The sequence below is a fragment of the Manis pentadactyla genome, chromosome 14, assembly GCF_030020395.1.
Source record: "Manis pentadactyla isolate mManPen7 chromosome 14, mManPen7.hap1, whole genome shotgun sequence".
Taxonomy (NCBI): Eukaryota; Metazoa; Chordata; class Mammalia; order Pholidota; family Manidae; genus Manis; species Manis pentadactyla.
In genome coordinates this window covers 31,267,269-31,408,291 of record NC_080032.1, presented here as the reverse complement: position 1 = coordinate 31,408,291, position 141,023 = coordinate 31,267,269, and the positions used below count along the sequence as shown (strand labels likewise).

The 141,023-nt window shown below is 51.5% G+C and overlaps 1 protein-coding gene across 1 annotated transcript; it reads right to left on the bottom strand.

The window, feature by feature from the left end:
* Positions 1-51,783: 51,783 nt before the first annotated feature.
* Positions 51,784-140,411, bottom strand: SCN5A (sodium voltage-gated channel alpha subunit 5). The gene is made up of 28 exons (XM_057491458.1): positions 140,268-140,411; positions 125,490-125,814; positions 123,211-123,329; positions 116,030-116,119; positions 114,602-114,730; positions 108,048-108,139; positions 104,712-104,942; positions 103,152-103,215; positions 102,095-102,236; positions 101,425-101,622; positions 100,417-100,596; positions 99,432-99,785; positions 94,659-94,791; positions 93,636-93,874; positions 83,112-83,285; positions 81,586-81,942; positions 77,875-78,306; positions 76,550-76,711; positions 73,898-74,018; positions 72,872-73,026; positions 66,587-66,760; positions 63,196-63,318; positions 61,287-61,568; positions 59,121-59,174; positions 58,311-58,452; positions 57,652-57,752; positions 56,488-56,758; positions 51,784-53,351 (listed from the first exon to the last, which is right to left on the bottom strand). The coding sequence occupies exons 2-28, from the start codon at positions 125,760-125,762 to the stop codon at positions 52,111-52,113; spliced, it is 6,033 nt and encodes a 2,010-aa protein (XP_057347441.1). The 5' UTR covers positions 125,763-125,814; positions 140,268-140,411; the 3' UTR covers positions 51,784-52,110.
* Between the last annotated feature and the right edge of the window lie 612 nt (positions 140,412-141,023).

The following is a 141,023-nucleotide window of genomic DNA, read 5'->3' as shown; positions in this document are numbered from 1 at the left end:
CTCTCTTAATCACATGGTAGAGGATTGAGGTTTCTTTTCATGGGAATCAGAGTAAGTAAATGCTGTCTCACTTACTGGGCTGACTCCTAACACCCCTCCGCGTTCCTGCCTGGTACATGTGCAGCTGTTCATGGTTGTGTGCCTCATCTACTCCTGTCCTGTGGGGTGGAGCTAAACACAGGTCTTAGTTTCTGCCCTTCAGAAGCTCAGGACAGAGCTGAAGACACTGTGAGCTTCTCCCAAATAGACTGTTGCTGGCCTTTGGGTAGTTCTGCAGGACAGGGGTATATTTTTCAAGTCTCCAAGATGCCCGCACACAAACCCTGCCTACCCCCAGTTGTTTCTGGATAGCCCTGAGTGATATTTTCATAAGTGGGCAGAGAAGCCTAGAAAATAAGTTAAAATCAGGACTGCTGCAGGATATGAGCCCTGCTGTTTCCATACCTGAGTACCAGGGTCAACTGCTGAGCTACTGAAAAGTATATAGTTAAGGGCATCACCCCAGATCTGAGTTAGCAAGCCAGGTCTCATGTTTTGGAGGTCCTGACTTATCTCACCAAATGAAAACGGTAAGTAATAATAAAAAATGAAAACATGCTTCTCTAATAAAACAATAAAGTACTTACGAAATAATAAACTACCTTACAAAGAAAACAGGAAAGCCTCAGAAATCACCTCAGTGCTTTCTGCACCCACGAAGTATTTTTTTGGCCTGTGATTAATATTTCCTAGGTGGAGAAACCGTGGTTTTGAATCCTGGTGGGGTTAATGCCTTTTCATCCTTTATTAAACAACTGCAGGTTTCAAAGACTTGGAACTCTTAGGGAACAATTTTTGAGGAAGGAGTCCTTTGTTTAGGGACCACTTGTCTAGTTTTTGGTCCATTTTCCTCTTTCAGATTTATGAAGTTCACCTTTACTGGTGAGAGCCCCTAATGAGCGCAGAGGAGAGGAAGACAAACGGCTAATGTATTTGGATGAGGACCTGGGAGGGAGGCACTGGAAGGTTGGACTGAGGAGTCATCTTGTCAAACCTGCCCTTCAGGCAAAGGGAATTCTTTCACTAAAAGGAACTGAACACAAGCTGGCTTGTCCAGGTGGGCAAGGAGAGGTCTTGAGCCACTCAGCCTGCCGCCACCCCCACTCCTCCCCTGAGGCTCCAGGACCCCTATGAACAGTAGGGTTCCCTGATTGCAGTTTAAAACTACTGGCTCAATTCCTTCATTTTAAAAATGGGCAAACTGGCCCAGAGGGAAGTATGGTACCCAAAGTCAGGCAGCCCTTCCAAGTTTTGGCCTCTTGGGGTCAAGTGTGGGGTTCATTGTTGTTGACAAGTACAGGATCGGGACAAGGAAGCATTTCCAGTTAGCTCTCTCTGGTGCTCAGCACAGTGCACTGCACTGGGAAGGGCCCTGAGAAACTCGAGCTAATGTGTATTCAGTAAATTGTGGTAGAAGCTGCCCAAATAGTTTTGAAACCTGCAGATCCCAGGGTTATGTGATTTTACTTGTAGGTACGCAGATGGAAACGACAGAAACCATGAAACGGGGGTTTAAAGGAAGGCTCCTGGGACAAGCAGCCAGTGTGAGCATAGGGTAAAGGCAGGATGTGTCTGGGCTCCTGGGGCCACAGCACTGCAGTCCTTTGCAGACAGGAAATGTCTGAGCTTCTCCATTGTTGATTTGAGCAAGCCTGTTCCTTTGTCTCCTTCACAGGAAACAAGGATGTAGACAATCAGAATCCTGTATGTCACAGCTCTGCTACCTGGAGAGAGTCCCAGATCCAAAATCCCTGGAAAGACTGACTGACGTAGGTCAACCAGTTAGGGTTAGAGGCCCAGGGATTTATACCAAATGGCTTCTAGGGAGGTACTCCTGGGGAAGGGTCATGGAGCCACAAAAGCCGCAAAACGACGTCTACGCTTTTTCAGTTTATTGGGAACGACCTCCTGCTTGGAGAACCAAATCCCAGTGGGATGCTGAAGATCGAGCTACAAAAGCACACACACATACTCCCCAGGCACGGGGTCTGATAAAGGATTCCCAACTCCGCCCTCTGTCGGCAGTTCCTGGTTCGAGTAACGACACCCAGACTGGCCCCATGTGCATCTGGCTCCCTCCCCTCCACCGCACACCATCTTCCCTGTCCCAGCCCATGTCAACTACAAGTTACCTGGCGGCACCGCTACCCATAAAGAGAAGGACGACCACCTCCAGAACCTTCCTCCTCGGAGGTCAGGAACCACACTGTTCCGACCTGATCAGAGCTCACAAAATACCTCCTCACCTTCACTCACACTTAATATCCTGGGAAAACTGATCTGAAAACCTACCGATTCAGTCTCAGACAGAAAGAAAGAATCCAGGTCTCAAGATGGCACAGCTCAGCACCCACGACACTTTGCAGGAGTCCCACACTAATGACAGACTGATGGGCGTCCCGCACTGGGCATGCGCGCTACATCCCTAGTGGGCCCCAGGAGGGCTTCCCCACCCGCTCACAGGCCCCTCCAGGGATTCCCGAATCTGCCCACTGCCCTCCGTGGGCATTTCTGCTGCCTCCACGATCCGGTTACCTCAAAAACAACATTGAGAATTGCCCCATGTTATTCACCTCCTCCCCTCCACGGCCCACCATCCACCCTTCTCCCAGTACCAACTGACTTCACTCATTTTTGGAGTATAAAAACAAAGCAAAACTGGAGGAATAAAAGAGCAGCAGACTCACAAGACTCCGAGAAGGGGCTAGCAGTTACCAAAGAGGAGGGGTTGGGGAGGGAGAAGGGAATTAAGGGGCACTATAATTCCCAATCACAATGTAGGTAGGTCATGGGGAACGCAGTGCAACACAGAGAAGACAAGTAATTATCCAAAAAATAATGCAAGGAATGCTCCTAAAAAAGGAAGGTCATGAGTATTCAGTGCAAATGAACTACTACAAAATGTCAGAATACCAAAAAGAAAATAGTTAAAATCCTAAAGCAAGAAAAAAGAAAAGAAAAGGTGGCAGGTAAACTCAAAAGAACATGTACAGGAAATCTGGACAGACAAGAAACACGTATGGATCACAAAATAACGTTCAACATATTGCTTTGCAAATTAAAACTGCAAGGAAACGCTGTTACACACCTTTTATAATAGCTAAATTAAAAAGACAATCCCAAGTGTTCGTGAGGTTGTGGAATACTGGAACCTTCATACACTGCTGGTGGCAACGCATTTTGGTTGTTTGGCACTACAGCTATAAAAAACAAAACCTCCAATAAATTAAAAAGCATTCATTGGACAAGCAGAGCAGGATAAAGTATCTATGGTGAGCGTGAGTTAAGACAGAAGACAATATTAAAAGCACAAAGACGGTTCTGATGAGGGCACAAGAGCTCTGTGTGTGGGTTGAAACCTAGCTGCACCAGGAACTAGAGGTTTGACCTTGAATAAAATACTTCTTATCCTCAGTTACCTCATCAATAAAATTTGGATAATTCAGCAGATAGCCGTAGGGGCTTCTGAGTGAGATCTGTGACTGTCAGGCCAATGGGGGGTTTTGTAGATGAAAAGACTTGCGATGGCTCCCTCTCCACCTCTGAGTGACTTTGAAGAACAGCATGTTTGCAGGGGAATGTAGCGTTTTACCATGGGGCTTGTGGTTTGAGTTCTTTGCTCTCCGTCAACTGTCCCAAGTGGCCTCAGTACTCATATTTTTCTGTAGCATGACAAGCATGTTACTAGTTTGAAATGTTTCTTATCAATGATTCCAGTGGGAAAACCATGGGAGGTCTGTGTGGCACATACTGGGAAATCCTTCCTTCAAGGAAAGAACAAAACCTTTTAAGCCAAACAGTGTCATATGTGTAATTTTTATAAGAACATCAGATTACAGCTAAAGTCATCACGTACACCACCAGTTCTCCTGTATTCAACACTTTCAGAAGCTTTCACTCTGACACGACTTTTCTTTGGGGCGTTGAACTTCGAACCTGAGGATGTTCTGCTTCTTAATGGAGTAAGATGTTGTCAATTTTGTGAAAACTCTTGACTTACCTTTCATGTGAGGATTAAATGAGACCATAAACGTATGGAACCTAACACAAAGTAGCGGCTCACAGATGGTACACACCCTGTAAGCGTGAGTTTTTATAATTTCTGTTACTATTAAACAATTGATACCTGGAGTTCTTGTCCTAAGCATAGACAGCTCTGGGTTGGTCAGCCATGCAGGATCACACAGCACAGGTCAACATTATCTAGGCAATTAACAGAGCTGTGAATTCTCACTTCCTGCTTCGAGAAGAATATCAGCATAGCATCATCGGGGCAAGGCGGGCACGGCGAGCTCGGCGTTATTGTCCTTTTGAAGAGGACACGGAGGCCCGGAAAGCGCAGCACAGTCCGTGGCCGGTGCGGAGGGAGATGCGCACCCGCTCGCGGCGCAGGCTCCTGAGCCCCCCGGGACCGCCCGCCCTCAGGAGCGCCGCCCTGGGTTAGGGACTCCGGTGTCCCCTGCGGTTTCAAAGCCAGCTGTCACGAAGGCACCCAGCGTGGCACAAGAGTTGGAATCTCGGCCCTGAGGGCTTGTGTCACCGCCGTGGGTGCAACGACGGGCAGGGTCTCTTCTGGGACCACCGCGCCCCGGACCCTCAGGTGGCCGCGCCCCAACGGCTGAGGGCGGGGACAATAGGGACCCGTCGCGGCGCCCCGGGCTCGGGACCCGGGGATTCCAGGCAGGTCGCCTGGGGACGCGCGCGAGCCGCGCTCACACTCCCGCGCCTGCGGGTTGCGCATGCGTGCCGGGTCCCGCAGCAGGGTTGACTTCTGCGCGGTGGGCCCGGCGTGCGCCTGCGCCGTGTCCAAGACGGGTGGTCCGCGGAGATGGCGGCCCGCGACCCTGGCCCCCTACTTCTGGGGTACGCGGCGCGCGGCGGGCGTGTTTGTGGCGGGGGCTGCGGCGGGCGCCGCGGGGGCCGGGCTCGCGGCCGCTCTGCTCCTCTGGGTCCTGGACGCCGAGGGAGCCCGACAGAGAGCCCGCCCCAGCCTGGCTAGGACCCCGTCTCTACCCCTTCCCCAAAGCTCTCGTCGCGGTGTGCGAGGAGCGCTGCCCCCTCGGCAGGTCCCAGTTCCGGGCCGGCTGCTTCCCGGCCCCCGCGGGGAGCGCTCGCGTGGGCGGGGTAGCGCGCAGGTTCCAGTCCTGCTGCTGTCGCTGCGCTGACCGGATTCCTGCGGCCCTTCCCCGAAGGGCGCGAACCCGGTTACCGGCCCCCCTGTGCTCCGCAGAGGGGCCGGTGCCGTGTCTGCGCTTGCCCCCCGATAGCGGGTCAGCAGAGAACCGTGCAGGCGCAGACCCGGTGCGCTGCCTCAGGGGATGCTGACACCTGCTCCTGCGTGCTGGGCCGCCCCAAGGGGGAACAGGGCCAGGGCCCAGCCGGTGCCGCACACCCCTCTGCCTCAGTGCTAGCAGGTCAGGAGTCCAGGGAACGATGGGCAGCCTTTTTGAAACACCTAGAAGGCTGTGCTTTGGTCGCACACTAACCCTTAAAACGTAGTGAGAAGGTAGGTCCTTTCCCTTCAGTCGTATCAGTCTGTAGTAATGACATGTACGCACTTTGTGGAGCAGAGATTTGGACATTTGAGATGAAAGTCCAATAAGACCAGGTCCGTAATTTAATAGTAAGATAGGTGCAGTTTATCTCGACATAACGATACAACTGATAGGCAAAACCAGTATCTTGCCTGCCGTCTTTTCTCTGCCTTATAAGTAACTGCAAAAACGAAACTTCCCTTGTTGATTAGACTTTTGAGCCCGACCTTTGTGTATCTCGCTCCTGTCCCTTACAACTTTTTGTTCCTAATAAAAGTCACTTAACTATTTGTTATTTTTGTTTTTGCCCCCTTTTTTCATTTTTAGGTTCTGCAAAAAAGGCTCTCGAGACAGTTTGAATTCCCTTTAACTGGAACAGAGACTAGATGTTATACTCATCATTCCTTGTCTTATGATCCATCAGTCAAAGTGGGTGCCCAGATGGGTTCTTGAACATATATCTAAAAGCAAGATAGTGGGTAAGTGGTTAGAAATAATGGCATTGATGAAAGATATTTCCAAATTTAGAACAAGGAGGATTATTGATTATCTCAACGTTTTTCACATTCACCACACTTAGAAAATGTTTGAGTGGCTCACTTGATGAATGGACCTTGTCTGGCAGCCAGAGAACCTAACCCCTCCCAGCTGTCTGAGGCCAAGAGGATGTGTCTTGACAGGAGTTGGAGGCTCTGTCACAAATATTGCTTCTAACAAGCACCATTCATTCATTACCTCCACAAATATTTTTTAAGTGCCTACTATTTGTCTGGCGCTGTGCTAAGCTTTGGGGATATATCATTGACCAGAGTAGATCGTCCCTACCTCCAGGGCATTTTGAGCTGGAGAGGGGGTGGATTGACATAACAAATAAGTGAGAATGTATGATTACCAAATGATAAGTGTTCTGAAGGAAAAGTGATTGCAAATTGGGTCAGCATAATTAAGGAACAGTAAAGAAGATCATGAGAGATTATAACTGGAGAACTTGAATTTGATTGGTGGGGCTTCTCTGAGAAAGCGGCCTGAAACGTGGATGGTTGTTACCGAAGCAGGGAGTTGGATGGCTTGGGATATAGAGAACAGCAGTCCAGACAGAGAGTAAACATAATTGCATCTTTGAGGCCCCAATGTGAAAAGTTTTGTCCCTGTAGGGAACTAAAAGAAGGCCAGAGTGGCAGGAGCAAGGGAGAACGTGATACGACGTGAGGCTGGTGAGGCAGGTGTGTAAGTCTGTTCGTGTGTTCTTGTGTCTTTATGGTAGCCTCCTGCAATTAAGATGACCATCTCTTGATATTGAATGTCAGATTGGTTTCGCGGTAGATTATCCTAGTTTACACTCCTACCATCACTACCTGTCCTTTCTCTCTTCCTCACCCATAATGAGAATTACTGAGCAATTTAACAGATTTTTCTTATTAAAGTATCATTGATATACAATCTTATGATGGTATCAAATACACAACACAGTGGTTCAACATTCACTCCTATTATCAAGTTCTCACCCCACCATTGTGGTCACCGACTATCAATATAGTAAGATGTTATAGAGTCATTAATTGTATTCTCTGTGCTGTACTACTGTCCCCATGACCTACCTGCATTATGATTTCAAATTATTGTGTCTCTTAATCCCCTTCTCCCTATCATTCCTCCTGCCACCACTCCCCTTTTGTAGCCACTAGTCCCTTCTTGGTGTCTATGAGTCTGTTGCTATTTTGTTCCTTCTATTTTGTTTGTTGTTTTTTATTATGGTATCATTAATATGCAATCACATGAGCAACATTGTGGTTACTAGAGTCCCCCCAATCAAGTTCCCACCACATATACCCCATTACAGTCACTGTCCATCAGCATAGTAAGATGCTATAGAGTTACTGTCTTCTCTGTGCTTTACTGTCTTCCCCATGTGCCCCCTACATTATGTGTGCTAATGATAATGCCCCTTAATCCCCTTATCCTTCCCTTCCCACCCATCCTCCCCAGTCCCTTTCGCTTTGGTAATTGTTAGTCCATTCTTGGGTTCTGTGAGTCTGCTGCTGTTTTCCTTCTGTTTTTGCTTTGTTGTTATACTCCGCAGATGAGTGAAATCATTTGATACTTGTCTTTCTCTGCCTGGCTTATTTCACTGAGCATAATACCCTCTAGCTCCATCCATGTTGTTGCAAATGGTAGGATTTGTTTTTTTCCTATGGCTGAATAATATTCCATTGTGTATATGTACCACATCTTTATTCATTCATCTACGGATAGACACTTAGGTTGCTTCCATTTCTTGGCTATTGTAAATAGTGCTGCAAGAAACATAGTCATGCATATGTCTTTTTGAATCTGGGCTTCTGCATTTTTAGGGTAAATTCCTAGAAGTGGAATTCCTGGGTCAAATGGTATTTATATTTTTAGTTTTTTGAGGAACCTCCATACTGCTTTCCACAATGGTTGAACTAATTTACAATCCCACCAGCAGTGTAGGAGGGTTTCCCTTTCTCCACATCCTCGCCAGCATTTGTTGTTGTTTGTCTTTTGGATGTTGGCCATCCTAACTGCTGTGAGGTGATATCTCATTGTGGTTTTAATTTGCATTTATCCGATGTGGAGCATCTTTTCACGTGCTTGTTAGCCATCTGAATTTCTTCTTTGGAGAAGTGTTTGTTCAGATCCTCTGCCCATTTTTAAATCAGATTATTTGCTTTTTGGTTGTTGAGGCATGCGAGCTCTTTATATATTTTGGATGTTAACACCTTATCAGATATGTCATTTATGAATATATTCTCCCATACTGAAGGATGCCTTTTTTTTCTGATGGTGTCCTTTGCTGTACTGAAGCTTTTCAGTTTGATATAGTCCCACTTGTTCATTTTTGCTTTTGTTTCCCTTGCCAGGGGAGATATGCTCATGACTCATATGGAGTGAGTCATGTTTATATTCAAGAGAGTTTTGCCCATGTTTTCTTCTAAGAGATTAATGGTTTCATGAATTAGAGTCAGGTCTTTGATCCATTTTGAGTTTACTTTTGTGCATGGAGTTAAGACAGTAATCCAGTTTCATTCTCTTTCATATAGTTGTCCAGTTTTCCCAACACCAGTTGTTGAAGAGGCTGTCTTTTCCCTATTGTATATTCATGGCTCCTTTACCATATATTAATTGACCATATGTGTATGGATTTATATCTGGGCTCTCTGTTTTGTTCCATTGATCTGTGGGTCTGTGCCTGTGCCAGTACCATACCATTTTGATTACTGTGGCTTTATAGTAGACCTTGAAGTCAGGGAGCATAATCCCCCCAGCTTTGTTTTTTTTTCCTCAGGATTCCTTTGGCTATTTGGGGTCTTTTGTGTTTCCATATGAATTTTAGAACTATTTGTTCTAATTCATTGAAGAATGCTGTTGGTATTTTGATAGGGATTGCATTGAATCTGTAAATTGCTTTGGGCAAGATGGCCATTTTGACAATATTAATTCCTCCTATCCTTGACCATGGGATAGATTTCCATTTATTGGTGTCTTCTTTAATTTCTCTGAGTGTCTTGTAGTTTTCAGAGTAAAGGTCTTTCACCTTCTGAATTAGGTTTATTCCTAGGTACTCTATTCTTTATGATGCAATTATAAATGGAGTTTTCCAGATTTCCTGCTAATTCGTTGTTAGTATATAGGAATGCAACAGATTTCTGTGTGTTTTGTATTCTGCAACTTTGCTGAATTCAGTTATTAGTTCTAATAGTTTTTTGGTGGAGTTTTAAGGTTTTTTATGTATAATATCATGTCATATGCAAATAGAGTTAACTTGTTCCTTACCAATTTGGAAGCCTTTTTTCTCTTTATGTTGTCTAATTACCATGGGTAGGACCTCCAATACTATGTATAATAAAAGAGGTGAGAGTGGGCCTCCTTGTCTCATTCCCAATCTTTGATGAAAAGCTTTTAGCTTTTTGCTATTATGATGTTGGCTGTGAGTTTTTCATATATGGTCTTTATTGTGTTGAGGTAGGTATGCTCTCTACCCATTTTGTTGAGAGTTTTATCATGGATGGGTGTTGAATTTTGTCAAATGCTTTTCCAGTATCTATTCAGATGATCATGTGATTTTTGTCCTTTTTGTTAATGTGGTGTATGATATTGATAGATTTACTAATCATACCATCCTTGCATCACTGGAATATGTCCCACTTGGTCATGATGGATGATTTTTTTAATGTATTTTTGGATTCAGTTTGCTAATATTTTGTTGAAAATTTTTGCATCTATGTGTCAGGGATGTTTGTCTGTAATTTTATTTTTTGTGGTGTCTTTTTCCGGTTTTGGTGTAGGGTAATTAGTTTGGAAGTATTCCCTCCTCTTCTACTTTTTGGAATACTTTAAGAAGGATGTGTATTAGCTCTTCTTTAAATGTTTTGTAAAATTCAGCTGTTGAAGCCATCTGGGCCAAGTGTTTGGTTTTTAGGTAGTTTTTTATTACCAATTCAATTTCATTGCTGGTAATTGGCCTACTCAGATTTTCTATTTCCTCCTGGGTCAGCCTTGGAAGGTTATATTTTTCTAGAAAGTTGTCCATTTCTTCTAGATTATCCAATTTGTTAGCATATAATTTTTTATAGTATTCTCTCATAATTCTTTGTATTTCTGTGGTGTCCATAGTGATTTTCCCATTCTAATTTCTGATTCTGTTTAAGTGTGTAAACTCTCTTTTTTTCTTGATAAGTCTGGTTAGGGGTTTATTTTTTTTATTTATTTATTTTTTTATTGAAGGGTAGTTGACAACAGTATTGCATTACATTAGTTTCAGGTGTACAACACAGTGATTCAACATTTATATACGTGATAATTCTAGGTACCAGCTATCACCATACCAAGTTGTTACAATATTTTGACTATATTCCTTATGCTATACATTACATCCCAGTTACTTATTTATTTTACAATTGGAAGTGTGTTTATATATATATATATATATATATATATATATTTTGTGAGGGCATCTCTCATATTTATTGATCAAATAGTTGTTAACCACAATAAGTTTCTGTATAGGGGGGTCAATACTCAATGCACAATCATTAATCCACCCCAAGCCTAATTTTCGTCAGTCTCCAATCTTCTGATGCATAACGAACAAATTCTTACATGGAGTACAAATTCTTACATAGTGAATAAGTTACATGGTGAACAGTGCAAGGGCAGTCATCACAGAAGCTTTCGGTTTTGCTCATGCATTATGAACTATACACAGTCAGTTCAAATATGAATATTCATTTGATTTTTAAACTTGATTTATATGTGGTTGCCACATTTCTCTATTATTATTATTTTTAATAAAATGCTGAAGTGGTAGGTAGATACGAGATAAAGGTAGAAAACAGAGTTTAGTGTTGTAAGAGAGCAAATGTAGATGATCAGGTGTGTGCCTGTAGACTATGTGTTAATCCGCGCTAGACGAGGGCAATAAACATCCATGTATGCAGAAGATTTCTCTCAGAACATGAGGGGGGAGGTTCTAAGCCTCACCTCTGCTGCTCCCCATTTTCTCACCAGATGGCCCCCTGTGACTGTGCCTGTCTTAGGTTGTTCCTCCCTTGAGGAATCTTACCCGTCTCTGGCTAACCAGTCATCTTCCGGGGCCATACAGGGAAATGTTAAGTTGGTAAGTGAGAGAGAAGCCTTATTGTTTGAAAAGGTTAGCTTTTTACTTCTTTGCATATTTATGCCCTGTGGCTTCTATGCCCAGCATTTGTCTTGAGGTGTCTTTACCACTTGGAAGAATTATGATACTCAGTAAATTCGACATGTGGCACGAGTTCTATTTAAAGGTTGTGATTAGGTAGGAAGAAGAAAAGCTACAGAAGTAGCAGGCAGAAGAAAACCTGGGAAGATTGATTATTTCTTTGACATATCTTCTTGTAGAGTAACTTCAGCATGGATAGGTTTTAAACTACTAATTAAATTGTGCACACACATTAACATAATAGGAATATAGTTACCTAGCCAAAGCATACCTGTAATTACCAGCCATCTCCAGTGAAACCAAGAAAACCAGTTAGGCACCTTAGGCATTTGTGAAAACTTATCTATGATATGGTGGATATTGTCCGACTGAACTTAAACAGTCTGAGAGAATTCAGATAAACTAGAACAACCCATTCCTGGGGACTGTTCATATCCCATATGTTCTTTTAACGATAAATAGTCTGTGGTTGTAAGATTTTGGAGTGCTACAATTTGCACTTCTCCTAATTCTTGGTTGAGTTCCAACAGTATAGATCCAGTCCAATTTTTGTTTTACTGTATGCACAGGCCAGCTTAGATATCTCCTTCATCATTCCCATGGCAAGTCCAGGAACTGGTGGGATGAGTGCATCTACACCTGTGACAGTGCATGGATCTTTGTTGGAGTTTTTTTTTTTGCTGATCATCTTCTGTCATGAGTCTTCCCGAAAGTGCTGATGTTGGAAGTTCTTTTTCATATCGTATCTTAGTTCATTTTCGGGGTAGCCAAATTAGGCTTTGATCCTCTGTATAAACACAAACAGACCCTTTGCCTACACTTTTATATGCCCTTTATATCATTGTGTAGAACTCATTAGAGGTCACCACATAGGAACTGCTTTTTTTTTTTTTTTAAATCATTAATCTACACTTACATGACGAATACTTTGTTTACTAGGCTCTCCCCTATACCAGGTCCCCCCTATATACTCCTTTACAGTCACTGTCCATCAGCGTAGCAAACTGTTGTAGAATCACTACTTGTCTTCTCTGTGTTGTACAGCCCTCCCCTTTCTCCCACCCCGCTATGGATGCTAATCTTAATACCCCTCTTTTTCTGCCCCCCCTTATCCCTCCCTACCCACCCATCCTCCCCAGTCCCTTTCCCTTTGGTACCTGTTAGTCCATTCTTGAGTTTTGTGATTCTGTTGCTGGTTTGTTCCTTCAGTTTTTCCTTTGTTCTTATATTCCACAGATGAGTGAAATCATTTGGTATTTCTCTTTCTCTGCTTGGCTTATTTCACTGATCATAATACCCTCCAGCTCCATCCATGTTGCTGCAAATGATTGGATTTGCCCTTTTCTTATGGCTGAGTAGTATTCCATTGTGTATATGTACCACATCTTCTTCATCCATTCATCTATCGATGGACATTTAGGTTGCTTCCAATTCTTGGCTATTGTAAATAGTGCTGCGATAAACATAGGGGTACATTGGTCTTTCTCATACTTGATTGCTGCATTCTTAGGGTAAATTCCTAGGAGTGCAATTCCTGGGTCAAATGGTATGTCTGTTTTGAGCATTTTGATGTACCTCCATACTGCTTTCCACAATGGTTGAACAAGTTTACATTCCCACCAGCAGTGTAGGAGGGTTCCCCTTTCTCCGCAGCCTCGCCAACATTTGTTGTTGTTTGTCTTTTGGATGGCAGCCATCCTTACTGGTGTGAGGTGCTACCTCATTGTAGTTTTAATTTGCATTTCCCTGATAATTAGCGATGTGGAGCATCTTTTCATGTGTCTGTTGGCCATCTGTATTTCTTTTTTGGAGGACCATCTGTTCAGTTCCTTTGCCCATTTTTTAATTGGGTTATTTGTTTTTTGTTTGTTGAGACGTGTGAGCTCTTTATATATTCTGGACGTCAAGCCTTTATCGGATGTGTCATTTTCAAATATATTCTCCCATACTGTAGGGTTCCTTTTTGTTCTATTGATGGTGTCTTTTGCTGTACAGAAGCTTTTCAGCTTAATATAGTCCCACTTACTCATTTTTGCTGTTGTTTTCCTTGCCCGGGGAGATATGTTCAAGAAGAGGTCACTCATGTTTATGTCTAAGAGGTTTGTGCCTGTGTTTTCTTTCAAGAGTTTAATGGTTTCGTGACTTACATTCAGGTCTTTGATCCATTTTGAGTTTACTTTTGTATATGGGGTTAGACAATGGTCCAGTTTCATTCTCCTACATGTAGCTGTCCAGTTTTGCCAGCACCATCTGTTGAAGAGACTGTCATTTCGCCATTGTATGTCCATGGCTCCTTTATCAAATATTAATTGACCATATATGTCTGGGTTAATGTCTGGATTCTCTAGTCTGTTCCATTGGTCTGTGGCTCTGTTCTTGTGCCAGTACCAAATTGTCTTGATTACTATGGCTTTATAATAGAGCTTGAAGTTGGGGAGTGAGATCCCCCCTACTTTATTCTTCTTTCTCAGGATTGCTTTGGCTATTCGGGGTCTTTGGAGGTTCCATATGAATTTTTGAATTATTTGTTCTAGTTCATTGAAGAATGTTGCTGGTAGTTTCATAGGGATTGCATCAAATCTGTATATTGCTTTGGGCAGGATGGCCATTTTGACTATATTAATTCTTCCTAGCCACGAGCATGGGATGCGTTTCCATCTGTTAGTATCCCCTTTAATTTCTCTTAAGAGTGACTTGTAGTTTTCAGAGTATAAGTCTTTCACTTCTTTGGTTAGGTTTATTCCTAGGTATTTTATTCTTTTTGATGCAATTGTGAATGGAGTTGTTTTCCTGATTTCTCTTTCTGTTGGTTCATTGTGGGTATATAGGAAAGCCACAGATTTCTGTGTGTTGATTTTGTATCCTGCAACTTTGCTGTATTCCGATATCAGTTCTAGCAGTTCTGGGGTGGAGTCTTTAGGGTTTTTTATGTACAGTATCATGTCATCTGCAAATAGTGACAGTTTGACTTCTTCTTTGCCAATCTGGATTCCTTGTATTTTTTTGTTTTGTCTGATTGCCGTGGCTAGGACCTTCAGTACTATGTTAAATAACAGTGGGGAGAGTGGGCATCCCTGTCTAGTTCCCGATCTCAGAGGAAATGCTTTCAGCTTCTCGCTATTCAATATAATGTTGGCTGTGGGTTTTTCATAGATGGCCTTTATTATGTTGAGGTACTTGCCCTCTATTCCCATTTTGCTGAGAGTTTTTATCATGAATGGATGTTGAACTTTGTCAAATGCTTTTTCAGCATCTATGGAGATGATCATGTGGTCTTTGTCTTTCTTTTTGTTGATGTGGTGGATGATATTGATGGACTTTTGAATGTTGTGCCATCCTTGCATTCCTGGGATGAATCCCACTTGGTCATGGTGTACGATGGTTTTGATGTATTTTTGAATTCGGTTTGCTAAAATTTTGTTGAGTATTTTTGCGTCTACGTTCATCAGGGATATTGGTCTGTAGTTTTCTTTTTTGGTGGTGTCTTTGCCTGGTATTGGTATTTGGGTGATGTTAGCTTCATAGAATGAGTTTGGGAGTATCCCCTCCTCTTCTATTTCTTGGAAAACTTTAAGGAGAACGGGTATTATGTCTTCCCTGTATGTCTGATAAAATTCCGAGGTAAATCCATCTGGCCCGGGGGTTTTGTTCTTTGGTAGTTTTTTGATTACCGCTTCAATTTCGTTGCTGGTAATTGGTCTGTTTAGATTTTCTGTTTCTTTTTGGGTCAGTCTTGGAAGGTTGTATTTTTCTAGGAAGTTGTCCATTTCTCCTAGGTTTCCCAGCTTGTTAGCATATAGGTTTTCATAGTAGTCTCTAATAATTCTTTGTATTTCTGCGGGGTCCGTCGTGATTTTTCCTTTCTCATTTCTGATACTGTTGATTTGTGTTGACTCTCTTTTCCTCTTAATAAGTCTGGCTAGAGGCTTATCTATTTTGTTTATTTTCTCGAAGAACCAGCTCTTGGTTTCATTGATTTTTGCTATTGTTTTATTCTTCTCAATTTTATTTATTTCTTCTCTGATCTTTATTATGTCCCTCCTTCTGCTGACCTTAGGCCTCTTTTGTTCTTCTTTTTCCAATTTCGATAGTTGTGACATTAGACCGTTCATTTGGGATTGCTCTTCCTTTTTTAAATATGCTTGGATTGCTATATACTTTCCTCTTAAGACTGCTTTTGCTGTGTCCCACAGAAGTTGGGGCTTAGTGTTGTTGTTGTCATTTGTTTCCATATATTGCTGGATCTCCATTTTGATTTGGTCATTGATCCATTGATTATTTAGGAGCATGTTGTTAAGCCTCCGTGTGTTTGTGAGCCTTTTTGCTTTCTTTGAACAGTTTATTTCTAGTTTAATGCCTTTGTGGTCTGAAAAGTTGGTTGGTAGGGTTTCAATCTTTTGGAATTTACTGAGGCTCTTTTTGTGTCCTAGTATGTGGTCTATTCTGGAGAATGTTGCATGTGCACTTGAGAAGAATGTGTATCCTGTTGCTTTTAGATGTAGAGTTCTGTAGATGTCTATTAGGTCCATCTGTTCTAGTGTGTTTTTCAGTGCCTCTGTGTCCTTACTTATTTTCTGTCTGGTGGATCTGTCCTTTGGAGTGAGTGGTGTGTTGAAGTCTCCTAGAATGAATGCATTGCATTCTATTTCCTCCTTTAGTTCTATTAATATTTGTTTCAGGTATGTTTGTGCTCCTGTATTGGGTGCATATATATTTATATTGGTTATATCCTCTTGATGGACTGAGCCCTTTATCATTATGTAATGTCCTTCTTTGTCTTTTGTTGCTTTCTTTATTTTGAAGTCTGTTTTGTCTGATACCAGAATTGCAACACCTGCTTTCTTCTCTCTGTTGTTTGCTTGAAATATCTTTTTCCATCCCTTGACTTTAAGTCTGTGCGCGTCTTTGGGTTTGAGGTGAGTCTCTTGTAAGCAGCATATGGATGGATCTTGCTTTTTTATCCATTCTATTACTCTGTGTCTTTTGATTGGTGCATTCAGTCCATTTACATTTAGGGTGATTATTGAAAGGTATGAATTTATTGCCATTGCAGGCTTTAAGTTTGTGGTTACCAAAGGTTTAGGGTTAGCTTCTTTTCTATCTTACTGTCTAACTTAACTCGCTTGTTGAGCTATTATAAACACAGTCTGATGATTCTTTATTTCTCTCCCTTCTTATTCCTCCTCCTCCCTTCTTCATATGTTGGGTGTTTTGTTGTGTGCTCTTTTTAGGAGTGCTCCCATCTAGAGCAGTCCCTGTAGGATGCCCTGTAGAGGTGGTTTGTGGTAGGCAAATTCCCTCAACTTTTGCTTGTCTGGGAATTGTTTAATCCCTCCTTCATATTTAAATGATATTCGTGCTGGATACAGTAGTCTTGGTTCGAGGCCCTTCTGTTTCATTGCATTAAGTATATCATGCCATTCTCTTCTGGCCTGTAGGGTTTCTGTTGAGAAGTCTGATGATAGCCTGATGGGCTTTCCTTTGTAGGTAACCTTTTTTTTCTCTCTGGCTGCCTGTAATACTTTGTCCTTGTCTTTGATCTTTGCCATTTTAATTATTATGTGTCTTGGTGTTGCCCTCTTTGGATCCCTTGTCATGGGAGTTCTGTGTACCTCTGTGGTCTGAGAGGCCATTTCTTCCCCTAGTTTGGGGAAATTTTCAGCAATTATTTCTTCAAAGACATTTTCTATCCCCTTTTCTCTCTCTACTTCTTCTGGAATACCTATGATTCTTATATTGTTCCTTTTCGATTGGTCACTCAGCTCTCTTAAAATTCTTTCATTCCTGGAGATCCTTTTATCTCTCTCTGCATCAGCTTCTCTGTGTTCCTGTTCTCTGTTTTCTAGTCCATTAATGGTCTCTTGCATCTCGTCCATTCTGTTTTGAAGTCCTTCCAGAGCTTGTTTTATTTCTGAATTCTCCTTCCTTAGTTCTTGCATATTTCTCTGCAAGTCCATCAGCATGGTTATGACTTTTGTTTTGAATTCTTTTTCAGGAAGACTGGCTAAATCTATCTCCCCAGATTCCTTCTCAGGGGAAGATGTAGCAGATGCCGAAGCTGTCTGGGTTAGTCTTGTCTGGATCATATTTTTTTGCCTTTTCACGTTGACAGGTGCTATTGACTGTCAGCTGGGAGGGCCAAAATTTTCACTTGCTACTGGCCTTTCTTTACTGGGACAACTGCGACCCCTAGTGGCTTGTGTTGGGTAATTGCGTGTAGAGTGGGTCTTTGTGTCTTGCCTGGCCGGGAGGGAGAAATTTCCCTTTCTGTGGGCGGAATTTGTCTCAGGCTGCTTCTCTGCTTTCGCAGCGCCCGGTGGGGTGATGGATGCAGGGGCTGCTTGACTGTTTGCCTCCGTGAGGGGTCTCAGAGCTGTTGCCCAGGGGGTTAGTGCACCCGGTTTTCCCTGTAATTTCCAGCTGCTGTACTGTGACCTGGGTTGTTTCCGTCAAGCTGTTAAGTCCTTGTCCCTTTAAGACTTTCAAAAAGCCCCCGCTTTTCTTTGTCACAGGGGCATCAGCTTCAGCACCCGCTCAGAGGTCTTACTCCCTGTTCCCCCAGTATCCAGGGCCCCCTGGGCACGTACTGTGTCTGCGCTCTGGCCCGGATGGCTGGGGCTGGGTGTTCGGCAGTCCTGGGCTCCGTCTCCCTCCCGCTCTGCCTGCTCTTCTCCCACCAGGAGCTGGGGGGAGGGGCGCTCGGGTCCCTCCGCCCGGGGCTTGTATCTTACCCCTTTCACCAGTCGCTGGGTTCTCGCTGGTGTAGCTGCAGTCTGGCCACTGTCCTGCGTCTTCTGGTCTCTCTTTTAGGGCTAGTTGTGTTTGTTGTATTTTCAAAAGTATATATGTTTTTGGGAGGAGATTCCCACTGTCCTACTCACGCCGCCATGTTGGCTCCGCTAGGGGTTTATTTATTCTGTTTATTTTCTCGAAGAACCAGCTCTTTCTTTCATTGATTATTTCTATTGTTTTATTCTTCTCGATTTTATTTCTGCTCTAATCTTTATTATGTCCCTCCTTCTCCTGACTTTGGGCCTCATTTTTTCTTTTTCTAGTTTTGTTAATTGTGAGTTTAGACTGTTCATATGGAATTGTTCTTCTTTCTTGAGGTAGGCCTGTATTGCAATATACTTCCCTCTTAGCATGGCCTTCGCTGCATCCCACAGATTTGGCAGTGTTGAATTATTGTCATTTGTCTCCATATATTGCTTAACCTTTGTTTTTATTTGGTTATTGATCCATTGATTATTTAGGAGCATGTTGTTAAGTCTCCATGTGTTTGTGGGCTTTTTCATTTTCTTTGTGCAATTTATTTCTAGTTTCATACCTTTGTGATCTGAGAAGCTGGTTGATACAATTTCAATCTTTTTGAATTTACTGAGGCTCTTTTTATGGCCTAGTATATGATCTATTCTTGAAAATGTTCTATGTGCACTTGAAAAGAATGTGTACCCTGCTGCTTTTCGATGGAGTGTTCTGTAGATGTCCATGAGGTCCATCTGTTCTAATGTGTTATTTAGTGCCTCTCTCTGTCTCCTTACTTATTTTCTGTCTGGTTGATCTGTCCTTTGGAGTGAGTAATGTGTTGAAGTCTCCTAAAATGAATGTATTGCATTCTATTTCCCCCTTTAATTCTGTTAGTATTTGTTTCACATGTGTAGGTGATCCTGTGTTGGGTGCATAGATATTTATAATGGTTATATCCTCTTGTTGGACTGAGCCCTTTATCATTATGTAATGTCCTTCTTTGTCTCTTGTTACTGTCTTTGTTTTGAAGTCTATTTTGTCTGATACAAGTGCTGCAACTCCAGCCTTTTTCTCACTTTTAGTTACATGAAATATCTTTATTCATCCCTTCACTTTTAGTCTGTGTATGTCTTTGGGTTTGAAATGTGTCTCTTGTAGGCAGCATATAGATGGGTCTTGTTTTTTTATCTATACAGTGACTCTGTGTCTTTTGATTGGCACATTCAGACCATTTACATTTAGGGTGAGTATCAATAGGTATGTACTTATTGCCATTGCAGGCTTTAGATTTGTGGTTACCAAAGGTTCAAGGGTAGTTCCCTTACTAACAGTCTAATTTAACTCACTCAGTATGCTATTGCAAACACAATCTAAAGGTTCTTTTTTTTTTCCTCCTCCATTCTTTATATATTAGGTATCATATTCTGTACTCTTTGTCTATCCCTTGACTGACTTTGGGGGTAGTTGCTTTGATTTTGCATCTGCTTAGTAATTAATTGTTTTACTTTCTTTACTGTGGTTTTATTTCCTTTGGTGACACCTATTTAGCCTTAGGTACACTTCCATCTATAGCAGTCCCTCCAAAGTACACTGTAGAGACAGTTTGTGGGAGGTAAATTCTCTCAGCTTTTGTTTTTCTAAAAATTGTTTAATCTGGCCTTCAAAATTAAATGATAATCTTGCCGGGTAGAGTATTCTAGGTTTGAGGCCCTTCTGTTTCATTGCATTAAATATATCTTGCCACTCCCTTCTGGCCTGTAAAGTTTCTGTTGAGAAGTCTGATGATAGCCTGATGGGTTTTCCTTTGTATGTGATCTTTTTTCTCTCCCAAGCTACTTTTAAATGTCTGTCCTCATCCTTGATCTTTACCATTTTAATTATTATATGTCTTGGTGTTGTCTTCCTTGGGTCCCTTGTGTTGGGAGATCTGTGCACCTCCATGGCCTGAGAGACTATCTCCTTCCACAGATTGGGGAAGTTTTCAGCAATTACCTCCTCAAGGACACTTTCTATCCCTTTTCCTCTCTCTTCTTCTTCTGGTTCCCCTATAATGCTAATATTGTTCAGTTTGGATTGGTCACACAGTTCTCTCAATGTTCTTTCATTCCTAGAGATCCTATTTCCTCTGTGCCTCAGCTTCTTTGTATTCCTCTTCTCTAATTTCTGTTCCATTTACTGTCTCTTCTGCTACATCTCATCTGCTCTTAAATCCCTCCATTGTATGTTTAATTTCAGATACTGTATTTCTTAATGTTTGAATTTCCATCCTAAATTCATCCCTGAGTTCTTGAATGTTTTTCTGTACCTCCATGAGCATGTTTCTGATTTTAATTTTGAAATCTCTTTCAGGAAGATTGATGAGTTCAGTTTCACTTGGCCCTTTTTCTGGTATTTGTGGGATTTTGGTTTGAACCTGTTTCCTTTGATGTTTCATATTTGTATGTGGTGCTCTGTAGTGCCCAGGAGCTCTACTCTCTAGGAGCTGCTCAGCCCCTGGAGCACTGTCAGGGGTCGCAGAGGAGCGGTGCTGGTGCCTGTGGGGAGGAAAGAACTGTTTCCATCTTCCTGGCTGCTGTGCCTGTCCCAACTGCCAGAACCAGTGGGCTGAGCACACAGGCGTAAGCCTCTGTGCTTTGCATTTGTAGCTGCCATAGGCAGGGCCTCCCTCTGGCTGGCCTGATGCCAGGGCCGGGACTGCTGGTTTGCAAACTGGTGCCGGCAGGCCAGGAGGAAGGTGCAGCAGGCTGTGTATCACAGTGGGGGGCCATGGGATTGCCTAGCCAGTGAGGGGGATGGAGTGCCTGAAGCTCCTGAAAGTTCCCAACCTGTTGGGCAGAGTCCGCCTGGACAATTTTGTCCACCTATCCTTTCTCCTGAGCAGCAAGCTCCATGCAATCCTTGCCCCTTTAGCAGCCCTCTCACTGTTAGGAAGTCTCTTAGACTGCCGCCTTTCTTTTGTCCTAGAGCAGCCATATGTGGATCACTGTTTTCCACAAATGGCTAGAATCTCAGTCTCTTCAAGTATTCCACCTGTCTTAGCTTTCCAACCCCACTAATCTCCAGAGCACCATGCAATGTCAGTTTGTGATCCCAGAGCAGATCTCCAGGGCTGGGTGTTCAGCAGTCCTAGGCTTCTACTCACTCCCTGCTCCATTTCTCTTCCTCCCGCCAGTGAGATAGGGTTGGGGAAGGGCTTGGATCCTGCTGGATCTTGGCTTTGGTGTGCTACCCTGTTTTGTGAGGTCTGTTCTTTTCTCCAGGTGTATGCAGTCTGGCACAGTCCTCTTTCCTGTTACCCTTTTAGGATTAGTTGTATTAACTATATTTTTGTATTATATGTGGTTTTGGGAGGAGGTCTCTGTCTCACTTCTCATGCCACCATCTTTAATCTTCACAGTCTACATTCATTTCTTAAACATTGATGAATTTTTAATTCTTTCTTTGAAATAGGGGAATTTAATCAGTTGAACAGAAATATACTAAAAGTATGAGAAAGACTGACTCTCTAAACAACATATTTGGACCAAAACTCCTATGACTTTAGTAACTTGTCATAATCTAAAGTTTCTAACATTTATGTACATAGTGGACCCTCTTGTGCATTTTGCTTGGTCTGGTCCAGCAGTGAGAAAGCCCATCCTGCACTGCTTTACACATCTGCATACCTATATACGTGAATCAAATTCTCAGAGTATGGAATAAAAAGATCCACAAAATAAAACTCTTTATTAAAAATTTACAGAGGGGCACCTAGGAATACACTAAACGAATCAGGGAACAAAAAGTCTATGGTCTATATTCAAGATATCCATATCCCGGAGTACAAGTACCTCAAGAAGAGAGCAAATAGGAAGAAGGACACCAATAGGAAATTCTTGGCAACATGCCGATGATAAGACTGTCCTGCAGGACAATGAACCAAATTAAAGAACACTCTTATTTCTTGACTTTTTTGTAATTATTTAGGTAGAAATAAGACAAACATTAATAGCGATCATTTCTAAGTGGCAATAACAGTAAGTTTTTTTAGAAAACAAGTGAAGGAAGCCAGACACAAAAGGCCAGGACAAGAGGGAGATGGCTCAGGGTGCCAGAGCTTCAGAAATAGCCCCACCTATGGATCCTTCCTGAAGAAGTTACTTCAGGTGTGATTCAGTTAAGGGAAAGACAATTCTAACAATAAAGAGTCACAAAGTGGGAAAGCTGTGAGCAGTGGATCCATTTGGACAGAGTTGAGTCTGATAATTACTTTTACAGAACAGATTGTAATAGGTACTATTCTTGAAATAAAGCTACCCATTGTATAAAATGTAATGATTTTATAATAGACAAAGTGAAAAATGAAAGAATGTGCCAACAACCACCGGGGACTAACGGGGTCAGTGGGGAAGAGTGTAAGCCCCCTGATTCTTCATCTTTCCCAGGGACTGACAGAAGCTGGTAACAATAGCAAAGGTTTGTGTACACAAAAATTTTAAAGTGAACACTAATAGGACCAACGCTCTCCCCTAACAAAACAAAACAAACAAAAATACCATACAGCAAAAGGAAAAGCTAAGGAAACATTAAAATAAGATGACAGACCAGTTATGTGTTGTACCAATAAGTGCAAATGTAATTTACTCCACTATTGAACATAAAAATCTCAGACTGGATCAGAAAACAAAATGCAACTAATTAATTATTAGTAAACTCAGACCAAAAGTTTCAAAAAAGGGTAAAGATAAAGTAAGCAGAGCTAAAGTAAGCAGGGATCATGCTACTATCTGGCAGCAATGCATTCTAACTCCTATAGTTGCATGCATCCGGTTGCATAGTATCAACATTTATAAAAGCAAACACTGCTGTAAATAGAGAAACCAGTAGGATTATAGTAATATTGGGAGATTCAAACAATCATCTTTATGTTATTGACAGATACTAGGTAAAAGTACTCATTTACACAAATTGACCTTTATTAGGCCCCAAAGAGGCCTCAATTTCAAGAAGTACAATAGCATAGGATTTCCTGCTTTAGGAGACTTTCACAGGTGAGATTACCTAGGCTCGTTCCTGATTTATTGTGAGGGTTTTGTTTCATCAATACCTCTTAAAATATCTGCATAGATGTCAAATCTTGATAGATTCTATGTTTTTACTTTAATCTTTATTGTAGTGAAAATAGTCCTTCTGTGGTATAAAATATACATAACAATTCACCATTTTAGTCAATTTTGGGTATGCAGTTTTGTGGTGTTAGGCACATTCACATTGTTATACTACTATCCCCACTATCCATCTCCAGAATTTTGTCATCTTCCCAAGCTGAAACTGTGCCCATTAACCAGGAACTCCCCATTCTTCCTCTTCCCAGCCCTTGGCAAATAAAATTCTGCTTACTATCTGTGTGAATTTAACTATTCCCGATCCCTCAGGTAAGTGGAATCATAGTGTTTGCCCTTTTGTACCTGGCTTATCTTGCTAGCATAATGCCTTGAGGGTTCATCCATCTTGGAGCCTATGTCAGAAGTTCATTCCTTTTTAAAGCTGAGCAATATTCCACTGTAGGTATGTGCCAAATTTTGTTTCCTGGCGATGAATGTTTCCACCTTTGGTTATTGTAAACAACGCTGCTAGGGACACTGACCTGCAAATAAACGTTTGAGTCCCTGCTATACACCCAGAGGTGGAATTGCTCCATCATATGGTAGTCCCGTGTTGTAATTTTTTGAGTAACTGACACACTTACTGTTTTCTGCAGTGGCTGCACCATTCAACATTCCCACCACTGACAAACAGAATCTTCACGTTAGGCCACCCGTGAGTTGTAAAATATCTTACTTCATTTTGCTTTTTTGCCAGTTGTTCAGAAAATGCTGTGTATCACTGCCTGTGGTTAGAGCCAGGGCCTCTGAGTTGCATTATTCCTGGTGGCTCCATTCACTGTGAGGTTGTCATAGCCTACAGCCCCAGCTGGGGCACAGCTTTTTGTAGCCAGAGCAAGAGCATTAATGAATAGGAGATAGAGTGGAAAAGGTAGGCAGAAGCCTATCTTTGAATAAACTTACTAAATCTGGACCTTCTTAGTAGGCCTGGGGCTAGTTCAGGGCAACACCTGTGTCTGTTTCCCATGTATATTAATGTGATATGTCACCGTGCTCTATGGACTGGGATCCAACCTGTGATATTACCTTTACGACACTGTTCCGTGGAATGGCAAGGCTGGTCTGGCAGACAGCACTTTTGTTTTTTTTTGTGGCCCTCAGGCGCAAAGGGCTGCTGAACCATCACAGGGTATGGCACTTTGTTCTTGTGGATCCCTGTTAGGTTCCTCTCCAGCTTTTTGTATTCTTTATTCAGTTTCATTTCATTTCTCATTCCCCAGTCATTTCACTTGTGTTTTTATGTGTGCTTTGCTTTAAAATCTTGAGAGATGTAAAGACTCCCTAATCATAATCCTGCTAGTAAGGAGAGTCTTCTGGTTGAACAGTCCTTTAGAGAAGCCACATGTCTGGATTTAGGAGAAGCTTGTCTCTTCGCTGTCACAGGCATATATGAGTGACTGTTCAGGCTACATACAGACTTCAGCCACTGGCCTGGCTGCTATTGAGGCAGGCTGTGTGAGGACCAGATCCATTCTTTGAATACTAACTGGTGGTGGTATTAAATGCTGGCCCAGATGCCAATCTTTTTACCTCTATTCTGAGCCTGTGGCTTTAAAAATCATGAATTTGCTAATGTGGAGTGAGAGAAATGAAGATCAGGGTGCTTCGTGTGTTCTTTGTTACATGCACCCAGTAAACTTGTGACGTCTAAAATTCTTTTTTCCTTTCTCATCTGCAGAACCTCAGAGATGAGGTGCCTTCCTATTCATTTTAAAGCTTTTGAATCTATTTTTCATGAATTGTGTATTATGTTAAAGTTGTGAAATAGATACTTGTATTCAACAGTTTAATTGTCATGCTTTTTCTGTCTGATGGCATGAAAGCCATAGCTGCCAAACAATCTTTTGATGAGACTTGAATTTAAACTTTAAAATTTATTGTGATGGAACTACATGTGCATGGTAATGAAAACATTAAACCTCACAACATTCGGGGACATGACATCATAATGAGATTCAAAGAGCGTAGGAGGACATAAGATGAAAAGTTAACTCTCCCAGTAATGTTCCTAATCCCACTGTCCAGTTTTCCAGCTCTCTTGGTTATTTCTGTATCTCAGAATAAGCGGTGCTGAACTTTATTTCTTAACTTTGGTTAATTTTTAACTGTCTCTATTGATGCTTTCTCTGTGAAATAAATGAAATTTGTTTAGTTCAGTTCACATACTGTTCTAGTCTCTCCCGTCAGGTTAATTTAGTTCTATGGGTAAACTTTACATCACATACCTAAACCTTTACTTCTGATCTATCACTTATATACTGTCAAGGTTTATAGCATTTGCATTTGGGTTTGCTAGCTGTAATTTAGTCTGAGCTTTGCATATAGTAGATAGAGGTTGTAAACAGAGGCCTCTTCGGGCACATTAAGCCTGTGCCACTGGAGAGATAAGTATTACCACAGACAATAAAAATTTGACAAGTGGCAGAATATTATAATTGCTATTAAAAAAAACATAACAGCATGCTTTTATTTTCTAATTCAGATAATTTAACCTTACTATCATTATAGTTTTTAAAAAGGATGTCAGTTTTTTTCTTGAGGACATCATGCTTGGAGCCCTCTAGCTTCTACTCTGATTTGGACTACTTGCTCCCTCCCTTCTTCTCTCCCTCTCTCTATCCCTCTTTTCCTTCTCTTTATTCAACAATTATTTATTAAGCTTCCACCGTGTTCCTGGCCCTGGTCTAGATATTTCTGATACAGCAATAAAGAAGTCTGTATGGTACATGGAGCTTACATAACAGCAGAATAGACACACAATAAGCAAAATGCTGCATGGAGTAATAAAACATGGTAAAGAACCGTAGCGGGGGTGGAAAAGGATGGCAGAGTAGGCAGGCCACTGTGGGGAGTGGGATGAGGCAGAAACCGAAAGGAGTGAGGGCGTACCCCAGATGAGGAATTTCCCAGCCGGTGCAGACACGGGAGAGATGGGGTTTGACACATTCAGGGAACAGCAGGCGAGCCAGAGTGAGCAGAGCAGGGGGAGAGCTGGGGTGAGAGAGGTAGATGGGAGAGGCAGATGGTGGGGAGAACTCTGGGTCGTATGGAGATGGGACACTCTGGTAGGGTTTTGATCAGGCTGGTGGCATAATCCGGTTTACATTTTTAGAGCCCAAGCTGGCTGCTGTATGTGAAGAATAAAAGAACAGGTGGACTAGTTAAGAGGCTGAGGGAGTAGTCTACATGAGAAAGAATAATGGCTTGAACAGGGCAGTGGTGGTAGAAATGGTGGGAAAAGGTCTGATTTGGGATGTGCTTTGTGGATGGAACTGGTGGCACCTCCAGGAGGATCGGTTGTGGGCTAAGAGTCGTGGGGAACATTAATGCTCTCAGTCCGAGATCCTGAGGACCAGAGCGGGGCAGGCTTAGAGGCCAGCAAGCAGGTTGAGTTTTGGCTGCATAAGTCTGAGATGGCTTGGTGTCCAAGTGGACATGCTGAGCCACTAGGCCATGAGTTTGGGTCTCAGAGGAGAGGTTGGAAGTGGAAATTTGCCTGGGGGCGGTCAACACACAGATGGTTTAAAGCTGTGATGAGTCATGTAGGTGAGTATAGGTAGCAGAGAAGAGATCTGCAGTCTGACCCCAGGGTTGCTCAGACACTTAGAGGTTAAGAGGAGGGTCCAGCAAAGGAGACAGAAGGAGCGGCCTTTGAGGTGGCAAAAAGCAGGTGCAGAGGCGTCCCAGAGCCAAGTGAAGAAGGCATTTCCAGGAAGGAATCATGGCTGACAGCCGACCGTCGGCGACTCGGTAAGCTCTTTTAGGTCTAAGTCAGCCACAGGTCCGTCACTGTTTCTCTTCATCACACTCCTAGCTTGGGTCCACTTTATCCCAAAGCACTCCCCCACCCCCACCCCATTCTTGGTTTCCTGTTTTTGTGTTGTTGGAGTACACCCTCAAATTCTTTCTGGAAGAGTCATTGGGTGGTCAGCTTTCTGCATCCTTGCTTGTCTGGTGATGTCCTAACGCTCTGGCAATGGGACTCAGGACGGTGTGTATGGCAGACTCGCCAGGGTAGCATTATGTACACCGTAAGGTTTGAAAACAGTTCTTTTACACAATATTCTGGCTTTATGCTGGAGGCAGGACAAAGACCTACTTTTGTTGGCTGCATGATAATTAATTCTGTAGGTGGATTTTCTATACCTTGATCATGACATCCTTTACTGCCTGGAGTACAGCCTAAAGGCTGTGGAGTCTGAGCTTGGCTTCTTCCTCTCTGTCCTCTCTAATGATGTCAGCAGGTCCCTTCCAGAAGTTGGTGGCACTTGGGGCCCTAATATACCACACTGCATTTTCAGGACTTTCATGAATGTGTTCTGCCTTATACCTTTTTACTGCTGATTTGTATGTGTATGTTTTAAATTAGAGGGAGGGAGGGGCAAAAGCCCAGGCTCAGATTGCTGCCTTGAACTAGAAGCCCACTTTAATCTTTATTCATTAGGTTTTTGGCACATCCTTAGCAAAGCAAGTTGCTATTTATTAACATTTTATTTTGCAGTAATTTCAAATTTGTAGAAATGTTGTAAGAACGATAGAAGGAAATCCCCTGTGTCTTTTGCCCAGACTCTCTGGTGGGCATTTTGCAGTGTTTGCACCCCCTTCTCTTGTATGCAATACACCTACTATTATTTTCTGAACCTTGGGGAGTTCATTGCAGATATCTTGTCCCTTTCTCCCTAAAAAACTCCTCTCGCTTGCATAACCACAGTATAATTATCAAGTTCATGCAATTCAGCCCTTAAGAATATAGCCCAGTATGTAGTCCATATCCACATTTTGCCAATTGCTTTGAAAATGACCTTCACGGTCTTTCTCCCCTGATTTGCACTGCACTCAAGGATCACACATTGCATTTAGCCACCTGTCTCTTTAGTTTCCTTTAATCTGAAATGGTTCCTCAGCCTTTTGTCTTTAGTGGCATTGACATTTAGGAAGCATACAGGCTGGCTGTTCTGTAATATGTTCTTGGAATGGGGCTTGCCTGTTGTTCCTCATGGTTAAGGTCAATTATGTCTCTGGTAGGCCCCTTGGAGGTGGTCTCGTGTGCTCCTTGCTGCACCGTATCAGGACACTCATCGTGTCTGTCCCACTCCTGGCAACGCTAACTTAGACCTCTTTGTTATGGTGGCACCCTGCGTATTTCTCTACCAGGTTACCATTTTTTTCTTCAAAGTAACCAGCAATTGGTGGAATAGTTTGAGACCACGAAGCATTCTTGCCCTCTTCAGACTCCCACCTGTCTGTTTTAGCATCCACGGTGGCTGCCTGGATCAGCTCTTACTGTGGTAGCTGCCAAAGGATGGTTACCTCATTCTCACTCCTCTGCCATTTGTCACTTGCTGTTCTGCTGCACGGCAGAGCGTTTCCTTCTTATTCATCATCAGTGTGAATTTTATTCTACGATGTCAATTTACTGTGTATTCATGTTGATGCTCAAATCGTCCCCACATTTGTCCTCTCAAGCTGTCTCCTGTGTCCTCTGGACGCATCTTGATGTTTTTAGCATTTCCTACTTCCTGGCGTAACGTGATGTTCCAGGCTCATCTTGGCCACGTTCTGGGATCAGCCGTTTCTCCAAGGAGCCCTGGTTCCTTTTAATGGGGATTAGAAACCAAGATCTGGATGACAAGTCGATTCTTGGTCTGCTGTTGGCTTGTCATGTGTGTTTGCCACGTTTATTTTTAGCCTTTTATAGTGGGTGGAAAGAGCCCCAAAGAACATTGTACACGAATTCTGTTCTCTTCAGTGGCTCACTGTACGGAAGGCCTTTTTCCTCCATCTTCAATATTCCTTTGTTTTTTGAGAAGGAGATTTATAGATCCTGGTCCTAAAGAAAGCAATTAACTGTATTGTGTATTATGTGTGTACGTAAAGTTGGATGTTGACAGGAATCTATGTCACTGGAAAGGTGTATAGTTTTTCATCTTACTCAGAATCATATTGAACTGACATTTGCTTTTATATATTTGTGTGCTCACTACCCATTTCTCTATAATAATACAGCTTTTGTTAGATTTGGCATTATTTTTCAGATGAAACTCGATTTCAGGTGGAAAACCAAATTTAGAAGTCTTTAGTATACCTATTAGCATGAAAGCAAAACATGATCCTTTAGTAAATTAAATTGGAAAAATTATCTCAGAGCTTGCCACTTTAAGAGTTTAGTCATGCCAAGAATTTTGTACGTACGCATACACATCTATGCACAACTTGAGAGATTTGGTTAATGAAAACAGACATGGGAGGCAAAGAAAAGCAAGGGGAACGGATAGGAAAAGGTAAGATGTGTGCTTAGAAACAGTAAGTTCCTTAGCCAGCTGGGTTAGAGCATCATATAAGGAAGGAGACAAAAATGAGAGCAAAGGTAGATCCAGTGGCAGAAATCTTGAATGTCCAGCTAAAGCAGTCAGGCCATTTTCCAGCAATTTCTAATAAAACAATTGTAGATAAAATGTCCTTTAATGATGCTGAGAAAGAGGACACAGCATTACCCATCCCTAGAGATCAGGCTGTTCCTCTCAAGGAATAAATATTTGCATCATGAATTCCTGTTTCCAAGGGAATGTCTTGCAGTTACATATGGCAGTTCAGAGTGCCTGGGAAGTTCTGTGTTCTCAGATCCAGCCATTTAATATTTATTGCCTATTTACACCTATTTTTGGAACTTTATTTTAGGAGAGTGAAGCTAATAAAGATGAGGGTATTTATTTAGTTTTCTATCTAGGCAGTAAGGCATGTATATGGAGGGCTGTATGAACCGCACAGTATAAGCTTTATGCACACTGTCTCATCCAGTCGTCCATGCAGCCCTTTCAAAAAGGTAGTGGTTATCTGCTTTTATAGGCAGGGAAATCGGAGTTTTGAGGGGTCAAGTCCAAGTCACAAGGCTAGTAATTATTGAAGGGGGGATACAAACATGGGTCTGTCTACCTGTAGGAGAGCTGACAGTCATTCACAGCATTCAGAGGTCTGCGGTGGAGGGATGGCTGTGTTCTTCATATATAAGCTTTTGGCCAGGAGGAAAAGATGGTGTGGTTGGAGAACAGTTACAAGTGATGTTTGCTAGCATGCAAAAATAAGAACAGAAAATGGGCCACGAGAAGGATTCCTTGCAGGCAGGCAGAAATGTCTGTTAGAATGTGTAGGGAGGGATCACAGCGTCACCAGCTAGAGTGAGTGTGAGCCAGAGGGGAGACTGCTGGCAGCGATTTTTATCAGAAGTGAGTCATCTGACAGCTCTAATCAGAACCCCCTTTTCATGGTAGCTGAGGCGAGGCCATCTGTGTGCTTCCTCTGATTGCCTGTTTCAGGAAGAGTTTGGTTCCAGACAAGTGAGGCCTACCTGAAGATTGTGACCTGAGCATTGTAACTGACCTGACAAGAAAGCGAGCCTCAGATTTCCAGCTAGGTGGTGGCGTGGCCTTGCCACCCTGAGCAGGTTGTGTGTCCATTCTACCCCATGGTTGTCTGACCCCTGCTATGTCTGGACGGGAGGAGGCCGAGACATGCCCAGTCTCCAGGCATCATGTGAAGAGATCAGGGTGTGAGTTAAAAAAAATATCTTTTATCTTTAGGCAGCTCTTTTGTTAGCTTCTGTATCTGTTTTAATTCAAAAAATAAATTATTTTACTGGCTAAGTATCTCCTTACCCTGCTCTAAATCTCCAAGTAGAATAGACAGTTGGGAAGATAGTGCTTACCACACTGTGGCCTGGCCGTCGGTCCCCTGCCCCCTCGCCCGGAGCAGGCGCCCTAGCAAGCCCCCAGGCTTAGGTTCTCACCTGCAGAGGCTCTGCAGGGAACACGCGGGGTGGGCCATGTGCCCCCTGACTTCCCCACACCTGTGCCTCCCTTATACTCATTGTTCCTCTGCCCTCTCAGGTGTGACTGCCTCTGTGTAAGAAAACCATGATGTTTACAGTTTCTCTCTTCACTTGAGCATAACTTTTTAAGGGCTTGATCTCTTGATGTGCCCAACAGTTTTATTTTTGGAATTTCTTTTCTTGTCTTACCAGGGAAATGTAACCAAATATCTTATACCTATCTGATTTTACCAGGTACATATTATTTTCTGAGGATATTGCTTAAGATTTAATGTAAGGCACAGTTGCTATATATGTGACATGACAAACGGCAGACTGAGCTTGAATGTTGTTTGCTGCCTGTCTTCTCTGGCATCAAGGCCTGGTTCTCTGGGTGCAGCTGGGGGACGTGGGGGCCAAGAGTTAGCTTTGTCTCTTGGGTGGAAAGGAGCAAACTCAGGCCTGCGTGTATGAAAACTAACTTCACGTTGGGAGTGAGTGCCAGCTTTATGGCTGTTATATATGTTGTAATTTCTAGCCACTCCCAGTTGATTTCCAGTTTTTGTTAGAATCTTGACAGGAGTTCAGCATTACAGTAAGGATTTCCTTTGTATTTTTATACCTAAATCTTACATGAAAAAGGTTATTCCTGATTTATTGATACTGAGACTTGGTTGAGGGCAAGTCTTTGGTTGAGAGCATCATTTGTGTCCAACCTGCCTTCTCCTCCTGAAGCCCTCTGCCTGCCTTGAACTGGTCTAATCTTATTTGATCCCATTTCCTACTGTTCCTCAGCAGAACCATCTTTTGTACCAAATGTAATTTTATCCCTGTCTTCTGAATGACATGCACTATAAAAAATGGCTTTTTAAAACTTTTTTTTTTAGCTAACATGTCTTTACACCTTCATAGGCAGCATGTGGTTGTCATTATCTCTTTTGTGAATAAAAAGGGAAGGTCCTGGTGGATGTGACTTGTAGCCTGGTGGCAAAGTCAGGACTTGACTCGGTCTCTGGGGTTCCCATCTACTGAACCATTTGGCTTCTGTATCCTAGTAGTTTCTAGAAATATTTTCAGGAAGTCTTTGTTTTCCTAGACTCAGGAAAAAATTATTATGAAGGTTGTCTATAAAGGAGATAGATCTCAAATATTTTAGGATGTTTTTTGTTTTTTAGATGTTAAATTCAAGGAATAAAAAACATGGTTTTCTGAGTTTCCAAATAGGACTGGTTCCTATTTTAGAAGGTTAAAGAGTTTACTTCCTGAGCACAAAGCCAACTGAATGACAGACTGTTCTTGTGATTTCTAGTGATAGCATTTTACCCCCTCCTTGTTGAAATATTCTGAGAAGGCCAGGGGTGGACAAATCACATCTTTGTGGTTAATAGGAATTTCTGTGTTCATGAGGTTCCTCAGAAGCAGTAGTGGGGGTCCTCTAGCTATTGTGAGAGTTTTTGAAAACCCAATAGAATCGGCATCTTCCATAAATCTGAAAATGTCACACTTCCCTTATTTTTGGCTGGAATTGAATGAACCTGGCTGGCAGCAAAAGGCCATGTCAATTATTTTTGAAAACTTGGCCATTAAGTTGCAGACAATCCAGGAGAGAGCGGTCGGACAGTCTGGAAAGCCCTTAGCGGTTGTGCGCTATGCCGCAGCGGTGCGCGCGTCCACCAGGTGGCGCCACGGACCGCGGAACTGCTGGTCCCCAGTCCCCTGGGGCACCTGCCCCTAACGCCATTGTGCTCGGCCCGCGGGGCCCTTCACGGCTGCGTCTGCGCTCCGGGCATCCGGGCTCCGTGGGCGTCCGTGCTCCGTGGGCATCTAACTTCTGTGGGAGGCGCGGGCTGACCCCATCCCCGCGGAGAGTGCCCTCCGTGTCTGCAGCGCCCGCGTGGCCCATGGAGTTCTGTGTCCCTGTGCTTTGGCCTCCAGATGTGTGTGACTTCCCAGTGCGTGAGTGACTCTGTGGTGGGGGTTTTGTGTCTGTACATTGCGTCATTTCGTGGATCTATTCTACCCGAGCCTTGGGCACCCACTTCAGCCAACTGTGGGACCCATTCCTTGGGGGTCCCCCTACAGCCCTGCACTTGGTCTTGGCAGCAGGCCTGTGCACCTTGGGCTGGTGCCCGCAGGTAGAGCTTGGGCAAAGCAGAAGAGAATTGAGTGTGGTCTCCTCCCTCTGCCTCGTGGGGCCTGGCAGACAGTTTGATCAGGACGGAAGGTCTGCTGGCCAAAGAAGGGCCTGGGGGTGGTGAGGGGCAGGGGTTGGGGGCAGGTGCCACTAGTGTGTTGTCCTTGCATTGTGTCACTTTACTGGGGACCATGGAGGAGGCAGGTGTTCAGTTTTTCTTTTTCAGAAAACAGATAGGGCTTTTAAGCCAATGGGAAGGGAATTTGAAAATTTGAAATGTGTGTTACTCTATTATCACAGCTCACCCACACAGGACAGCCCTGGTGTTTCCAGGCCCCACCAGGCTCTGGCGTTTGTTGTGTGTATTCTTTACCAGTGTGTTCAATTTGATGATACCTTCATGAATTCTGTGTCTGATAGCAGGCCCTAGAGTGTGCCAAACTCTGAGCAAACAGTACTTACATTAATTTAATTTAATTTAGAAAATGAGCCATGCTCTAGGTGATATCAGAGATAGTAATGCCGATGTGGGATGTCTGGCTGCTTCTCTGAAGGCTGTTTAGCTCCCTAGTGAATTTCATAAACTAAGGCCATGTTTTTACTTCTAGAGCTGGGAGTTCCCCGGCTGATGGTTCTGACCTTTGAATGTTTAGAGCACCGGAAGTTCTGATTATGAGATGAAAAGGAAACGACAGCCTTTCTTTTCCATTAAAAACCCAGGACTCACTCATGGCATTCTTTTGTCCTTTGTCCTGCAAACCGAGCACAACATGTGACCCCTGTTCCTTGGGGAGGTGTCATCTAAAGTGTGTAATCAGAATCTACCTGTTCCGATGCTTGTCTTTGTCTTTTGGTTTATTGCCTTTGCAGTTGAATTTAAGTTCGTTTCGGATGGGATGGGGGTAGTTTGTAAGTGCATTTTCAGAAGTGCATCTAGAGTGTTTTCAGGGAAAGTCTAGGCACTACCAGCCCAAATTGGCATTGCTAACATGCCTGCTTTGCTTCCAGGTGATTGGCAAGGACAGCATGGCAGTCCCCTCCCACTTTATAAGGTGATCCTCCTAGCTTGCAGAAGCCCAGTGTCCACTGAACCGCTGACACTAGGGGTCTTCGTGGTGCCCAGTGAAGCCATCAGCTTCCAGCATCAGTCACATGAATCACAGGTGAGACTTCAGGGCTTGGAGAAGTTGCCGGAACTGGCATTTTTCCTCATTTGCATGGAGCCACTGGCATCAGGAATATCTGCTCTGTGGACACCTGTAAGCTCCTGGGCTTCCAGGAGTTCACGCTGTACCTCAGCACGAGACCAAGGGGGACTGATCAGTGCTCAGACTGGAAAAGGTCATGAAAAATTTGAAAAATGCAGGGATTGAACCAGATGACTACTTCATGAGTTGCTCTAGAAGAAACTAGAAGAACTCGAGGCTAGGGAGCAGTGAAGAATCCTAGAGAGAAAGCCAGCGTGAATTTACCCTGGGAGTTGTGCAATGTCATTGTGATGAAGCAGGCGTGCCCTCTTCAGGCTAATATATTTTAGTGGCTTTGCTTTAAAGAAATGATAGAATCCTAAATTTAAGACTAAATTTCTCTCCAAAAGGTGTAAGAGCTAACATATTTTGATCAGTATTTGATTTCATGTGGAAGCAAATTAGTAAGGAAACTGTAACACCGGTAGACTAGTGTCAGGTAGGCAGGAGGGCTGTGTCCACAAGGTGGCACTGTTTTTGTGTCCCTCAGGATGTGTGGTATGAGAAGGCCTTTTATTACCGTGTCTCCAAATGTGCAGTGTCTTTGGTGTATCTGCCCAGCCTTCTTGGAACCTGATATTGTACATTTCCCTGGGACCACTCTTCATTTTTACACATAGAAGTTTTGGTGGTGTACAACAGTGACGCTAAATTGTTGTCTCAACAATTCCATAAAAATCCTTCCAAAACAAACCTTAAAATGTAAATATTGGGTAGAGCTTAAAATTTTCCTCTGAGTCAAATCACTTCTACCTCTCTGGTGGGAATGTGGACTATTTGAAATGACTCCGATGAACCAGATCTGTGGACCTCTCCCCAGCATCAGGGGAGTCCCTCCAATCAAAGAGGCACCTGATGACCCACCCTGAGCAAGTCTCCACCCAGTCAGACCCTCCCTGGGTCTGGCTCCTGTCTGCCTCCACTCCCAGCCTCTCTGTCCAGCCTGCTTTCCTGGATGGCATGCTTGATGGAGGTTATTTATCAGGGATCAGGGATCCAGTGCTGCCTTTTCTAGTCCTGCCCCAGCTGTGGACCAGGAGGGCTGTTGGAAGTCCTCACAGAATGAACTGGACTTTGATGCAGGCCCTCTGTAACTGGGGGCAGTGGGTTTGTGGTGAGGGTGAGCTTCTCTCCTGAACCTGCTGGAATGGCTGAGGGGCTGTTCTTTCCCTGAGTGCACACTACCTCCAGAAGTAAGTTGTAGATATGACACTTCGCTTTTTAATACTTTAGCTTGTGGCACTAAGAATGAAGATGTTCTATATTTCCAAAATACTGTTATCACATTTAAGAAAATTATCAAGGTTCAATATCTAATAAACATCTGATCATCTAATAATAACCATCTAGTAAACAAATCTACTAAAATTTCCTAGGTATTCCCAAAATGTCTTTTATACTTCCAAATCCAGTTTCAGTCAAGCTTTATTCATTGTACTTTGTTATGTCTAGTCTCAATCTAGAGCAGTCTGCCTGGGAAGCTTAAAAAATATGGATTCTCCAACCTCACCCTTGGTGATTCTGATTCAAGTGATCCGATGAGAGGCTGGAATCCGTATTTTTTAAGAAGCAACCCTGGGGATTCTGATGAGCCAAGGATTTGGAACCAGACCAAACCCTACCTTGCCCTCAGCCTCCCCCAGTGCGCATTCCTAGACAGGAGTGTGCTGGCAAGTTGATGATGGTCTTTGAACTTGGGAATGTCTTGGGAGAACTTCTCCCTTCCCTTTGGGCCCCCAAGTACCCAATTTTATTGATGGTAGTTTCATGATCTGAAAGCTTTCCTGTAACTCTGAGCCATTGATCACATTGCTGATTACAGAACTGGCTGGCACTCTTCACCTGAGAGTCCTGTAGACATAGGACATCGGGTTTCTCAGGTCACACCCGGGCATTCACAGATTGCCGACTCTTTGCCCCCATGATTTTACATGTCCTTGTGGTGTGGCCGCCACAGGATGCAGTAATAGTGCTGAGCTGGGGGTGGGAGGGGGCACTGACCTCCTTGTTAGGGGGGGTCTGCTTTCCTCACCATTGGCTCACAAGGAGCTTGTCCCCGTGAACTCCAGGTCTGTCTCACGTGATATGCTGTCAAACCACTTTCCCATAATGTGCTTACATTATTTCCCATGATGTGTCTTTGGAGCATGAATGTGGGATTATGTGCAACAGCTCAGATTTCATTTTATTACAGTTTCTACCCATTCTCAGCTAGTTTGTATTCTCGATGATCCTAGTTTGGCCATCTGACGTGTTAGCTATGCCTCCCAGCTTTGAGAGTGCAGGCTAGATTAACAAGCCTTCAACGTGTCTGTTAAAATCGCTGGACGAGACAGCAAGGGAGATCCCTGGGGTAAAAAATTCATTTTACACAGCAATCTGTTTCACACAGTCCCTCAATGAGTTTCCTATGATACTAATATGCTTTGAAATTTTCTAAGTTCAATTCTCTTCTATTTCCTTTAAAAGAAAATGGCGTTAAATTAATGGCACAATGTGGAATAGGTCACCACACTGCACTGTGGGTAGTGAGGGCAGTGCTGGGTCTCTGGGTGCAGCACAGCTGGGCTGCGCCCCAGACAACTGTGGTTGGTAGGGAGGCACACTTGGGGCCCCGTCCCATCTTCCCACCTCCCAGCTGGGCAGCCTTTGGCAACCGACTTCATGCTCCCGAGTCCAGCTCCTCATCTGGGGATGGGTTGAAGACCAGCAGGATTGTTTGGAGGACTGAAGGACAAATGCAGCTTGGCAAACCCTTAATAAATGGCGGCCAGGTACGGTGAGTTCTGGGGAATGTTCAGTGACTAGTGTACAGTGTTTGTGTCCCCCCAACTCATGCTGAGATTCCCAATGAGAGGGTATTCGGAGGTGGGCTTTTGGGAGGCCTTAGCTCCACCTTCACGAATGGGATTATTGTCCTTGTAAAAGGCCCCCCAGGGAGCTCCTGGCCCCTTCTGTCACTGAGGACGCTGTGGAAAGGCAGCTGAGCCAGAATGGGCCCTCTCCAGACACCAGATCTGCCAGGACCTTGATCTTGGACTTCTCAGCCTCCAGAATTGGGAGAAATGTCTGCTGTTTGTAAGCCCCCGGTCTGTTGTAGCAGCTGGAACTGAGATTGGCTGATGAAAGCCGTCCCATCTTGAGATGACAGGCAGAACCCCACCTCTGAAAGTGGTCCACTTTCAACCGGGAAGCTTCTGTGTGTCCCCAGGCCTGAGACAGTTGTGTGATGCCATCAGCCTTTTGGCCACGTCGCTGTGGGGTCAGTAAAGTGTGTTCATATCAGAACACATTCACCCACCTTTCAGTAGCTGCGCTTCATCTCATTTCACCAACACAGAAACAAACTCCAGGACTTTATGATTTATGAGGGTGCTCTGGCCTCCAATCTGGTGTTCGCCCACCACTTTCCAAGGTTGTTACATCTATTTTAATTTGCTTTGCAATTCAGCCAGTCATGCAGTTACTCCTCTTAGTCCTGCAAGACCCTGCTCACCTCCTGGAGGCAGGCTAATGGAGGAGATGCCTCCTTTCTGGACCCTTTAGAGGGTTCTGTAAATAGCACAGCTCAAATAGTGTTTTGGAGTCAACAAGTCCAGAAGGTTGGGCTCCTCCTGCCCGAGTCCCATGTGCTCATTTTCACTGTGAGGGGCCAGGAAAGATGGGGCCCAGGGCCTGGCTGGTGGGCCATCCCCCTTGCAGGGACCTGTCAGATCAGTCGAAGACAGAGTGACAATGGCTGTGGGGAGGTATTTCAGAGGGTCGGCAGGCGCATGCTCTGTTTGTATTGTCTCCACCAGGGTTCTGGCTCTGTGCCTGCTGGCGGGCGTGCCTGAGCAGTGCGGACAGGGGCCTTGTCTTGGATGGCACCTGGGATGCTGAGCATTGTTTCCTGCAGGGTTGGGCCCCAGGCACCCTCCGGCAGCTCTGCAGGGGCTGTCCTTGGTCTGAGGCAGCAGTTAGACCATGCTGAGCAGGGGCTTTTGAGTGCTTGTTCCTGGGGGAAGCAGAGCTAAAATCAGGTTTTCCTGCTGTGTGCAGGTGTGGAATCCCACCTTCCCCCGCCCACTGGGATATTGGAATCATTTCTGTTCTCTCCCTCCCCCTCCCCCCCCACCGCCCCAGTTCCTCCAGGGTCACAAGACAACTACCCTCTGGTAATGTCAGGGTCCTTTCCACCAAACAACCCCCAAGACTGTGGGCCTGGGGATGGACAGTGGCAGGTAGTGGTTTCCTTAGCTCCTCCTTCTTGGGCCACCAGGCAGGACAGATGTTTCCATTTCCTTCCACCACCCACCATGGCCCTAATGCTCCTGTTGGCCCCCACCCCCCTGATTATGTGCTTTATGCTGCCTCCCACCTCTCACAGCTCTGTCCCTCCCCCAAAAGGGAACCTTTAGCCCCTCGCCATCCATGGCCACCCAGACGCAAGTGGCGACCTTGATCTCATACGAGGTCAGTGGGGCCCAGGACAGTAAGGTGAGTTTGTGCCCCACCTCACCCTCCAGGCCGATGAAGCTTGAACAGATTGTGCCCCTTGCTCCCCTCACCGTGGCCCTTGGCCCTTGCCTGTGGCCTGTGGGCTGAGGCTAGGACCCTGCATGCTCAGGCCCTCCTGTGTGCTTACAGGGTGGTTTTGGGGAGGGGGCACCTCCCTGCCTTGGGCTGACTGTGGGTGAAGGGAGAGTTGGGCTGGGCAGTGGGGGGCTCCCCTGTTCGGTGGCAGGGCTCCTGGCCAGGGCACTGCCTGGTGGCCCGCGGGGGCTGGCTGGGGCTGGCTGCGGCCTCTGCAGGGCGCCGTGTGGACAGCCCTGTCTCAGCCCTATCTCCCATCTGCAACACCCTCTCCACACCCGGCCTGATAAGCAGGTGTGAGCCACGCCGCCTTGTGACAGGCCCTCCAGCAGGGAAGGGACAGTGGGGTCCCTCCACCTCTGCATTTAGGCAGCAGCGTCTTGCCCCTCCACCGCACCCCCCGCCGGATGCCCGAGGTCCCCTGACACTCAGTAGCTTTGAGTCTCTGTCTCTGCCCATGAGACCTCCTGGGGTGGCAGGGCGGGCCCCCCTCCTTTGGGCACAGGGCAGGAGGGTGGCCACCCTGCCAGGCTGGGCACCCCCACTGCTTATCAGCAGACACCCCTTCCGTCCTCACAGCCACTCTGCTGGGAGCTGGTCCATGGGTTTGTGTGTGAACGAGTGCACCTCATTTCTGGTGTCCCTGGCCTTGGGCTCTGTTTTCAGTCTCTGTACAGCTGGGGAGGGGGCCGTGCACACTGGCTAAGGACGCAGACTCCGGAGTCAGGCACACTGACTGGTCAGATCCAAGCTCTGCCATCTTACCAGGTTGAAGGGCTTCGGCAAGTTGCTTAACTGCTCTGTGCGTCCATCTCTCCGTCTGTGAAGCGAGCATGACAAGGCCATATACTTTGTAGGACCGTGTAAGTATCACTTAGTATTTGAACAGCCCACACAGAGTGAGTGCCATGTAATTGTTGGCCATTGTTATTCATGTGAATTTTATTTTAATGTAATTTCAAACTTACAGGAAAGTTGAAAGCAATTCCCATGTGTATCCTTTATGCAGACTCACCAGCTATTCATATTTTGCCCATTTGTTTCATAATTCTCTCTCTCCTTATGTGTGTGTACTTTATATCGTTTTTTTTCTGAGTCACTTGAGAATAAGTTGAAGAATAAGTTGAGAATAAGTTGAAGACATCATGCCCCATTTTACCCCTAAGTATTTCCATATCTATTATAAAGACAAGGGTGTTCTTTCACAAAATCACAATACAGCTATCAAAATCAGAAAATGTGACATTGATGTAACCCTGTACCTAAGCCACAGGCCATATTCAAATTTCATCCACTGTCTCCATCAAGTCTTCATTATGAACATTTTCCCTCCTGTCCCAGGTCGCCCAGTGCATTTAGTTGCCATGTCCCTTTATCCCTCTTCAGTCTCGAAGAATTCCTCAGCCTTCCTTTGTGTTACATGAACTTGGCATTTTCGGAGGACAGGCCAGTTATTTTGTAGAATGTTGTTGCTAAAGTTCTGTTTTCTGTTTCCTCATTGTTAGTCTCAGGTTATGCACTGCTGGCAAGATTACCACAGAGGTGCTGTGTATCCCCCACAGAGCATCACGTCAGGGGCACGCACCACCCTTTGTGCATCCCTCAGAGCTGTTGTCTTTGGTGTCTTGGTTTGGGTGGTGTGGCCAAGCTCCGTCACCATGCAACTGCAATTTTTTTTTGCTGTTAAAAAGCCTTTGCAGGGATATACTCCATTCCTGTTGAACTTTTACTCTCCAGTTTTCATTCACCGGTAATGTTCTACCCCTTGTACCTTCTGAACTTAAGGGTCGGACTTGTTCCCACTGGCTCCTGAGTCCTTGAGTTGTCCTGTTGGGCTCTGAGCCCCGTCTTTCCTTCTGGCCCTAGTTGTTCCAGGCTCACTTCGTATTTGCTCTGCTCTAGCCATGAATCAGCCATGTCACCAGGAGTCTCATTTCCTTTTAATGGAGAATGGTATTTAGAAACCAAGATTTGGGTGCTGTGCATGCTTATCAAAACTGGTTAACCATTTTTATTATCTGTTATTGGATGTGATGGTGGGGGGAGCAGAAGAGGCTGCAGTTCAGAGTTGGAAGGGGAAATGGGAGCAGGATAACCATGGAGGAGACCTCCGAGCTCCCTGGGTCTCTCCTGCCTCTTCTCTTTTTCTGTTCCCTCTTCATCATGACCTCGTCTGCCCTTTCTTGGTCATAATTCCTCTGGAGATCCCAGCGGTGGGAATCTCTGAAGCCATTTCCCCAACTACGTGTGTGATATCAGAGGCAGGCAGCTATGTGACCTTTGTGTGTGAACAGCCAAAGGCAAAGATAATTTACGAGCAAGTTTTGCTTAGAACAATCTGGTGACAAGGTGATTGGGGAAGACACATTTGGAAGATTTCCACCTGGAAATGTTCCTCTTTCCCACATGGGAAGCCCTCAGACCAAAGCCTGAGCTGAGGCTGGGGACAGGGTGCCATTGGGGGTCCATGCCCCAAACAAGCCTCTCAAGGCTCCAGGGACCAACAGGAAGGTTAAATGCCCAGCACAGCCCACTCGCCACATACATAGGTAGTAAGTGAGAGTAGGGTTTAAAAAATAAAATGCCAGGAGTCTGGTGAAGGCCACTTAACTGGCTTTTTAAATTATGCAGCTGTAGGGGGGAGTATATAGCCAAGATCTTGGAGTTGGTTGACTGACTGAGACTAGATCCAAGGCTTCCTTTCCCTGAAACCCCTGGTACACAATGCTGGCCCCTGGGGGAAGTGCATCAATTTACAGAGGAAGCCCAGAGCCTCCAGGAGAGAAGAAAATAGCACCTGTGCCCCTTCCTGAGCTGTGAAGGGGACAGCTGTAGGGGAGGGGTGGGGCAGCCACTATGGAGCCCTGGGCTGGGCTTCTCACATGGAGCAACCCTGAGTTCAGCAGGCATGCGGGCGTTGGCAGAGGTCACAGTAAGGGCTTGCCACAACGTGAGACTGCCGTTGGGAGTTCTGGGGACCTTGGTGCACTGATGTCTGTGTGTGCTCGTGGCCAGGGACTGTGGTGCTTTATCCCAGGACTGTCACCTGGAGATAAGTCAAAGCGGCAACCCCTGCCCAGGCTCCCATTGACTTTGAGAAATGATGCTGTCTCCTGGAATCTTGGGCTGGACCCTCTGAGGTTGCCCAAGTGTCCTCAACTGTGAGATGGCAGTGCAGTCAGATCCTGACCCCCTATTTTAGTATTCAAATGGGTCAAGCAGAAGGTGAAGTTCTGTAAGGGAAGGGACTGGGAATGTCATGAAATTCCAGATGGGCAAGCAGAAAATGTTAAAAACAGACTGAGGCCTCTGTGGGACTCCTTACTCGGGAGTGGGTCATGCAGCTGCGTCTGGGGGAGCAAAGCTGCCTCTCTGTGTCCACCGTGTGCTAGTGCTGCCTCCAGCAGGTGTGGGACTTGCTGCCTCCTGGGGCTCAGCAGCCCTTGGTGGACGTGGGGGGTGGGGTCAGGGAGATGGACCCTAGACTTAATTCTCACAGAGGGATAAGCCCCCCAGCAGACCATCCATCCTGCTTGCCAAGGGCTTGTTGGGGCAGATATGGCAGCCTGAGGGCCAGACCTCATGCCTCCTTCCCCCATCCTGCCCAGAGACCAGGGAGGCCTCCTCACTCATTCTTCTGCCCTCTGTCTCCCAATTTTGCGTCTAAATAGTTCCCACGTTTCTCCCTTTGCACTGTCCCTGTCCTGATCTGAGCCACCACCATCTCTTCCTACAGAGGCCACCTGACCTGTTCCCCCTCCTTCATTCTGGGCCCCCACTGACCCTCCTGAGAGCAGGACGGGGCCTTGCTGAACTACAAACCCAGCTGGCCGCCGTGCAGGCACTGATGTCTCAGGAGCTGCAGGTGTGCAGAGCGCCAGCTCCTCCCCTGGGCTGGACTCCCCAGCACCTTGGCATCTCCTCTGCTCCTCCTTCGGCCTGTAGGTGCCCTGCTGGGTTGCCCAGGTTGCCTGCATGTCCCGGGCTGGACACGGCTTGCTGGACCCCCACCCCTGGGTGTCCTTACTGCTCTCCAGACTCTCCCCCAACAGTTTTGTAATTATAAGTGGCCCTCTTTCCGTTACTCTGTCTACCCGCCCTGACAGTGAGTTACTTGAGGGCAGGGGCCTTGTCTGATCTTACTCATTTTAATTTCAGAATGACAAGATGCTCCATGTGTGTTTGCTAAAGGAGGACAATTGCCTCAGTGTCCCCAGCTGGTCCCAGGTATGGGCTGGCATCTCTTGGAAGGAGGGAGTGCATGAGGAGGGGGACCCCTCGGCTCTGGGGCTGCTGCCCTCACCCCTGAGGTGGGCCGTGGCCTGGCTCAGCCTTCATCTCCTGCAGGCATCAGAGCATCCACAGGTCTGCAGGAGGCGAGTGGGGCTGGGTCGGGCAGGTGGGGCTGGTGGGGCAGACGCATGGCTTCGTAGGGCTTCCACCGTGGAGCTGGGTGGTCTGCTGCTGGGGCACAGGAGCAGAGAAGTGGGCTTAGGGCTCTGTGGCTGTGGCCTGGTGGCAGGGGGTGGTACCCCGGGAGAGAAGGACCCGGGTGGCCACGGTGTTGGCAAGGCCGGCGGGTCCGCCCGCAGTCTGGGAGGTGAGGGGAGTCCCTGCAAGTGTCCTAGCCCATGGGCCTGCTGTTCTCCTGCGCCAGGCCCCCAGCCCCCACCCAGCCCGTATGACCCCTTGACTCCCCGGTCTTTCTGGCATGTTGGGGGTGCCCACTGGCTGCTCTCGTTCGTCGTCTCCTCCTGCTCCCTGGCACCCTGGCATCAGTCCGGGACCTGGGTGGACAATGACCCGACCCGACCCCCTCCCCATCCACTCCCCTGGGGGGTCCCCCTTAGGGACCCAGCTTTCCTGTGGGGTCAGTGGGCTGAGGGGTGCTGCATGGGCCTGGAGTGCCCGCAGGGCTGTGCCCACCTCCAGGTCTGTGGTCCTTCTGTGCTGCCCTTCCTCGTTCCGCCTCGTCTCCCCTGCCTCCCCGGCCTAACCCATGTCACTGCCCTCTCCTTGGTGATGGAGTGGGCCCTGGGCCATTCTGCTGCGCTGTGCGTGTAGCTAGTGTTCCCCGTGTGGGTGGCCACTGGGGGAGCCCCTGGGTGGAGGAAGGACCTGAGACGTGTGTTGTCTGTGAACAGAGAGCAGTTCAGGGAACTGGTGGCTGTAGCTGAGGAAGGGACTTAGAGATTGTCCCCAACCATTTACAGGTGAACACAGAGCTCTAAAGAGGCAATGGTGTTGACATGAACAACTCCCATAGTAATACTCATCTCCATCATACAAGACATTTATTAAGTGCTTACTCTGTCTCAGGGATTAGTATAAATTCTTTACATGTCTTAATTTACACAATCCTCACTCTACACCAGGAGGTAAGTCTCGTTATGCCCATTTTACAGATGAGGGCACAGACACTGGGCCAGCTGGGACAGTTCTTCCACACTGTCCAGCAAGCCGTGTCCAGCCCGGGACAGCTGCCATCTTGCACAGCTCCTCAGATAATGATGTATAGGAAGCCTGAGTTTGGGGTGCCTCAGAAACAACGCAGACATTTCACCAAAGAAAATACAACAATGGCCACCCGACATGAAAGACACCCGACATTATTGTCATCAGGAAACACAAATTAAAATTATAGATACACCCACTCACAGGGCTAAAATGGAAGGAAAAATACAAGGACTGATGATACCAGGTGTCGGCATTGATATGAAGCAACTGGAAGTCCCACTGTGGGTGTAAATGACAGCAAACACCAGTTGGAAGAAAATGGACAATGTCTTAGGAAGTTAACCACCCACTAATCATGGGACCCTGAAATCCAATTTCTTGGTGTTTACTCAAGAGATAAAAATACATGACCACACAAACACCGGCACCAAATGTTTGTAGCCACTTTATCTACAAGAGCAAAAAACTAAACGACCCAAATGTCCAGCAATTGAATGCAGAGCAAACTGGTGCCTCCAAGCCAACATGCACAGTGACACGGATGCATGCATTATGCTGACAGCAGGCAGCCACTGAAGGCTCCCTACCGTGTGACTCCACTTACATGGAACTCTGCATAAGCATTAGATCTGTAGGAACAGACACACAGTGGTTGCCAGGAGTCTGGGGGGAGAAGGGAGGCTGCAACCGAGCAGAGGGAACTTCCCAGCGGGGTGGAGTTGTGGCCGGGGTGGAAGCGTCTGACGTATTGATTTTGGTGGTGGCAGTACTGCTTATAGAGTTATCACAACTCAACAGGCTGTGCATTTAAAAGGGTGAATTTTACTGTACATAAATTACCTCACCGAACCTGACTGAAATATAGAAATGGTGGGCTGGAAGGGAAGGAAATCGGATGGTCATGGTTGCCTCCTTGCCAAGGTGACATTTGAGGAAAGACTTGGGAGAGGTGGACAGGAGCCGCACTGCTCCCTGGGGGAAGAGTTGAAGATCTCAGGTGAGGAGCGCTCAGTGGGGGCAGGACCAGCAAGGGGTGGGTGTTGATGCAGAGTGAGAGGGTTGGCAGGGCGGCTTCCATGGGCACTGGGGAGAGGTGGGCAGTGTGGAGGGCTGCACGGGGCCAGGACTGTCCTCTGAGCCCCTGGCAGCTTGGGGGTTCTGTGCTGACCAGCCGCATGACCTGACTTGTCTTTTACCAGCCGCCTGGCTTCTAGGATGAGAATGGTCTGGGGCAAGACCAGCTAGGAGGACTCTGCAAGAATCTAGGCAAGAGACTGTGGTGGCCCAGACCAGAGTGGTGGGAGCAGAGGCGCTGAGAAGTGGTTGGACTTTGGCTGTGTTTCAAAGGCAGAGCCAACAGGATTTCCTGCTGTTGGTGGGCTGGGAGAGGCAGGGGAGGCAGGGGTGACTCCAAAGTTCTTGGCCTGAGCAGCTGGAAATCCAGCAGGACACCTGGTGGAGGCTGATGGCGGTTTTAACTGTCCCCTGGGGTCAGTGGCTGAAGTCAAGACCCAGACAGAAGGGAGGGGCTCAGCCCTACCCAGCTCTGGGGCCCAGGGATGGGTGCATATACGGGTTATTCCTTACCCTTTATGTATTGGCCTTATTGGCTTTTGTCATTTCCTGGTTGTCTCCTGTCTACAGAGAAGACCATAAATGTGATGGGTTTGATCCAGGATGCAGGAGGCCCAGTTACCTTGGGAGAGCTGGCCTGTCCTCTTGGTCAAGCCCTCCAAGCCTCCACAGGCCTTGCAGCCCCTCCCACACAGCCCTGTAGCAGAAGCAGTCTGGCAGGGTGAGCCCCGGGCCAATGGCCCCTGGAGACTTGGCTCCAGGAACAAATACTGGAGGCAAGCTCAGGCCGCTGGCTGGCAGCTCCTAAAATCCCAGCACCTGCACCCTGAGGCTCTGCCCATGGAAGCTGGGCACGGAGTGGCAGAGGACAGGCCATCAGCCCATGTCCGGGAAGGGGGCGCTGCTGTGACCTGCATGCCTCTCTGGAATCTGAGCCGGTCTGCCTCTCCTCAAAGGTTGGGTGACGGGGCTTTTCTCTCTGGCAGCAGGTGCCTGGCAGCTGCTGGGGATGCCAGCCCTGTGAGCTGGCATCGGAGGAAGTGCCTGTCCGCATGGTCATTATACATGCTGAGCTCGGGCTGGCCCAGTCCCGACCCCTGCTGTTCAGACTGACGTTGGACACCCGCAGCAGAGCGGATCCCCCCGGACGGAGCTTGGCAGCTGCCAGCCTTCGAGTGTCATTTTTGAATGAAGTCCCTCAGCCACCCATTCTGGCCTGCCTGCCTGCCTCTGTCCCTGGGAACATCCTGAGCCTCTGGTCCAAAGGGGATTGGGACAGGAAGGGTGAGGCCCATTTCTGGGATTTCAGACATCTCTGTGGTCACTTCCCTCCTCCTCCCCACAAGCACTCTGATTACTGTGCCTTGAGTGTGCACAGGTGTGAGTCTGCACATGTCTCTCCGTGTAGGCCAGGATCTCATGTGGCCTTGTGTCTGCCCTCCTTCCAGAACAATGAAGAGTGGACAGAGAGACAAGATAAGGGTCAGGGGGCTTTGAGGACAGGAAAGATTCAAATGGAGGAGAGGGTCCTGGTGAATTCACAGGGAGCCACTTGGCTGATGGGGGCATCTCCGGCAGGTGTCCCCCAGCTTCTGATCTGCCAGGGCTGGGGGGCATGGTGTGCCAGGCCTGACCCGGAGCCCTGGAGGTTGTGGAGAAGCAGTGGGGGGCAGGGACCCCAGCCCCCTTCCTGAGCCGACCTCGGCCGCCCTGGTGCCTGCCTGCCGTGTTTCTGCCAGGCTGTATTGCCTCTGGCAGTGCCATGCAGCACCTCCTCACCCTCCAGCTTGAGTCCCAGTCCCTCAGCTCAGGGCTGATGGGCCAAAGCCATGCCCCAGGGTGGGCGCTGATGTCTCTCCAGGGGCCCCTCCTTTCGGGCCAAAGGGAGATCCTCTGGGAACATGCCTTCCCTCTGACACAGCCGCCTGCTGCTGGGACCCCAGCCTCATCCAGCACTGCATGGAGACAGCCGCAGCTGCTGCCAGCTCAGGGCCCACTCATGCCCCACAGGCGGTGGCAAGACCCCACACAAGGGGTCTGGGAACCCCTGGCCCCCAGCCCCGGCATTGAGGGAGGTGGGGAAGCCTTCGCCCAGACGCAGCGCATCCTGGAGCCTGAGAGGCCTGAGCCTTTGCCGCTTCTGGAGGTGCGGCTCCCCTGTTCCCCATAAACCCACCCGGTGACTGCCACATGCCTGCTGGGTCCCCCTCCATGTGCTTCACTGGGGTGTCTAGTAAGTATTTCCATCACTTCCCAGCAGACACGCAGGCACCCTGTTTACATGTATTTAAATAATAGTTTCACAAAACAACACTTGTTGCATGTGGGGGACACTGCTGTTTTAAATCCTGTTATCCTAAAAAAAACTGGTTGTAGCCTCTGCACTGGGATGTGGCCTGCCTTTTGGAAAGCCCTGGTCTGACTGGGGAAAGAATCAAACAGGTGTCATGGGGTCAGAGGCGACTCTCTCTGCTGGGTTTTGACCATCGACCAACACCAGGGGTTTCAGGATGCCAAACCACAGGCTCTCACAGGCAGATGGCTTACAAGGAAAATGGCCCCGGGACCCACAGTCACATCAAGGGTATCATAAGGGGTTCGAGGTGCAGAGGTCTAAGGGCGCGGCAGGTTGCGTGTTGCTCTGGGACCCGGAGGCCTTTCCTTGGGGAGGGCACTGGGGGGCCTGCCACCTTCTCACTGGGCCTGCCAAGGGGTCTCCCAAGCCTTCCTGCAGAGCTTGACCTGTGGGAGTCCAGAGGACTGGGCCTCACTGAGCCAGAGAAAGCTCACATGAATGGGGCACGTGGATGGGGCCTGACTCCAGTTTCAGGACCTGGAGGGACGCTTACGCTGGCTGCTGCCCCAGGGTGGGTGGGACAAGCGCCCAGAGGGGGTGGGTGGGAGAGGGCCTGTGTGAGCCACGTGACAGGCCACCTGGAGGGGAGAGGGGCTTGGCAGGATGAGGCTGGGGGGTGGACCCGCAGTGCCCACAGGCAAAGGTAGGGGTCGCAGGGGCACCTGGAGAAGACTGCATCTCGTGGGTGAGCAAACTGCAGAGAAGGCCAGCAGGGAGCCTCCAGAAAGCCCACGTGGGGGATACCACATGGGGGTCACCTCTGGCCGCCTGGCCGGGTGGGGAGGAGGAGCCACCAGCCACCCCGTCTCCTGCTGCTCAGGGCCGGACACTCTCAGGACGAGGCCGAGATTGTATATACAATGTAATGTGGCCACAGCAGCCTTTGGCCTAAGCCTGAGCTGGAGAGCTTTCACCCAGGGCCAGGGAGAGACAAAATGAGGTTTGGCTTTGATGACACTGGGAGACACTGCCAGCTTTGCAGGTGTTTGTGGTGAGGCATAGGAGCAGTGACAGGGAAATACCAAGTGTGGGGACAAGTGGTGGGGAATGGGGTTGGGTGGTGGTCAGGGAGGGCTCCCGGAGGCGGTAGCACTGAGATGAGGCTGAAGGCTGAGCAGAGAACGGTGTTCTGGTGGAGGAGCAGCAGCTGGTGAGGCTGAGAGGAGGGCTCCTTTGAGGGCTAGGTGAGGTGCACTACAGGCTCCCAGGGGGATTTGCCTTGATGCTGAGGTGGCTGGCAGCATGGAGGTTTCATTCGGAAGGTGGTGATCTGAGATTACAGTACCCTGGGGCCAGTGAGGGGCTGCCCAGTCTCCACGCCCTGGGAGCAGCAGCAGGATGGAGCCAGCCCATGGGCGAGTGAAGGTCCAGTACGGGCCATCATGGGCTCAGGCAGACAGGTGGGCTCAGGGTGAGTGGAGGTGAGTGCTTCGGCGATGCCAAGCAGCCGATGTGCTGGCCTGGGCTCAGTGGAGAGGCCTGAGCGCCAGATGAAGCTGGGACTCAGCTTTAGAGAACAAAAGGGTGACAGCTCTTTCCCACTCTTGCCACGGTCACTGAGGCAGCCATGGATGTGCCCCCAAAGGAGGCGGTCCTCGAGCCTGGAGGAGACTTCTGCAGAGGGTGGCGCCACAGAGCCCCTGGGAACAGAGGACTCCCAGAGAGGCTGAGACCCACTGAGCTCACTGCATGGAGGGGACTCTAGTGGACGCCGTTGAGGACCAGCTTCCAACAGCCTCTAGAGCACTTTTGGTGGGGTGGGGGGCGGTGGGGGGAGTGGCGAGCCACACTGCACTGAGGAGTTGGGAGGGAGGGGAAGGAAGTGCCACCACCTGGCTGTTCTCCATCGCAGCTGCCCTTTCCTGCCTCCACCTTTCCAACCCTTTCACTGATCGTGTGAGATCCTGTGAGCCCCAAACCATGTTCCTCCTTGTGTTGCCCCGGAATGGGAGGCAAGGCCTGTGTGTCCCCTCATGGGGGCACCACTTGCCCCGGATCAGCCCCCACCTCCGCTTTCCTGGAACACATGGTCCTGGGGCTCTGGCCCCACTGTCCCTGGGACACCACCATTACCCAGGTTTGCTCAGGGCGAGGCCTCCTCACGGGTGCCTTGGGCCTCAGTCACCGCCTTTGTCCAGTGTCAGCACAAGAAGAGAGCCCAGGCCAGGTCATGGAAGTCATTTATTGATTTGTTTTAAAAATATGTATCTTATTTATACACAAAGGTTGGTGAGAAGTGCTCGATTAGTTCAGACAACAGCTGGCACTCGATGCTCCCTTCCTACCCTCTTCTCCCTGCTGCTCATTGTGCAGTTCTGGGAAAACACAAGATAGAAGAGCCATGCTAGAAGCTAAGGAGCTAGGCCGAGCTCGCGCCTGCCCTCAGCCACACTGTCAGCAGCCACCGGCGTGTCAGCGGCCAGCCTGGCACCTGTCTCAGGGCTCTGGGCTGACCCCACACAACCACAGCCTCCTCCAGCCAGTGGGGCTGGTAGCCCACTGCCTCCCCACCCGTACTGCCCGGGGTGGGCCTGGTGCTGAGCGCACGCTTCTCCCTCTTTGGGAGCAAAGCTCAGAGATCTATAAAAATAAGACTCCCACTTGAGAAGTGTCTCGGGGACAGTAAGAACCACACCCCACACTGGACTCAAAGGGACACAGGAGAAATCACTGGAGTGGGGTTGGGTGGGGCGGGCTGGGCTGCCACTGAGGGAACTCGGGGCGACAGGAAACGTAATACTTCACTAGCCCGCAGGGCCCCTCAGCCCTCCCACAGGCAGGTCAGCAGCAGCCGGTCGGCGCCAGGGCTGCCCCAGAGGTGGACAGAGGGTGGCTCTGCTGGAGAGCTGGACCCAGGCGGACGAGCCCCGCCTGCTCAGCTCTGCCAGCCAGCACTGTCACTCCCGGGGTGACAGCTCTCCACACTACAGGCTTTGCATATGCTAAACAGGATTGTCAGCAGCTGAAGAGGCCCTGGGGGTAACTGAACTAGAAAGAGTATTTTTCCCTGAAAAGGCCTTTCACAAGACCTGTGAGCAGCCTGAACCCTCAGGATGTCCTGGGTGGTGCCACCGGGCCCCCAGCTGAGCTAGAGGGGCTGTGCCAGGGGCCACACTGTTCCCATTACCGAGGGGACCCACAGTTGGCCTTTCCCCTCTGGGGGTTGGGAGCAAGGCCTGACAATCCCCAGGCCCCTCCTGTCAGGGGCCCCAGGCAGCCCGCCTCACTTTCAGCCGCTGCCTCTGGACGGGCGCTGGGTGCCATGCCACAGACTCCGCCCCAGAGAAGGCGGCAGAGGGGTCCAGAGAGAGAACCTGGTGGTGAGACAGACCGGACCCCTTGGTGGGATGGGCTGCAGCTGTTGCGGTTGACGGCTGCTGAGCTTCTCAGCTAAGACCCCACGTGTCTCCAGCTCCTCCGGGCCTAGGGAAGGGCCGTGGGTTGACATTAATACTCGCAGAAGGCCAGGCTCAGCACCTGGGACCAGCCCTGGGACCCAGGCCACTCTTCTTATTTTGGTAGAACTGACCCCAGGATAACCTGCATAAAAGCAGGTGGAAATGGGGACCCTGGATGGCGTCTCTGCTGGCAAGAACCCCACCCCTGGGGAGTGGGGGACAAGGCCTGTCCCCTTAGGCTGGGGCAGAGGTGGTTGCCTGACATTGCCTGGGGCAGCCCGGGTCACATGTGACCTGTGTCTGGCGTGGTGTGTGGTGTGGGCACGTGTGTGAAAGAAGGGTTCAGCCCTCCTGGCACCTCGGCCCCAGTGGCAGAGCACCGCTGCTGCCCCCGCACAGTGAGGGCCTGGGGGAACCACACTGGATCTCTCTCCTGCTTTGAGAATAGTTCCAGCAGCTTGGGAGGCTCCCTTGTTCAGAGTTAGGAAGGGGCAGTGTGATCTGCTGCCGACATCCACAGAAAAATCGTTAGTTCTTTGCCCAAGTAAAAAAATATCAAATATAATAAATTTATGAAAGCCATTCACAACATACATGGTCTGTTTTCTATTTTGCCTCAGCAGCTGGGAGGGTTGCTTTTCAGATCCCCTGGGTGTTGCCTAGCCAGACCAGGCACTGGTACCTGTGGGCCTCCAGGGCAGGCCACTCGGCTGGCTGGCTCGGCCGGCTGCTTCCAGCCGTCCCCACGCCTGGGGCCGAGGCCAACCCTACTCCTGAACCCAAAGCCAGGAAGGCCCAGCAGATGCTGGTCTGTGGCTGCATTCTGGTTTGCCATGATGCCACAGCTGCCTTTTGGTGTGTCCTGGCCAGCAGAGGCGAGGCTCACACAATGGACTCGCGGTCTCTGTCTGGGGACTGGGGTATGTCCATGAGTTCTTCGCTGTGGCTGTAGTCAGACACCCGTGCCTGGAGGTTGTCGCTGGTGGCCCTGGTGATGCTGTCATAGGAGGGCGGAAAGGACGTGGAGGAGATGGAGGAGCTGGAGGGCGGGCCAAGGGGCCGGGGGAAGTTCTCATTCATCATGTAAGCGATGAGGCCCTCCTGCTCAGGGGCGTCCTCTTCGGAGAGGCCACTGCTGCCTGTCCGCTGGCGGAAGAGGAAGGAGGCATGCTTCACGGAGCGCTGCAGCAGGTGCCTCCGGAAGGCCCGCTGGATGATCGTGGCTGATACCTCCTCGTGCTTGCGCCGCAGTGTGGTGGTGATGGGCTCATAGGAGATCTTGGATGGGTTAGCCGCCATAAACTTCTCCTCCATCTGGATCTTCAGGGCATCCATCTCCCCAGACTCCCCAAGGACTCTCTTGGTAAAGGCAAAGAGGATGTCCATGCAGTGGATGCGGTCCCCGCTCACCATGGGCAGGTCCATATTGATGAGGCTTATCTGGTTGGGTTTGGCGATGCGCAGCGGCTCAGACAGGGCATCAGCGAAGTCAGACAGGGCCGAATACTCAATGAACTGGGTGGCCTCCGGGTCGAACTTCTCCCAGATCTCGTAGAACATGTCGAAGTCGTCCTCACTCAGGGGCTCAGTGCTCTCCTCCGTGGCCACACTGAAGTTCTCCAGGATGATGGCGATGTACATGTTGACCACGATGAGGAAGGAGATGATGATGTAGGTGGTGAAGAAGAGGATGCCCACAGCCGGGCTCCCACAGTTCCCCCGGGAGCCATTGCTGTTGGGCAGGTTGGGGTCGCAGGAGGGGGGCCCGGTGTTGAGGATGGGGCTGAGGAGACCATCCCAGCCCGCCGACGTGGTGATCTGGAAGAGGCACAACATGCTGTTGGCGAAGGTCTGGAAGTTGAACATGTCGTCGATGCCAGCTTCCCACTTGACGTAAGCGAAGTTGGCCATGCCAAAGATGGAGTAGATGAACATGACCAGGAAGAGCAGCAAGCCAATGTTGAAGAGGGCCGGCAGGGACATCATGAGGGCGAAGAGCAGCGTGCGGATCCCCTTAGCCCCTCGGATCAGCCGGAGGATGCGGCCGATGCGGGCCAGGCGGATGACTCGGAAGAGCGTTGGGGAGAAGAAGTACTTCTGGATGATGTCTGAGAGCACAGTGCCTGTGGGAAGCAACAGAGGCTGTGCCCCCAGCAGCGCCTGTCCCCTTCCAGCCCTGCACCACTGTGAGGGGTGCCAGTAGGGAGCCAGGAGAGGAGGCCCTTCCAGGAGGACGGGGTCGATGGGGGCAGGCAGGACCCCGCCTCCTCCTGCCTGCATCTCTATTTCTGCAACTGTGAATCTATGATCCAGAAAATGGGGACCTCCCCAGTACCCACGTCCTTTGCAAAGTGTCTCCTCTGCCCCTTTGCTCCTCAGCCTTCTGAGACTATTGCACAATAGAGCTGAACTAGGTCCCCTTCTAGACCACAGGTTCTGCGGCCTCGGGGGACTTGCTCAGCATCTCTGGGGCCTCACTTAGGCCAGAACTCAGGCCTTTTAGCTCCTTGCTACTCAAATGTGGTCTGAGGACCAGTAGCCTGGGGATCTCCTGGGAGCTTATCAGAAATGCAGAGTCTCAGCTCCACCTCCAGACCCCCTGGCCTTAATAAGCCCTGAAGACTTGTGCATACCGAATGCAAGAGACACAGGCCCCAAAAGTCAGCCCTTTCTCCACACCATGTCATGCCATCCCACACCACATGCTCCTCCACCCTATGCCATACCAGGGTGTGCCATGCCATGCCTGCCACCTCTTGGCCTTTCTGAGAAGGCCCCTATCACCCTCCCACAGTGGCTGGGCTTCCAGGGCTTGCTCACCCTTTGGTCTCTATGGACTAATCTGGGTTTGGAGTTTTACGAGGCAGGGCTATAAGTTATGGGAGAAAGAGTGAAATAAACTTGCCTCCTATTGACTCAAGTGACATTTCCAGACTCCCAAAAAGTAATAATGTCACTGGCAGACATGTGTCCAGAGCTTCCTGTCATTGAGGCTCTGGGCCGAACACTTTACATCCATCCCACTGGCCCTTCCGGTCACCCTGGGAGGTAAGCTGACACCACACCCTCGTTTTCCAGAAGAGGAAACTGACAAGTGAGGTAACTTACCCAAGTTGCCACCTAGTCTGTGAGAAGCTGGGATTTGTCTCAGACACTCTGGCTCCGAGCTGACCTGCTAACCACACCTTTGGGTACAGCCGATCTCGGGTGTCCTGAGAGCACGCTAAAACTCCGGAAGCTCTGAGACCGCCCCTCCCTGGCTGCGCTGCTGCAGCTGACATCCTCTCCGGTCCTGGTCCTGCTGGGCTCGCTCGCCCTCAGCCCTGCCTGCCTGGGACCTCCCAGAGCATCTCCCGACCCTGTTTCCTGCTTCTAATCATTGCCCGTCCTGGCAGCCACAGCAGCTCCTGCCTTCACCCCTGTGCTTCCCACTGAATTCACTGAAGGCAGGGGCTATACATGTGGAAAGAGGAAAGTCAGTCACCCCAAGGCAGAGTTCCATGAGGCAGGGTCAAAGTTTGCGCCCTGAGCACCAGTGACAAAAGAAAAAAATATTGATAAATTGGGCTCAAACAAAATAAAAAACTTTGCACTTCGGGAGGCAACAACTAAGAAAGTGAAAAGAACCCACAGAATGGGAGAAAATATTTGCAAATTTTGTATCTGATATGGGACTGAAATTCAGAACATACAAAGAACTCTTACAACTCAATAATAAAACATAGTAAGCCAATTTAAAAATGAGCAGAAGATTGAATAGACATTTCTCCAAGGCATTTCTCTTGTTATGTATTAAGATATACCAAGGAAAATGACCAATACGAACATGAAAAGATGTTCGACACCATTCATCATCAGGGAAACGTAACCCAAAACCTCAACGAGCTATCAGCTCATAACTACTGGGGTGGCTATAATAAAAAAATTACAGACAATAGCAGGTGGTGGTGAGGACATGGAGTAACTGGAACCCTTGTGCTTTGATGAGGGGAATGTAAGATGGTGTGGCCACTTTGGAAAACAGTTTGGCAGTCCCTCAAAATTTTAATCAGTGGTTGCCCGGGGCTGGGGAGGGGGAAAAGGGAGAGACTGCTAAATGGGTACAGAATGTCTTACGGGGTTGAGGACAATATTCTAAAGTTAGGTAGTGGTGGTCGCTGCTCAGCTCTGTGAGTATACTAAAAACCATTGAATTGTATACTTTCCAGAGTGAGTTTTATGTTATGTGAATTACATATGAATAAAACTGCTTTGGGCTCTGAGATCAAACAGATTTGGGTATGTGCTATGGTCTGAACATCTGTATCCCCCAAAGTCATATGTTGAAATCCTAACCCCCAAAGGTGATGGTGTTTGGAGGTTAGACCTTTGAGAGGTGCTTAGGTCATGAGGGCAGAGCCTTTGTGAATGGGGTGAGTACCCTTATAACAGAGACTCCAGAGAGCTCCCCCAGGCTAGGACAGGGAGAAGGTGCCAGCCATGAGCCAGGAGGAGGACCCTCACCCAAATGTGGCCATGCTGGTGCTTTGATCTTGGACTTACGCCTCCAAAAATGGTGAGAAATAAATTTCTGTTGTTCCTAAGTGACCCAGTTTGGTTATTTGTTACAGCAGCCCTGATGGGCTGTGTGAACCCCCTCTCTGCTGCTCCATCCTCTGATCTCCCTGACATGTTGCACACTTTGTAAGGTGATTAGCAAGTGGGTGACGTCCGAAGGAGCTGGCATCTTGGTGGCTAAACTCCAGGATATTCTATTCCCAGGTGGAACTTCTACCCCAGAGGCCACCGGCCTCCCATCTCCAGAGACACATGTCACCAATGCACCCCTTCTTCCTCAGCGGAGGGCACAGGTTTTCCCTTGGGAGGGCAGGAGGACCCCGTCACACCTACTCCCTTCCCCAGGCTTGTCCTGGAGCCTTCCAAGCAGATAGCACTGTTCTAGGGTCTCAGGAGGGCAGGGCCAGAGGAGGTGCAGGGCCCTCTGCCAGGTTGGCCCTGGGCCTGAGTGGGCCCTCCTAGACAAGTTTTCTCTGGAGGGGTGTGAGTGTATGTGTGTGTGTGTGTATTTGTGTGTAAATATGTGTGTGTATGTATGCATTTGTGTGTGTCCTGTGCATGCATGTGTGTGTGCAAACGTGTGCTTTTGATGGGAGAGGTGAGCACTGCAGAGAGAACATTGGAGAAGCCCAGTGTGCTTGGCCTTTAAGTGCAGCCTGGGGCTGGAGGCCGGCTGGTTGCCCGGCTGACTCGCATACCCACCCACGATGGAGAGGATGACCACCACGAAGTCGAAGATGTTCCAGCTGTTGGTGAAGTAATAGTGGCGCAGGGCGGTCATCTTGATGATGCACTCGCCCGTGAAGATGGCTACAAAGAGCAGGTTGATCTTGGCCAAGATGCTGACCTTCTCAGGGCCCTGCTCGTCTGTCTCCACCATCATGGTGACCATGTTCAGGCAGATGAGAAGCATGATGGTGACGTCAAAGGCCTGCTTGGTCACAATGTCAAACATGAAGCCCTGGCACTTGTTCTGCAAAGGGGAGGAGACGGCTCAGTGGGGACCAGGGCGGGCGGCTGGGCCTCCGTTGCTGCTCCGGGCCCAGGTCCCCCGTGCCCTGCAGAGGCCAGCACCCCACCAGACCGACCTGTGCAGGAGTCGGGAGGCTGGAGCAGCCTGGCCCTCCTGCCGAAATGCTCCCTGGCCCAAAAAGTCAAATTTAAGTTCAATCCTAGTAATCGTATCAGCCCTCAGGTTAACACATTCTCTCCACTCTTTTTGCAGAATTGAGTTTATTTATCTACTAACTATATTTATATGTCTTTAATGGTAAGTCATCCCAGATTATTCTGGGGGGAAAAGAGACGATACTAAACAAGTGAAAACATACCTCTCAATCCCCAACCTAGAACAGAGCATGGGGAACAGGAAAGAGGCAGATGGAGGTGGTGAGCTGGACTTAAAATCTGGGACTGCCACCTGCTAGCTAGAGATTTGGGTTATGCCACCTGATTACTTTTGAGTGCCACCCCCCACCCTGCTCAACACACACTTTCTTGGAGAATGGCTTGATCAGGCAAGGGAGTTTGCCTGGCAGAAGACAGCACCCTTCCTGGCCCACTGCCCAGGGACCCTGGAGCACAGCCCGTACTGCTCAGGGGGTTACAGGAGGAAGTTCCAAAAGGGGGTGGGGGGCTCCTTGAGGGGGGTGTCCCTGCCGGTCCCGGCCTTCCCATGCCTTCCCCACTCACTCCCCGAGCCTGAGCCCTCTGTGTGTGGTCAGACATGGAGGATGCCCCTCCTTCCCTGGGCTGTGAGGAGGCCCCAGGCTGGGGTGAAGGGGCCCTGCAGCTGGCCCTGTGGGGTGGGGGCTTCCTGGGCCTCCAGCAGATCCTCCCCCACGCCGAATCAGGAGCCTGGCTCACCAGGGGCCGCGGGATGGGCTTCTGTGGCTTCTTGGAGCCCAGCTTCTTCATGGCGTTGTAGTACTTTTTCTGCTCCTCTGTCATGAAGATGTCCTGGCCCCCTAAGTGCAGACAGACAGGCACCAGACTCACTCTGGGGTTCTCGGGGGCTCCAGCACAAGGGCACAGGGCTTCTGCCTCCTGGGTGAGGGTGCCAGTCAGCCTCCTAGCCTCCTCTCTGGGTGGAGGAAAGCACGTCCCTATCCCGCATCAGGCTGTGTTTCCGGGGCCCTGTCCCCGTCCCCCTCAAGCTCTCCGTGACCCTCCCACTCCCCTGCCCAGCACGGCCAGCCTGGAGGTTCTCGGCCTACTCTGTGTGCTGGGAGCCTGATCATGGCTGTCTGCTAGAGCTCCGAGAAGCGCCTGGACTCTGGACAGCCCCCCTCCTCCGGTGCCCCGACTGGACCCAGGCATCTGAGCCCCCGCCTAGGTTCTCTCAGGAGCCTTATCTCCCGGGTGGGCTGGGGCAGGTGCGGGGGCCGGCCTTACACTCTTACAGGCCTAGATGTGTTGCACGGATGCAGCCCTTCCCACCCATCCCCAGAAGGAAGGCAAAATGGAACCAGGAGTGCCCTGTGCCCAGCCCCGCCCTGCCGGCCCATGGGGAGCACGGGCTCCACGTATCTTTTTCTTTTGTTGGTTGAAATTGTCAATGATGACACCGATGAAAAGGTTCAGGGTGAAGAAAGATCCGAAGATGATGAAAATGACGAAGTAGATATACATGTAGAGGTTGTATTCCCACTGGGGCTGCTCTTCATACTGCGGGGAAGAAATCAGACGGGAGATCAGACAGGTGGGAGCGGGGACTGGGGAGAAGTCAGCCAGGGGACGACCAGACAGGCGGGAATGGGGGGCTGGGGTGTCCACTCTGTCGGGGAGAGGGTGTGTCTGGAGGAAAGCTGGGGTGTCTGGCTGTGGGTGCATGGGAGTACAGAGCAGGGCCAGGGTGGGCGGATGGTGTTCGGAATGTGGTGGCAGGTGGGGAGAGCAGGTGTGCTGGGCTCAGGGCTGGCCCAGTGGCACGGCCCGGTTTCTGCTCCTGGGCCTTGGGAGGTCTGAGAATGTGGGGCATCTGCCTGTCTTCAGTGAGCTGTCAGTGTCACGGGTGGGGGACAAGATCACAGAAGAAACTTGCTTTGCATCTTTGCTGCTTCCACCCCATCTTCCTAGTGTAAGACTTTAAGATTTAAGTATATTATAGTGAATTTCATTTGAAAGCTATTGGAGAATTCTGGGACTCCTTGGGAGACTATGCAACCTCGCCCCAGGGCCAGGCCTGGGCATCCAGAGAGGCTCAGCTCCAGGCTGACAGCAGAGGGCTGGCCCCTACAGGGTGGGCTTTCAGATGTAGGCACTGATTCCCTGGTGGCCAAGCACTTGGAAACCTTAGGCTCCTGACTCGGTGGGTAAGACCAGAGGTAACCTACCCCTCTGGAGTCCACAGCTGCATACATGATGTCCATCCAGCCTTTAAACGTTGCCTGGAAGGAAAAGATGAGACTAAGAAAATAATGTCATTCTCATCTGTTGAGCTACTTAGGGCTCCTCTCTGGACAGGAGGCCTGGAAATAGCCTCCTAAGAAGCAAGCGGCCCACCCACACCTTAAGCAGTGCCCCAGTGCTGGGTGGTCAGGGAAAGGCCTCCTTGTTTTGGGCTGAGGGCGAAGGGGAAGCCAGCCAAGCAGACAGCCCAAGAGGGCCACACAGTGGGGGATAAGCTTCTTGATGCTGACCAGCAGCTTGGTGAGGCCTGTAGGAGGTCTGTCCTTCAGAGCCACACTCATATCTGTTTCTAGAATGACACACAGTCCTGCAGCAGGTGTCAGGGACAGAGGTGGGGCCTGTGCTCTCTGTTCTGGCCTGAGGGAGACCCCAGTGCCAACCTGGTCCTGTAGAGAACCTGTGGCTTCTGCCCCATGGCCTTTCAGAGGAAGTCCCTAAAGAATCCCAACCCTCCCTAGGCCCCAAGGGGGCCCTTTTCCTGTGGTGTGTTTGTAAATGGCCAACAGATGGCCTTTCAGGGGAAAAAACCCTGACTGTTGTGTTTGCCACTTTCTAACTGTAAATACCTCTACCGTGGCCAGCTTCAAGTTGCCAACAAGCCATTACTGAACAGAGTTTGGAAGAGATGCGTAGGAGCCCAGCATTATAGTATTTCCATGGTACGGATACAACAGATGTAAACAACCTCAAAGCACAGATGATAATAAATGGTTTTTTATTTTCCCTTAATATCATTTAGTTAATTGCAAGTTTATAAAATCTATTTTTAATAATGGCTTGTAAATATCTGAAAATGTAACAGTGAGCTCTTGTGAGCGCATGCAAGCTGGCTCTAGCACACTGCACCAAGGCACTAAAGAGGGAAGCTGAATGGGACAGGGCCCTGGTGCTGGCTGCACTGTCTGCCCCAACTGGGCTGCGATGAGGATGCAGAAAGAGCCTGAGGGACATGCTTGGGGGTAAGACTGACTGCCCTGGGGTCTCACATGTGTTTCTGGCAAAATCCAATCCTGCCCCAAATGACCTCTATGGGTGCAAACTTGTCCACACAAGCTCTGCGCATGCCTGAAAGGTCTTTTGGGGCAGGCAGGGCAGATGTGGGGAAACTGAAGCCACCCCACAGAAGGCAAGGTGTGCCATGAGGCCCTCACCTGTGAAGAGGGACCTGGAAACACCTTGGAAACTGCTGGGGACCACCTAGGGTTCTGAGTCACTGGGACTGAATCTTGTCCAGCCACTGTGTGGTTCTGTCTGGACACCAGGCAGTTCTCAGTCCACGGACAGGGACTTGCCTCCCGAGCTCTGACATGGAGAGGGACAACCACAGGGCCTCTGGGTTCAGCTCTAGCCTGTTCTCCACACGGTGTTTCAGGGAGTCTCTGCAGAAAGCTACTACTGGGATTCAGGTTTGGTGGAGGTGTGAATGGATGGGCTTTAGGTTTCAGGTGAGTCGCTGGGTTTCCTCTGCTTTGGGGACTTGAGACTGGGAGGGGGAGGGGGAGAGAAGCAAGCTGTGCTGTTTGCACTGCTGCCAAGACCATTTGTCGGTCAGTTTCATGGCCTGTGTTACAATCTCTTAAGCCACTGTCCTCACTCCTCACTAACCAATGGGAACTTTGGAAAGACTGGGTAGGACCGTGCGTGTGTAAACACCACACATCTGCCATCAGAGACACATGTAAAACATTCTTTTACACAATGCAGGAGGCGTTACTGCCTTTTTTCAGAGGGGGCCAGAGTCACGATTATGCTAATAGTTCTGGCTCTGGGTGTCTATGGTCTTCCACGTTTAACCTGTGCCATCACACTGCCAAGCTGGCAGCGTGAAGTCCAGCTGGCCTACGGGCTGGGGGCTGGTTCTGCTGCAGTGCTGAACCCCATGCCATGCCTCTTGGGAAATGTGGCATCTGCTCTAGAAGGGAAAACCTGGCGAGTTCCCAAGGAGCCAGGAGTCTCTGGAGAGCCCCTGGCCTCCTTCGGGCAGTGAGACCCTCCTGTGGGGATCCAGCATGGCCCCAGACCCCCTGCTCACGCCGCGGCTCTTGCTGGAGAGCCAGGGGAGGGAAGAAGGCCTCCTCCCCAGGACTTACCACCTGCAGGAGGGCCAGGTACCCGGCCCCCACGTTGTCGAAGTTCACCTTCACCTTGGTCCAGTACAGCTCGCCAGTCACGTTGAAAGACACGCAGTCACTCTTGTTGTTCACGATGGTGTAGTGCAAGGGCAGGCCTCCCTCGGTGTGGTTGATGCACCTCCCAAACTTCCCCGCGAAGAGGTTCACACCCATGATGCTGAAGATGAGCCAGAAGATGAGGCAGACGAGGAGGACGTTCATGATGGACGGGATGGCGCCCACCAGGGCGTTGACCACCACCTCAGGCGGACAGGGGAGAGGCTCGTCCTTACTGGAGCCCAGACCACGTGCCCTTCTCAGGACCCCCACCTACTGAACTCCTCGGCTACAGGTCCCTGTGGGGGGTGCAGGACACTTCCCGCGACCCAGGAAGGGTGACCCCTGGCTGGGAGCCCTGCTGGGACTGAGGGGAGAGAGAGCACGACATCTTTTTCTTTGCAGGCTAACACCTGATGGAACTCCGGACATCAGCCTTTCCCTTCTTGGTCCTCCCCTGAACCCATGACCTTCAGATTTAATTTGCAAGAGTCTCTGCTTGTTGAGTGTGCCAGAAATCTGACTGAGAGGGCCTCTACAGACACATCCCCTCAGCTAAATTTCTGGTTTATCTTGGGGTTGCTGCTTCAGTGATGGATGGGTGTTCTCCCCTGATGTGTGCTCAGAGGGGCACCGTGCTGTATGTCTGGATGGGGTTCGGATGGCTCGCTGAGTGGGGAGGCGGGTGGGGGGGCTGCTCCCTGAGTCTCTGCCCTCTGCGGGCAGCCATGGCCTTGTGGTCTTCTAAACACAGCACCCAGGAGAGGCTCCCCTGGCAAAGCATATGGGGTGCCCACTCTACTGGTGGACCAGGCCCTAGTTTCCCTGAGTCACATACTGGAAGTGGAGCCTGTGTGGGGCCGTTGGGGAATATGGTGCTGGGATGGGCAATGCTGACACTCCCGAATGAGGGAGGACCCTGGCTCCCAGCAGGCATGATGAACCTGGAACAGGGTGGAGAGCCCAACTCTCTAGTTGCCCTTGGCTGGCCCTGTGGCAGCCGCAGCAGGGGCCTTCCTGGCAGCTAGCGTCTCCCCCATGTCCCTCTGGGATCAAATGTCCTTGATCACAAAGAGACATTTAACCAAGGCCAGATTCTTCACTTGTGAATGGGTTCCCATTGGGAATAAGTGACTTATTTCTCCATGAATTGGGGGTGTAGACAAAGCTTAAAACCACCCACCAAATGGGGGCATGTGAAGGTGCTACAGGGTCAGCCAGAGACACACAGGTATGGCTGCTGAAGCCACAACAGAACTGTCAAGTTCTGCAACAAAACAAGGACAAACCTAAAATGCATGCACACAACACATGCACAAACACACACACGTTTGTGTTCTTGCTACATATATGGGTACTATGGTTCTTGGTGGACTTTTAAATCTGCCTTACATGTGCACCTTCTTTGGTAAAATTTGATGACTTGATAAACACATAGGGCTCCGCCTTGGAAATGAGTGCAGACTTTGTAAACGCACGCAGACCAGTGTCTGGTGGAGACTCCAGCTGCTCCCTCCTTGGGCCCTCATCCTCGCTGTCGCAGCCCTACTGCTTCCCGCAGAGGGAGGCACCTGTGTCAGCCAGGAGGCAGGGGCATGCATGGGCACTTGGAGCCAGGGTGCACCCAGGGGTGAGACACCATGGGCTGGGTTGTCCCTCCTCATCCGGTGCTCTCCTGGCCTCCTAGGTCCCTGCGAGGTCCTGGCCACTGTCCTGCCAAGTCAGGGGCCACCTTCCCCACTCCAGGCTGGGCCACTTGGTCAGCAGTTGAGCCTGGAGCCCAGGAGAGTCACTGCCCATGGCCCTCCAGGAAGGCAGCCACCCCTCTTACCCTCATGCCCTCAAATCGGGAAAGGGCTCGCAGGGGTCGGAGGGCACGCAGAGTCCGCAGCGACTTGATGGGGCCCATCTCGGCGAAGCCAAGGGTGTTGGCCACCAGGCTGATGAGCGAGACCTGTGGGCAGTGGGGGGCAGCTCTGGAGTCGGTGGGTCCCGGCCCACCTACCCAGGGCTGGGTGGCAGACAGCTGGAGGTCCTGACCTTTCTGTCTCCAGAGGCTGGGGAGCCCGAGCGTGTGTGGCGTGAGACCAGCTGGGGGCCTGCCAGGTGTGCCTCATACCCCTTGGTGAAGGCTTGGCTGGCCCGGCCAGGCCCTGGATGTACCCATGCCCTGGACAGCACACCAAGCTCCGAAGCCACCACTAGCATGGGGGCGGGGCACAACGCTTTGGTCCCCATGCACGTTCCTTAAAGTCGAATTCTTGAACCTGCCCTTCCCCACCCCCAGAGAAGCCCTCTTTTGGGACGGAAGGCCTGCCCTGAGTGGAGCTGAGCAGGCAGTCCTAGCATGTCCCAAAGGTGGACACCACCCCATGCAGAGCAGGAGGCATGAGGAGACTGTGCCTGCAGCGCTGTGGGGTCCCCCACGCCTGACTGCGGATTCTATGCCACTGTGCTGCCCTGCTGACCTGTGCTTGCGGCTGGGGACAGCCTCCTATCTCACCCTGCCCTGCTCAGGGCAGCTGGCCTGGAGGGTTGGGGAGGCTCCCAGGACAGGCTTCTGTGCTGTCCCTACTCACCCCTCCAAGACACTGGGGTGCGAGTCCCTGTCCCCACCCTGCAGAGCTGACAGTATCTCTCAGGGCCTCGTCCTGAGGACAGGGTCTGGGACCAGGCTGGCAGCCGGCCCACCTCGTTCCCACAGGCCACCAAGGCATCTGCTCTTTCCAAGCGTGCCCTATCCGTTCCACCCACAGGCCCCCAGCCGATGGCAGCTCCATCCTTCCAGCTGCTCAGGCCACAAGCCTTGGCGTCATCCTTGTCTCCTCTCTGTCTCTCACACCCTGCATCCGACCCACCAGGATTTCCTGTTGGCTCTGCCTTCAAAATACATCAGAAGCCCAAGTATTTCTCACACTTGCACTGCCGCCATCCTGGCCAGGCCACTGGCCTCTCTCCCCTGGACCACAGCCATGGCCTTCCAGCTCTTCTCCCTGCTTCCACTTGTGCCCACGTCCCATCGCTCAATAACACAAGTCAGGTCCCATCCTCCTCTCTTCAAAGCCCTGTAATGCTCCCATTTCACTTCAGAAGCCATGCTCCTCAAAGGCTGCTCCCTTCTGCCCAGGCAGCCCCCTCTCCTGCTCGCTCCAGCCACCCTGGCCTGTTCCTTGCTGGGGTTTGCAGGGTTCCACCACAGGACCTTTGTGCTGATGCTCCAGCCTCTGCTTGGTGTGTTCTGCAGACATCCACCTGGCCAGCCTCATCTTCCTTCAGCTCTGCTGTCATCTGGTGTCCCCTGATGGGCGCACCAGGCCAGCCTATTCATGGTTGCAATCCGTACCTTCCCCCCTCCCAGGCCTGCCCTCCTGACCCCTTCCCTGCTCTGCCTCCTTCCCTCCAGAGCACACCTTGCCCTCTACTGAACAGATAGTTGGTTTCCTTCGTGCATGGTTTGCAGCCCCCCTCCTCACAGGGGCAGGGATTTCTGTCTGTTTTGTCCCCCGGGACTCCCACTTCTGCAACAGTGCCTGCACACAGCAGATGTCCAATACTGTTACTGATAAAAGGCATGAATCGATTCTGGAAACACCAGACCCTGAGGCCTGCGAAGGGCTGGGGATGGGGGTGGAGGGATGGCAGCACCGCCAGCATCAAGAAAGTTGGTTCCACGACCCCCCTCCTTCTGCTTGGCCTTGGGTCTGGACCTGCTCCGAGCCTTGGATCCCTTCTCCACAGGCCAGTTCCCCAGTCTTGGGACCAGGCGGAAAGCAGTGACAGGCCCCTTTGCTGGCCTCAGCTCTGAGTTACCCAAGGTGGGAGTAGTGGAGGGTTGAGGGCTTCCCTGGAAGTCTTTGCAAACTCCCCCGCCTGCCTGGGGGCACCCCTCAGCAGGCCCAACTTCCCAAGAAGCTGCTGGGTGAGGAGGCCTCAGGGGTCCTCTGCTGCCCCTCAGGGGGTTCTGAGGGCTCCAGACTGTAAGGGCATCAGAGTTCTGGGCCCCTCGGCCACCTTAGCAGCCCCACAGGGTCACATGAAGTGGCCTGGGCTGGAGGTCTAATGACAGGAATCTGTGTCTCCGTGGAGACCCTCTCGCCATGACCACTCATGGATGACCTCCTGCCCAGGCTGGGTCCCTGGCCAGGCCTATGGTGGCTGAGCCCCTTCTTTTGGTCCCTGCGTGGGATGTGGGGACTGGGCCTCTTCCACATGAAGGACAGCCCCTGCTGGTGGGCAGGCCTGAGGCCAGCCCAGGGGCCTTCCAAAAAGCTGGTTCCATGACCCACCTCCTTCTGCTTGGCCTTGGGTCTGTAGGTCCTGACCCACATTCTGCTTGGCAGGACCCCTATGACCTGACGGTGAGCCATCCCAGAGCCTCGGACTTGACCGCATGCTCTCTGCCCTCACAGAGCACAGATGCAAGGCTGCTCCACCCCATGGCTTGGTGGACCCCCTCCGGCTGCTCTCCCACTTGGGCATGGCACCCAGAGGTGTCCTGGGGCCTGAGCAGCTGTGGGACAGGGGCTTCCCACTCCATCTGCCAACTGAGTGCTCTCAGAGAACATGCCAGTGTCCTGCCCCAGGCCCCTGCCTGGACACACTCTGGGCAGGCAGGCCCTCCAGCTTCCCCACTGTCCAGGGCAACGACCTCAGCCAGGGCTCATGGCTTCCTTCTTCTCACAGTTGACTTCACCCCTCTCATCCTCTCCAGGTGGTACCTTCCACCTGGGCTGGAGGATCTCCCTGCCTGCCTAGCATCCCTTCAGCAACGGTGCCTCTCCAGCCTCCGGTTCACTCTGTGCCCTGTATGAATGGCCCTCCTGTGTGTGGGCTTGGAGGCTCTCAGCTGGCCATCTGTCTAGTGGGCTGACAGACACTTCCCGACATGCCAGGGTGGGTGTCACGGCACAGGCTTGCCTGCTCCCCACTTCCGGCCGTCCTGAGGATGAGTCCCGGTCTGCCCTGGCTCACAGCTTATCTGTCCTGCTCTTCACTGTCCCCCATGGTGAGTCTTGTCTCCCCCAGAAGCCTGGGGACTCTGAAGGCAGAGACTGACTCTCATCCATGGTCCCAGACCCTGGCCCCCTTCTCTGCCTGTGCGTGGCCTGCTGAGGGCCTTCCTTGGCCTGCTGCCTCCTGCTCGCCCTGTTCTGTCCCCACCCCTCTGCCTCAGCTCCTTCTGTACTGGCTGGTCTCCCCAACCCCCTTCAGGTGCCACTCACGTCCACGATGAGGAAGTCCAGCCAGCACCAGGCGTTGGTGAAGTACTTCTTGAAGCCGTAGGCCACCCACTTGAGCAGCATCTCCAGCACGAAGACGTAGGTGAACATCTTGTCGGCATATTCCAGCAGAACCTTGATGGTCTTGCGCTCCTCCAGGTAGATGTCCTCAAAGGCCTGCAGACCAGCCAGACAAGGCAGACTTGCATCCTGACCTCCATCAATCCCACCCTGCTCGGGCTTCATCACCAACCATGTGACTGCTGCCCAGAAGGGCAGGCGCAGGGGTGAGACCACTGGGCCCACCAGCAAGCTCTCAAGGAATGTGTGCCACTGTGGGCCATGAAATGATCTCTTGGTGGTGGACAATAAGGCAGGTGCATAGGGAGATGCTTCTTCCCTCCATTAAAGAAGGAGTCCCAGTTCTGGGCCAGTGCATCTTGAAGATCTTTCTAAACGTGCTGACCTCCCGTGTCAGCCAGGAGAAGGGGTGTGGCTCAGCTAAGAGCCTTTTGTTGAAAATAGCGCAGACTGTTTTTTTCTGTTTTTATTCCACTGTCTTCACCCTATTTACTTTCTGCAGTTAGCTCTACTTTTCATAGGAAATAATACTGGTTTCCAGTGATAACAATCATTAAAAGTTTTCCTTTACAATAAACTTATTTCAACAAACAAAAAAATGAGAGTTGATCTAAAGCAGAATTTTAAACAAATGACAGTAAAGGCAGTTTGTACGTGGGAAGTTTAGGAAACAAATTCAGGAAACAGGACTAGATAAGACCAAATCTCCTGCGGCCTTCAGAATCCCGAAGCCAATGTTTCCGAAGTGCTGCAAGTTGTTAAGTCTCCCCAGCAGCTCATTGCTGCCTCAGTCCAAATTCCTGAGCCAACGGGAAAACTCCCAGGGCCCCCCGGACCTCCTCTACCTCCAGTCTTGGGTCTGTGCCTGTTCCTCTCAAGCAACTTCTCCCAGCCTAGGCAGCGGCCCCCGTCACCCAGGGCCCCAGGCAGCTCCTCCTCCTGGAGCTCTGGGCCTCCCTCTGACGGCAGGGCCTCTGTGCTTAGGGTGCACAGAACAAGGGTAATTTAGGTTCCAAAAAGGGAGTTGTTCAAGATAAAAAGGTGTGTTTTTCTGACTATAAAAATGTGTGCTTCTTATAAAAAAAAAAACGATTCAAGTTACCTCCAGGTTCCTGACACCAAGTTAACCATGGCTAATGTTTAGGTGTGCATTCTTTTCGATCCTATTTGTGTATACGAGCACCCAATTTTATGATATGTTAAATATTTTGCTGTTCAATATCCTTTCCCACTCAGCACTGTCCTGTGAACATTTACCTATTCAGCAATGTGAGTACATATAGTATCTATCATTCTTCTTAAGGGCTGCACAGTATTTTGTCATTTGTACCTACTACTGTTTATTTAGCCAATAATTCTATTAGTGAACATTTCAGTTGTTTCCACTTGATTCCTAGTAGAAACAACAGTACTATAAACAATGTGTCTAATTATTGTTGAGGATACATTTCTAAAATTAGGATCCTGGGCCAAAGGTGTTCTTGGTAGATTGGGAACAGGATGTCCAGAAGGGAACACCAATCCCCACTCCCTCCATAGCGTACAAAGGTGGCTTATTTTCCACCACACCCTGGTGGTGCTTCTCTTCTGTCACTTTTCTTAGCCTAATGAGTGAAAGTTGTATTTTGTTACATTTTAACTTATTACCAGATACTGTCCTCCTTTCCTTGGGTATTTGCAATGTTCCCTTTTGTGCATTGCCTGTCCATCCTCTTTGCCTTTATTTCTACTTGAGGGTCTGGTTTATTTGGGGACATGGACTTTGTTTTATATTTTTTATCTTAGTTGTGTGCCTCTTCATTTTCTGAAGTTCTGTAGTTCATTTTCATTTATTATATCATTGAATATAATCATTTCATATATTATGATTTTCATTTAATAAAACCTTTAGTGTCATGTTAAGGAAGTCCTTGCCTAAGGGTAGGAAAAATGACCCTTCTTTTTCTTTTTTTCCTTTTTGTTTTAACTTTCTAGTTCCATTGTTTTATATTACAATTTAAAAAATCTAATATATTTTGGTAAAGAGCAAATATCCATTTTAACATTTTTCTCACAATGGCTTGTCACTGTCCCAAAACTTCATTAAAGAATCCATTTCAAATCCATGGACAACTTTGTCATATACTACATTTCAATATTTGCTTGAATCTATTTCAGACCTCTCTGAATGGTTACTGTGCTCTCTCTAACCTCCTTTCTTGAATTAGCATGATGTGAATCTTCCTGGCTCTCTTAAATAATTTTAAGATAAACTTTAGAGATGTTTTGTCAAATTCCCTTGAAAATATTGGAAATTTATTGTTATTGCATTGGATTTATTTAACTGCTTTAGGATCTAATACAGATGGTTCCTACCCAAGACCAGAGAATACTTATGGTGTATTTATCTCTTTATCTTCTTTTACACTTCTTAGCAAAGTTTTATAGTTTTCTTCATGTACCTCTTATCATCTCGTTATACTTATTCCCAGTTATTTTATGCTTACAGTCCCTGCCATGTAAGGACTATTCCAGAAATGCTACTTGTGACTAAATGGTTTCTGTTAGTATAAAACAACAGCAACAATTTTTTATGTATTTATTTTATAACTGGTCAACTAATGTTTTTAATAGGACTTAAATTTTTTTCTAGGCAATTGTTATCTACAAGTAATGATACATTCCTATTTATTTCTCTTATCTTTAACTCATTTTATGCTTGATTATATTAACTTCAATTCTTTTTTCCTATTTTTATACAGTGTGCTTAATTTTCCTGATTAATTGCACTGGCTAATACTTTAAGATTATTACTAATTAATGAACAAGAGCGAAAAAACAGTTAAATCATCCATTTCTGTTTCCTGACTTTAATAAAAATGTTTCAAGTGCTTTACTACTAATGATGATGAAAAAAGTTTAACCGGAGTAAGGCTTTTACTAAACTAAGGAAATACAGTTTATTTCTATTCTTACCAGAGTTTAAAAAATTACTATACGGTTTTCATTTCTGTCCTGGTCATAAAAATAGATTTTTTAGTACAGCACCATTCTGATATTTAGAATACACCTAGATATGACTTATTTAATCTTTTAAAGGTATTGCTGAATCCTATTTGTATTTTAAGATTTTTGCATCACTATAATTATGGAGTATGAAAACTGGTCTATGGTTTTCTTTTTAGTATACTTGAAGTTTTAAAAATTAGCATTCATTTACCTTTCATAAAAAGAATTTGTAGAATTCCACCTTTTTTCATACACTAGAATATTTTAAATAGGATTGGATTTTCTTCCCTGAGAATATGAAAGAATCTACCATTAGAGATGTGAGAGATTAGTTAGTGCTTTATCTATTTGACTGATTTAGTTTTTCAAGGTCTAGCTTAGGAATTTTATCAGTTTTATTTTTATTTTCTAATTCATTAATTTATATTTTTATTTTATTACTTCTTTTGCTTTCCTTGAGATTATTTTGTTGTTCTATTTCCAATTTCTTGAATTACTTAATTTAGTCTTTCTATTTAATAATAAAAGTGTTTGAATCTATGAATTTTCCTCTTATTACAGTTTTGGCTGCATCCCACATTCAGTATTCTCAATATTATTATCTTCTAGTTTTTTTTTAATCACCTAGTCCCTGTTTTTTTCCACTGCCTTTATTTTTCTAGATCTTAGGTAGACAGAATTGGTTGAATCATAAAATTTGGTTTATATCACAGTCATCTTTGGTCCATGAATAGTCTATTTATTTATTTGCTTACTTGTTAATATAATGAGCACCATGAGCCTACCACAAAAATATTTTTTGTCTGATCCAAAGTTTGTTTAAGAATGACTTTCATTTCTAAGGGTTTATTTTCATTGTTTCTTTTTTTGCTATATCTAGCAGTTTTCTTATTTGTAAATAGGCTCAATAACAGTACCTATCTCATAGGGTTATTGTGAGAATTAAATGAATTAAAGTTTATAAAATGTTAACAGGGTCTGGCACATTGTAAGTGCTATTTAAATGTTAGCTATTATTTTTATTATGTTAGAGGAAATTTATTTTATAAATATATTAAATCTCTCATTGTCTTGCTCTTTCTACTTGATTTGTCAAGAACTAATAAAAATGTGGTAAAAATCTCCCTGTACTATTGCACTGGTGCCACTTTTTTCTGTTTTTTTTTTCCCCAAAGGTTTTTGCTTTATAGGAATGCTATGCAATCCCAAGAAAATATATTTATGTTACATTTTTATTATAGTTTATATACTAAGTATAACATATATTAAATGTAATAATTATATTATCTTTATTCTTTATCCCGAGCTTTGTACCTTGATTTCAACCTCATTTAATATTAACAAAAAAACACTCTGACTTTTGCTGTCATTATTTGCATTTCCCTGATATATCTTATTATTTTACTTTTAATATTTCTGAGTCACACAGTTTTAGGTTTGTCATTTAAGAGAGCATAGCTGAAATTTTAAAAAATCCATTCAAGAGTCCTTTTCTTTTAAAAGATGAATTTTATCCAGTTACATTTATTATTAAAACATGTTTGATCATGCCTCTGCTATCTTATTTTTGTTTCCTGATTCAATGCTTCCTTGTTGCTTTTCTTTACTCCTATCTTTTGCTGTAAGATCTCTGTTTTCTTTAAAAAAGATTTCCCTTCAGCAATTTGGAAAAGTCTTCTTTCTGTTAAACAAATTTATAACTTTAAATAACACACTCAGACTTCTTTTTCTCAATATATCATTGACATGGTGTTATTTAAAACAGTGTTTGGCTGTCTACCCTGATTAGATTCACCGTTTGCTTTGCCAAAACTCCTCCTCACTTATGCCAGGCTGAGCTTTTCCTCCACAGCCCAGACTAAATGGCTCTGAATGCCCTTGTTTGTGGCTGTTTAAAAACAAAACTTGTTAACATATTGTCAAATCATCCTTCCTTGAAGCCTGCAGAGATTTGGCTCCAGCTACCAATGGTAAAACAGCATGCAGCCTGCGAGTCATGGCTCCAGGCCCACTCTGGAATAGGGTAAGGCAGGAAGCTCGGAGATCTAGAAGTAATAGCCATAGGCCTCCCCTTGGCCTGCCCTGCAGGAGGCAGCACGGAGTGGAGGCACACAGCCTCGGCTCAAAGTGCCCTCTCCTGCTTTGTAGTCCGAAGCATTCCATTTGTTGCTCATCCATGGGCAACAGCATAGGTGCTTGTTTTCCTGGGACTAGAAGTTCCTATTTCTTATGCTTTCTTAGCCATTCCTCTCCCTGCTTGCCAGCACCCTCCAGAAACCTCTTCAAGCCTGTCCCTCTCCTCTTAGAAGAGCTCAGAGAGATCACAGTAGGTACTTGGGAGCCAGATGAGGCATCCCTGGAGGGCCTCACTACTCCCCCTGGCCTCAGCAAACCTCCCTGTCCTACACTGGTCAGCTCTATCTGCTTCCTCTAGGAAGTCTTCCTGATTGCTCCATTTCCCCATGACCTCCCTGAGTCATTTACTCCATTCTTGCTCAGCTCTCTCTTGAGCTGATTTCTGATGATCTCAAACCTGCTGAATCTGGTTTCCTCAAGTAGACTGGGAGCCCCTGAGGCCAGGACCAGGATCTCTACTTGCTATTATTGCTCATCCATGGCTCACAGGACAGATACAGGGAGAGAAAAAACCTTTTGTACAAATGGAAGGTCAAAACAAAGGACTCTGGAATCCAAATGCTGGGGTTCAAATGTCACATCTGCTGCTTGTGAGTGGTGGGACCATAGGAAAGTGACTTAATGTTCCTACAAAGGGTTGTCTTTGGGGTTAAATGTGATAATGTGTGAACTACACAGCATGGCTTCCAGTCCTAGAAGATGCAGGATTAACAGCTACCACTGTCAGGTCATGGTTAACTGCTGAGATGGCCTAATGAAGTGCTGGGTGCTATGTGCAGGTGGGTGTCTCTCCAAGCTTGGGTGTGGAAGGCTGGTGACCTGTGACTTACGCTACTTGTGCACTGTGGTTTATGGGAAAATCATTTCCCTTTTGTAGAACTAAGTGGGCTGGACAGATGACCTCTGTGAGCTGTGAGTGTTGAGTCTGTGAGCTGATCTCTGCTCTGGGGGTCTGGAGAGCACATTTTCAGCAGAGGCCCTGCCCTAGTATCTGGCCTGGCTGTCCAGCTGGAGACCTCCTCTTCCTGCCCTTCCCTCCTCCTCCATCCCTCCCTGCTCAGCCCCACATCCCCAGGAGGGTACCAGGGCTCCGCTGCTGAGCAGGATCATGAAGATGATGAAGCTCTCGAACCAGCTGTGCTCCACGATGCGGTAGCAGGTCTTGCGCAGCCGCCACCACACCTTCCCTGGGGCCTGCGTGGTGTCCACGGTGCAGCAGGGACAGCGCCGGATGCAGCCTGTGGGGAGGGTCCGGCCCAGGACCTGTGAATGCCTATGTCTGACGGTGGAAGGTTGGGTGGTTGAAGGAATGACCAAGGGAAAGAAGGTACAATGATGCGGTAGAGAACAGGGCCACACGGTGGGTGGGGGATACTGGGGCTGCCTGCAGGTCCCCACATTTATCAGGTTCTCTGTGGAGGGGCCAGATGGACCAGATGCCCAGTGAGGGGGTGAAGGGCCTGGCAGGTCTGAGCAGGGGCAAGGCTGGGGCTGGCATGTGCTCCAGTCTGTCCTCTGCCCATCTGGGAGATGCTCCCCCTGGGGGAATATTCCAGAACTGCTGGGGTGCTCTGTCCCTGGGCTTTTTCCATGTTTGGGAGTTTTGGAGCCTTGGAAAGGGTGGAGCCCCCACTGACAGCCCCAAATGATGTGCCACATGGAGGGCAAACCCTTATTTTACCCTCAGCTACCTGCTGAATATATCTCCAAGTCATAAAAGCTACAGATGCCAGTAACCAACACAGCCACATGTCATATCCATGAGTATTTATAGATGGCCCACCATATGCAGGCACCATGCCAGGGCCAGAGGGAATAGGATGCAGTCTCTGCTGCTGTGGAGGACATAGTTGTGCTGGCACCCCACGAATGCAGTGTCATCAGTCCTGGGTGCAGCTAACCCACAACTGCCCAGCCCAGCACATCCTGGGCAACTTGCCATGACTCATGTTACAGGCAGACAGAGAGGCCCCCCGGGGCATGAGGAATGGTGGAGGGAGACAGGCACAGGGTCAAGGTAGGGCACAACACGGCCCTGGGCCCCAAGGAGCGGCTGGTCCCCTGCCCCTCTGGGTGGGCTGGGCTGGGGCAAAGGCCGCCAGGGCACACCTTCGGTGAAGCAGTCCTCTGGATCCTTGACATCCTCGCCGAGGTCAGGGATCTGCTCCAGGAGGTCAGCGGTGTTGGTCATGTCTGCGGTGCTCCCCTCAGAGTAACTGTCCTCCTGGGCCTGTGGGCGGGGGCACGGCCAGGAGCTGAGGAAGCGAGTGTGGGCCATGTGCAGCCTCTGGCCTCGAGCCCAGTCTAGGGGAGCCTGAGCTTCCTGGGCAAGGTGCCTGGACTAGCTCCTACTGCAGGAATGGGAATCGGGGCCCACCTAGGGCCCATCGGGGCTGAGCAAAGGCTGGACCTCAGGGCTCCTGGCCCTATGGTTCTGGCCGGCTGGAGCCTAAGGTAAAGGGTACAGGGTTGGGGAGGGGTTCTGTGAAATCACAAGATGGGGGATGCATTGGCTGGGAGCAAAACAGACGTGAGCAGCAACATGACACACTCTAGGACACAGATGCATGGTGGTAGCATGGCACATGCACAGGACACAGGCAGGCCGTGCTCAGAGCAGAGCCAGAACCAGAATTTGGGGCCCACACAGGGAGGTCAGACATGCAGAGGGCAGGCTGGGACCTCAGCCCATGCTTCTTGCCCAATTCATATGGGGCTGGCGTGATGCACAGAGCCCAGAGTAAGAATCACAGGGTTCTAGAAATTTCCCTGCCTGGCCATGCAGGTTCCTTGGCCTGACCTCACATGGTCTGTGTATAGAGGCCTGTGCAGGCAGCGTGCCCTTGGGAGCATCTGTGTTTGTCATGTGTGGGTGCCAGCACACAGGGGGCTGTGGTGAGCACCACTGGGGCTTTGCCAGTTCCCCGGTTAGGTCAGCACACCCATCCCCAGCTGCTGAACACTGGGTGCTTAGCATCCAGAAAACTGCCTTTAGCCTGGGAGCTGCCATCCCTGGAAAAGGCTTTGGGGTGACAGTTTAAGCCAGAGCTGGCTGAGCCTAGTGACACACTGATACAGGAGCACAAAAAGGCTAGCCCCTTGTCCCAGGTGGACGGTGCTGTGGTGCTGTTCACGCTGCAGAGCACCCCATTAGACCAGGAGGCTGAGTCCAGCTTCCACACCCTTCAAAGCTTCTCCTTTACCTCAGTTTCTCCTGAAGGTTCCCCCTCAGTCAATAATTTGCACAGGATGTGGCCTCAGCCTCCATGTCCAAGAATACACCCTAAATACAGGTGTGGCAGGCGCAGGGGTTCTATGAAGGCAGGGGCCCTTCCTTGGCTTCAGATCCCGTCTAAGCCCCCAGGGGAGCCACCTAGAGGTGGTCTGAGGTCTGGGGGTGGCCCTGCTCCCGAAGCCACTCCTTCCCTCTGCGTCTGTCACTTGCTCCACCGGTGTCTCTGAGTCCCTCTAGTTCTGAGGTTTGCCACGGGGAAGCTGGATTCCGGTGGGGGACTGCACCTTGGTACAGTGGAGCCAAGGGGTGCGGGCTTGCCTTTGTGGCCCATGGCTCTGCAGGACCCCCTTTCCCCAGCTTCATCTGGAGGCATTGAGCTGAGAAAGGAAGACCAGGAGGTCTTCACACTTTCCTTTTCAGACACTGGAGCTCCTAGAGTATCACGGCTGTCGTGCCGGGGGGCACGTTCTCAGGCTCCAGAGCAGGTGAGGCGAGAGGTCCTCCTCCCAGGAAAACCCCAGCCCACCTCTCCCTTTTATAGGCCCACCGTGAGCTGATCCGACGAGGAAGGAGTGCCATCATTCCAGTGGATGGCGCCTTCTCCGTGATTTCCCACCCAGCCCGTGTCTCCTGCTTCCACACGCCCTTGTGCCAGACCCTCCGGGGAGGAGTGCGACCTGCAGTCAGGAGGTTGATTCCAGCAGGCCCTCGTGCTCCAAAACACTGTGACCGAAAAGCCTCCTGCAGGCCCTCCAGGAGAGCGACCAGGCAAAGGGGAATGTTCTGTAGAGCAGGTCACGGCTGCTGGACTGACAGCCAAGGCCAGGCTGCAGGGCGATGGCCGCTGCGCCATCTCTGGATGCTAGCCTCCACGTTCCACGCACTGGGCGCAATCGGGGTGGGGTGCGGTCGGCCGGGCTGCCATCCTTTAGCTCGGGGGTGCTTATGGGACCAGGCAGGGAGTGGACTGCAGTCAGGCAGGTGGAGACTGTGGCTGCAGGGAGCCTCGGCCAGCACCCAGGAGCTCTTTATTACCTGTCTCCAGTGGGGAGTTGCCTCTAATTGTTTTTCAAGAGAAGCCAGAAATGCAGACTTCTTAAATAATCAAAAGCTTCTCGGTCTTAAATATTGGCAGCTTATTCAAATGGAAACCCTTTCTGGCCAGAAGAACCATACAGTAGGCCTAGGCCTCCTGTCTGCGGCCTCTGCTTTAGTCCAGGTGAGAAGAGGCTGGTGGCCAGTGTGCCAAGAACTTGTTCACAGAGCTTCCCGAAGTCCTCTGGGATGGGGTGCTTCACAGGACAAATGTTTGCCAAACACGGCCAAAGCACAGGAACCAAATGGGGAGATGGGGTGGGGCCCATGGAGGCATGGGGTTGGTCCTGCACTGGGCCTCATGCTCCCCTGTGGGCGGGTCTCCCACGCAGCCCCTGCCCAGCGGCTGTGGCTGCCACCAACATGCAGATGTGAGCCAGATGTTCGTGGCCTGGCTGCAGTGGGGCTTCAGGCACAGAGGTGTGCATTACCTCGCTGCCCCCTGGGGCCGGGGGCTCCACTTTCCGCTGTTGCCGCCAGTCTGCCTGAGCTGCAGGGCCCCTGGCCTCAGAGGAGGTGGTCTCTGACACCTGGCTCCAGGCCCTGGGCTCTGGGAGGGCCTCTGGGCTGCCTGACACAGGCTGGGACTCCTGCTGAAGAGACCCCGGCTCAAGAGCTACCCAGCCAGAGTGCTACTAGGGCCCTGCCCATGCAAATGGGGTGCAGCTCCTTGAAGACCCCCTCAGGGTCTGGAGTGGGCAGCTGGGAGCCTCCTGGTAGGTACAGGGCAAGGGCCCTCATCAGACAAAGGCCCTAGTCATCTGGGCACGAATACCCCTACCCCCTGGAAGGTGCAGTTGGGCTGTGACGCCGAATCTCAATTGCTGGAACCCAACCTCAGATGGGCACGCTGACTTCCCCATTATCTCTCAGGGCACCCCCAGCTTGCGTGCACATTCACATGTGTGCACACATGCACACACTGGCCCTAGGGAGTGAGAGCCAACAGGCTTAGGAGAGGAGAGGAGAGGAGAGGGGAGGAGGGGCTGCAGGGATTTGCACTGGGAGCACCAGGAGATGCTCAGCGCCCCTGCCCCCTGCCTGCCCCTTCCTCAGCCTGAACGGGCAGGAGGACAGACGAAGCCTGGAGCCTGGGAGCTGGTCCCTAACAGGAGCAGCTGTTCCTCACAGTCAGACCCACCCAGGGCAGGCCCTCTAGGGATGGGCCCAACTAAACAGAACCTCTCACTGACCCGCAGACCCCAGGGGCAGCCATCGAGCCTGGCTCAGGCAGGGAGAACTGGGGGGCAGGCAGGGCATGCTGTCTCTTTTGTCCAGGCTGGTCCTAAGTGTTAAAAATAACAGGTCGAGAGATAAGATAGTGCTGCCTCTGACACCCGCCATCCGGGGGACGTTATTTTTAAATCTCAGGGTTAGCCCTGGCTGGGAGGGGGAGGGCAGTCAGGGGGGTCTGGGGACTGTACTCATGTCTTACCAAGACATTCCACCTCGCTAGTCCTGGAGGGGGACAAGGGTTGGGGAGGGGGCTGAGGCCAGGGCTTCCGGCTCTGTCCTGGATGCGTGACTCTGTTGTCGCACCTCAGTTCCCCTTTTTGTGCAATTAGGTGCCCATGACCAGCCAGTGGTTGAATCATGGCCCCTCCCAGAGCTGCTCCTGAGCTGGGCAGGGGAGAGAGCACCCCTCTGTGAGGCGGCTCTTAGGGGGTGGCTGGTCTGGTGTCCCTGAGCAAGGCTGGGTGCCCCAGACAGCAGAGCCCAGCCCTGTCTGTGTCCACGGGGTGGCGGGGGGCCTCACCTGCTTGCTAGACTCTTCCTCGGTGCCCAGGCTGCTCTCCTCCTCCTCTTGGTCATCTGTGTCTGACTCGGCCACGGCAATGGGCACACACACAGGCTCCAGATCCCCAGGGGGGCCCTCGCCTGGCCTCTCGCCTTCTTCAAACCGTGTCTCCTTGCGGGCCGTGGGTGCCTTCCTGGCCTCAGGTGGTGGGAAGCTGGAGGTGGCAATGCAACCAGGCATCTGGCCATGGGTGGCAAGGGCAGCGGGCTTCTGAGGCCGCTGCAGGAGCCCACAGCAGAAGTCCCAGGTGGTCCTCTTGATAAAGCGCAGGCCCCGCTGGATGCGAGCCAGCGCCAGCTGGAGGTTGTTCATCTCTCCGTCCTCATCGGGGGCTGTGAGGTTGTCTGCGCTGAAGGAGCTGAGCAGCAGAGCCAGGAAGAGGTTCAGGACCTGTGGAGGCAGCGGGTCAGGCTCACCACGGTGGGTGCCATGCCAAGGGCACTTACTCCGGGCCACCATGGGGAAAATGAGACCCCGGGGACTTTAAGGACTGCTGATGGCAAAGCTCTAGGGTGGAATGCTGGGCCCTGGGCCCTCATCCTAACCCCCATTCTCTCCAATACAGAGAGTTTGGCTGTATGAGGAAAGGCAGATTCTCACCCCTCCTCCCAAGGACTCAGATACAGTCTGAGTTGATGACGTTCGGACCCAGGTCTCTTGAGTCTTGACCTAGGTTCAGCGGAGAACCCCGGGTTCATTCAGTGTCACAGCCTGCACAGGGGGCCTTGCCACCTCAGGAATGGTAGGGGACTATGGGGTCAGGCTGAGCGTAGCTCCGTGGGAAGTGGGATCCAGTCTGGGTAAGTTTGCATGATCGCTCAGTCTTCCCATGGTTCTGGACTGCTGCTTGTTGTTAAACCCTCCTGCAAGGGTGAAGTTCTAGCTTTTGTTAAAAAAGAGAACTTGGGCTGAGTGACAAGGTGAAGGGGAAGAAGACAGTGGTGGTCTTGTCCCTACATACAGGTCAGATGGGCTCATGAGCACCGCTCGGCCAACAGGCCTGAGACCCAGCTCCCCGCCTTGGCTTGCTGTCTTGTCCTCCCAGCCACCCCAGAAGGAAGATCAGCTGAATGGGAGCCCGGGGCCGGGTGGCGTATAAAGGTGGGCACTCTTCTCTTCGGGAACCCACTGTATGCCCATGCTCAGCTTCTCACAAGCCCCTGGGACACGCCTCCCCTGTCAGAGAGCTGGGAACAGAATGCTGATGAAGACAGTGGGTAAGGCTGGATCGCCCGGAGTCAGGAGCATGTCTCTGGTTTAAAACCTAACACACGTTCATGTGGGCAGTATGGCAAGGCTAGGAAGAGGCGTCTCTCCTGCCATCTCTACAGAGAGATGATCACTTTGACACCTGGCAGCCTTTATTTACGTCCTTGCAGCGGGGTGTGGCATGTGATGTGATAGAGAGCTGCTGTCCATGCCGACTCTGGCCTGGCCCCCGGCCTCCATCCCCCCTGCTGGCCTGGCCTGCCTCTGCCAGGTGCCCACCCTGATCCTGCCCACACAGCCCCACCTGCGCCTGACCCCACGTCCCCTGACCTGCAGGCTGGGAGCAGGGCTCCCCAGGCTGGGCCCCTGCCAGGGCTTTCCTGTCAATCATGCTGCTGCTGCACTGGCCTGATCAGCACTTCCCACTTCAGTGGCAATCTTGCTTCCACCCACGCCCGGCAGCAGCCCAATTCCTGAGGCGGCCAGGGAGGGGGTTGCGTGGGATGTGCTAGCTTCCCTCCCCCTGCAGCCTCTAATCTTCTCATCCCCTGGCAGGTCCACTAGGCAACTGCAGGGCTGTGCGTGAGGCCAGCTCAGCCTCCTTGGAATACAGAGTCTGCTGGGGCTTGGTGGGGGCAGTGGCCGCGAGAGAGGCTTCACCCCGAGAGGGCAGCCAGTTTGAGGGATGGAAGAGGGCGTGGGGCCTGGCAAGGGCCAGGCTCTCTTGGCACCATGCATGGTTGCGCTGCTTCCTCTCTGGGCTCTACCTAGGGGCCTCAAGACTGATGCCAGCTTGGCCTGGGCCTGCTGGTCTGGTCAAGGCATGGTGGGGAAAGCGGGTGGATTTGTGGAAGGGCTCTGGGATCTGTAGCCCACAGTACTGACCCACCTAAAAGCCTCTGCATGCTGATGTGGGTCTGCATTGCCCACGCCAGCAGGAGTTGGATCATGCGGATGTGAGATCTGAGCACGTGTAGGCCTCCTGTGCACCCAAGAAGGCAGCTTTCTGTCCACAGTGGACAATGATTTCTTCCTGGACCACTGACTCCTTCAGCCTGGCCTCTTCCAAAGCCTCTTCTCTGGCATTTAGACCTTGTTCTCTTTCAAAGTCAGGACTCCCCCCATTGTAAAGACACAGGTGGCCCTGGGAGCCAAGGTTTGGGCCCCTCCTGGTAGCGACTCCCTCCATAGCTACCCAGGATGACAAAGGCTCCCATAGGCCCTGCTCCACCTGAACCACCCCCTGCTGCACTTGGGCTCTGCTTACCCTGCTCCTTCCTGCTCTAGCATCAACCTGCCCATCTAGCTCCAAACCCTCCTCCAGAAAGCCTTCTGTGATTTCCCCAGCTGGTGGGGATCAATACCCATGGGTTCTTCCTTAATGGTCCTGATAATTCTGACAAGCTTGGGAGTTATTTCAGGCCTTTTCATACTCTCCACCTCCTCAGTCTCTCCAGTTGGTGAGCAATGTCAAGGCCACATCCACTTCTGCATGCCCAACCAATGTTCTGCATGCAACAGGGACTCAGCAAATGTTTGTTAACATTGTTGAATTGAAAAACCATGTGACAAATCACTGATACTAAATGACTGATAAAATAGTGGGTATATGAGTAAAATAAATTGAATAAAAATGAGTACATTTTGACTAAATAGGTAAATGGGTGAATGAATAAATGAGCAAATGAGTGATGTGAATGGATGGATGGGTCACTGAGTGAGCAGACAGCTGGACAGATACGTGAGGAGACGGATGGGACTGTGAGTGAGTGGATGAGATGGGTGTGGGGGTCGATTATGAGTGGAGGGATGGATGAGTGGAAAGAGGGGTAAGGGGTAGGTGGGTGAACAGATGGATGGGAGAGTGGATGGATGAATGGTGTGTGTGTGTTTATGAGGGAATGGGGTTGATGAGTAGGTGAATGAAGGGTGATTAATGGGTGGCTGGGTATGTATGTGAATGAATAGATGGGGGTTATAGGTGGATGGCTGCATGAGTGAGTGAATGGATAGGAGGACTGGTAAATGTGCATAGATGACGGAGAGGTGGACAAATGGATAGATGAATTAGTGGGTGGGTGACTGATGAGCAGGTGGATGGGCAGATTGATGATGGCTGGATGGGCATATGATTGGATGAGTAGAGAGATAAAGAATGAATAGGTATTTGATGCACTGATGGTAAGTGTGTAGATGGATGGATAAGTGGTACCTGGGTGTGTGGATGAATGAATGGGTGAGTTGACAGGTGGAGGATGGGTGAATGAATAGATGGATAGATGGATGATACGTAAGTGCATGGATGGGAGACTGATGGGTGTAGTTTGGTGAACAGATGGCTGAGTGAATGGATGGATGGAAGGAAGGTTAAGTGAATGGACAGACGGATGACTGGTGGGTGGGTAGCTGGGTGAACAATGGATGGGTAGGTGAGTGTGTAGTGACTGTTGGCTGACTTACCACCAGGTTGCCGATGACCATAACGAGCAAGAAGACCAGCAGGCACAACGACTGCCCAGATACCTCCATGCAGTCCCACATGGTCTCAATCCACTCGCCACAGAGGATGCGGAAGATGATGAGAAAAGCGTGGAAGAAGTCCATCATGTGCCAGCGGGGCAGCAGGTCAGAGTCGCTGATGCGGTGCCTCAGCTCTGAGTAATTCTTGCCAAAGAGCTGCATGCCCACCACAGCGAAGATGAACACGATGATGGCCAGCACCAGCGTCAGGTTCCCCAGCGCCCCCACTGAGTTCCCGATGATCTTGATGAGTGTGTTCAGTGTGGGCCACGATTTGGCCAGCTTGAAGACCCGCAGCTGGGGAGGGAGGTGTCCTCGTGAGGGGTTCGGGCTCCCACTGCCCACAGACACCTGTACCCCCAGCACCTGCCTGAAAGTCCAGGGAGCCCTTGGACGCCTGTCTCTCACTGTCCCTCCGAGAGCACACACCACTGTTTCTGTCCACAGCCTGTGGGTGGCTTTGCTGGACTCTGCCCTGGGAGTCACGTTAATGCCCCAGCCTACCCCAACTTATCTCCCCCGCTTGGCCCTTCTCTTTGTCCCCACACCAGCCTCCCTTGGTCTCACTGCCGGGAACCTCCCAGTAGATCCCCCAACATGGAATGGCCCTCCTCTTCCAGACTCATCCTCATCAGGCGTGCAGCTCCAACCGCCTGACATTGCCTGTCCCTGCATCCTTCTGTCCTCTGTTATCACAGGGAAAGGAAGGGAGCCAGGCCTTGTGCTTAGGATGGACAAACTCAATCAGAACTCCCAACAGCCACATGGGCCGGCACTACTATTACCCCCTTTGACAGATGAAGGAGCCGACCCCTAAGGCTGGAGCGATGTGTCTCTGCCCCTTGGCCCATGGCAGTGGAGTCGGGATCAGCACAGCCTGGGCTTTCCTCCCTGCCGCTACCGCCCTGCCTTCCTGGCCCCCAGGGAAGCCACCAGCAGGGCTCAGGCCCTCCTGGGAGGAAGCTTCCTGACTGCTTTCAGTCTCACATCTGGGCCTCTCAGAGAGTGGCCCACTGGCCGGCAGCTGGGATTGCCTGAGATTACAGAACCAGCACCTGCACTTTAACAAGATCCCCACACAATCTGTGGGTCATTAAAGTTCCCCAAATGCCAATTCTGAAGCCAGCAGGCAGAGCCCCAGATGAGCCGCCAGCACACCTGGCCCCACCTGGTGCTTGCCATGTGGCCTTCTCTCCGAGTCTGAGTCTCCTCATCTGCGGAATGGGGATAAAGTAATATTAGCTCCTTTCCTGGGACCCTGTGAGGACTACAGGGCTGAGTCACACAGGGCCCTGCAGGTCACCCAGATGGCCGACCTGGAGGGACGTCTCCTGCCTTGCCCCCTCTGTGCCCTCGCAGCAGCATCGGGGTATCTAGCAAATGGCTGCTGGGCGTGCAGAGCAGAACTGGCTGCATGGCGACCTTGGTGGAGAGCCCCCCACCCCGCCGCGGGCCCAGCCAGGTACCAGGCGGAAGGAACGTAGCACTGACAGGTTGCCCATGCGGGACAGGCCCAGCTCCATGAGGCTGAGGATGACAATGATGCTGTCGAAGATGTTCCAGCCCTGCTGGAAGTAGTAGTAGGGGTCAAGAGCAATGATCTTGAAGGTCATCTCTGCTGTGAAGATGCCTGTGAAGACCTGGAGAGGGGACAAGAGTCGTGGGTTCCCAATGCTTGGGGGTCCGTCCTGGGCTCTGATGACATCCAGGTGCCCAGCGGGTGCTCCCTGGGGACAGCTAGGCCAGAGGCCCAGCCCTCTCTGCAGCCCACCCTGTGTGACCTGTCAGCCTGGCCCTCCCAAACAGCTGGCTCGTCACAGGCTCCACAGAGATTTACAGCTCTGGGAGTCCCTGGGAGCCCCTGGGGGCTGGAGGTGCAGGTGGGCAATGACAACTCGGCCCAGACACCCTCCAGCCTGTGTAGCTATGGGAAGGGCCCTGGCTCCACACATGCTGGGCACATGCACCCCTACAAACACCTCGCGTTGCCCCTTCCCTCCCGTGCACATACTGAGCTCTCCTCACTGAAGTGGCAGCCAGCCACTGTTTCTTGAGGGCTGACTATGTGCCCCGTCCTGGCTTGAATGTTTTGCATGTGTCTTTTAATCCGTCCAATGACCCATCAAGGAAAGTATCATTATCCCCACTCTACAGGTAAGGAAACTGAGGCACTGAGCAGTTAGTAACCTGCCTGGGGTCACATAGCCAGTAAGGCAGAGACCAGGAAACGAACCTGGCATTGTCCTTCAAGATTTAGAGCAACCCCCTCTCCCTTCTGGGGTTGTTCCTGAGGTAGACAGAGGCTAGCCTTCACCTGAGTCATTGACTCCTGAGTCTGGAGCAGCCTGGCCGGGCCAGCAGAGTCCCACGGCCGAAGAACCCAGTGTGCTGTGGCCAGGCAGTGATGAGCACAGCCAACTGCTCCAGTGGGGCAACTGCTACAACAGGTGTGTGGTTCCAGGAGGAGGGATGAATGGATGGATGGAAGGAAGGTTAAGTGAATGGACAGATGGATGACTGGTGGGTGGGCAGCTGGGTGAACAATGGATGGGTAGGTGAGTGTGTAGTGACTGCTGGCTGACTTACCACCAGGTCTGCCAGGCTCTACTCATCTAATCATCTGCCCATCCAGCCATCCACCTGTTCATCAATCACCCACCCACCAATGCATCTGTCCATCTGTCCACCTCTCCCTCACCTATGCACTCAGTTACCAGTCCTCCTGGAACCACACACCTGTCGTAGCAGTTGTGTAACTGGCGGGAAGTTGGGCCCCATATGCAAGGCTTTCTTGGAGCTGGGGCTGATTCTGAGCTGTACGGGAGGGCCAAGGTCACAGGACAGGCCTTCTGGGGACAGTACCAGGCCTGCAGCAGCTGTTGGGGGGCGGGTAACTTGCTGGGGTCAGCAGTCAGGAGGGGGTGTCATCCTCCCTTCTGCACCTACCTGAGGGGTTTGGGACTGAAAGGACAGGAGAGGCACCTTGGTCAGCCCAGCACAGGCCCATCCCCCTCTCCGTGGCTGTGGGCACCAGGAGGAAGCGGGTCGGGCTGGTCGGGGAGGGCACCACCCCAGCCTGGCCCTCATGACTTTGGTGCCCAGGACTGTTCCTCCACCAGCTGGGCCTTCACCTGAAATCCTGCCGCCTCAGCCCAAATGGGAGATGCTGTTGCAGGTGGGGAGGCGTCCTGGGGCTCTGCTCCTTTCCCAGTACCCCGCCTGCTCCCTGGTTGTGTCCAGAGCTTTGCCACTGCCTCCTATTGCTCTTCCAACCACGCTTCCCTCCTTGCCTCCTGGTTGCGCCCTCCTCAGGGCCTTTGTTCTTGCTGCTCCCTTTCCCTACATGCCCTGCCTGTAAGGTCTCAGCTTAGAAGCCACCTATTGGATGCCTCCCAGACACCTAAAACCACAGCCCCTCCCACCGAACTCCCCAGCCCTCTTCCTTCACTTTTCTTTGGTGCACCGCCTGACACATGCCACACATGGAGCTGCAGATCTGTTCCCGGAGTTTCTGAGAATGTAAGCCCCACAACGGAGGGACCTTTTCTGTCTGTACCTAGAATGGTGCTCAGCCAGTAGGCAGCCCACCAATATTTGTTGAACAAATACACAAGGTTGGCCTTTGGCCTTCAGCCCCTGGAGTCCTGCAGCACCCAGCTCCGTTTCCCATCTTCTGGGAGGCATTCCTACCCTTCCCTTTGGGGACTTTGGCCACACGCCCAACCCTGAGAGCCGCTGAGGGTGCCCAGCTCGCCCCTTTCCCTGATCTCCCCAGCCCCTGCCTGAGCATGCCTGGTGAGGTGTTCTTAAGGACAGCTGACTAACGCTCACTTCTGGCGAAAGGGTTCAGGAAAGATCCACAGCCTCACTTTGCCCAGGTTCCACAGCTATTTGCCAGAAAGGCAGCAGATATTAGGTGGCATTGGAAGTCAGGAAGAAAAAGATGGCAGAGGTTCTCAGGTGCATGCCTTTGAGGAAATGATAAGCAAAGACTCAACAGCCTCACTTGGAAGTGCCTGAGAAATGCAGAATCTTGAGGACCCCAGACACGCTGAAGCAGATCTGCATTTTGGCTAGGCTCCTGGGTGGTCTGACGTTTGACAGGTGCTATTTCCAAGCCTCGCTCTCAAATGTGGTGCATTTTGGAATGGCCTAAGATCTTTAAAAATACTGATTCCTGGGGCCTACTCCTAGAGTGTATAGTTAAACTGGATGGCATGCAGCCCAGATACAGAGATTTTTTTAAAAGCCTTCCTGGTGATGCTAATATGCAGCTAAGCTTGGGAGCCATTGCTTTAGAAGTGCATCAATTTTGGTGCCAGAATCCTCCTTCCAAAAGGATCAGCCCAGGGTTTCTAAGGCCTTGCAATCAAAGCTTGTTGGCTTAAGACATGCAGAGAAGGGCAGCCAGACCCAGGTTCCAAAGCAGGGTCTGCCACTGTGTGGTCTCGGGCGTTTCCTCATCTGTCTGAGCCTTGTGTGCCCCATATGTAAAATGCGGATAATGACACCTCCATAGGTTTCTATGAGTTGGAGCGAATGGCTGCAAAGTGGATACCCCACATGCAAAGGAGATCTCTGCTATCATCATCAGCGATTACTATGCCTGCAGGGAGTGCTGGGAGCTCCAGGCCCAGGCCCTGCTGTCTTCAGACAGAGACAATCCCGCAGATTTTACGACTCACTGGGACCTGGCAGACAGTGGCTGTGAGTGTGGCACCCGCTCACCTTGACTCCAGGCAGGAGGCCCACTGAGCCATCAGTGCTAATGGCTTCCCAGAAAGTTGGGGGGACTTTGGGGGAACCCTAAACCCTCCTTGACCTTGGCATGTGTTTTTAATGGGATTACACCGTTCACACTGTAAACTTGCTTTTAAAACACAATACCTTGTGAACATCCTTCCATACCAATGAAACATGAGCTTTCTCAAGTTCCTTTCATTATCAACAACATGTTTGTGAGATTGACCCATTTTGATGTGGATGTATTCATTCTAATTGTGTACAGTATTTCACAACATTTATTTATCCATTTTTTAAAATGGATGGATGGACATTTATGTTGCTTCCAATTTTCCCCTATGATTAACAATGCTGAAAAGAACTTTCTTGTTCACAGCACCTTGTACAGACTTGTGAACTTTCTTAAGAATACAGATACCTGAAATTGTTAAGTCATAGGGTATGCACATCGGTGATTTACCAGACATCATGCAACTGCTCCCTGAAATGGTTCTACCAAACCCATACTCTTGAGTTCCCACTGTTTCACATACTTACCAACACACAGAGGTTTAGTTTTGTTTCTCTTTTGAGGGAGAAACAGTATTTCAGTGATGCTTTTGTCTGCATTCTTCTGTTCCTTTTCATTTGTTTATAACCATGTGAATGTCCTCTCCTGGGATCTGGCTGCCACTTCCTTTGTCCACTGTTGTGGTCGTGTTTCTGCCTTTGTATTTGCCCCTCTTTTCCTCATTAATGTGTGAGTATTCAATATCTATTCTAGGTTGCATGTCTTTCTAGTTAAGTATCAAGGTCCAGTTTGCAGCAGTGGTTTCACTTTGTTTACTGTACCCTTTGTTGTATGGATAGTATAAGTTTTAACACAGGTAAGTTTAGCAACCTTTTCTTTCATGGAACAAGCTTCTTATATTGTTGAAGAAAGCCTTCCCAACCCTAGGATCTTAACTGTTTTTTCCCATTGTTATTACAAAGGCTTAAATGTTTTACTTGAGCACATTTAAGTTTTGAATCCAGTTTCCTGCAACTAATCAATGAGTATGATGTGGGGAGGGATCTAAATTAATTTTCTTCTCTGTAGACCACGACTTTTCCCAGCAGTATTCGTTGAATAGTCTATCCTTTCCCTATTGATGTGTAATGCTGTCTGTTATTTATCAAGCCTCAAAATACGCATTTCCTGTTTCTGAGTTCTCAATTCTGTAGCACTGGTCCAATTTCCCATCTTTGCACCAACACTATAATGTTTTAATTATGATAGCTTTATAATATATTTTAATCCATGGGAGGGTAAATTCCCCACCTTATTTCTTAAGTTTTCCTTGATAGACTTTATTTTTCCATATGAATTTTAGGATTACCTAGTCAAGTCCCGTGGGGGGGAAAAATGTGTTGAGATTTTGGTTGGAATTACATTAATTTCCAGGTTAATTCAGGAAGAACTGAAGTATCTACAATACTGAGACTTGCATTCACGTGAAAATAGGTATGTCTCCACTTAGTTAAGTCTTCTCTTGTGTTTTCCAATAGTTTTATGATTTTCTTCATATAAAGTTTACTATCTTTTGCTACATTCACTCCTAGATTCTTCATAATTTTTATTGCTATTTGAAGTGTTAACTTTTAAAACTTACTCTCTCCAGCTGATCGTTGATGGTGGCTGGGAACACAGTTAATTTTGGTATACTGAGTCTGGACCTACCATTTCTGCTCTTTTATTAGTTCTAACAGTCTTCCTGTAGATATTCTTGGATTATTTATGTTGATGTAATAGTCTGAAAAATACTGTTAGATCGATCTGTTTTCCTTCCTTCTTTCTGCTGTTTCTTCTCCAGTGTATTTGGAATGAGAAGCAGGGATGGATTGAGGCTAGGGTTGCAGTTCAGCAGTGGGGTAGACCAGGCGCCTTATAGCTGGCTCTGCATACAAAATGCTTGGATTTGAGTCCAAGCTCTACCACTCTGGGCTGTGTGACCCTGGTTAAGTTATTTGACCACTCTGTGCCTCTGTTTCCTTATCAGCAAAATAGGGATAAAAAAAAATTGCATCTCCCTTACCAGTTGTTATCAGAAATTAGATACTCAATGAGTATTAGTTGTGATTATCACCAGCTTTGCCATCACTGTCTGTGTGTGTTCCTGCCTTTAGGAGTAAGGCTGTTAATGTTTCATGGTCAAGTATGATATTTACTGTAGATTTTTGTAGATGTTTTTGTCATGTTATTTCTAGTTTGCTAGGAGCTCTTATCACAAATAATTTAATTTTATGAAGTAATTTTTTGACATCAAAGCAAAGATCAGATATAGTTGGAATAAAGCCAACTTAATCATAAGGAGTTTTTTCTTTGTTCATTTCTCTTAATCATACACTGCTGTATTTGGTTGTTTAATTCTTACTCTTTTCTTTATGGCTTAAATTTCTTCTTGGTGATCCATATTTTTCTAGGAAATTTTCAATTAGTCTGTTCAAACTATATTGGCATGAAGTTGTTTATAATGTTCTTTTATTATGTTTTAATAGTTTGATAGTTTACTGTGTTTTACTGCTGTTTGTGGAGTTATGCCCCCTTTCCATTCTTAATATTATTTGTGCCTTTGCTTTTCCCTCCTATTTTAATCTTATTAAGAGTTTGCTATCAGTCTTTCCAAAATATGTATTTTTAAAAAACACTTCTCCTTGATGAATCTTGGTTTATTATTTTATTTTCTGATCTTATCTTTTCTTTTCTTTGAGCGTATACTTGTTCTTTTTCTAACTAATTGAACAAAATGCCTTCCTCATTAATTTCAATTTTTCTTTTAAAAATACATATACTTCAGGCTATACATTTTCCTCTAAGTACTGCATTTGCTGCAACTCAAAAGTATTTTCATTCTCTTTCCATTATAAAGCTTTTGTGGTTTCCAGGATGACATCTTTCTTGGCCACGAGTTATCTGGAAGTATACTTAAAAAAATTTATTTGTTTATTAAAAATTTCTAAGTTGATTGAACAAATGGTCAGAGAATGAAGGATGCATGGTACCCTGTCTTTGCTGAGACTTGCTTTGAGACATTAAATGTGGTCACTTTCTAAGTGCTCCATGTGTATTTTCTTTAGTTATTGGGTGTTAGGCTCTGCATATACATTAACTCAAGATTTTTATTTCTTTTATCCAAATCCCCTATTATTCTTGCTAATCTTTTATCAGCTTTACCCATCAGTTATTGAGCATGATCTCTCACTAAGATTGTAGTCTTGTTAAATTTATCTTATTGTCTGCTTTACATATTTGGAAGCTATGTAGTTTGGTGCATACAAATTTACAGTTATTTTATATTCCTGGTGAATTGTTTGTTTTATCTTTCTTTATGTTTTGGAATTCTTTATCCCTCAGTAATACTTTTTGCTTTAAAGTTTATTTTGTTTGATTTGATATAACTCCATCAATTTTCTTTATAGTATTTGCGTGCTGTAGCTCTTTCTTGTCATCTCTCTTTTTAAAAATCCCTTTTGGGAATTTGGGTCCCTATATTTTGAATATCTTTTGTAAAAATCATATATCTGATTTTTATTTCTTTACCAAACTGACAATTTTCCTTTTTATTGGTGACTGCAATCCACCTCTATTTATTGTGATGTCTGATATATTTGGATTTATGTCTATACTTTGTTTTGTGTCTTTTATTTTTTTTTCTCCTTTCCTTCCTTCTAGCAGACTGAACTTAAAAATTTCTTCATTTTCCTCTCTACTGGTGTGGCAATTGAGACATTCCATCTCTATCCTCTTAGTTGTTCCCTTAAAAGTTTTAACAATCAGGCAAAGAGTCTAAGTTAATTATGATTTCAGGGTGCACATGAACTTTAGACTTCCTTGTCTCCAATCCTTGCTCCTCACCCATCTCATATGCTATTGTTGTCCAAAGTTTTAGTTCCTACCTTTATATCCTCCAATCAGTCATATCACTGTTATTGTTTTAAACAGCCAGCACCTGCTTATTTGCTTAGCTTTGTCCACATTCTCCCTCACTTCACTGGCTCACTATTTCCTCTCAGATCTTCTCCAATCTTCTGCAACCACTTTACTTCTTTCTCAAGTACAAATTTTTGTCATTTCAGAGACAACCTGTGTGTGGAAAACTCAGTCTTTGTTTAGTAGCCTTCTTAAATGGTAGTATAAACTGGATACAGAATTCTGGGTTGTCCAGTATTTTTTCCAGCACTTTGAAATTATAATTTTACTGTTGTCTGTATTCTGTTGGAGCTAATGTGGAGTCTGCTATACATCTAGTTGTTGTTCCTACTAGGGTAAGTTGCTGTATGATGTCTTTGCTTTTGATGTTCAGCAGTTTCATCATGACATGTCTAGATATGTTTATTTTTATTTATTCTGCACAAGATGTATTACAATTTCTGAATCTAAAGGTTCACTTCTTTTATTAATTCTCAGCCATTTAAAAAAATATTCTTTTGCCTGCATTCTCTCTCTCCTTCTGGAACTCTTATCAACTGTGCACTGGACCTTCTGGTCCTGACTCCATGTCTCTAACCTTTTGTTTCATATTTTCTGTCTCTTCATCTCTCTGTACATTCTGGGAAACCTACTTAGATCTAAATTTATAGTAGTTTAATTCTCTCCCTAGCTGTATTAATGAGCTACTTGATTTATACATTGAGATTTTAATTTCATAACTATATTATCCACTTCTGGAGATTTAATTTTGCTCTTTTTCAAAGCTGTCTAATTCTTTCCACATGTTTTTAATTCCTTCTTTTTTTTCCTCTAGTTATTACAAACATTGTTATTTTATCATCTCTATACAGCAGTTCTATTATCTGATATTCTTAAGAGGATAAGCCTGTGTGTGTGTGTGTGTGTGTGTGTATGCTCACTCTTGTTCATGGTGGAGTATTTCCTTGTATGTTCTGTAATTTAGGGAATCCAGCTTGGCCTGGGTGTTAGAAAAGTGTGTCCTGCCAGAAAAGTTCTGAGTTTTCCTCTTTTAGGGGCCCCAAGATATCATCCCAGGACCGCTTTATGTGTTAACTTTTTAGGCATAGGTTCCAGGAATACTGTGTTATAAATCTGAACTCTAAATGTGTATAAGGCCAAATTCAAAGTCGCAAGCTTCCAGAGGTTACTTTTCCCTCTCCAGGCCTGGCTTTGAGGTGAGACTCTCCTTTCTTTATCATTTCCCAGTGTCACTGGGGGGTTCTTCCTGGTTCCCCATTCTGCTGAATGTTGTAGGGTCATATTCTTATTGAGGCCATTCAGTTCCATCCTGTACTCACACTGTCCCAAAGACATACCTTGTCTTAACATGAAATCCAGGTCCCCAGATTATCCAAATGAGCAATGTCACCCCCTCACCACCACAACTACAGAATCATTTCACATGTTTACTGTTATGGTTTTTAAGCCCCTCTTTGTCTCTAGCACTTGGGGATGTTTGTTACTTTCTCATAAGCTTCACTATGCATTGCAAAAAATGTTTGCTCTATTTTTAGTTGTTTCATAGTAGGAGACTTTTCAGGGGTTTCTGTCTGTAATATTGCTAGGAACAGAAATTTCACTTGTTTTTTCATTTTTGTTTATCTGTCAATCTTCTCTTACAGAATTTGTCTTCTATGGCATGCTTAGAAAGGCTTTTCCCATACCAAGATTATTTCCCCATGCTTACATTTGTGGTTTTGTTTCTTTACATTTAACATTGAAACTACCTACAAATATTGACTGCAAAATAATGAAAACTTTACATACCAGCAAAAAAGCTATCCAAGCAGGACAAAATATAACTGCAATCCAAACACATGACCAAGCAGTAATAACTAAGCCACACTTTTAACACAGCTGCAACCTGGTTACAGCTCAGTGACCCAGGGAAGCCACCAGTGCTCTCATCACCTTGATGTGCTGCTCAGTCCAACCCAATGGTCACATCCCAATAATACCACAAGAAGAAATCCTACAAGACCCCCATCTGGAGACTGCTCAGCACAATACAGGCACAAGTGTGCCATGGGACTCCTGCAGACAGAGACATCTTTCCAATCTGTTTGCAGAAGAAGGGAAAAGAAGTAGAAATGCAGCAAAATGGACTTGAATTTGTGAAAAAATTCAAATAGACCCTTCAGAGAACTATCTAGAGTTCTGGATATGGAAAATAATAAGGGCCCCAGTATAGGAGACCTGCCTGCCTGTGGGGGTAAGCAGCTGGGACCAAGACAGGGCTGGGTCTGCAGCAGGGGAAAGCTTGGGTCCCCACCCAAGCTCAGAGAGGATCCCAGGAGCTCCCTTCTGAGGCCAGGAGTCCTGTACCAGCCTTGCCCTAGGATCCCCGGAGAATGGCTGACTCTGTGTTTACATGGACAGAGCCGGGAGGGCCCTGTCCCTCAGAGTCGGGAGACAGCAGCTACATGCCCTGCTTTGCCACCACTGTGTCACTCCCTGGGCCTCAGTTTCCTGTCTTTAGAGTGAAGAGGAAGAATTTGATTTGTACTTGAAAAAAAAATCAGAATTAGATCCATTCTGACATTCAGGGACAATCTCTTTAGTAACAACAGCAATAACCACAGCTATCATTCATTTTAAGTGCTTATTGTTTTCAAACTCTGAGCCAAGCACCTTATACACATTATCTTATTCAGTCCTCATTAGCTTCCTATGAGGTTGATATTGTCATACTAATTTTACATCTATTAAATTCAACAAACACTTATTGTGCCAATGATTGAGACTAAGTAATTTGCTTGGGGTGACATGGTAAGAGCTGAGTTAGAATACAGATCTGGCTTTGCCCGGTTTATTCAGTACACCCACCCACCCACCCATCCACCCATCTACCCACCTATCTATTCGTCCACCCATCATCTACCCATCCATCCATCCATCCATCCATCCACCCACCCATCCATCTACCCACCTATCCATCCTTTCCCTAAGGAAGCTGCCTCATTTTGCACATATTCTCCTCCATTACTAATTGCCATGCCTCAGGTTCCCACACATTTCAGGTTCACCCCTGACCCACTTGTGTTTACTAGTCTGGACACCTTTATCCTCAGCCTCTCCCTCCCAGCTCCATCCTTCAACTCCTGAAGAGCTGATCAAGAAACTCCCTCTGCAAGATGTTCTTCCACAGTGACTCCCACCTTCAGAAGATCCTTTTGTGCTCTGAATCCCTCCCCTCCCCCATACAGGCTGTGCCAACTAGCCAAGAGCCCTTCACGCCAGGATGCCCATCTGAGAGTCAGTGGCTGGCGGCCCTTACCAGGTTCCCAACCTGCAGCATCTCCTCGAATTCAGTTGTCATGTTGTAGTGCTCCAAGGCCATGAAGAGCGTGTTAAGCACAATACACATGGTGATGGTGAGGTCGGCGAATGGGTCCATGACCATGAACTTCACTTTCTGCTTGATGGACATCCACAGTGGGCAGCACTCCCAGATCAGGTAGCGCCGGGCGAAGTGGTTCCAGCATGGCGGGCACTTGCGGTGAGATGATTCCAGCTCTGGGGGGACAGCCGGTGAATGGGTTTGCTTTTGTCAACTGCATATATATTTCTTGGTATGCTAGAAAAGACATGTGGCTCACCCAGGGAGTGACAGGGCTTCTACATGACAGGGGACGGTGAGGGGCAGGGAAGGCTAAGGGAAGGAGTGTCCTGTGTCCTGTCTCCTTACTCTGGGAATGTGTGAGAAGAGGCCACAGAGACAGGCCAGAATGGGTGTGGGGAAACCTGGGACAGAATAGATGAGGACAGATGTGGGCTCTCTTAGGACGACAGACCCACACAGACACAGGACACTCAGGGGAGGATAGGCTGAAAAGGATAACACATCTGTGCCAGGCAAGTTCAGACAGGACACCCAGACAGACCAGGAAGGAATAGACGTGGACATCTGGGATGTGTTAGCACAGATAGGAAGAGTGGGCTGGGAAGCCCGGAAAGGAGGTGCGACTATACATGGGGCGGGAGGGACAAGCTGGTGCCAAGCTCGGGTTGGGACGGGGCGGCCAGGGTGGACTGGCTGGGACTGAGGGGTAGACATGGGCTAGAACAGGACGGCCGTGGGAATGTTTGGAAGAAACCCAGACATGATTCCTGTGGCCGCCCAGGAAAGAACAAGCAGCAACAGATGAAAAGACGCCGAGGATGAGCAGAGGGGCTGGGAAGTGTGGATAACTGCGGGGATGCCCAGGGCAGGCCCGGCGGCTGGGTACGTGTGGCTCAAGTTGGGGTCACTGGAAAGCTGCCTCGACCCGAGACGGGACGGGGCACGTAGGCTGCTGACCTTCCAGTGCGCTGGTGAGGACACTGACTGCGCTGAGGGCCCGCTGCCGCTCTGCTGGCGTCTCGAAGCCATCCATGCACGGCACCTGGGGCGTCAGCGTTGGGGGCCTGCCTGGTTCCTCCGATGGCGTAGTCTGGATGCAGCCAGGGAATACACATCAGCCTGGGGAAGGGGTCCTGCTGCACCGAGGGCAGCTGCTGGATCAGGGGCAGCTAGTCTGGGCTCGGGGTAGGGGGTGGTCACAGGGAGACACGAGGGGATCTTGAGGGGATACTGGGCTTCCCTGCTCCCAACTCCCTCCCTGTGAACAGCTCCTCCACCCCTCCTGCCCATCACGAACACCTGCATTCTCCTTTCTTCTTCACCATCTCTCATCAGTGGTAATTCTGGAGTGGGGACAGGAAACTACCTATACCAAGTTCTACTAATGCACCAGTACATGCAAAAACGACCTGGGGTCTTCATTGACCACAAGCTCCCTAGGGTCAAGAGCATGAAGAAGCTGAAAAAAAATATTCTGTGCTCTAAGGTGACATTAATAAGCATAAAGCCCAATGCTTAGACATAGCTGGTAGGAACTTCTGTGGAGGCAGTTTGGCTGTATCTACCAAGAAAATTTTAAATTGGCTCTGCAATTCCTTGTCTAGCAATTTAACTTCATGAATAATTTATACACATGCTCCAGAAATATACATGCAGTGATGTCCATTGCAGCACTGTTCCTAGTACCATTAAACACAAAACAACTAGTCAAAAGGAAGAATATTAAAATCGATTATGGATACAGTCTGACCCTGGACTCTATACAGACAACAAAGAGAAGGAGGCAGGCCCATGTGTGTTCCCACAGGAGCGCTTCTAAGACAAATAGTTGGATGAAGAAACCAAGAAAAAGATCCAGAAGATGCATACACAACTGTTCCAATGGACACAACTGGGGACTGGACTGCAGGGGAGGAGAGGAGAGGGGGACACGTCCTCTCACTTTAGGTACTGTTGGATTTGCTTTCCACATGCTGTGCCATTTTTCTAAGGGACAGCACCAGGCCTGTGAAGGAAGTGTGGCATGTCCTGATGAAGGGAGTGGACAGCAGGCATTCTCTGCACGGACTCAGAGCCCCCCACAGAACCCGGGGGCCCACGAAGGACTCACACCTGCAGAGCCCCACATGTCGCAGTCCAGGAGCCAGAGCTGGGGCTGCTGATGGCACTGGGCTGTCCAGCATTCAGGAGCAAGTTCAGTTGGAAATGGGCCAAGGCCACCTAGGGTGGCAGAGCCTGGGCCTGGGGTGGGTACCAAGCCGATCTGAGCTCAAGTTAAGGCCAACCTTTGCAATTGGTGGGATGGCCCTGAAATGTTGCCTAGGGAGATAATGAGCTCCCAGTCATGGAAGTATTCAAGTAGAGGTGCCTGAATGCCTGAGGGGGCTGAGCTAACAGTGTACCCTAAGTCCAATGCAACCACCAGTCTGGCCAGCTTAACTCGCAAGCCCATCTTAAATTCGCCCAACTTTTCTCCTCCTCCTCCTTTACTACCATTTAGCAGACACTGACTCCTTCTCCTCTGCTCTGGGGGCAGTAATGTCCTGCACTGTTGATGGCCCACTCGCTTGGGCCCACGGAATGTTGGTGGACATCCAGAACACAGGTGTAAGCATGTTCGTGCCAGCTGTCCGCTTTCCTCTTGTGCTCCAGCAGTCCTCCAGGAAGGCTTTCCCTGGGAGCTGCCACCCTCAGCCTGGGCCTCAGAACAAAGACAAAGGGGACACTCCTAGCCTGACCCAGCACATGGACTGAGCTAACATGCAGTCTGCAACAGAGCTGCCCAGCCAAGCCCATCCTGGATCAACCCAGCCATGGCCAACCTGCAGCCGAGTGAGTGTGAGAACAGAGGCTTGTTACCACTGACTATAGGGTGGTTTGTTACACGGCATTATTGCAGTAAGAGCTGGCTGATACACTATCCTGGGCGAGCTGTCATCATCTCTTCCTGAAACTACTGCAACAGCCTCCTGACCAGCCTCTTCTTCTCTTCCCTCTATTCCCTACATGGCAGAAAGGGAGGCTCTTAGAAAGTAAACTGCTCACAATGACCCTCTGTTCAGCAGCCCTGCCTACTTTTTTATCACCTCCAAGTCCCTGCACAGTCCAAATGCAAACTCACCCCACTCACTTTGTGGCTCTCCTGCTGCCCCACACCTGGTCCTCTGCCCTTGAGCATGTCATGCCTGCTCCCCCTCACAGCCTTATCTGCTCCTTAGGAAGGGCATTCTGGGCTGTTCTAACTAAGAGCCCTCATCTGTCACCCTCCTAGCAACTTTCTATCATGTGACCCCTGCTGCTACCTGGACTTACTGATTGGTTTGCCATCTGTTTTCCTGACTACGTGTGAACTCCACGAGGTCAGAGCTCTCACCTGATTTGCTTACTGCTTTATCCTTAGAGCCCTGAACACTGCCTGGTACTCAACACAACAGGCTGGCTCTGGATAAATGCTGGCTGGTTGGGTAATTACTTGGCATCAGGAGGCTTGGGTGAAGTTCTAGCTCTGCTCCTAACTTGCTAGCTAAGCAGGGGAAAGGAGGATCAAAGTCTAAGTGTGGTGGCTGTTGCTGTGTCTCCCTCAGTACCATCCGGGCTTCCGGGACAAGCACTGTCATGTAGACAGTGTACAAAGCAAATCTTTTCCTCCATCCCAACCCCAACCTGGACAGATGAAATGTGAGCTGTCTGTTATGCTGGCCCCTTCTCCCCATTCCCACGCTGACTAAGCACACACTATGTGCCTGACACTGTTTCCAGACTAGAGCTGGGCAGACAAGTCTCTCTGGGGACCAAACAGAAGTAAAGCAGGCATCCCTGGGCCTCCAGCCTGCTCATCTCTTTAACTTTTCAGTGTCTTCATCTAGGTCTGCTAATTCCTTTAACTTTGTAAATAACCGCCTTGGCCTGCTAATCTCTTTAAGTTTACAAATGGGACCCACAGAAGTGAGGGTTCCTGGTAATGAAGTGTTTGAACTTGGATGCCTCCTGACATGTGCAGTACAATGAGATGATTTTCTCCCTAACGAGATTAGGAAATTCAATTAGTGCCCGGGCTGCTGCCCTGATTCCACAGGCTGAGACTCCAGGGCTGGACCTGCAGTGGGGCCTGAGCCACTGGGACTCAGGGTACCTCCAGGTGATGGCCAGGGGCCTCCCCAGGCCCACCTGGAAAGCTGTGTTCTGCCCCCAGTGGTCTCCCAGGGCCCTCTCTGGTCCCTGCTCCAGAGAAATGTGAGGACCCAGGCCCTCTGCAGGGCACCCCCTGCTCTGACTCCTTTCTGCTCAATATAAATGATACTATGGAACAATAATAATTACTTGAACAAGTACCTGCTCCAAGCCCTGGACAGGCTTTAACTCAGTCCTCACCACAACCTGCTGATGTGAGCATGAATTTTATTTCCATTTAACAGATGAAAAAACTGAGGCCCAAAGGGATTAGTTGACCTGTGCAAAGTCCCACAGCTACAGCCAGTGTCTGAGTTGGAGCAAAACTCCCCTTTGTCGTCCAGCCTCCCTGTCCTGCCTTCTGCAGAAAGTCTGCCTTCCTCTGTCTGCCAGCAGACTTGGGGGCTGAGCCACCCATGTGCCCTTTGCCTTCTGGGAATTATGTTGGGGGTCAGGGGTCAGCAAGGACACTGGCTGACTGAGCAGTTACCAGTCTGTCATGGGATCAGCTGACAGAGTGATCAAAGCTCTGACTGGCCGTGCACCTTTTGGCCTGCCTCTCCCTTCACCCTTTGACCCTAACCCATCCCCCTCTCCTCTGCTCCTGGTTCCAGCCACACGGACCTTGCAGCCTTCCCTCCAATAGGCAGGCATGCTTCTGCCCCCCGCCTGCGCACCTGTTCTCTGGGCCTGGAACACACCTCCCTGATGACATCATGACGGGATGCTCTTACGACATCATCCCAACAGCAACATGCTCACCCACGTCCTGACTGCTGGACCCATATTGCCCATTTGTTCTTGAGACAATTCCGAGATGGGTAGTTTTCATCCATTTCACCAAGAGACAATCAGAGAACTAAAGTCCCTTGCCCATGGCTGTCTAGCTGGTAAGCTGTGAAATGGGATTCAAACCCAGATGCATCCAGAATCTGGTCCTACCCCCTCTTCCGGACCACCCTCATGGTTTCAGAACACAGCCTGACTCCCACCCTTGCCTCCATCAGGTCTTTGTTTAAATCCCCCTAATGAGTCAGGCCCCCTCCACTGCTTTTGCCCTCCCGCAGCACTTTATAATTGAATTACCAATTTATAAAGTACTGAAATACTCAAGATTGGGAATTGTTGCCGAGAACTCCGTGAGTGTGTCCTTGCCACTCTAGCCTTTCTCCTGGACCCCACGGATTGCCCGGGACCCAGCAACTTTACAGGGCAAACACCTGGCACATGTAGGGCTTCCAGGACATTGGTCCTGTGGCACCAGGGCATCTTGGTGACCGGGCCGTACCAGCTGCTAAACAGTTAAAGACCATCCCTGTTTATCACCATTACACACCGTACATACACAGGTACTGATTTTTCTTCTTTGGTCTTTGCCTGGCTGCCCCTGTTAATATGGAAGTTCTATGAGCAGAGGCATTTTTGGTATGTTTATTCACCTCCAGAGCCTGGCACACAATAGGTGCTCAGTAAATTCGTGGTGGGAATTTTTGGATCTGGCCCTGGTGCCCAGTTTGGGAGGGCAGCTCCGACGTGGTGCTGCCTCACGGGCTGACTCACCGTGTCGGGGGGGCGCTCCAACATCATAGGGTGGAGGAAGCGGCTCCCTGGGGAGGTGGCCTCAGGGTCACCTGCCCCCAGCAAGGAGACCACCCCGTTGCAATCCACGGCACTGTTCCTTTTGCCATTGAGGGCATGGCTGGGAGCTGAGGTCCCAGGACTGGGCTGTCCCTGGGCACTGGGCCGGCGAAGGGGCCAGGGCACCAGCAATGACGTGGGGTGGCTCTCGCTGTCCCCTGCTGTGCTGTTTTCATCATCTGCAAAGTCTGTCTCTGAACCCAGGTCCCGGCGGCGGAAGGTGAAAATGCTCCCACGGCTGGAGCGGGGCTTCGTGGAAGTCCTGCGCAGGTGATTCTAGGGGCACAGGGAGAGGGGGCAGGGCCGAGGCCAGTCTTCATGTGCTTGCAGCCTCCCTCTTGCATCAGCAGCCCCAGCTCAACTTCTCGGAGCACCGAGGGCTTTAGCTGGTCACTTGGGGATGGGGTGGGCTGAGCCAAGGGGTGTTTGGAAGAGGGGTACAGGGTTAGGGCAATCCTGCATGATTGGGGATCTCTGTCCATCTGTGTGCCTCTGGAGGTTTAAGAGTCAAGCTTTCTGAGCCTGGAGGTGGGGCTGAGACTGGGCAGGGGGAGAGGGAGGCAGGAATGCTCCTGGTGACACAGGCAGGCCGGCCTGAGCAGGACTGGGGCAATCACAGTGCCCTGGCTCACATGGGCATGTCCTTTGGCCCCTATCAGACCATACCATGCGGCATCCCCCAGCCCGGTGCTGGGGACTTCGCTGAGGTTGGGGATGTCAGAACACACAAACCTACCCTGCCCTGAGTCAGGGCTCCTGCACTCTAAGAATGGCCATGGGAATAGGAAGGCTGAGAGGGTTCCTCAGGGAGCAACTGTGGGGACTCGGCTGCATGGGGGCCTAGCACGGTGGGCTTCTGAGGCCAGACCCACCCCCAAAAGGGGCCAGAGCCTCAGCTGGGGATTACCGTTGCTCTGGGGCCGTCCTCCGAACCGGACTTGGGCAACCCATCATCCCCACCATCCTCCGTCCCCGAGGATATTCGTTTTCTCCTTTTGTTCCTTCTCTCATGGGTGGTTACTGGAGCCAAAGGAGACATCTCCAAGGAGCTGCGGGACACAGTGTCCACGCCCCTGCGCAGGAGGGCCTGGGAAAGGAGGAGGAAGGCATGTTTCAGTCACTGAGGCTGTGCGGCCACTGCAAAGGCAGGCCAGGCAGCCCTCAGTGTCTCGGCTCTCCCCATCAGCCAGCAGACTGCCACGCATGCCCCAGATGCGGTTCATGGACAGAGGAGCTCAGACCAGGATGTTCTGAGGAAGATCCAAGTCCAGGGAGGAAGAGAGTAGGACTGACACCGGCAGCCTGTGGAGAGGAGTATGGGGGACAGGCCAGGATGTCGATGAACAGAGGAAGTGACAGAACTAGAGGGCAGGGGATCTTCAGAAGGTTCAGCTGGCCAAAGCAGGTTGGGGGAGGCGGCGTGGGGCAGTGAGAAGAATGGGGATGTGTACAGCTCCTGTAGCTAGCCTCCAGCACACACGCTGTGGAGTACCGACCCCAGCACCTGCTTCGGAGCTGGCGCAGGCCTCCGGACACAGACCTTCCTCCACCCACTGCATCCCTTGGCCAGGACAGACCATGTCCATGGACACATGGCGTCCTTGGGTCCTGTGTGCACGACTGCCACCCCCCAGGAGCCATCACCTTCATGCAGAAGAGGTCTGGGTCATAGGGAATCACTTTCCCCAGAGGGTCCCACACTCACATACAGGCATGGCCTTACCCAGTGGGCACCACATTCCCAGGGGACACCCTCCCCCAGCAGACACCGGCTCTGCCTGATGGGGCCACATGTTCACCCAGCACACACTTGCTCTGCCTGATGGTACTGGCTCTGCCTGGTAGGTGTCATGCCTCTGGCACCCAATTGGGCAGGGCTTGGGCTTGGGGCCATGCAGCTGCATGAGGCACCCACCTCGTGCTCTTTTGTGAGCATCTCCACAGCCTCCTGGAGGCGCTTTTGCTTCTCCTCTGTCTCGGCGATGGTGGCTTGGTTCTGCTCCTCATAGGCCATGGCGACCACAGCCAGGATCAGGTTCACCAGGTAGAAGGAGCCCAGGAAGATGACAAGCATGAAGAAGATCATGTAGATCTTTCCTGCAGACCTCAGGGTCTGGGGGAGCAAAGGGTAGAGGTCATCTTTACTGGGGCCCCTTCTGGGTCATGGTCATGGAGTTCCAAGTTGCCCAGCCCGAATGTGCCTGGGAAGGGGGCAGAGCATATCCCACCTACAGGGGGAAGTGTCCTAACTACAGAGGACAATGACCTACACACAGGGTAGGGTGCCACCCATAGAGGCAGAATGTTCCAGGCGACAGAGGAAATGTGTCCACAGAGGGGACTATTCCATCACATAGGGTGGGAAAGTGTCCTGCTCACAGGGCAGTGTCCTTTGTAAAGGGATGGGTACTAGGTCACCAGCAAAAAGAAAGTATCTTTGTTGCTGGACCCCCATCCTTCAGATACAAGGGTCCTAGTCCCCTGTCCCCAGCCCCTCAGCTCTTGCCAGGGGACAAGCTGCTGGGGCCCCTTCTGGCTAGTTACTCCTGCTCCTGGCGTCCCCTTGCTGGCCCGTACCCACACACCTGCTGGTAGAGGCGTTCCCAGCAGTCCTGCGTCATGAGGCGGAAGAGGGCCAGGAAGGCCCAGGCGAAGGAATCGAAGCTGGTGTAGCCGTGGTCAGGGTTCTCGCCTGCCTTTAGGCACCGGTAGCCCTCGGGACATGTCCTATGGCCAGACCCGCAGATTCTGTCTCGTGTTTTCAGGGGTCCTCTGCCCCTGAGACCCTCACTGGGCCTGACTCACTCCCTGGAAGCATGGCTCTGCCCCGCTGCCTCATGAAGCTAGCGTCACGAACATAGTGCCATGCTGCAGAGCCTGCGCCCCTCGCAGGTCATACTGTGTCCCCTCCGCGACACCTCCCTCCCCTTTTCTCCACCCATCTGTATACCAAGAGGCCTAAATCTGGCTCCTTCCCGCCCACACCACAGGTCATCCCAGCTGCTGTGGGAGCTGCCTGTACTGTAGTGTGTGAGAGAGACGGTAGGGGGCGGGGGCCTTGGCAAGTGGGCTCTTTGCCTCGCTAATGTCCTAGGACCTTCCAGACAATCTCTGGTGACAGGAAGGACTCCGGAACCTCATCTCCAGACATGGGGGCTGCAGCACCCCAGAGCAGCATCCCCACCGCACCACCTGTGTGTCTCCTCCCCCCGCAACCTGTGGCAGTCACACTGGCCCTGTGCACACAGGCCCCTTGGCATCTCTGGGACGCACCCCCAGGCTCAGGGGCAGGCTGTACGGGCCCTGGAGGAGGGTGCAGGCTGCGGCTCAGACCAGATAGGAGGGAGCAGCCCTGAGGGGCTGCAGGAAGGGGATGAAGCTGGGACCGGGCTGCCGGGGCCGTCCCCCTCCAGCTTTGGGGCTCTGTTCCTCAGTCCTCCTCGCATGGGCCTGGGTCCCCCTCCCTTTCTTTGCCCCTTGCATCGTGGTGGGGGTAAGGGCGCTGCCAGGAGTCTGGCAGAGAAAGGAGGCAGGGGAAGGCCTCTCTGGGGTCAAGGGTATAAACTGCAAGCAGTCAGCTGGGAAAGCAGTGGGAAGCTTCACAGCTGGGTGAGGCGGCCTGGGGTGAGCAGCGGCACATACCCAGCGTCGGAGCTGTTCCCACACAGTAACACGTCAGAGGTGCCATTCTTGAACAGGTAGTTTTCTGGAAGAGAAGCATCCGGTGATGAGGGCTCGGCAGAGCTGGAAGCCTGGGATTCCTGCCTCACACCCAGCGCCTTGGGAGACAGAGGTGCACAGCGGGCCTTTGCTCCTCTCTGCCTGGCCCAGCCCCTCCCTCACCCTGGCAAGCCTGAGGCAGCTCCGCGCCTCCTCTGGCTGCTCCTCAGCGCTCAGTTGCCAGTGCCTCTCCTGCTCTCGGAGGACTCAGGGAGTCCCTGTTGGAACCCCCACCCTGCCCGAAGCCACCCTGGAGCCACACAGGGCCGAGGGAGGTCCTGAACTAGGAGGCAGGCATCCGGGCTGAGTCCCCCTTGGCTACTGAGTCCCACCTGGGCTGGTGGGCTGCTTCCTGCCCAGCTCCATCTGGATCCACTTCCTCGGGCATAAGGCAGGGGGATGGATGGATGCCCATCAGCCACGGTGGCCAAACCACTGCCTGTCTGGACAGGGCTGGGGGACCAGTGACACACAAAGCACCAGCCTTGTCCTCTCCTCTCTGTGGCCGCCCTCCTGTCCCTGTCATCCACTACTGCTGGCCTTGGTCCAAGGCAGCAGCTCTCAACGTGGGGGCTCCAGACTGTGGCAGCAAGCACTGATGGGGAACTGGTTGGAAACCTAGAGTCCTGAGTGCCACCCCAGACCTACAGCCTCAGACGCTCTGGGGCCGGCCCAGCAGTCTGTGTTTTCTGGAGCCCTCCAGTGACTGGTGCACACTGAAATTAAGAACCACTGCTATTTGGCCATAGCTGAACCATAAGCGAGTTTGGTCACTGAGTTTTGGTCTGTTTCTTTTTCCAAAGGGCATTGTTGGTGTGTGTAGGAGGCCCTAACTTCAGAGTATCCTCAGGTCCTTAGGCTGGGATCTGGCCTGGCACCAGTGTCTCCCTTTGAGCCAAACTGATGGCATCAGGTAAAAGGAATGCTGGCCATAAGCCTGGACAGCACAGTGAGCCCCACGGGCTAGCCACACCAGAGGGGCTCATGTGACTTTGTGCCATCAGTGAGTCTGTTCTGACCCTCTCTTGGGGCTCTGGGGTTACCCGTATATGAATTAACATCTTGGTAAGGGACACTGTGAAAATCTCATGGCAAGCAGGTATGGCCTCTCCACTGGGGCCTCACAAACTACACTTCCCCACGCTGACAGCCCCGCTGCAGGCAGGTCAGCTTCCATCGCTGACACCCTGGGGTCAGTTCCACCTCCCGTCGGTCATGGCTGACCGCCCCCCTCCTGTTCAAGAGCTGTATCCCCATCTAGCTTGAGAACTCAGAGGGCAGCCACTCGCCTGTTCCCCTTCTGTCCTCTCCCAGAGCCGAAGGGCAGCAGCTGGGATCCCTGAGCACACGGCTGGCCTGTGGAATCACCAAAGGCTTGGGTAGCCCTGGAGGGCAGCCTGCCCCTGGTGGGGCCTGTGTGTGGGGCGGCCCAGCCCTGGTGGCCTCATGAAGCCCGGCCCAGCCTGTGGAGCGCATCTGCACCTGGGTCGTTGAGGTAGAGGTCCAGCGAGGCCCAGATGAGGCCATCGGCCTCTACGGAGCCGTTGGTGCCATTGAGCTCTGTGAAGTTGCGAACACACTTATGCCTCAGGTTGCCCATGAAGAGCTGCAGGCCGATGAGGGCGAAGACGCTGAGGCAGAAGACCGTGAGGACCATCACGTCGGCCAGCTTCTTCACAGACTGGATCAGGGCCCCCACGATGGTTTTCAGGCCTGGGAGGGCGAGAACCAGCATGGGCTGCCATGGGCATGGAGCTTCCTGCTCCCCTGGGCCTGGCTGGGCCACGGTGCTGGGCTGGGTGGGCAGCACGGGGCAGTGAAGGAGGCCTCTCGTGGGCTTTTTGGACCAAAGTCCCCCTTTCCTCTGCTGCTGGGATTCTGCCCTGACACCCCCAGGGCAGGAGTTCAGTCTGGTTGTGTGCCTTTGCTCTCCATTAGCCAAACATATGAAATGGGTGTGGAAAATGCTGTTTTCTTGAGGAAGAAAATATTTGAAGCTGTCTCCCTCTGCCTGGCCCCAAGGTGTGCCAGGCCTGCCCTTTGCAATGCTGCCCATGAGAGGGAGACTCCGGGGCAACTGAGAGGCTCAGCCTTGATCCTGATGGGGAGAGACAGCCACTGGGAGGGGAATGTCATGTGCGCGCTGGGCGTCTGGGGAGCCAGGGAAGGCCCCTGGTGGGTGCTGTCCTAAGGGGCTCATGCTGCCAGGGGCCCGCCTGTGGGAAAGGTTCAGGGGCAGGGGCTGACCTATTTGCATTGTCCTCCTTGGCCCTGTCTCTCTGGGATCCGTCCCCATCTGCCCATTCCCCAAAGCTGAGAGGCCACGGTCTGTTAGTTGCATGGCCCAGCTCCCTAAAGCAGCCAGCACCACACAGCGAAGGGACAGAAAAGCACATGTGGACATGCTTGGTCTGACACTTAGAGGCTGTACTACAAGTTCCTGCAGTGTCCAGAGCGAGGGGCTTCCCTGCCTCCCGGCCCTGCACCCCCCCACCACATGGAAGCGGCCAGGTCTCAGATTAAGCTCCATCCATCTCCAGCCGGTTAATGTGTTAGGTGTGCCTGTAGCGGCTGTGTGTGCAGCTGCTGGGCCCCGGACCACAGACAGGCAGCAGCGATGGGCGAACATGGAGGCAGAGGGTCCTCCCTGCGTGCCGCTGACACCACCTGCCCAGCGCCCAGAGCACTCGGCATTCCCTGTGGAAATCGTCCTGGCAGATGTTGGCAACCGCCTGGGCAGTGGGTGGGCCTTATGGGGCACTGGGCTGGCGTGGGGTTGGTGGGAGTCACCAGCTCTTCCTAGTCCAGACCTCCTCATCTCTAGCAGAGGCTCAGGACTCCTGGGTGTGCACACCATGGTTCTGCCCGCTGGGCCTGCAGACCCTGCCCATACCATATGGGGCACAAAGTGAGGGGTAGTAGACAGCAGCTCGAATGCCCACATTGGACTCTGCCTGAACCATGAAGCCTAAAGCATCCAGTTTGAGGCCCAGCAAAGCACCTTCAGGTCTGTGGAGACAATGCCCTTGGTGAGCACAGAGCTACTTTTTAAAATATTTCTCATACTAGTGTTAGGGGTCACTTCCAGCACGACTGATCCCAACAAAGCAACAGGATTCTTTCTGAGAAGACCTGGGAAGGGTTGGGTCCTGGGAATCACCTGGGGACCTCTCCTGCCCTGCAGTTCTAACAGGCCAGGTGAAGAGCCCTCAGAAATCAACCATTCCAATTTCATTCCTTTTATGGGAAAGGAGAACAAGATCTAAGCCTCCGCTCAAGAGGACACCTCCTCCAGGGAGCCTTCCATCATGCTGGCCACAGCATTCTTCTAATGCCCACTTTTGTAGCATCTGCCATCTGCTGTCCCATAGGATAGTGGTGACTTTGAACATATGTGACAGGGCTGCATTGAAGTGAACAGGCTTTCGCTTTTTTCCCAGGACTGAAATATTTTCCTCTGTTGGTCTTTCTTATAAAGCAGACCGGACCATGCCTTTTCTTAACTGCCTGTTACTCTTGTGGGGTATGTGCTGAGAGGTTCTCCCCAGGTGACAAACCCTGAGGCTTCTCAGCATGTATGTGTGCCCCAAAGCAGATGAACCCTGTATCAACGGGGTGGCTGGGGCATGCTGCCCCACTTGCTACTGGCTTTTAGCAGAGGTCTGGCCCACTTGTGGTGAACAGGGGCAAGTGACCCCTGCACACATCCCATGGTGGGGTCACAGGCCAGGAGGAACATTCTGAAGCTCAGTCTGAACACAGGCTTAGTGGTGCTTCTCTTAGAAGATAATTAATCCCACCGAGGGGTCTGAACTCCTCTGAGAGAGCGCAGAGCGGGACCCCTGCCTCCTTGGGGACAGTAGCGGCCAATGGCGCAGGACCTACAGCTTTCCGAAGCCAGAGGGGATGAGCCAAGGAGTTCACCTGATTCTTCCCTCAGCTCTGGCATCCCCCTAGACAGGGGCTGTGCCGCCTCTCCCCAGCTGCCTTCTTAGAAGTGCCTTCTCCTGTTCTGACTGTGGCTGCATTCAGAAAAGGCTCTGGAAGGAGCCTCTGGGCGCTGGCCTCTGGGCTCTGAAATCATCACAAATCTTTTGAGAGCTTTCCTGCACAGAGAGGGTAGACTGGCTCCCCAGAGAGGCCGTCTGGGTTTTGATTTCCAGCACAATTGCCAACATCTGCCAAGGAGCACTTCCTCCTGAGGCTACCATGCATGCTTTGCTAAACCTCTACCGCACCATGCAGCGAGGCCGTTAGACGCCAAGGCCTGATGGCTCCTGTCCCCAGAGTGCCCTCTGTCCACAGAATGGGGCTGCGGCTCCAGCTGTGCATGTGACCAGAGGGGCACGATGCAGGGACTGGGCACTCAGTCATGAGTTTCCCCTTATTGCTCTGTGTGTGTGTGTGTGTGTGTGTGGTTTTCCTCAGAGCCAGGTCTTTTGGTTCACTTATTAGAGGACAATGCTTCTGCTAAAGCAATTCACATACAAGCTTTTAGCTATTGATCAAGCTCAGTTCCATTTGGGAAAGAAATCACTATCTTGGGAAGAATTTGGGTTCGGTCCAGAACTTTCCATGGGGCCCTGTGCTCCTGGTGTCTGTGAGGGGGGAGCTGCTGAGATGGGCAGCCCAGAGTCCATTCTGAGGCTTTCAAGGCACAGCCGTGTCCACTGTTGAACCCTCATACCTGAGCTCTGGGAAAGGTACTCTGGTGACAGGCACATTCGAAGGGGCCTTCCCAAGGGTCGCCTTAGCTCCCAGGTGGCTGGGAAGGCCCCAGCGTGTCCCTCTAGCCTTGGCGTTTAACCTGATTTTCACCTGAAATGACTGATATAGTTTTCAGGGCCCGGAGGACTCGGAAGGTACGTAAGGCTGAGACATTGCCCAGGTCCACAAATTCAGTTGTGTATCTGTAACAAGGGAAATTCACACACGAGACAATGACAACACGCCAGGAGGAGACACACGGTCAGAGGAGGGGAGGGGAGACAGAGAGAAAATCACTTGTAGCTGAGATCCGAGAGGCAAACCTGGGCATCTTACCTGGGATAACCGAAATAGTTTTTAGAGCTCTCAGGACTCTGAAAGTTCGAAGAGCCGACAAATTGCCTAGTTTTATATTTTCTGATACATACCTGCAGAATCAAACCACAGTTATTGGGAATTACAAGCAGCACCTGGGGTGCCCGCCCCGACCAGCCCTCTCCCCTTTCCCCCTCCCATAGCAGGGCTGTGGGGACCCAAGCCCCCACCAGGTTTTCTTCCTGATCTCGACCCTCCTGACTCAGGACCTCAGGGAGGGTAACTTATGTTCACACGGCAAGCCAGGCGGCTCCTGGGGCTAGTCCTGTGAATAACTGGTGCCTGGGGGCAACTGCTTGGATACATTCTTCATGCCGCTGCGATGGTGGCACAAAACTGTGTGGTGGGTCTGAGGCTGGGGACATGGCAGTGTAAAGAGGGACAGTTCTCCAGGAGGCTCAGCCCAGGCGATGGAGGAAGCAGGTGGTTTCTGCTCCTGAGATTGGTCTGCATCTCTACAGTCTGTGATCAGTGGGCCTGGCTGCTCCCATCTCCGCCCCTGAAGTCCTGGCTGAGGCCATCATGGAGGCATGCCTGGGTGTCCGAGGCCTCCCATTGCCTCCTGCCGGCCACCAATCTCTGTGAAGGAGTGGCTCGGAAGTTCTGAGGTTGCATGGGGGCCACCTGAGTCCCCAAGATGCTACTTTGGAAGATGAGAAGAGCGGTTGCCCAAATATTCAGCTCTTTGAATACATACAGGAGGAGGTCAACAGAGGGGGGAAAGCAGGCTGATGGGTCCCAGAGAGATTCCAGCCTCTCCCCCTCAGTCCACCTGGTCTCACCCCAACACCCCCACTGTCCCCCAGGATGGCCCTGGGTCTCCACAGGAGGGGCCTCCAGGGCTGAGCGGCTCGTGGGCTCTGCCTGAGGGACTCAGCAAGGTTGAGTGGCCTTGGGGCTCCCAAGGCATCCACCTGCAGGCTCCACAGGGACAGGAGGGCAGGATGTGGGACCCACCCAAGTCAGAGTACGAGGACATGCAGGCGTGGCCACGTGAGCAGGATGGCTGAGAGATGGATGGACAGACAGTATGTGACCAGGGCCATGGGGACAGTGGCAAGTGACTTGTGATATTTAACCAAAGGTCTCACATCCAGGGTGTCTGACATTTAACCAAAGGTGTCTGATGTTTAACAAGGGCAGTGTGTCTGACCCAGTGTTTTGAGTGACATCAGACCCAGGACAGCAGCCTAGAGATGCTGAGCGAGTGCCAATGGTGGGCTGACAGTGCGGCTGGGCCCATTCTGCTCAGAGCTTCTGACCCTGCCTTCAGAGTGTGGGTATCTGTGGGGAAGGACTTGGCAGGCTGTGTCAAGGGACTCAGCGTTCTGGGCAGCTGGGTCTGGCCTGGTCCAGCTCTGACACTTGTCCAACACCAGCTTCGTGGGACCTTTGGGACCATGCCTGCTCCCTCCTTACTCACCACATCCGTTCAGAGATGGGAAGCCAGCAGACACGTTCTCAGAGCTTCCCGAGGTGTGGTTTCCAGCCACCCCCCCCCACCCCGGGCTCACTTCAGCTTGGAAACCTCTCTCCCATGCAGGAGTCAGATGCAGCCTCATCGCTTGGTGGGCAGTACAAGTTACCGCCCTTGTTCTGTCACATATACACCCAGTAATTTGGTCTGTGATCCCTCCCAACTTTTGACAGCTCTTCCATTCTCTGTGATGCTCACACCCTCAGGCTTGGACTCTCTGTCCAGACATGGTGACACTATGGGGCTGTCAGGTTGAGCCCCATTCTGATGTTGCTGTCACCTGGAGGCTGTGGTTCCAGCCTGCTGGTGGCTCTGGGCCCCGTTTCCTGTTGCTGGCCAAATGGGTGTGGTCCAAGACCACAGCTTTTCTTGCTGGGGTCACTGGTTTCAAGGATGCTGTCCTGGTTACAGGGAGTGAGCAGAGCACTGTGCCTATCTGAAGGGGAACCAAGTGCCCTTGCCTCTGCCCTCTTGTCCCTTACAGACCCTGTCTGTCCCCTGTGTCTTCAGTGAAAACCTGCCCGTCTCTAGCTTGGATTTTTCCTGTCTTCACCTGCCCCAGTGTAGGTACTACACAGGGCCCGCCCTCCTCAGCCACCCCAGCGCAGACAGGGCCTGTCCTCCCTTCATCACCTGCCTCCTTAGCAGCTGAGCAGGGACAAGCCACGGTCCTAAGGTGTGCACTGCCAGCAGGCATGCGAGGCCAGCCAAGCAGCCGAGAACAGGAGTGGGCTGGCGGCCGTGTGTGTGTGAAGTCGGGACTCATGTGGGAGAGCAGTCCCATGGGGGAAGTGGAGGTTTTGAAGGTGGGTCAGAGGGTAAAGACCCAGCATGCCTATGACACAGGGGCTGCTCCCCATGTTGGGGCCCTTGGCCCCCACCAGGGCACTCACTCCCTTGGGGCCTTGGAGGAGAGACCCTGGATTTGGCAGAGGGCCAGCTTCAGCACTGGCCGGGATGGGGCAACTGCTCTGCCAGGCTGGCAAACACTCTTGGAGCCGTTCTACCCTTTCCACTGTGGCCGAGCTACTAGGCAGGTGCAGAGAGCTGGGGTGTGTCCTGGCCCTAGCAAGAAAAAGCAGGGGTGATGGGTGAGAATACCATCCCCACACCAGTCTTGGCAAAGGGGAGCCTTTATGGAGGCTGAGGACCCATGAGGAAAGGCAGACCCCGGCCTTTGTCCTGCTGCACCCCGACCTCTGTGAGCTCACCCCTTCCATGCAGGTGCCCCTCCTGGGCTGCCTGGTGGAGTGTGAGCCAGCCCTGAGCGGCAGTGTGATTGCCACCCTCTCCTCTCTGCTTTCCCTTCCTTCCCCTTCAGGTTTGGTTTCCATAACAACCCCAGAAGGTGGGAGGCTGCGCTCACTTCAGGTAATGCCCAGCTGGGAGGTGGGGCTGCAGGATGAGCTCTGGCTGGAGGGTTGCCTGGCAGGCTTCCTGGCACCCTCTGGACCCTCCCCAACCTCTAAATGGGGTGCATGGGGGATCAGGCCAGAAACCTGGCCAGAAACTCTAGACTCGGGGTGCCTCTCATGGTTATGAGTCAGGAAGTTGGGTTCTGGTTCCAGTGTTGTGCTGGCTGGCTCATTCTATAATTTGGGGCAAGTGGTAGGCTCTCTTTGGGCCTCAGTTTCTCAATCTCTAAAATGGAGGGTGGGAGTTTCATTGAACGGACCTTTCCTGCCACTTGAGAGTCCTTGGATAGTCCTAGGAGCCCATGTCAGTGACCCTTCTGACTACAGCAGGAAGCGTTTTAGGGCAGTGCCTCAGCTGTAGCTGACTGTTCCTAAGGCAGAATCACTGTCATTCAAAGCTGTGGGCCACTCCAGCCCAGAGCACAAGCCTGGCATTCCAAGAGGCGCACATGGTCCTAGGGGAGGTGACTGGCCCATTTCTGTGAGTCACTGGGAAATGGGGGAATAATCTGATGGCCTCCGAGGCTCTGTTTTGCTTTGTCAGCCCCGTTCGGTGCGGACTGAAGGCAGGCTTTGGTGAGGTAGACTCCCCTGTCCTGAGTCCAGGCAGCTCCCTGCGGGATCCCATGGCTATGTAGATGGGGATTCTGTCACTGGACAGGACAGGAGGCTGTGCTGAGGGCCTGAGGTCACACAGAGCATCTCCCAGAGCCTGGTTCCTGCTGTCAGACTAGGGGCCCTGGGAGACGCCTTTTGGGGCCTGGGGGTGTCTGCAGTGAAATGGAGCTGCTCAGCTCCAGGATGGGAAGGCAGGGAAGGCTCAGGCAGCTGCTGCGTCCTCTCCTGCTGAGGCCCCCTTCCGTGACCCTGGGTCCAGGCCTCCCACAGGGCACTTTGCAGCCTGAGCCAAGCCTGGTGACCCTACTTCCCCCAGGCCCGTGCAGCCTCCGGGCTCCAACACAGACAGTGCTCCCTGTCTGCCCTGACCTCAGGCATGCCTGCTCACTCCAGGCTCTCAGCTGATGGTGCTGCTTCATATCCTTGGAGAATGGAAGAAATCAGCAGAGAAATTCCTCCCCTCGCGTTGTGTCTCTCTCCACCTGCTGCCATCGCCTTCTGCCATCCTGCCTTCCTGCTCCTGAAGCCAGCGCCCCCAGGCCCTTTATCTCAGTCCTCACCAGGCTGGTCCGGGCTGGTCCCATCAGTGCCAGGATACCTCCCATCTCTGCTTCAGGCAGACAGCAGGCTGTGTCCTCACTCCCATCATGCCCTGCCCTCCTGGGCCCCCAGGTCCACTGGACGCTGTCTTTTCAAGGCGTTTGGAGGACTTTGCATTGCCAGCTCCGTCGGGGTTCCATTCCTCAGCTGCCTCAGTTGCTTTCTGGCAGAGCCACACTCCCCAGCTGGCTTCCAGGACCCCACTCAGCTCCCCACTCTTCTCTGCCCCGCCTTCCTGCCCCCAGAGGCTGGAGCATCCAGGTACCGTCCCCGGGAGGCTTCCTCTCTCTGGTTCTCTTGCTCCTGGAGGGCCTCATGCGTCTCCTGGATTTCGGTATCATCTGCATCTGGATGGCTTCTAAATTTGTATGTCCACCCAGACCTCCTTCCTGAACTCCACTCTGGAATATCCAGTTGCCTGCTCGGGATCTCAGCCCGGATGCTTTCAAACTTGATACGTTCCAAACGGGACTGTGATTCTCCTCCCAGCTCCATTCTTGGGTTCAGCAGTCTGCAGCACCATCCCCAGCTGCTCCAGCCAAAAGCGATGGAGGGCGTCTGGTCAGCCCCCTTCCAAGTACACCCGGAATCTGGCCAGGCCTCTCACCTTCTCACTCAGGCCTGGTCCCAGCACCACCCTCTCTCCCAGCTCCTAGAACTGCCCCCTCACTGCTCTGTGGCTGCCGTCCTGTCCCCACAGCCATCTCCTGTCCACGTGGCAGCCAGGCCATTTGTGCAGATGGGGACTAGGTCATGGTGCTCCCTGCTCTTGTCCTGCACTGCTCCTGTGCCCTGGCTCTTACATGGCCTACGGGCCGCATGCCCAGAGCCCCGCCCCACTCAGAGCTCACTATTCTTTCCCTTGTTCACTCAGCTCCGCCCAGGCCTAAATCAACACTCCATCTGGGAAGAGTGGTAGCTTCTCTCTGAGCCTCAGTTTCCCTTCCTGTATAAGTGGGTGGAGTCAGCTCAGAAGCAGTGTACCTGGAAACAATCCCGAGGCTATCTAACTACCAGGCTCTCACCCAGTTAGGATGTGCCCATCAGGGCCCAGATTCCTCTCTCTTCTTCTCTGCTGGGCAGTGTGAGCTCAGAGCAGGCCTGCTCATGTCCTGACTTAAGTAAAGACTTTGCCACAAACAGATGACTCTGAGAATCCTAGGGAGTGGGCATTGAACTGACCCCCTGAGCCACCTAACTCCACACCACCTTTTCCCAAGTGGGGAAACTGTGGATCTGCAGGCCTCTGAGGCTCTGTTTTGCTTTGTCACCCCCCTGTTCAGTGCAGACTGAAGGCGAGGATCCTGTCTCCAGCTCCGCTCCTCGCCTGGTGTGTGCTTGGCCCTGCACAGGGATGCTCTGCACCTCAAGCTTTCAGAAAGGGCTGGATGGCTGAGCCCCTAACCAGAACCCCTGCACAGGAGGCCCACCCTGACCAGTCATCCCCACTGGCACACAGCAGCTATTGCAGGGACATGAGAGCGGAAGGCTTCAACCCAGCCCCGGTGGAGTCTCCTCCTAGGCAAGGAGGTGGGGCCTTGGCCCACGTGGCTTTCTCCTTCTGGCAAGCTCCTTTGTGACTTCTGTAGATGGGGACAAGGAGCTCCTAAGCAGTCTACCTCTCTGGCTGGTGTGGGGACCCACTGGGTCACTCCTCAGTGCCCAGGTGCCTTGGAATGTGCCCAGCATGGGGTCTGTGGGTGGGAGCACAGACGTGCAGGGATGCCTGGCCTGCTTTCCCAGGGTGCCCAGTCACCTCTCCAGGCCCCTTCTCTTTTTGGAGTTTCGTTCTTAATCCCCTTAGAATCTAGGTACTGTTGACAGTGGTCCAGAGAGTTCAGGACGAAATACTGGTGTCCTTTAGTGGACAGGTAGAGGATGCTAAACCAGAATTGTGGTGATGTTGGTGATGTCCCTTGGGCACAGGGCTGCCGTGGAGCTACAGATGAGCTGGTGGGCCTGACCCCCGTGGGCCTGTCTCTCCCCACCAGGATGAGTGGAGGGCCTCCATCCTGTCTACCTCTGCCATAGCAGGATGGTAGGCTGCTCCACAGTGCATGCACAGCTATGTGACTGAAGCAGGGAGGCTGAGGGGCCTGGTGGCCTGGACTGAGGTGATGCACATGTCACTCACTCTGGCCTGGTGTGGCACAGTATGGCATAACAAGTGAGGTACTTACGCCATGACAATCACGCTGAAGTCTAGCCAGTTCCACGGGTCCCGAAGGAAGGTGAAAGCATGCAGACAGAAGCCTCGAGCCAGAATCTTGACCAGAGACTCAAAGGTGTAAATGGCAGTGAAGGTGTACCTGGCAGAGGAGAGACAGAAGGGCTGGTCAGGGCAGCTGCCACCGCAGGCAGGCTGGCCAGGCTCCCACATGCCAGAGCCCTGCGCAGCTTCTCCGAGGGGCCCTCAGACTAGACTCTGCAGCATCCCTGGGGCACAGCAGGAGTTGCTGGCTGGAGCTTTGTTACAAACACCTGGCGAACCTAACGCATCTTCCTATTTGTTCACTTAGCGTTGTTGAGCACCTGCCACGTGCCATCAGAATCTCCAGCTTCTCTCTCAGTTGTAAAGACCCTACATCCATCTCCTCATCCCAGCCTTCTGGGCCCATGTTCACAGGCCTATGGTGGCCCCTGGGCTGCCCCATGGGACAGTAAGGACACTCAGGGTCATGGTCTCTCACCCTTGTTTGTGGGTCCCCAGCAGCTAGTGATGGCAGCATGTCCATTCTCTACTGACTACAGGCAGGGGGTACAGCTGTCTACCTTGGGCTTGGAATGGGGTTGGTACTCTAACACTGGAGGCTGGCTGGGGGGCTCTTCTTGCTGCCTGCAGTGGGCTTCAGAATCCCAAAGCCTGCATGCAGGAACTGTGCCCGCTCTGCTGGAATGGGAACGGGCCACAGCCAAGGCTCCCAGGTCTGAGCAGCTGGATACAGGCCCTGGTGCCCATGGCAACGCTGGGTCCTATAAGAACACACAGAGACCGCCCGCAAGTGGCTCTTGTAAAATAGGCCATCCCCAATCTTCTGCTGGTCCCCAGAAAACAGGCACCAAATGCACAAGAGCCTACCAAGTCTGCTTAGAACCTGTGTATAAGGTGCTTTCATTTGGGAAGAAAGGACCAGAAGCAGTTTTTTACAACTGCACAAATGGTTACAGGATGTGGGCCCCAGCAACAGGCAGCAGAGATGGCACTTAAGTGGTGACAGCCCTGGGCCCGCACTGGACAAGTTTCTTCTCCAGGCTCCAGTCTCCCCGTCTGGCAGGTGGCAGTGGCTGTCCCTCCTCACTGGGCTGCGTGAGGGCTGCAGGAGACAAGGCTGGCTGCTCCATGACGGCGCCAAGTGCTCCAAGAGCCCCTCAGGGTCCTGTGTCAGAGCCTCCTCCACTGCTGGCAGGCCTCCCAGGGGGAGGCAGGGACAAACCCTCCCCTCACCACTCCAAGAGGTTGGCAGGACTGAAAGGGGCAAAGGGGGAAGGGCTGGGCCAAAGACCCTCCAGGGACGCTAGTCCCTGGGCCTCCAGAGGTGCCTTTTGGGGCCATCGTGTAGCAGGGAGGGGAAGTTGGTGGGGTGGCCAGTGGCCCTGAAGACACTTACTCGACATACTTGGTCCAGGGCGGAGGGTCATGTTGGGCCATGAACACACAGTTGGTCAGGATGGTGCACATGATGAGCATGCTGAACAGCGTGGCGAGGGTCAAGGAAAGCTGCATGCAGGTGGCCGGCCGGGCCATCACTGCCAGAGGGCCCCACCCTCGGGGTTGTACCTGCCAGGCCAGCACTGCCACATCAATGCGACAGAGGCTCCGGGGATACACACTGGCCAGGCCCAGCTCTCGCCAGCCTCTCTGTGCCCTCACTGGCACTTGCAGCTCGACACCTGCCCGGCTCCATAGCCCCTGACTGGGACCAGCTGCCTGAAATGCACCTTCAGCACGGTTCCCTGTAGGGCCTGTCCTGGAGGGAAGGAGGGGCCCGCCCCCAGGCGCAGGTCACCCAGGGCTGCAGGGGGGCACTGCCCTTAGTCATAGCAGAGGGAGGGGGCATTTATAAATGCTCCTCAGGGGCCACTGGTGGGACACAGGAAGGCCACGGTGGCAGGGCTGCGAGTTCTTTCCCTAGCTTCCCCAAAGGCTGACATTTGGCCTGGGACTTCTCTGAAGTGCTCTGCTGCCAAATTTACATACCTGGTCAGGACACACTGACCCTGGGGGAGGCGGGGGATGGAATCTCTGCCTGCTGCCGGCCTTTGCACATGCTCTTCACGCTTGTCCTCTGCTCCACCCAGTATGCTCCGTTCCCTCCTTCCAGGAACCCCATCAGGGCCACCCTTCTGAGCAGGAGCACCCTTCTGAGCAGGAACATCCCCCAGCGGGGGCATCCCTCTGAGCAAGGGCACCCCCCAGCAGGAGCATCCCCCAAGTAAGCTGTCCTGACTCTTTGGTTGCTGCAGCCTCTGCACCTCCAGGGCAAGGGGCATCCCCTGTTAGCACATGGTTGCTCCCTAAATAGCAATGCCCATCTGTCCCCCACCAGAAGGGAGCTCTTCAAATGCTGGGGTTGTGCCTTGGTTGTCCTTCTAGGCTGATGGCCTTGAACTGAGCCGCCCAGGCCTTGTCTGATCCCTGGCTCTTTGGCTACAGGTCTCAGCTACTGCCTCAGGCTAGACAAAGCCCTGACTGACCCCCAGGGCCTCCCTCACCCTGGCAGGACCTGCAGAGGGGCAAGGAGCAGACCCTGAGCCTCCTGTGGCTGGGGCTTCCTGGGGCATGACCCAGAGCAGGGACGCTTTGCTGCCCTCACAAGTGGCTGGGTCCCCCTTCCTGTGTCTGCCCCAGGCTCCCCACATGGCCCCAGCCTCAGACCCGAGCAGCAGCTGCTGCAGGTGGTTCCCACGGGCTGCCCAGGAGCTGTACAACTGAGCTCCCGGGTCCTGCCTCTTTCCTCCCTACCACAGCGCCACCCTTTCCCATGGCGCAGCCTCAGGTATGATGACTGGAGACAGTCAGACTGGAGGTCAGGCTGAGCTGGGGTGCTGACTTCTGGGGGGCTTTCCAGCTGGGGAGAGAGGTGAGGCCTCTCAAGGAATCTAGGGGGAAGCCAGATGCCTCCAGGCCTTCTGGGGAACCTAGGCAATCAGGGAGTGTGCCAAAGTGAACCCCAGTTCATTACGCATTCTCCAATTTTTCCCCTGAGGTGAGAGGGGATCAGGCTTTGGAACCCCCTTAGTCAAACCACAGCTGTCCAGCTCCAAGGCCATGGCTCCAGGAAGCCTTGATCCTTCCCGCTCAGAGGACACTTCTCCAGCACTGCTTGGTGTCTGCCCACCATTCTGCCCGTGTAGGGCCTCTGTGGTCAGGCCTCTCCAGCTTCCAAGGGCAGGATTGGACCCCCACCCCACGTCCTCATACCCCTTCTCCCTCGCACTTGCACAGACATGCATACGCATTCCCTGTGCTCAGCTCTATGCCAAGGCTTTCCTGACCGGGCAGAGGGTTCACTGGCCCCTCAACCAGCCTGTATTCATTCCACAGACTCAATGATACACCATCGACTGAGAATCCCAGATGGTTCCTGAAATATGAAATGTTAAAAGCAAATATTTACTGAGCCCTTCCCAGGTAGGTGCCTGGCTCTGCTCTTTTATCTGCTAACTAATTTGATTCGCCTGCAGCCCTCTGTGGTGTGGACATTGTCCCCATGTACAGATGAGGAGACCAGGGCACAAGGGAGTGAAGCTAAGTGTACTACAGAGGGTAGAATAGCAGGCCCCAACGATGACCATAGCCTATTCCCTGGAGACCGCCAGTGTTAATGTATATGGCAAATGGGACTTTGTGGGTAGGATTAAGTTAATGGAGAGATGGGGAGACGATCCCAGATTATCTGGGCAGGCCCAATGTCATCCCAGGGGCCTTGTAAGTGAACGAGGGAGGTATCAGAGCAATGCATGTGGGGGGACACCCCCTAGCTGTGACCAGCTTGGAAGATGGAGGGGGCCACAAGCCAAGGAATTCATGCAACCTCTAGAAACTGGGAAAACTAGGAAGGTGATTCTGCCCAGAAAGGAACGCGAGCTTCCAGTGCTGTGATTTCAGCCCATTTTGGCTTCCTTCCTCCAGAACTGCAAGATGATGCACTGGTGTTGGTGGTGGTGTGTGGCAATGTGGTGGCAGCCACGGGAAATGACAGTAGGGACAAAGCTGGTCTGCGGTACAGCCCAGCTCCCAGCCGTGATGCCCTGCCATCTCTGCACGATGACACCAAGGGTCGTTGGTCTACTCTGCCTCCTGCTTGAGGGGCCTGGTGAGTCACACTGCCTGGGCCTCACCCACCAAGGGGCTACACTGCCTACACTTGACCTCTGCCACCTCCAGGGCTGTGAGAGCCAAAGAAGTGGGCGGGCCAACCGCTGCCCAGGAGGGGGAACGCAATTGTCATTTCTAAGCACAGCGCTCACCTGAGCAGTGTGCCTGGCCCTGGGGGGAGGTAGGGAAGCATTTGAGCCACTGAATGGCTCTAAGATGGGATGTTATGAGGAACCAGACCTGTTTCTGGTTGGGCAAGCAGGAAGACTTCCTGGAGGAGGCATTTAGACAGGCACTGAAGGCTGGCCAGGGCTCCTCCAGCAGTCAGTTTGTGCAGCTGGTCATGGTGAAGTCAGGTGGACCAAGGTATGGGGAGACCCCTCATGGTGTAGCCACCTCTCCTGGTTGTAGGCAGACCAGTCACAGCTCTCACTAGAGTAAGAGAAAAGGGTCCTTGGCAGAGAGCAGTGGTGTGGACAGCTGCCTTGGACCAGAGGACTTGGCTGGACACAGGCAGAGGTGAGCTGAACTCGAACATCAAGACCGGGGAGGGCCAGGGTGGACAGCCCTTCCGAGCCCTGCCAGCCACACCCAAGTCCTGTGGTGGGAAATGACAGGAGCTGCCTACTAAGGACACAGCAATGGCTTATGGTGAGGAGTGTCAGACTCCGGTGTCTCCGCCATGGCACTGCTGAAAACCCTGCCTGGTTCTGTGGCCTTGGGGAGGGTCCTTCCACTATTCCCAGCCACTCCTCTGTGTGCGTCATTGCGTCTACCTGGACTGAGCCTCTAGTCCATGTGACTCTGCCCAAAGCATCCCTGGGTACCCTGTGGAGCCCAGCATGGAGCCAGTGCCACAGAGGAGTCAGGCACACTCCCAGCCTGCCACACCTGTTTGCATGGTGGTAGCTTCAGACCCATGACTGAGCAGGCCCCATGTGTGGGCAGAGGCAAAGGCCAGCTCTCCAGGCCCGAGCACAAATGAATATCTGCACTCCTGTCATGTCATTGTCCCCAAACACCCACTCCCAGCCTCATGATTAAAATGTCAGCAAGGACTCCAGCAAGGGTTGTGGGGAATGCCTGAAACTTGGGCTGCCTGCCTTCAGATCCCAAGAAGCCAAAAACTCCCAAAGAGAAGGGACATGTGGGGGTACCATCATCTATTTATGCTGTTAAATGAACATGCACACACACGTGTACACACACACACACACAAACATGTGGTTTGATTGCCCATTTGAATCTGCTAGAGAAACGTGGGAGGATTTTGTGAACAGATCCTGTGCACCCAGGCAAAATGCTTCTCGGTGTGAACGGGAGGCCTCTCTGAATGTGAGAGTGCAGTGGGCTTGGGAGCTCTGTTGGCTTCTTTTATTTAATCCTGGCAGGAACACATTCTGCAGGATTGTAACAAAAATACAAAGTAAAAAATATTTCTACATATCCATATTTACTCTTTAGGCAACCTCCCAGGGATGCATTGCAAGTGTGGAGCATGGAGCAAAGCTGCACGGAATTACTGTGTGCTCACCAGCGTCACTGTGAGAAGTGCAGTTACAGTGAGTGTGTTTTCTTACTCGAGAGCTAGCCTGCACCACTGTCCTTTTAAGTATGTCCTTGCCCTCATGCCCTTTCCAAAGGGCCTTGCATAGAACTGTGTGCACACTGGGACTGGAAGAGCGTTGGAGTGGATATGAAAATACAAGCCAGCAATGGGTGCAGAGTTTGGGTTTTGCAAGATGAAGAGGTCCTAGAGGTCTGCTGCACAATGTGCAAATGGTTACAACTACTGTACTCTACACTTCAAAATGGTTAAAGTGGTACATTTTCTGTTACGTATTTTTTACCACAATAAAAATAAATGTAAGCAGGGCGAAAGTTCACTATTCAAAACGTGAAATCTGCATGCATTAGAAATGCACCATGAGTGCTAACAGCATGGGTTTTTTTCTGAGGCATGAGAATGTTCTGGAATTAGACCATGATGACAGTTGCATAACCTTATGGATGTACTAAAACCCCCTGAATTGCACGCTAGAATGGTAAATCGTGTGGTATGTGCATTTATTATATGATCATATCTCAATTAAACAACACCAAGAAATGCATGGACGACTTGTAGATTCCTAGGCCTCACCCTGGAGTGTCTGGTCTGGAAATGGCTAAGAGCCTGCACTGTAAATACACTGCCCAGGTGAAACTGAGGTTGCCCTCACATTTGGAAACAATGGCCCAGGGCAGCATGCGCATGGATGGTGGGGACCTTGCTGAAGCCCAGGTTCTAGGGAGAGGCCTGAGATTTGGCAAGTCCTACAAGAACCTTGTGATGCTGATGCCATAGTCCATGCAGTGCACTTTCAGTGGCAAGGCTCCAGGGCAGAGGGCCTGCTCCCAAACCTCACGCTGCAGGCCCTCCTCTCTCCCAGCCCTGAGCCCATGTTGGGTGCTGTTGGGAGCCAGCAGTGTGCTCCCAGCCCAGGCAGCACAGTGGCCCAGCACAGGGTCTCACCCCTGCCAAGCTACTTCCCAGAGGCAGCTGCCCTGGGGGACACAGGTGGCTCCAAGCCCTCAGGGCCAGTCCTGCTGGGGGAAGCCAGTACCTCACAGCCTCAAGTCGCTGCTCAGTGGGCTCTCTGGCCAGGCTGGGGACTCCGGGGCCCCCGCCGCCTCCTTGGCCCATCTGCCTCCCTGGCCTTATCCACTCCTTGGCTCGAGCCAGGGCCTTGCAGGAGCCCTGGGGCTGCCACTGCATCCCTGGAGGCTGCTGTGGCTGCCAAACAGCACTGGGTTGGTTAGATACCTGAAGGAGAAGCCCCAGGTGGGAGCGCAGCAGCTTTCAGGGAGGCCACGCCCTCGCAGTGAGGCTCAGAGCAAGCAAGAGGCCAGGCTTCTCCTGCCCCTCCGCACTGCTCTCACCAGGCTGAGCCCCACTCCAGGGGTGACCACCACTCCTGTAGCTGTCTTACCACTCAGGCGACTACAAAATTCCCAGGGGGCAAGGACAGGGCCTTATTCAGCTCCCTACCCCCACAGTGCCCGGCAGAGCCCTGGCATCTACAGAGAGCTTAGGATGAGCTGCAGAATGGCTCAGATTTCAATCTAGAACCACTCTTACCCCACAGAGTAAGATGTAGCTGTGAATGGCAGGCTGCCCTCTGAGCATAGCTCCTCCATGGTGTCTGCTTGCCCTACCGACTCCCCAGCATTTGCCACAGCCATAGCCTGCATGTGGGATTTTCTGCAGACATGCACGTGTCTCAGGAACCCCCTGAGAAAGGCAGAGGCAGTGGAGGAGGGGAAGAGCATCTGCATGCAGAGAGCAAACACCACACCCAGCCCCTCCAATAAGCCCTTGGGGTTAGGATCAGGCATTGGGGCACAGGCAGGCAGAGAGCAGAGCCCCAGGGGCATCCCTCAGCCTGGGCCAGGCAGGAAAGGCCCCAAGCCGCCACGTGGTCTTGGCTACTTAGTCCCTCACTGGGTAGTGGTTTTCCTTGAGCCTCCTGTCTTGTCTAGAGGTTAATGGGTGAGGTCTCTGCCTTGGCCTCAGGAAAGGCCCATCCACAGTGGGGAACTAAGGGGGACCTTGGGGACCTCTCTCGGGCTGGCCCACCACACCCACAATAATCACAGCAATGAGCCGAGTGGCATTGATTCAATTAGCAGCAGAGCAGCTGGCAGCCACAGGAAGCTGCCCTGGCTGGCCCAAAACAGGCCTCGGGCTCCGCAGCTGGACACGTGCCCTCCCAACAGGCTCCATCTGCGGGGCCCTTTTCTGAAGTCGGGAGAACAGCCGTGGCTGGGTGCTGGCACCCCGTCCCCTGTGCTCCATCCCTGAAGGAGGTCCCCAGGACTCAAAAGACCAGCGTGGCCCTTACAACGCTGCGGCATGCTGACAGCTCTCCTCCACAGCCTGCAGCTTTTTTAGGCTGTGGTTTATATAATTGAACGCTAACCAGAGTTCTTTGAGATACTTTGAAACTGCAAACATTTTGTCAACACTTAATCAAAAAGCAAGTGTTGCCTCCCTTCAAAGATGCCCACATGTGAATAAACCGGAGGCCTTCCTTTGGGACATTGTTTCTCCTTGGCCGAGCCCTGTGACCTGTTTGAGGTCCCTGAAAGAGGGTGGGCAGGCAGGGCTGAGGGGGTGCAGAGGGAGGGGGCTTTGGAGCCAGTATCAGAGCCAGGAGAACACCGACAGGCCTCATTGCTCCTGGGATCCTCAGTAGCTTAGCTTCTAGGATGGTTCTCTGCTAAAGAATCAGGGCAGGGATTCCCACACTTCTATGTGCCCAAGCATCCCCTGGGACCTCAGCAAGCCTGTGGTGGGTCTGAGGGCCTACATGTCACCAGCAACCAGGCAAAGACCGTGTTGCTTGTCTGAGCACTGGCCAGGAATTGGCATGGCTCCTGGCCCTGGCCTCCCTGTCCACACACACAGCAGACACTGACTGCAAAGGATATGAGTGAACCAGAATCTTCACGGCTGCTCTCCGGACTGGATGGAAGGGGCTGAGCACATACAGGGCATTGGTGGCACTGAATCGGAAGATGGTCTTGCCTTTATTCAGCACGATGAAGGTCTGTGGACAGAGAGTGGCTTCAGGTCAGGGCGGCCGATGCCAGCCTCGTGGAATGAGGCTTCTGGGGGACAGCTGTTGGTCCAGAGCCCTAGAAACCTGGCTAAGGGGTGTGGTGGGAGGATGGGGTCTGGGGACGGGAGCAGCCAGCACACTGGGAAGGTTGGCAGACCCTCATTGTGCTGCCCACGGCTGGGATAGGATAAGGTCAAATTTTAGTTTAGTTTCAAAATTACAACAAGAAGGGCCTCTCGTGATCTCAGCCAGGATGTCACAACAGAGGCCCAGACCCAGCTGAAAGGGACTTCCCCTTTCCCCTGCTGCCTCTGACCGCCCCCCTCCCTGTGTGGCTTTCCCACCCTGTTGGAGTGAGGGGCTGGTGGGAGAGTGGGGTTAATGTGAAGGCTAAAGCGTGGGGAGTGCAGATGGGGAAACTGCAGACCCCACCCCAGCAGACAGAAGCTTCCCTGGGGCCCCTGTCTTCTAGTGTCCAGGCTGGATATTAGCCACACACGGGAGATGGCACGGCCCTGGGGTGCACTTCTCCAGGGGCTGACCTGGGGAGACAGCTCACCAGATACATCGGAACTGAAAGCTGTTGGGTGCTTGTGTCATGGTAGGACTAAGGGCATTGTGGCTGGAGTCAGCAAGCAGAGACAGGTAGAGGCCAGGATCATACCTGGGCCACAGCTCAGGTATTCCCAGTCCCTGGAACAGAGGAGGGTGCCTCTGACTCCTTCTAGGCCCAACTGCCACCGGCCCCCAAATCCTCACCCAGCCCCGACTCCGCTATGGGTTCCCTGCCTACCTCCCTGCCTGCCCCCACTGACTCCAAACTAATCTAATAGCCACCTAGACGTGTGACTGAAGCTGTGGCCTTAACCCCTGCACCCCTTTTGCCCTGACCCTAATTCTTACTTCCATTCCAGCTTTGACTGACACTCACCCTCTCTGACTACTCCCAACTTCCAGCCTAATTTCACCCCTAACTGTGGCTCCAACCCCCACCTGAGTCACCTGGACCAGAGGTCAACAGGACTAGGTTTGAGGATCTGTGCATATGGGGTGGGTGGGCTCTCCCCTCACCCACTCACACCTACACCCACACGTTGCACGTGGAGACAAACGAGCACCTTGCCCACCCGCAGGCTGCTGGTCTCCTAAATGCAGTCCCGAAGCTCACACTTGATGTGCACGACCCACAGCAGCATACCCACCATGTGCTCTGGCTCCCCCTGTGCATACTGACCCCATGTGCCCCGCGGTACTCCCCAGCCCAGTACTGACTCAGTAATGGGGGCAGCCCCCACCTTCCTTGATACCTGGCCTTCTGGGCAAAGGCCTCCACCAAATTCAAACCCACCTTCCTCCAGCAGTGAACCTAGAAGAGTGGGCAACCGGAGTGTGGACCAGGCCTCTGCTGGAGCCCTGTGCACCGGTGGCTTGGCTGCAAGCAGGGCTGGGCACACAGTCCAGAGAGGAGAGGCCAGGGCAGGGGACCCAGTTGGGGAAGTGTGAGAAACCCATGCTGGGAGGAAACCTGAGTCACCCAGCCTAGTGGACCAGTGAGTCCACAAAGGCCACTTCCTCTCCCTACACTCAGGAAGGACAAAGGCAGAACAACCTCCCTCCCACCCCTCTCAGGTTTCCCACTGGCTCTCATGGTTCCTTGCCAGCCTGTGAAGCCCAGAGCTCTTGTTGTGGCCTCCAGTCTGAGTTGTGGCACAGCAAATGCCCAGCAGATCCAGGGCAAATGCAGGGGCCACATGTTAGGAGAGGGGGTCACATGCTGTGCACTGGAGCCCACACTCAGCTCAGGACCGGACTCAGGGCCCAACTCCAATTCCTACACCACGGGACAGGGAAGAGGCCTCCAGATGGGACAATCTAGCCACAGGGGATTCCAAAGTGAGACGGCAGCAGGAGGCAAGATCTCAGCTGTGGCTGCCCCCTCATGATGCCCGACTCTCTCAGGCAGTGCATTTCTGGCCTTTTATCCTGGAACTCCAAAATTAAGGTGACTGGAATATAGATCACCAATGACTCAGCCCCCCAAAGCCCCAAGGAGCCCACCCCCAGCCGAGCCCCATACGGAGGCAAGGCCTTTCTAAGTCCTGCATCGACAGGGCAGTTGCAGGGCATGTGGGTGTGGGGCACAGTCACCTTTCGGGTGCTGTAGAAGGGGTCTGGGTCCTCCAGGGGCTCCCCGATGAGCTCCCGGGGAGGGTTGCCATAGAGATCTGGCAGCTTTTTGGAGGCCTGCAGGTCCAGCTGGGGCTGGGGAGCCTCCTCCTCAGGCAGCCCTTCGCGGCTCTCCTGCGAGGCGGCTGAGCCTCGGGCCTGCTTCTCTGCCATGCGCTTCTCGATGGCTGCCAGGGACTCCCGGGTGAACCTGCGGAAGACGCTGGTGCCCCGAGGTAGCAGGAAGTCTGCCATCTTCTCATCCTGCTTCTGGGGCACAGGCTGTCCTCACAATGCTTGGGGGGACCTGGAAGACACAGACGGGGCCTGACGCCATGCCCAAGGCTGGGACAGGGCAGCCAGGCTGCTGGAGCAAAGGGCCGAAGGTCCTGACCTGTCCACAGGCACACCTTGCTGATGCTGGCCTGGGTGAACTCAGAGCCCCTCAGGCTGTGGGGTGCAACGCACGGTGCCATGCAGGGGAGCCCACATGGCTCCTCCCTTTCCCATCCCAAGAAGCTTGTCTGAGGCAGGGGTGACTGTCATTGAAGTCCCTTCGTCCTGCCCCAGTCTACACAGGACACACTTGCCCCTGCAGGTTCCTTAACCAAGCCCAACTGGAGCCACCATGATACTTCACACAACTGGTGCCGACGCATTCTGCACTGAGGGAGACATTCCCAGATTCCTGGCAGGGCCGGTTCTGAACAAATGAAGGAAGGACTAAATGATGAGGAATCTGCAGGTGAGGGCAAGGGCATTAGAAGGTGACCGGTGTGCCCTCCTCCCAAGTGTGCCCCTGCTATAGGAAACCTTGGGCTCCTGTGGATGCCGAACAGGGCCTCCTGGGCCAATGCCTGCACTCCAGGCTTCTCTTCCAGGCAGATCCCCAGACTGGGCAGTAGGGCCAGAGGGTGGGGACACTCTGATCTCCCCACAGCACCACATACCCACACGGAGAAGGGTGTCCAGACTTCACTTGGTGCATGGAGGTGCCCATATCTGGACACTGACAGGCTATCTGTGTCAGATGAAGACCCAGGCAAGTCCTGTGCATTTCTGCAAACAGCCACATAGCACTTTTGGAGCTGTCACCCAGATGTTGGTGCCCTGGTATAAACAGCTGCAGCAGAGCCCTGCTTAGAGGATCTCAAAGAAGTCCCCGGGGTGAGGCATCTTCCCAAAGATGGGAATCCTGAGACAATCACAGGCTCCTCACACCTCTGCTGGCTCCCCTCCTCCCAAACCTGAACCAACAAGAGCTGCCCCCAAGTGACAGTATAACTGGAAAACTGTGACCACCATCCACTAGGACATTCAGCCAGCACATGGGTGTGATGCCAAACTGGGAGAATGTGGCCCCCGGAGGCCTCAAATGATCCAGGGCCTGGTGTGAACATGCTCTGCCTATGACATGGAGGCTGAAGAATGTGCTCCTCACTGTCCCACCAAAACAGGATGTGGTCTGAACAGCCCCTGACTGGGACACCACAGGTCAGGAGGGGAGGCAGTGCCCCTGATTACCACATCAAAACCCAGGAATGGCTGGCACCAGCTCCAGAGGGCAGGGTGGACACCTGCTGGAGGTCTCTACCAGGACAGAATCCCTTTCCGTCAACCAAGGGCCAGCTACGCCTGGCTCTTACTCCTGTGAAACTTGTCACCAGTGACCTCCAAGAGCTGCCACCATACTAGCCCTGCACACAGCCTTGCAAAGGACCCAGGCCCCAAGCACGTGGTGCTGCCGTGCAGCAGGCACCTGGCCAGGTGACAGATAAACAGTTGAGCAAACACAACACTGCCAGGCCTCAAAAGGGCGCCTCTGGTCCCCGGGGAAGTGCAGCAGGAGAAGAGTGAAGGGAGGCTCCCAGAGAGGCCCCAGGATGCAGGATTTCAGGAACCACCCCGCCCTTCAGCACCTTGTCTTGTTTCATTCAAGTCAAGTGAAAAGAACGTCTTTGTGAAAAATAGCAAGTGAGGGAGGGGGTCCCCATTTTATACAGCTTGTCCCTGTCTACCTTCCAGCTTTGTGTGAATGAAGAAAGGCAACTGTAATGCCTGTCACCAAGTGGAAATGGTGATTTTTTTTTTTCCTTAGCTGGTAGAAATTTGGGTAACTTCAAACTTTCTTCTCTGACCTTTCTGAGGTACCTGCATTATTTGTAATGACTTTGCATTATTTTTACAAAAATGATAAAGTCATCATTTTTTTTAGTAAAAAAAAAGCCAGGCCAGACGACAGCAGCCTCTTGCAGGGCAGTCCTCTCCACCATGAGCAATCGCTAGTCGTGTAAATTAGGAAGCCTCTTCTTTTACCCGAGTTATTTCCTAAGAATAGTGTTCTCTGTCTCACCATATCCACCTGTGTCTGCACGCCTGCAAGAGACACATGCACACAAAGGGACCTGCAGGGGCTCACAGGTACATACTGGCACTTGAGTGTGTGTGAGCTCAAACCTGCATAAACGTCTGTTCTAGTAAAGGTGTTTTTAAAATCTGAACTGAAATAAACTATTCGTGCAGATTGATGCACGTATCCCATGTGTACAGGTGGATGAATTCCATAAACTGAACACATTTGGTCAGCACCAGGGTCAAGAGAAAAACTATCCCCAGTCCTTCAGACCTGGGTTCCCTTACTGTCTCTAACTCCCCTCTCCGGTCAGGGGTGACCACTCTCCTGGCTGCTATGAGCAGACATTAGCTTTGCTTATCTATGTAGTTCAGGGGCTCCTAACAGACATCTTGGAGGGACTGAAAGAAAATTCACGGGGAAGTTGCATCTCATTCTCATTAACCTCTAACTGAAATTGACCGTTTCCTTCACCTGCAGGTAGCAAAACGCAAGTGTCTGCAGTACCTGGGACCAACAGAACCTGCCCTGTTTCCCGTCCAGGTGTATCATGAATTCTCACTGCTACTTCAAAAGCAGAGTAGGCATCAGACCCACTGCTAGGTCTCATTACTCACTATGTTAATAAGGACGCCCTGACCATGGGGCCAAGGTCCCAGGAAGGGTCTTGTCCCAGCAGAGCACCCAGGCCCCTGAGGCTCCACGGTTTCTGAAACCAGATTTCAGATGAAGTTCACTGCTCCCCAGCAGCCAGGTGGCCTCAGGTTCCAAAGTCAACCAGCCAAGAGCGTCCTTTGTTTCTGGCCCAGCAGGCGCCCACGCTGGACCAGCAGGATCCCTTTTCTCCTGCTTCCTGCACCTGGTTCTGGCCCTGCCCTTTCTTCAGCAGCTCAGGGCCCACACCCTGCTGTGTTGGAGACTGGTTGCAAGGTTTTGGGTGATGCCAGGGTGAGGAGGGGTCTGGGAGGTCTGAGGATGCTCCAGGCTCCAGCCCAGCTCAGCCGCCCTGCAGGGGTAGGAACCAGGCCTCCTGCCTCCCGGAGGGGAACCCCCTCTGGCTGGGAAGGGCAGGGGGCCTCTGTCTTGCATGGCTCCAAACTGCAGGGGAGCCTGGACCTGACTTGACGAAAGGCCACAGCCACACTCTTCTAGGGGCCGGCACTCCTCAACTCCCTCCCCTCCCCCAGGACAGCTTCTCCATGGGCACTAGCCCTACAGCTGCTCCCTGGGCTGGGACAGTTTCTCCCAACTGACCGCTCTTTCTGGACCAGCTGCCATTGTGCTGTCAGCTTCCATCCAGCTCTAGGAACCCCCAGCTCCATCCTGTCCCAAGTGCATCAGCTTCTGGTCACTGTCTGGGTGTCTTCCTAAGTTCTGCTAGCCCCCATGCACCCCCCACCCTCCCTGGCTCAGACCTTCCCATGAACCTGCCCTGTCCTGTCACCTCCATGTCTCCTCACTGCCCACCCACAGTGACCCCCTCCTCTGGGCTGGAGCTGAGCCCTCTTCCTGGGCTTGGCTGCTCCCTGGCAGGGCTGGGTGAGGCTGGTCTCCCAGAACAGCCCAAAGCCTCTTCTCAGGGCAGGCCAGGGCCCTCCTCTGAGCGTCTGGTCTGTACGCAGGTGTCCACATCAGGGCAGGGACGCTGTGTGGAGCGTACTGGCTGTCCACACCAGAACCTGGACCCCCTGGATGGTGTCCACCTTCCATTCCTTCAATTGCATTCCTGGAAGAAGACTTTCCTGAACACGAGGGCCAGACAGCTAGTACTCAGTCCATGGTGGCTACAGCGCGGTGACCTGGACCAACAGCCTGGTGGTGCAGGGTGGCTACCGCTGGGTTTGGGACTGAGCTTGGGACTTCCCCGGTTAGCATGAGATTCCTGTGTGCCCTCCACCCTTCGGCCCCAGACAAACCAGGACGGCTGGTCCTCCCAGGTTTGAAGGGGACTCTGCGTCCAGCCTTACCCTCCTTGCAGCAGCTTCCTGCCGCTTCCCCTCCCAATCTCCAAGGCAGGCGTGCTCCAGCTCCTGAGTCACGCCTGGCATTCTGTCGCCTTGGAATCCGAGCCTCTGGAACATGGCACACACAGAATATTCTTTGCCATGTAAATTTATGCAAAGCGCCCTGTGGAAGTGGTTCCCTTGCTTCCTAGAAAAATCTCTGCCAGCTTCCTCTGCTCTGCGCTCCCCAGTCCCACCTGCCCATACTCTGGGGAGAACCCCACCCATGGCCAGGCACTGGGCCCACCTATGCCCTGGCCTCACAGCACTGCCTTTCCGCCTCTCAGTCCTAAAGCAAGAGGCTCAGGGAGGAGATGTGGGCGCCCCTGAATCAGGGGCTTATTCCCCACAGATGAAGCTAAGGGCACCAGGAGCGAATTCATTCCTTCCTCGAGGAGAACACATTAAAACTAATTAACACCTCACCTCATTCACTCATTTTATTAATTGAATGATTCAGTGAACATTTAATCAGCACCCACTGGGTACAGGGTCCTACAAATGACTTCATGGAATACTTTTCTTCCCAAGGAGATGAATCCCAAATCTACAGGTGATGATGGGGAAATGAAGAAAAGTCAGCAGAGACTCAGTGGTGGGTTGTAAGGAAATTTCCACTCAGTCTGGCTGAGCTTGGCAGTGAGGAAGTGCCCTGGACTGAGAACCCTGCCCTGTGTCCAGCTCACGCCCCTGCCTCCCACCAGAGACTTCCTGCTCCTCCGTGGGCCAGGGATGTGGCTTGGAAGCAAGACTGCCCATGTGAGTCTGGGGGCTGTGTATTCTAGGGCAAGTAAATTGAAGGTTCTCTGACTTAGTTTCCCCATCTGTAAAATGGGCTACTAACAGAACCTATTCCACAGGGCTGTTCTGAGGCACATACATCTTAACACTTGTACATGCTGGCCACTCACAGTGTTCATGAATGTCAGTTGCTGTTATCACTGTGGCTGTTGTCATTACTGTTCTCCCAAGAGATCCAGCCTCGAGGACTTTCTCTGAAGAGCCTTTCTCGCTGCTCACACCAGGCCTTCCTTCCCAGCCTGCCAGTCCTCTGCTTCTCTGTGCTCTGGCATACCTGCTCTCCATACCCGCTTCACCACAGGGTGGAACAATTACTTCCACATCTGCTGCCCCCTTTGGCTGGGTCCCATGCCCCCAGAGTGTAGCCTGGCCTGGCAGAGGTGCCTCTAGAGCCTGGTGAAGGAGGGATGAAAGGAGGGAGAGGTGAAGCCACACAATCCTTTCTACGGCCCAGCCACTAGCCCACACTGCACCCCCAGACTGTGTATGCCATCCCCTGTCTGGCCTTCAGGTTCCTCAGCTGTGAGCTGGGTCGGGTGGTCCCAGTGTTAGCATGAGCCCTCTGTGTGCAGGGGCTGCTAAGTGCTGCTTGTGGCTCACCTTATTGCATCCCTAGAGAGTGGGAGGTTACCAGCTCTATTTCACAGCCGGGAGGTCTGATGCTTGGAGGTGAAGCAGGCAAGCCCCAGAGTCTGCAGTCAGGCCTGCTGCCTAACCACTGTCACATGTGCCACACTACCTCCCACCTCGGAGGGCACAGGGAGCTGGGAGGAAGGGTCAGGGCCCCTCTGTGGCCCGCCCACCTGGACTGAGCATGGCTGTGAGCCCCACTCCAAGGCCTCCTCTGAGGCTGGTCCTCCCTCCACGCAGCCTGGCAGGGCAGGCCCGCCCACCTGCGCCCACACGTGGACAGAGGCTCCCAGGGAGACCTGGCCGATTTCTGCCTGTGCCCAGAGTCAGCAGTTTCCCTGAAGGAATTGATTCCCCAGCACATTTCCCCTTCAGCTCAGGCACTGTAGAGCTGCCTCGTCCAACAGGTGGCCACTCAACACACATGGCTAGTGAGCACTGGGAATGTGGCTAGTGCCAATCACGATGTGCTACTGTGGGATCCACACCAATTTTGAAGGCTTAGTACAATAAAGAATGTCATCATTAACTTGTAAACATGATTGTAATTTAAACTGGTGATATTTTGGATATACTGAGTTAAATAAAATATGTTAATCTTAAGCTCAGCTGTTTCTTTTTACTTTTTAAAATGAGGCTACTAAAAAATTTGAAATTGTGCACGTGACTTGCATTTGTAGCTCACATTGTATCGCTATCAGATGGCACTGCCAGAGAGTTCCAGGCGCCAGGTCCTAAACCTTTAGGGAACTCCACCTGCTTTGGTGCTGGGCCTCAGGGCTGGTCCAGGGGGCAGAGAAGGGGAGGGGGCTGGAAATGGAGGGGAGGAGGGGCGGAGGAAGGGTCCGGGAGAGTTTTCCTCAGTAGACCGGAAGTGGTCACCCTGGTTTGTGGCGTGGCCATGGGTGGTTGTGCAGGCTCAAGCCACAGGCCGCGATGGGGGAGGGGCTGACAGCATCTGTCCTGCGCAGGTGATTATCCGCATGGTCCTGGCTGTCCTGGTCAGGCGTGGACAAAGGCTCGGCAGGGGTGCCAGCTGGTGCTTGTGGCCTGTGCCTTCAGGTCCTTGCTCCCAGATCAAAGGCACACGGGCAAGTCCTTGTGTGGGGCCCCAGCTAACAGGCTCCCTGCAGGCTGCACTCCTTTGAGGCTGCAGAGAGTTAACCCTGTCCAGTCTGAGCAGAGGCAGGGGCAGGAGGATCCTGAGGGGCCTTCCTGCAGTCCCCATCCAAGGCCCCCTGCAATCTGGGGAAGCCCTGCAGAATCACCTCCGCCCCTCCCGGAGCTGATCACGCCCACCCTAGAAGCTGGGATGCCCTCATTTACATTCATTTGCATCTCATTTATTCCAACACTCGGGCTGCAGCCTGGAGAGTTCAGCCACAGGAAAACCCGCCCGCTTGCTCTGTGAAGGATCTTCACGCGGGGGAGAAACTGGGTCTGGAGACCAAACCCCCTTGGGAGTGGGAGCCGGGTGGGGGCAGAAGGGAGAGCTGGCTGGGGGAGGGGAACCTTTGGCTTGAGCCTTGGATTCGGCCCAAACCTCCTGCTCTTTCAAGCTCCCTTCCTCACAGTGAGGACAGGGCTCAGGGCTTGGGAGCAACTCTTTCATCTCATGGAGGGTTCAGGTCAGGGAGACTGCAAACTGTGAAGGGCACACGGGTCCCCCTTCTCCCCTTTGTCACCCCTTTACTGCTCCATGCATGGGGGATCCATAATGTGCTGACCTGCACTGAGAGGCTATTGAGGCCCAGGGCTGCCCCTGGGCGCAGGATCTGGTTGGGGAGGGAGGGGGCACTGGATGATCCACTACTCGGAGACCACAGAGTCCAGAAGTGGGAGAGCTGGCTCAGGCACCCAGGACACTTCTGCCCCAGACCCTGGAGGATCTACACACAGAGTACACGCAATTGGGCCAGAAAGGTGCCCATGTGTGGCCCAGGAAACATCCCCATGGCACACAGGAGTCCGCCAGACTGCCAGCAGCATCCCAAGTCCCTCTCTAGCCCAGTTCCATCCAATTCATTTTCCCCAATATCCGGGCTGCAAAAAGATTGTGCAGGGGACTGTGCACTGATGCCATGGCAATGGAGGTATTTATGGGGCACTGACTGTGTGCACTAAGGGAGACAGAAATGTCCCCAGAGAAATCTGGGAGGCCTAATACTACAGGGTCTCTTAACCCCCAGAGGGAGATAAGCCAATCCACCAACACATAAAATCTATGCCGCAAAAGTGCCCACGACACAGACTAGCCAAATGTGCACCCTTCTCCCCCAGTCACCTTTATAAGAAAATGCACAGATTTTAGGGGAACAGCTGGGTAAGTTGTAATGGAGACAAATACCTGTGTAACTACCACCTCAATTAAGACAGTAAATGTTTCCATAGCCTCAGAACGTTCTGTATGTTGCCTTCCGGAAAACTCTTCTGACTTCTATCACTGCAGTTAGTTCTGCCTGCTCTAGAATAGAACTTCATGTACATAGAATCATACTGTAGGGCTCTTGTGCATCAACTGTTCTAGCTCAACATAACGCTTATGAGATTTTTGCTTTGTGTTTGTTGGTGAGTGCACCTAAGTTACCTGCGAGCACAAGTGACTCATCTGGGGACAAGTCCTTACTTCAATCATAACAGGCAAGGGCTGGACGGGACCTGGAGTCCAGCTATCTCTAGGAACAGTCAGCCCCAGGGGATTCTTAGGGAGATTTTTCACTCCCACCCTCAGACATTTCCTGAAACTGAAGCTCAGCAATTATGCATCTAATAGATACCCAGGCCCAGCAAGAGTGTGGGGGCTTTCCCTGGGATTCTGCATATGTTAGCATCTAGCTGTGGCATTACTTGACTGGCAGTCTGTGCAGCTGTCGCATGATTTGACTGGCAGTCTGTGTGGCATCCAACCAAGGATGGCCAGCATGTGGTGGGGATGGCACTGCAAATGGCCTGAGCCCCTGCATCCTCTTCTGTCAAGCTGGCTGGGTAGACAGGCCTCCATCCTTGGCCTCCCTGCACACCCATACCAGCTGGATATCCCTGGGTGGGGCTCTGGGTCCAAGGAATGGACTCAGGGCCTTGGATCCTTCTGGGGACAGGCTCATATGCCGGCAGCAGTGCTGGGCAGCAAAGGGCAGGCATTTTGGTTCCGAGGGGCTCCTTGGACCACTTTCCTGCTATGGGCTTGGGGGCTCGGGTTGATGAGGCTGAGGCTTTGATGGCCAAGCAGAAAGTGCTGATGGGCTGCGCTGCTCCCTCCCATGGTCTGATCTCACAATCCCCCACTTAGGTGATCCCAGGTCCCAGAGTCCAGCTCAGATGGAAGGATGGATGGAAGGATGCTAAGGTTGCCTGAGAACTGATTTGGTGCCTCAAGCTAGATGGCCTCTCCCTGCCCAGTTGTCCCTTTAAAAACTGCCTCTTGATCCAGGTCCTTCTTTCACACAGGGCTTCGAGGAATCAATACCTGCCAGAAAGGCATTTACCACCCTCCTGATGCCAGGAAGAGCATTTCTACTGTTCAAAATCGTTCCAAGAAAGCGCAGGGGCTGCCTGGGCAGGCCTGGGTGGGGCCAGCTAGACACAAGCCCTGGATTTAGCCCCACCTGCTTCCCTGTGTGACCTTGAGCCTGTGGGGTGACCACACAGGCCCTGGGGCTACAGCACAAGCCATTGGGGATGCCAAGACCGGAATTTCCAAGAGGGCAAGGGACCTTCCTGGGCCCACACAGATGCATGAGAGCAGCTCCATCCTCTCCCTCAGTTAATACCCCTGTGGGGATGTGACTTTCCACTACCTTCCTGGGAGATTTAATCAGGAAAAGAAACTGCAGGGGCAAGAAAGAAATAATGCTGGCCTCAGAGCATCCACAACTGGCTGCAAATGCAATCTTTTACCTCTCCAAATCCTGGCATCTTCCATGACTGGCTGCAACCCCTCCTCCAGGCAGTCTCCCTGGCTGCTCTGGGCCCCACAGACCTCCTTCCAGGGAGGCTGAGCTCCCAGCAATGACCATCATTTTCCCTGACCTGAGCAGACCTCTCTCTGGCTTTGGGGTAAACCTGGAAAGCCCCGAGGGTCCTTGGATCCCTTCTGCCCATTTAGAGGGGCCACGGGCACCCAGCTCCCTAGACCACATCTGTGACTCTGCAGAGATGGTTTGGGGACAGGACTGGCAGAGGAGGTGGCACACGTTTCATAGAGCCCATGAGTCCAAGTGCTCCAGAGCTGTGTCAGCTTCGGTGCCTGCCCCCAGAAGGCCTGGTTCTGGACTCCTTCCATCTGAGGGTCTCAGGCCCCAAGAATTGATGTGGGGTCTCTATGAATAGTGACCACTGCATATTGATCGTCTTAAAAAGATACAGTACATTCTAGGCCTGTGGAGAGGACAATTGTATCTAAAAATAGCCTTATCCCCAGGAACCACTGCAGCCAAGGCTAGTGGTATAAGTTGTGCCTAACCCAAAGGGCAGAGTGCAGGAGCAGGTGACTGAAAGGGTGGGGCTGGAGATGGAGGCTAGGACACCCTACTCCCTCTGCTCCAGCCACAACAGCCAGCCAGGCTTCGGGAGCTCATCCCAGCCTCAGGGCCTTTGCACCTGTAGTTCCCTCTTTATAAAACATTCTCTCCCAGACTTCCCCAGGACCAGTTCTTTCTTGTTATTCAGTCTCCTCCTTCCAGAGGCCTCCCCTGACCAGTCCCTAGGACCATTCCCATCACATTGTCGGTTTATTTCCTTCACAGCACTGCCCACTACATAAACTTATCTCCTGCATCTTTTTGTTTAGTGGTGTGCAGGCTGTCTTTTCCCAGTGGCACTTAAACTTCAGTTATTGTGCCTGAATTGTCCACCTGCTGGGATCTTCTGTGGCACAGAGGAGGTGCTGAATGCCCTGTCCAAGCTCGCTCCCACCACCCCAGGCCGAACTCTGCCTCAGACCTCCGGCCTGGTATGGGCTGGTGAAGGCAGTGGGCACCCGACCCAGTTCACTTGCAGCCAGGCAGCCTTGTGCCAGCACTGCTCCTCCAGGGTCTAGCCTCCAGCCACCGCCATGAGCTGCCCCAGCTTCATCTCTCCTCTCTCTGCCTCCTCTGGGATGTGCCCCAGGATTTTTAGCCCAGCTCTGTCCTCCTGGGTACTTGCTCCAGACAGCCTCCTCTGGTCCCCAGATGCTGCGTTCTGGAGCACTTTGTTCTCCCTTCTCCGAGCCCTTCCCCACGCACCCAGAAGGAATCTCGCTCCTGCCTTCCAGAGATGCACAGGGCCTTCGGGACAGGCCCACTGCACAAGCCAGAACAACTGAGACCCCATGGCACATGTTCCTGCCTGGCCTTCAGCCCCTTGCTGACCAGAAAGACGTGTACCTTTGAGCTTGCACACGTGGAGGTCCTGCAGAAATATGCCCTGGGGGCCACTCCCGGCGCCCCCACACTCTCCTTTGCCCCGCCCCTTGCCAGCTCCCCTCTATCTCTTCCCTCCCTCTTAAACCATCAAACTCTTTGAAAGAGCTGTCTACACATTCTGTCTCCACGTCCTCACCTCCTGCTCACTCCTTGACCCACTCCAAACTGGTCTCCGTTCACACCGATTCATTCGTTCATTCACTCAGTCATTCAACGATGTTCTGTCAATGCGGGCACCACATTTTGTGGGTGTTAAGAAAGGAATTTCTGTTGCTAAGGTCACCAGCACCTCACCATGGTGTGATCTAATGGACACTCCTTCTAAATTATGCATTTTTCTTTATCTATTCCCAGCTCACAGAATGTACCCTCTTAACTCTCAGCAGAGACCCCCCTGCATGCCCTCCCTGCTCTCTAAATCCCATTCGGCTTTCCGCCCCTTCTGACAGCTCCCCCCCAGCCACATATGCAGACTTTTCCACTGCTGGGATGCCTCAGCTCCAACTCACCCTCTTCACCATGCAAGGACCACCTGGGTGATGCCCAGGCCTCACCCCAGAGTCACATGAACTAGAATCTCTGGGGTGGGGGTGGGGAGGGTTGTCTTATTTTCAGTTTTAAAGCTTTCTGGGTGATGCTAACACCGTCGAGGCTGGTCAGCATTCTTGCTGGGTGATCTAGTTCACTGCCACGACACCACGACCAGCCTTTGGGCCAGTTTCCACCTCCAGTCCAGGTCTCCCTCCTGAGCACTGGACCCTGCTCTCCAACCGACTGGTGGATGTCAGCAGCACTCCCTGGAAGTACAAATTCAAATCTGCAAATCTTCAACTCTGGACCCTGAAACAGCTACCACTTCTGCTGTGTTCCTCATCCAGCTTGCCAACCCAAGCTTCACTTGCCCATTCCACCTGCCCCCAGTGGAATACTGTGGCACATCCCTGAGCAGACGGGAAAGCTGAACACCACAGGCCCTATCACTTGTGGTGAGCCGCCTGTCCCTCCCCTTCAACTGGAAGACTTGATGGCATCTATGGTCTGCACTGCAGAGGCAATACAGTGCCAAGCAGACATAGCTGCAATTTCAAGTTCTGCTACTTTGTAGATGTGGGACATGAGCAAGTTACTTATCCTTTCTGGGCCTTTTTTTTTACCACCTGCAGAATGGTCATTATTATGGTCCCTGCCTCCAGGGTTGATGCAGGGATTCAGTGAGATGAGCCTTACAAGTGCTTAGTGCTGTGCCTGGCGGGCAGAAAGCACTCAATGAATGTTAGCTATTTTTAGTACCATTACTGAGGATAAATTCCCAATTCCTGAGCAGAGCTCACAAGGGACCCTGTGACTCTGACCTTGGCTTAGCTCTCGCTCTTCTTTCCCTCACACCATGGGACCCAACAGGTCACTGCTGTTTCACATCTCTATGCTTTTATGCACACTGGTCCTGGTGGCTGGACTGCACCTTTTCCACCTGGAAAACTCCTACTCATCCTGCAAAACCCAGGTAAGAGGTTATTTTTATTAGATACCCTTGACTCTCTTGGCCAAAGGTAGTCATTCTTCTTTCGAGTAAGCTAAGGGGATACACTTCTATCATTGGGTATCTTTCTAATAACCATCCCAAGGGTCAGCAGGAACTAGCGTCCTGTGAACTGAACAGACACTGCCACTGACCACTGTCCCAGGCTGACCCCAGGTCTCCCTTCTCCTCAGATTGTCTGGGCACCAGCCTCCCCTGCTCCCCAACTCCCAGCTGTCTCTGGTGCTTCCCACCACTTCTCTGAGCTTGATCTTCATGCTGAGTGAGTCAATCCTGGAATTTTTCCAAAGGAGTTTTGATCACCACACAGAGACGGCCAGCATCCCAGAGGCACAGCAGCTGCCCATGCCACACTGGGCAGATGCTGGTTTTTGGCGTCCCAGGGTCAGTTCCCCTCCTGCTTGGATCTTCTTTGATCAGTCCTAAATCAGTTTGGCCCCCAGAAAGTAGATCTCAAGGAATCTTCACACTGAGTAGTGCCCCAAATCCAGACTCTCTAGGTGACCTTGGATAAGTCCTTGACCTGCTCTCAGTCTCAGTTTCCCCTTGTACAATGTGGTGATGACGGGGTTAGAAGAAAGTTCAGTGAGTCTCATTTCAGCACGGGGCTGGACATGCTAGCATAAAGTCTGTGTTCCGCACCGGCTGTCCCCTGGCCTCCCCTCCCTGTGCTCCTGTGACTGCAGCATGGTTGAGCTATCAGCCTGTGCCACCTCATTCCACCTTCCAGCTCCATTTCCACCCACTCACGTGCACTGCCCAGTTCTAACTGGGAGGAGCTGAGGGCATGACTGAGTGGAGGGTGGTGGCAAGGGCCTAGGCCTGGAGGCCCTGGGCCTCTGGATCCTGAGTGGTCTGGTGGCAAACAGAGGGTGGAAGGGCTGTGGATAGTAGGGTCATATGTGGGTGCTGTCTAGGCTCACTGGGGAGGTGCTTGGGGTCTCAGCAGGAGGTACATAGACAGCTGAGGGAATCGCATGCCCACCGAGGGCCTCACAAGGAGCAGAGCCCACCACCTCAAGCTAGTCTCAAGGCACTAAGGAGAGAAGATGGACCCTGCCATAACCTCAGCCATGGCTTCCTGATTCAGCCCTGCACTGGTCTCCAACAGGTGTTTTGCAAGGCGGCCCAAGGCCAGAGCCCTGTCGCCAGCATTGCCCACCACTACCTCCCTCCACACCTCCGGCCCCCACAAGGCTAGGCACCTTCATTTCCTCCCAGGGCCCAAAGACGTTCAAGCAACACAGAGGCTGCGAGCCTCCTCGTCAGGGCGCGTGCATCTGCCCAGGTCAGAGCTCAGAGCGAGCGGGCAGAAAACTCTCCCCGATCCCAGCGCACAGAGATCTCCCCGCGGAGAGCACACGGGGATCTCTCCGCCTTCAGGGCGCACGGAGACCCGATGCGCCCCGCTGGGGCGTCAGAGGGCAGAGATCTCTCCCAGGTCGGAGCGCGCAGAGTTAGGACATACACAGAGATCTCTGTCCCCTCAGGACGTACAGAGATCCGGCCCCGGTCAGGACTAGCAGAGCTCGTCCCAGAGAGGCCACCCCCAGCGGACGGCTCGGCGGAGCCAGAGAAAGGGGTACCTGGCCCCCTCCCCCATTGCCAGCCCCGCTCGATCAGCTCCCCCGCTCCCTGGAATCACACTCACAGCGCGCCTAGTCGCCGCTCTGACCTTGGGGTCTCCGGCCTCGGGAATCCGGGTCCCAATCCCAGACCCTCCCGAGCCTGCGCCAGGTCGGCCGGGAGCCGGGGCCGAGCTCCCCTCCCCCGGCCCTCGACAGCGCGCTGGGGACCCGGAAGAAAGGCCAGGGGAGGGGGCGCCCAGCGCTTGGGGAGCCTCTGGGCCCCCTCCAGCCCGCAGCCCCGTGCCCCTTGTCCCCGCCGCCCTCGGGGCAGGGGCAGAAGTCGCCGGGCGGGCCGCCCAGGGCGGGGGGCGCGGGACCGTGGACGCTCGGGAGCAAAGTTGGGCGGCGGCAAGCGGAGGGGCTGCGCGGGCCGGGCTGCAGGGCGCGGGCGCTCGCTCACCTGCTGGTCCCCGGCGGACTCGGCGCGGCGCGGGCTCGGGGCACGGGGCGCAGGCTCAGCGGCCCCGGGGGGCGCGATGCCCGCAACCCACGGGCGCCGCCGCCGTCTCGGCTCCGCTCTCGGCTCGGGCTGCGGGCTCGGCGGGCTGCGCGGCGGGGCTGGGGGCGGGGTCGGGGCGGGCCCCGCCTGGGCTCGGCCTGGGGCTCGGGGCCCCCGGCTGGCTCCGCCCCGGAGCGACGCGCCCGGCTCCGCACGTGGCGCCCCGCCCGCTCCGGGGGCGCAGACCTGGCCCCGCCGGGGCGCACGCCGCCCCGCCCCGGGAGCAGTCTCGGCCCGCCGCCCGCGCTACAGGACAGGCGCCCGCCCCGAGCAGACACGTGCCCATCCTCACTGACTGGGGACCCCACGCCAGACACCCAGCCCCGCGGACACACAGACACCCATGCTGAGACTGACACACAGACCCGCGCACAGCTGCCCACTTAGAGGGGTTGTACATGGACACACGGACACCACGTGGCACAGCACTGACACACAGTGGCGCTGAGGCTAACACGCTGACAAATGCAGGGACACGCACATGACACACACACACACATCTAGTGACACACTGGCACAGAGACACACACACTCATGTAGAAGCACATTCTTCTAGAGACACCCGCACGGACACACACAGACCAGAAACAAGGATACAACCAACAAACTCAAGAGATGGCCTCACTGAAGTGGACTTACACGCTCACACAGTCACAA

What these genes read in the sequence shown, in the direction of transcription:
- SCN5A (XM_057491458.1), bottom strand. Translation starts at nt 125,762, where the DNA reads ATGGCAGACTTCCTGCTACCTCGGGGCACCAGCGTCTTCCGCAGGTTC. An exon ending in TGCTGCAGGTTGGGAACCTG is followed by an intron (nt 83,286 to 93,635) that starts GTAAGGGCCGCC and finishes TCCCCTCTCCAG; the next exon opens with GTCTTCACAGGCATCTTCAC. An exon ending in TGCTACGTTCCTTCCGCCTG is followed by an intron (nt 81,943 to 83,111) that starts GTACCTGGCTGG and finishes CTCCCTCCCCAG; the next exon opens with CTGCGGGTCTTCAAGCTGGC.